The sequence below is a fragment of the Heterodontus francisci genome, chromosome 36 (assembly GCF_036365525.1).
Source record: "Heterodontus francisci isolate sHetFra1 chromosome 36, sHetFra1.hap1, whole genome shotgun sequence".
Taxonomy (NCBI): domain Eukaryota; kingdom Metazoa; phylum Chordata; class Chondrichthyes; order Heterodontiformes; family Heterodontidae; genus Heterodontus; species Heterodontus francisci.
The window spans coordinates 16,382,310-16,526,488 of NC_090406.1; the positions used below are offsets into that span (position 1 = coordinate 16,382,310).

The 144,179-nt window shown below is 42.0% G+C and overlaps 1 protein-coding gene across 3 annotated transcripts; it reads right to left on the reverse strand.

The window, feature by feature from the left end:
• Positions 1–1,809: 1,809 nt before the first annotated feature.
• Positions 1,810–115,328, reverse strand: polrmt (polymerase (RNA) mitochondrial (DNA directed)). 3 transcript variants are annotated; one of them, XM_068016227.1, is made up of 21 exons: positions 115,155–115,328; positions 109,214–109,312; positions 107,422–108,212; positions 106,248–106,381; positions 81,120–81,306; positions 76,448–76,597; positions 75,616–75,783; positions 71,555–71,725; positions 69,232–69,471; positions 64,969–65,757; positions 63,839–63,961; positions 49,331–49,453; positions 48,547–48,726; positions 43,347–43,433; positions 39,432–39,545; positions 26,663–26,715; positions 18,518–18,616; positions 10,554–10,626; positions 6,728–6,819; positions 6,502–6,575; positions 1,810–3,485 (listed from the first exon to the last, which is right to left on the reverse strand). In XM_068016227.1, the coding sequence occupies exons 1-21, from the start codon at positions 115,276–115,278 to the stop codon at positions 3,436–3,438; spliced, it is 3,921 nt and encodes a 1,306-aa protein (XP_067872328.1). In that variant the 5' UTR covers positions 115,279–115,328; the 3' UTR covers positions 1,810–3,435. The 3 variants fall into 3 exon arrangements, with proteins under 3 accessions (XP_067872328.1, XP_067872329.1, XP_067872331.1); XM_068016228.1 differs by lacking the exons at positions 1,810–3,485; positions 6,502–6,575; positions 6,728–6,819; positions 26,663–26,715; XM_068016230.1 differs by lacking the exons at positions 1,810–3,485; positions 6,502–6,575; positions 6,728–6,819; ... (1 more) ...; positions 18,518–18,616; positions 26,663–26,715 and adding an exon at positions 31,314–31,630.
• Positions 115,329–144,179: the final 28,851 nt, after the last annotated feature.

Sequence of the window (144,179 nt, forward strand, 5' to 3'; positions counted from 1 at the left end):
GGGGTAGATGGGAGTGTGGAATTCGAGGTGGATTTGAAATTTGAAGTGGATGATCAGCCTTGATCATATTGAATGGCAGAGCAGGCTTGATGGGCTGTATGGCCTTCTCCTGTTCCTATACCTGCTGCCCTTGTCCTTTATGTGGTGAAGGCTGCAGGATTGGAAAATTCTGTTGAGATGGCCTTGGCGAATTGCTGTAGTACATCTTGGAGATGGTATATACTACTGCCATGTGCCACTGTGTTGGATGTCAATTTTTAAGGTGGTGGATGGGGTTCCAATAAAGCATGCTGCTTTGTCCTGGATGGTGTCGAGCTTCTCAAGTGTTGTTGCAGCTGCACTCATCCAGGCAAGTGGAGAGTATTCCATCACACTCCCGACTTGTACCTTGTAGATGATGGACAGACTTTGGGGAGTCAGGAGGTTACTTGCAGCTGAGTTCCCAGCCTCTGATCTGTTCTTGTAACCACAGTAATTTATCTGACTGGTCCAGTTCAGTTTCTGATCAATGGTAACCTCAAAGATGTTGATGGTGGGGGTATTCAGCAATGGTAATGCCATTAAACATCAAGGGAAGATGGTTAGATTTTCTCTTGTAGGAGATGGTCATTGCCTGGCACTTGTGTGGCATGAATGTTACTTGCAACTTGTCAGCCCAAGCCAGAATGTCGTCCATGTCTTGCTGCATGCAGGCACAGACTACTTCAGTATCTGAGGAGTTGCACATAATATTGAACACTGAGCATCAGCTCCACTTCTGACCTGATGAAGGGAAGGTCATTGATGAAGCAGCTGAAGATAATTGGGCCTAAGAAACTGCCCTGAGGAACCTTTGCAGTGATGTCCTGGGGTTGAGATGATTGGCCTCCAAAAACCACAACCATCTTCCCTTAGTGCTGGGTATAACTTCAACCATTGAGAGAGTTTTCCCTTTGATTCCCATTGACTTCAAATTTTCTTGGGCTCCTCAACACCACACTCAGTCAAATACTGCCTTGATGTCAAGGGCAGCCGCTATCATCTCATTTCTGGAATTCAGCTCTTTTGTCCATCTTTGATTGTAACGAGATCTGAAGCCAAGTGGTCCTAGCGGAATCCAAACCCAAAATTAGGAACGGAAAGAGAAATAAAGAGGGAAAGGTTGGATTGAGAGAGAGAGAGAATAGATGGAAAGGCAAAGAGGAATGATTAAAAACTTTAAAATGTTAATAATCTCTAAGAGAAATTTACTACCTGCAGAAATGAGACTTGAGTTTCAACTGTCCCCTTTCTGGGTCAGAAAGATCGAGTGGTATTGTAAGAACATAAACATCTGGTCAGTAAAAGGGTCCTTACATCACCAGGTGCCAGCCCAAACTTACTTTAGTGACTTTAATTTGCTTTAACAGTACAAATGCAGCAATTTCTTAAACCCCAAGGGGAGGTTGGTGGCGAGCCCGTTTTTGCAGTGCGACATAAATCGTCCAGCACTACGCGGTGATTTGCAATTCTCAGAGTATCTCTTCCTCCCTGCAAATTGCTGGATTATTTAAACATTAATAATGGTGCGCGTGTTAAAGTTGCCATTATTTTCCCAGCAAATTCTGGCCAATTAAATCTATTTGCCATTGTGCCACCCACTTACATATTTTGATTATTTCAATCCTAAAGCAGCAGGCTCCATAGCTCTTACATTTTACATAGTACATATTATCCCAAAAGGTATATTTCAAACCTGCTGACACTGTCAAGGAATGAAAAGGCTTAGTTGATTCATTCCAAGGGATTATTCCATTCTAAGAAATTGCAAACAGGTAAGTTTTCTGAAAAGGGTTTATTAACTCCTGTGCACAGATTCCAATTCCCTCAAAACAAGTGTGCTATTTAGAATTTTGCCTGTGTTTCCAGTTCCAAGTATCATTTATTTGTAAAGAAATCCAGGACAATATTTCAGCCTGTATAAAAAGATCTAACAATGTAAAATCATCTAAGGTGATCGACAACATAATGGGCATCTGACGTACTCTCTGAAAAGCAACGTATCATAACCGAATAAAGATGAACGTCTCCATTTATAGAGGCTCAGTCTACTTATTGCAACTGTCGCCAAGCAAGGACGAAGTGTTCGGGAAAGCTCAAATCCTAACAATTTCTCCAAATGATGGACTGGTAAAATGTTTCTGTAATTTCCTATTCATCAATAACCAGTATTGCCTTTGTGGATCTAGACACTCTCACCAGCATAAACTTATGCAGAAATTTTAACTAAATAGTACAGGATAGTTATCAGCCATTTTTAGAATTGCAATTATTTATTATAAAAAATACAATCACGTCAAATTTTCTGTAATCAGACAAAATCCAATGCAGTTCAACAAGGTGAATTATTCAAGTAATAGGAAACAAGAAATTCAACAATTCCGCTCAGTTGTCAGACATGGGGGTCACAGTTGCTTTTCACTAAATTTGTAAAGCAGTGAAAGCTGCAACCATCAATTTTTGGTACCAAAACTGATCTGAGTTTTTCCAGCAACATAAGACACCAGAGGAATGAGGTTTCAAAACTAAGGACTGCTATTTTTAAATGAAATAAAAACACAGCAAACCAGAAAGTGGGGAGCTAGTTCTGTCCAAAGCCTCATTTAACCAGTTGCAGGGATTTTCCTCCACTTATGGATGCTGTCACTTTTATCTCACCAGGTCGCTGAACTACAATGATGTTACTAATGTCCTGGTAACTGTCATGATGAACTGGCCCCGGCTCAAAAAACTAAGAACTGATGTTAAAAATACCTTGGAAATCAATTAGAAACACTTTACGTTTGGAAAATGCTTACATTGATATTACTCAAATTAAAAATCGAGATGGGATTGCATTTAGCAGGAAGAAACAACTTTGAAGTAGGTAGTATAGTGTGGCTGCTCATGTATTCAATTCAGGATGCAATGACCTCCCTTTTCACCCGACATCCAACACTGCGCTGTCTCTCGTGCCCCTAAGAACAAACATTTGCAGAACTGGGGCTCTGTAAACCCGGATGAAAGGATGACAAGTAACTGAAAAAGGAACTGTGAAAAAATAGTTGAATATTCTTAGTTGCGTTCTCCAGTATACACTCAGCAAGGCATACATAATTAGAAGAAATCTTAAACAAACATTGACTTAATTCCTCAAAATAGTCTTATTTTGTCCACGACGATCAACTTACTCCTCAGGCAGAAATGGAGTTGAATTAACGTCTGTAGTAGTTTATCTAAAATTTTCATTAATCCTGTCATAAATATGCAGAGATTTATACAGGTTCACTGTGCAAAAAAAAATCTTCCACCATTTCACTGAAACAATAATTTCCCATCCCAGCATAGGTCTTTCATGTCTCCAATGAACAGATGGAAAATTCTTCTGGGTTCAAAAGGCAGATACTATTAGATGATCATCCCAGCATTCGGACACCTTCAGCTGAAGAAATAGGTAGATTCTTTTACCTTCTCCAGATCAAATTCACCTGAAAAGAAAAATAAACACCAAGCTATCAACTTGCCTACACAAATGGATCAGGAAGGAAGGAAATGATGCAAATCAGGTCAAGTTCTCTGTGGAAGAGGACAATTTACAATTTAATATTGTTCATTAAATCATTATTAATCCATACTAAGAAATATTTATAAAACATTAACCACTCATAGCTTAGCATATTAAGTGCAAAAAATATTCATAATTCATAAAACATTAGAAAGTTTGGAATGTCTTTTCAGACACATGTAACAAGTCTGAAAACATATTCCAAACTTTTTAATGATTTTTTTTGCACCGAATAAGCTGAGCTGTGAGCGGTTAATGTTCTACAAATATTTCTTAATATGGATCAATAAACATTTAATGAATATTGAGGCATCAAAGGTCATTTTTAACAAACTAATTAGTACTTGAAATGGTCATCTCCTATCAATGGCTTTTGCTCAATTTCTGAAATTATGCAATGAATGCATTCATTTCTTCCTCAAGGAAAATACGATTGACTCAGAAGCACCAATGAAGTAGATTTTACATTTTCAAAGGACCTTAATATCTAGATTATGTGGAAAACAGCACAAGTGCCAGTGTGACATGTTCAACCATTGATGATCTCGTATGTACAATTTTTCAAATTTTGATTCAGGAATGTTTCTCTAAGCCAAGGCACTTTTCTTAATCTGAAATTTCAGAATCTTGACTGGAGTACCTAGCTGGCTGTTGAGTCAGATTCCTTTGATGAAATATAGCAGTTATTTAGAAATAGGTGAATGAGTGCCCATCTCTTTACACCATGTTGCATACTCTAAAGGCCATCCATGAGCAATGGTACATTATATCATCTTTTAAATGGAAGGACACAAAGGGAAGGAATTAAACTCACTACAATCAACTTGCTGCAGGCTAGTGGCTAGACTCAGGTCACAAAATATTTTCTCCCATTCCCTACCCTATCCAGCCAATCCCCCAAAACAGATACATAAGCTAGGATGTACAAGCCATATTTTTAAAGTGTGCAGCTGTATTAATATAGATTGCCCATGCTTTACTCACATGATTTCATAAATAGTGTAGACACTGATGCTGCTAAAATAAAAAAAAAATCAGGCTGGCAAGAAAAGGTACTGTACAAACCAGTGCAAACTGTACTTTGATTGCACCAGCCCATAGTTGCTTGTTATTTTAATGCAGTAGATTGTACAAGAGTAAGCTAGGTTTCATCAGTGACAAAGGAAGATTGTTCCAACAGTCTTTCGCTCATTCAGTACTGTTGCTCTCTGGGAATAAACTATAGAAAATATAGGAAACTACCAAATGTCTTCTTTCAGCTAATTAAATACTCTTTCAAGCCTCTTTGAGGAGATCTACTCATAGTTACTTGACTGAGAGTTAGAAAGGGAATGTTGATTAGAGTACATGGCTGGCTGTTGAACCAGATTCTTGAGGTAATACAACAGTTAATGCAAACAGAAGGCAAGTGCGTGACCCTTCTTAGCGTGTTTATCCAGTGAATAATGCACATATAGACCAATAAGATCCATATTCAATTCATGTGTGGTGTTGAGTCAACTGATCTTACCCAGAATGATGGTAGGGCTCCACATCATGGGCTGGATTTTAAAGCCCCTCCGCCGTCAGGAACATTGTGGGGAGGCAATGGAGATCGGTGTGGCTGAGGCCCACCACTGACCCTGACGGCAGCAGGCCCCATGCCCAGCTCAGCGGTGAGGCCTTGTGGCAGCTGCCCCACCACTCGGCGATGGGATGCCCATTTCAATATGTAAACTAATTTACATAACTGATTTAATGAGGGTCCCATCGCCTCCTTAATCGCCGCACCGATCTTCATTCGAATTGGAGACAATGCCGCACCTTTGAATCCCCGTTCGGGCAAATGTGACAACACCTGTGGGGAGAGTTGGGGGGGTGGGGGAGGATGATTTTTTTCTCTGTGTGGGAGGGGTGGAGCAGGGTAACAACGCTGCGGATTGGTCGGGGGGAGGTGATGGGAAGAGGTAAAGGCAAAGGTGCCTTTGGGGAAGGTCAGATTCTCAATATACGAATTCCGGGGGGGGCTAGGGCAGGAATGATTTGAAATGCGTTGGGGGGGCTGTGGGAAAATGCTTGGAAATGGAACGTAATTGTTTTTTGCCAAACATTCACTTACATGGCCCTTTAAATTTTAAATGTCCATTGGGGGCTGTAAGCCATTTATAAATGGCGCCGGTGCCTGCACATCAGCGCGGACCACTCTTGCTGGTGACGGCTTGCCCGCCCCCTCATGTCATTGCCGTGGCCCTGCAAATGAGCCGCCGTGTTTGAAATCGCAGCGGCTCCGTGACGTGTCGCCTGCGTGGGCAGGCCGCATTTTATATTTTACGTCCGCCGCCTACTTCGGCAGCGGACTCTTAAAATGCAGCCCCTTGTGTCAGCAATCCTGGTTTAGGGAGGTAAAAAGTGGCTAAGGCTCCAGTGACCCCTGCTGGAAGATACTGGGTATGTATCGAATGAGGGCAGGTTTGGGTTCAGCTGTGGTAATTCCCATGGAAAATTGCATGCAGCCATACTGTCAAGACTCTAGCGTAAATAATGGCTACTTAGGCAATGCACCAAAGAGTGGGATCAGTGCCTGCAGAAAAGGGAGTAGGAGTAATGAAAAATGAATGACAAAGTTGTTCAGAAAAAATTCAATCCCATTAAAAAACGGCTTACCTCGTTAAATGAAGTAAAGAAAAATCATAGTTAATGCTCAAGAAACTGCTGTGATTAAGCAGCTATTATCTTTTTCTTGAAGATATTTAGCCCAATCTTCTTTTTCATCCAGTTACCTCATAGAACTCATCTATAATTGCTATCTCCTTCAGTACAGTGGCCCTTCCAAAAAAAGTACTCTAAAACCCACAGCATTTTAAAGAGTACATATTAACTCCTTTGACTCAGAGAACAGCTGCCCTTTTAATCTAATGCCAGATCTAATTTTCTTTTTCCTAAAGCAGTTTGTTCAGTACCTGTCTTCAGTACTTTAGAAAGCAGCTCGAGCATTCTTTTGTACTCCTGAAGCCTTTTGCTTTTTCGATCAATACTGCAAAGACAGAAATATTTGACTGAAAACATGCTTAAATTTGTATGTTAAACAGAAAAGTACAGACATATGGAGCATTTTAATTCATGTTTCTGACGGCCGTAAATCATATCTGAACAGATTACAATTTTGTGAAAGAGTGCAATACTCACGGAATGTTATAACGGTATTTGTTTACCAGGAATTTGGAAAGATCTTGAAGAATAGGTTGGCTGTGCAGGGCTACAAATTGCTCACGGCAAACCTGCAACACATGTGTATTTATTAACAAAGCATGCAGGCCATTGCCTCACAGGGTTAAACACAATTGAGCTAGAAGGTGTCTATGATGTCCACTTAGGACCAAAAAGCTGCAGGAACAATAATAGGTCCATTCTAATACAGCTGCATTTCAGTAGAAATATATTTCTGAAGTACTGTATTATAAAATAATTACAGAAGAGAAGGAATTCATTCATATGTTTCAATTATTTTGAATGCATTGAAGAATATTTACTGCATAGCACTGTCTCTCAAGTTCTTTACTTTGTGATTCTCTTTTATACTGAAATTACAACAGGGATAAACTTTTCCGCTTATCAAATTCCATAAGACTGGAAAGATAGAAACAGACAAGCTTTAACTGAACTGCAGTACAAGGTTACCCCTAAATCATCGATTCAGTGCATTCATTCCACAGATCACAACACTTACAGAACACTTTTCCAAGTCTATGGCATGTTTTTGATAGATGTTTACAAAAGGCTCACACAGCGAGGTAGAAAATTTAGATTCACTTTACTGACTTTACATACAATAATTCTTGAAATTTTACAGATAAAAGGCTAATTGAAAGCATAGAACAATTAGTGCACATTGTACAATAGTGCTGTTATACTAACAGCTTTGCATCGATTTTCAGCAGCTCATCACCACAGAGCATATATGCAACAAGGCCATCAGTTCATTGATCTAACTCCCAACACCAATTTGTATTCATACAGCACCTATGTGTGGAAAATATCATAGGAAGATAGGAATAGAAGCAGGCCATTCAGCCCCTCGAGCCTGTCGCGCCATTCAATGAGATCATGGCTGATCTGTGGCCTAACTCCATATACTTGCCTTTGGCTCATATCCCTTAATATCTTTGCTTAACAAAAATCTATCTCAGATTTAAAATTAACAACTGTTCTAGCTTCAACTGCTGTTTGTGGGACAGAGTTCCAAACCTCTAGCACCCTTTGCGTGAAGAAGTGCTTCCTAACATCTCTCCTGAATGGTCTGGTCCTAATCTTTAGACTATGCCCCCTAGTTTTAGAATCTCCAACCAGTGGAAATAGTTTATCTTTATCTAGCCTGTCTTTTCCTCTTAATATTCTGAAGACTTCAATCAGATCACCCCTTAACCTTCTAAATTCTAGCGAAAACAGGCCTAATTTGTGTAATCTCTCCTTGTAACTTAACCCCTGTAGTCCAGGTATCATTCTTGTAAACTACATTGCACTCCCTCCAAGGCCAATATATCCTTCCTAAGGTGTGGTGCCCAGAACTGCTCACAGTACTCCAAGTGGGGTCTAACCAGGGTTTTGTACAGCTGCAGCATAACCTCTGTGTCTTTATACTCCATTTCACTAGATATAAAGACTAGCATTCCATTAGCCTTTTTGATTATTTTCTGCACTTGCTCGTGGCATTTTAAAGATCTATGCACCTGAACCCCCAAGTCTCTTTGGACATCCACTGCACTTAATCTCTTCCCATTTAGAAAGTACCCTGCTCTATCCTTTTTTGGTCCAAAATGGATAACCTCACACTTGCCCGCATTGAAATCAATCTGCCACAGTTTTGCCCACTCACCTAGTCTGACAATATCTCTTTGCAATTTTATGCTATCATCTAGACTGTCTACAATGCCGCCTAACTTTGCATCATCAGCAAATTTGGATATATGACTTACTATGCCATCATCCAAGTCGTTAATGAATAATGTGAATAATTGAGGCCCCAACACAGATCCCTGCGTGACACCACTGGTCCTGCCAATCGGAGAACTTACCCATTATCCCCACTCTCTGTCGCCTACCACTCAACCAACTTTCTAACCATGTCAATAATTTGCCCTCAACTCCATGGGCTTCTACCTTAGTAAACAGTCTCTTATGTGGGACTTTATCAAATGCCTTCTGGAAGTCCACATAAATAACATCCCTGTCCACTACCTCAGTCACCTCTTCAAAAAATTCAATCAGATTGGTCAGGCATGACCTTCCTGTCATGAATCCATGCTGGCTGTCCCTGATTAACAGAAATTTTTCTAGCTGTTCAGTCACCCTATCCTTGATTATAGACTCCAGCAACTTGCCCACCACAGATGTCAGGCTAACTGGTCTGTAATTTCCTTGGTTCCCCGTCACCCTTCTTAAAAAGTGAAGTGACATGTGCAACTTTCCAATCTAGAGGGACCACTCCTGAATCTAGGGAACTCTGAAAGACTGTAGTTAGGGCATCTACAATGTGCTCCCCTACTTCCTTTAACACCCTCGGATGGAAACTGTCAGGTCCTGGGGATTTCTCACTCTTTAGTTCCATTAATTTTCTTGTTACTGATGATTTACTTACGTTAATTGTATTAAGTCCCTGTCCCCTATCGGCTATTAATTTTTTCGGGACTTGCGGCAAGTTATCCTCCTTTTCAACTGTAAAATATCCCAAGGTATTTTACAGAAATGGAGAAAATAATGGATAGATAAAAGGAACAAAGGAAGAGACAATGAGCGATAATGCAAGAATTAAGAGAGGAGACTGGAAAATTGATGGAAAGTTGGCTTTTGGGTAGGTGGAGAGGGACAGGGGTTTTGGGAGAGAGTTCCGAAGAGTACGGCCTAGTCAGTTGAAAGCTCGCTCACTTATGGTGGGGGCACTATTGGTATTTTTTATTGTTGTCTGCTAGCCGAGTGTCATATGCTACAGATGTCAACCTGAATCGGATATACATCTAGTATCATGGCACCCTAAAAATCATTTTAAAATCAAATTATTGTATAACACACAAAACCATCCATAAGTGGCATTTTAAAAGAGAGATTGTACAGTGAATGTTTTATCTCTCATGACTTTAGTAAGTATTTGCATTCAGCTGATTGTGTAAACTTATTTTGTTTGGTGGTAAAGTCAGAGAAAAAGCTTGTTGTCTTTCCCGTTTGAACACTGAGTATGCAACTGTTGCTCCACCTACCCGGAAAAAAAAGTTTTCCTGGTTTTCATCAGTCAATGTGGATAACTTGGGAAGGTTTTAATAAAACAGATATATTTTGACTTTATATTTTGATATACAATTTTCTCTCCCACTCCACAACCACCACACTATTTCCAAACATAAGCCATGCTCCCAGGTTTGTGACAATGACACACCGGGCTGCATTTTAAGAGTCCGCCACCGAAGTAGGCGGCGGAGGCAAAAAAAAATGCGGCCCACCTGCACGGGCACTGCGTCACGGAGCTGCCGCGATTTCAAATGTGGCAGCTCATTTGCATAGCTGTGGTGCCCACCCCCCGCGATGACATGGAGGGAGCGGGTGAGCCGTTGCCGGCAACGGTGTCCGGCACCAATGTGCAGGCGACGGCGCCATTTCTAAGGGGCTTACTGCCCTCAATGGACATTAAAAAATTAAAGGGCCAGGTAGATTTGCACAAAACACAATTAAATGACCTTTAAATGCATTTCCCCACCCCTCCCCCATGGCATTTCCAGACATTCGTGCCCTTTTCCCCCAGAAACATATGATTATGTTGCAAAGGAAAGTTCAGATTTGTACATCAAGGGAAAAAATTGGACATTGTGAAACTAGTAGAGAACATTAAGTATTCAAAGCATCCATTCTCACAAAGTATAAATAAAAAATTATTGAAAGTTACTGTAAAGATTTTTTTCCTACACAGCATCCTATTGAGTTCTATTCAACAATAAGCAGAAATAATGTAAGGGAGAATAGTTACCTTGTTCATGACATCTACTGTAAATGCATGTGTCCAGAAGCAGTCATGGACAGAGACAAATGTTACCCCAGCACTGAAAAGACACAAAATTATGGCAATGAAATTTTACTATTGATGCAAAGATTTAGGACGAATCTAGTGCCAAAGTCCATGAGGTTCTTTCTGTATATTTAGTTTGTCACCAAGAAAACATTTTTTACTCTTAAACATTGCCTACTTACAACCTTAGCCCTTTCTCACCCTAAATCAGTACCTCATGAATTCTCTCATCAGTCTTCTGTCCTTCACCCTTCAAAAACTTTGGATGATCTAAAACCCCACAGACTACGCCTTTTCTTTCACAAAGCACAGCTCTCCCATCACCTCCATCCTTGCCAAGCTCCACCGTCTCCATCTGCCACAGTGAACTGACTTTAAGATCATTGGCCGGAATTTAATGCCCCCCCCCCCCCCCACCGCCACCCACCGGACTAGGACGCGGCGGCAGTGTAAAATTGTGTGGGAGGCAGGAAGTTCCATGCCCATTACCTACCCGACCCTGCTGCTATTTTACCAGCGACAGGGGAGGGGGCAAATGGCCTGCCCGTCCTGTCCAATTGAGGCCCTTAAGTGACCAATTAACTGTCACCCAAGGGCTTCATCCTACCACCGCTGGTATTTTGCCAATCATGAAACAATCATCCCTGCCTGCACTGCCCATTCTAACTACTTTGTATTGCTTGACAAAAACTCCATTGTCAGTCACTATGCCCCGTCCCCTGTGATTCTCTCCAAGAAGCATTTGAGCCTTGCTACCTTCCTCACTGGCTTCAAAAGCCTTTTAAAAAGCTATTTCTTTCACTGTGCCTTTAGTCTTGACTTTTGCTTTTATTTCTAGATGTTCACCTCTTCGCTCCTTACTTGCTCTTTTATGTAAGGAGAGCTAGAGGCCTACTTTAGGTCAGGAAAACGAACCCGACCGAACCACCATGGACCCGAGCCCGACCCGGCCCGAGTACCTCCGCTTTTGCTGCAAGCCCGACCCGACTCGAGCCTGACCTGACCATCCGTTAACTTACCTCCTGACTCGGAACCCCCATGAAGCTGCCGCGCATGCGTGAGAACGTCATAGTGACGTCATTCCCTCACCGCGCAGACTCAGTTTTGTCCCGGACTCCCAGCTCAGGTAAGTTTTTAATTTTTAGTACTTACCGGCACAGCACTGACCCTGCGTGTCCGGCCCAACCTGACCCAAACCCGACACATGTTGTCGGGTCCCGTCGGGTAGCAGGTCTCTAAGGACAGCGATATAAAGGCAACTTGTTGTTTGCCTCAACCATATTATGACCTAAATAAGCAGCTTTGGCAGTGGTGCCAGGGAGTAGTAATCTGAATAAAATATATAATCAAACGACCTTTCCTTTTCAACAGCTGCTAGGTATACGATTTGAGTGTTGCTACCACTCATCCAGTCAAGTTTCAATTTAAAATGAACAAAAATTTAAAAAAACTGCAATACTTCAAAATATAAAAACAAGTTATATTTATATAGAGCCTTTGCAAGTAATAAAATGTCCCAAAATGATGTGGAGGGGCAAAACAAAATATGACACTGAGCCACTAAGGAGATATTAGATCAGATGACCAGACGCTTGGTTTTTAAGGAGCATCTTAAAGGAGGAAAGCAAGGTAGAGGTGGAGGGGTGAGGGGAGGGAATTCCAGAGTTTCGGGCCCAAGCAACTGAAGACATGACCACCAATGGTGGAGTGATTAAAATCAGGGATGCTCAAGAGGCCAGAATTAGAAGAGTGCAGACGGTTGTGGGGCTGGAGGAGATTACAGAGCTAGGGAGGAATGAGGCCATGGAGGGATTTGAAAACAAGGATGGGAATTTTAAAACCAAGATTTTGCTTGTCCAATGAATACACTCCAACGAGAAATAAAAATTCCAAGGGGAGGACCCACCATCCGTGGTTAACAAAAAAAGTTAAAGATAGTATCAAACATGAAGAAAAAGCATATAATTGCAGAAAGGTGGGTGGCAAGCCCAAAGATTGGCCAGAATATAAAAAACAGCAAAGAATGACTAAAAGATTAATAAGGAGGGAAAAATTAGAGTACGAGAGAAAGCTAGCTGGAAATATAAAGACAGATAGTAAAAGTTTCAATAGATATTTAAAAAAAAGAGTTAACAAAGTGAGCGTTGGTCCTATAGAAAGTGAGTCTGGGGAATTAATAATGGATAAGGAGATGGCAGATGAATTGAACAGGTATTTTGTATCGACCTTCACTATACAGGATACAAGTAACATCCCAGAATTAGCTGTAAATCAGGAAATGGAAGGGAGGGAGGAACTCAAGAAAATTACAATCACCAGGGAAGTGGTATTGAGCAAATTGTTGCAGCTGTTGGGCTGACAAGTCCCTGGGTCCTGATGGACTTCATCCTAGGGTTTTAAAAGAAGTGACTAGTGAGATAGTTGATGCATTGGTTTTAATTTTCCAAAATTCCCTAGATTCGGGGAAGGTTTTGTTAGATTGGAAAATAGAAAATTTAACTCCTTTATTCAAAAAGGGAGACAGAAAGTAGGAAATTACAGGCCAGTTACCTCAATATCTGTTATAGGGAAGATGTGTGAAGCTATTATTAAAGACGTTGCAGCAGGGCACTTAGAAAAGTTTAAGGTAATCAGGCAGAATCAACATGGTTTTGTGAAAGGGAAATCATGTTTAACCAATTTATTGGAGTTCTTTGAGGAAGTAACATGTGCTGTAGATAAAGGGGAACCGGTGGATGCACTGTACTTAGATTTCCAGAAGGCATTTGATAAGGTGCCACATCAAAGGTTATTGCGGAAAATAAAATCTCATGGTGTAGGGGGTAACATATTGGCATGGATAGAAGATTGGCTAGCTAACAGGAAACAGAGTAGGCATAAATGCGTCATTTTCCATTTGGCAAGATATAACGAATGGTGTGCCCCAGTGTTCAGTGCTGGGGCCTCAACTTTTACAATTTATATAAATGACTTGGATGAAGGGACTGAAGGTATGGTTGCTAAATTTGCTGATGACACAAAGATAAGTAGGAAAGTAAGTTGTGAAGAGGACATAAGGAGGCTATAAAGAGATATAGATAGGTTAAGTGAGTGGGCAAAGATCTGGCAAATGGAGTATAATGTGGGAAAATTTGAAATTGTCCATTTTTGCAGGAAGAATAAAAAAGAGGCATATTATCTAAACGGTGTGAGATTGCAGAGTTCTGTGATGCAGAGGGATCTGGGTGTCCTAGTGCATGAATTGCATAAGGTTAGTATGGAGGTACAGCAAGTAATTAAGAAAGCTAATAGAATGTTATTGTTTATCGTGAAGGGAATTGAATACAAAAGTAGGGATGTTATGTTTCAATTATACAGGGCATTGGTGAGACCACATCTGGAGTACAGTATTGGACTCCTTATTTAAGGAAGGATGTAAATGCGTTGGAAGCAGTTCAGAGGAGGTTTACTAGACTAATACCTGGAATGGGTGGGTTGTCTTATGAGAAAAGACTGGACAGGCTAGGCTTGTATCAGCTGGAGTTTAGAAGTGTAAGAGGTGACTTGATTGAAACATATAAGATCCTGAGGCATCTTGACAGGGTGGATGTGGAGGGGATGTTTCCTCTTGTGGGAGAATCTAGAACTAGGAGTCACTGTTTAAAAATAAGGGTTCACCTATTTAATGAAGGAGAAATTTTTTCTCAGAGGATCGTGAGTCTTTGGAACTCTTCCTCAAAAGGCGATGAAAGCAGAGTCTTTGAATATTTATAAGGCAGAGGTAGATAGATTCTTGATAAGCAAGGGGGTGAAAGGTTATCGGAGGTGGGTGGGAATGTGGAGTAATTGGTTCAGCCATGAACTTATTCAATGGTGGAGCAGGCTCGAGTGGCCTACTCCTGCTCCTAATTCGTATGTTCGTAATGGAGGTCAGGAAGCATAGGGGATATAAATGAATGGGACTTGGTGCAAATTAAGACAAGGGCAGCAGAGATTTGGATTTTTACAAAGGTAGAATGTAGGAGACCAGCCAGGAGTGCTTTGGAATAGTCAAGCCTAAAGGTAATGAAGACATAACTGAAGGTTTTAGCAGCAGATGAGCTGAGACAGGGCCGAAGGCGGGCGATGTTATGGAGGTGGAAATGGGCGGCCTTTTTTGGTGGTGCGAATATGAGGTCAGAAGCTCACCTGGGGGGTCAAATATGACACCTAGGTTGCGAACTGACTTAATCTCAGCCTGTTGCCAGGGAGGGGGATGGAGTTGGTAGCTAGGGAACTGAGTTTGGAGCAGGAACCAAAAACAATGGCTTTAGTCTTCCCAATATTTAATTGGAGGAAATTTCTGTTCATCCAGTACTGGATGTCAGATAAGCAATCTGATAATTTAGGAAGAGTTGAGAGAGGTGGTGTTGAAGTAGAGCTGCATACATGTGAAAACTAAAGCTGTGCTTTTGGATGATGTTACTGAAGGGCGGCACGTAGATGAGAAATAGGAGGAGGCCAAGGATAGATCCTTGGGCGATGCCAGAGATAACGATGCAGGAACATGAAAAAAAACCATTCCAAGTGGTTCTCTGGCTATAAGATAGATATGAATGGAACCAGGTGAGACCAGTCCCACCCAGCTGGATGACAATGGGGAGGTGTTGAAAGAGGATGGGTGTGGTCAACCGTGTCAAAGGCTGCAGACAGGTCGAGGAGCGAAAGTTGATTTTGCCGCAGTCACATAGGATGTCATTAAATATTACAAAGGAATCCATCAGAAATAATGGTCCTTGCATGGATCAAACCACCAACAATTTATACAGTACTCAACTACATGCACAAATATAATCGCAATTCCCTTTGTCAATAGAATTTTTTGAAACTTTACTCTAGTTTGCCATTGTATAAGGTGACAGTATGAAATGATATGGCGTGAAATCACATGGACCTGATCTGGTGCAATATACTTAAAACTATATCTCTGGTGTGCCTGCACTTGGGTATATTCTCAGCATTGGTTTCTGGATATGGAGAAGGATATTAAGTCTCTGGAAAGGTTGCACAGAAGTTTGACTAGGATCATACCAAGTCTTGCTGCTTTCAGTTACGAGGAAAAGCTCCAAGGGTTAGAACCATTTACTTTATAGAAATGCAGGCTTAGAGGAGATTGTAAAGTTTTTCTTTTAAATGATTAAGTGAATGGGATGTGTTATTTGAAATGGATAACAAATGCAAGACCAGAGGTCATGCCTATAAAGTCTGTGTGCAGAGTTAGATTTGATACCAAAAAGTATTTCTGCTTGCAATGGCAATCATCGTCTGGAACAACATGCTGAGTATGGGCTCAGTATGGGGTCGGTATAGTCCTTTCGAAGGTAACAGGATAAACTTCTGCAAGTGGGCATTTCCAGTTATATGAGGTAAGTTTCTATTCAGTTGGGACTGCAATGAGTCATAGGCAACCAGGGACTCCCGGAGTTTGCTTGATTATCTTAAGGAATAAGACACTTTTTATGAATGCCTGAAGATTTACTTCCCTCCATTTTTGTTTTCTCTTTCCAGGTAACAGCATTACTAGGGGTGGCTAGATGTGTGCGTGGTTGCATGATCGACTAGATGGGGTAGGCTTGATGGGCCTGACAGTACGGTCATATGAACCAATCTTCATTTTCAATGTTGCAATGAAGTAAATTCTAATTGCCTGAAAACACACTTAGCATTCACGAAATAAGTCACAAATGTCACTGAACAAACAAGCAAATATAATTCAGATTTATCTGTTCAAAAATGTAGCCACATACAAAGTCATTTTACTTTGTTGAAGCCTGAAGCATAAGCCTTTCAATACTCAGCGATATCTTTTTGCCACTAGAAGTGCTAAAATATTATTCAAGAGAGCTTGGAAACGGTACATATGGCATACATATTTCAAAATGGTAACCCACAATTAAAGGAGCAAAGTACTTTCTAAAGTATTAAACGAGGCTGTATATAAACATCTGAGATGGTCTGGTGGAAAAAAAAACTCATTAGTACAGATTTGAATACATCACAAAATTGCTTCCAAGCAATTATCTTCCATTAAGGAATGATACCATGAATAGGTGTCAGCAGGACATTTTATGTAAGTGCTCTGGAACAAGTTGGTTGGAAAAATTACGTCAGAAAATAATTTTCTGTTTGCTCTCTGAGTTCATTCAATCTCAGTACTATATTCCAGAATCTCAATTTGAGCATTCACAGGCTACAGTACCCTCCTGTTGATTGTGTTACGACCAAGGCGGGAGGAGTGCACGGTTCATTCTAGTTCCACTTCTCCACGGGTCACAACATATATTGAAATTTTTTCCCACTTACTGACATGATCAATCATATAGTCTGTTTTTATCCCAGAATAAATCACATCAACCAGGTTTCTTTAATAAACAACAATTATCAGTTTATTATAAAACAAGTGCTAATCAGTAATGAAGTAAAGCATAAACACAGAATGAAATATTAAAGTTCCCCTTTCACCTTAGCCCCTCACACACACGCACACACACCATTTAACTGGAAAAATAAAGGGATTTTTGTTTTTAGAACTCTATTACAGCCAAAAAAACACTTAGGTTGAATACTTGCTCATTCTTGAAGCAACAGATGAGATATGTTGTGTTCCAAAACTGGCATACAGTCTGGCCTCCCAGTACATGTAGATGTTCACTGGGATCTTTTAGAACAGTTCTTTTCAGGCGGCATTGAGAATTAATTTAGCAGGCCTTTCTTCAAAGACAGGAGATGAGATGAGTTGACACAATGGACTTCTCAGGGTCTTTTACAGAGGTGCTGGAAAGCTGTGGTCTTCTCTCGTTCCTTGGGAATTCTCTTCTCTCCTTGGAAGTTCTCTCCCTTTTTATATAGTTCAACCCTAACTCAAAACAATTCAAAAGCAAAACCGACAACAGGAGGTCAACCTTTTGACCTCCATCAAGCTTGACCTGTCACTTCTTTGTAAATAACTTCGCCAGGTGTCCAAAGTTCTTTGTTGTTTTTTGAGCTGGAAGTCAGGTAGTTTCCTGGAAAGGCTTGTTTTCCTCACAAGACCCCTCAGTGCCCCTTTTAAAAAAGCGAGCGGGCTGGTAGCGGGGTGGGCTTATAATTGAGTGGAAGGTGGGGGGGCGGGGGAGGCCCATTGCCAATGTCTTCCCGCCCCCGCTTCAATTTTACGCAGGGTGGCGGTGGCGAGAAACGGCCCACCGGCTCCAGGCCAATCAAGGCCCTTAAGTGACCAATTAACTGGCGGCTGGGGGGATGGGGAGGCCCTCCTGACCAGGCACCCTAAGGCCAATTAAGAGCCTGGGGAGTGAAAATTCCCAGTGTGGCTTCCTAGGTCCAGCGGAGGTGGGCTCTCCCCCAGCTTTTCGGCCGGTGGGCGGGGCCTCCTGCCCAATGTAAAATTCCGGCCTATGTCTGTGTTGACTTCTGTACAAGTTACAATGAGCCAAGTTTATTGTAAAGTAGAACAAAAGATTTGAAATATTTAATAAGGCTATTATTTAATATTTAACTGTTTCCTCATACAGCCATTGTATTCACCAATTCCAACGTAGCTGTTTAAACAAAAATCTAGGTAGGCACGATACAATCGGTGAAGCAATGATGTAATTGGATCATCAATTATATCCTTTATAACATTTTGTTTCATATCTGGGTAAAAACAAGATTAAAATTAAGTATTTAATAATATAACAGACAGTTATAGGAAACTGCAAAAAATGTATAGATTTAGAAAGTAAATTTAGTAACTAACAAAAGTATACAGAGATTTAAAATCCACTTTAAAGTATGCATTAACAAAGCATGACAGCCTCAGGAAGAATATATTTATGGCCTTAAAAAAAACAAAAAAAAAAAAAGGTACAAACATTTCAGTTGTGATGAAGTTCAGGTTGCAGTCCAGCCATTAGCCAATAGCTTACCTGTAGCAACTGAGTGCTGTTAACATCATGTGAGTTGAATCAAGAGAATGAATGAAATTTGGTGGAAAAGCATTCTTCTGCTTGACTGTGTCTGGTCGTCTGCAGTAAACACAGAAAATACAAGGTCAGATTTTTCTGGAGCACCAACCACAGGGTTTTGGAATATGCAGGTGAATCAATACTTAGTGATAGTGGCTTTAGATTACACATAGTACCAAACATCATAACCAATGCAATTCAATGAGAATCTTACATCTATCCACAATATATTAAAAGTCACACTTATGAACTTCCTATCCACAATAAGCTTACTTCCTGGGTCATGTCTTTTTTGAGTCATGTTTTATGAAAACATTTAAAGTGGTGCAACCATGTCAATATTCTTTAAGGGCATGATTGTATTTCAATATGTGACAATCGTAAATCCATGCCAACATTTCACTGTCACACTCCACCAGTGAGACAAACCTCCTATTCTACGCCAGTCTCGGCAAACTTAAGGCATCCTTCCAAAGTGGACAGGTTGGAGGGGGGGGACCAAAAAGTCATCCAGATGCTGTCAAACTCTAGTACTTCAGCAAAATACTGCCAAACTCCAGGTATCATAACCTAAGTGCCAAAGCCCAAAACAGATCCCAGGCAAATAGAGACAGAGAAAATAGGAGCCCTTCGAGCCTGCTCTGCCATTCATTATGATCATGGCTGATCAGCCAACTCAGTAGCCTGTTCCCACTTTCGCCCCATACCCTTCGCTCCCTTTAGATCCAAGAGCTATATCTAACTCCTTCTTGAAAACATACAATGTTTTGGCCTCAACTGCTTTCTGTGGTAGTGAATTCCACAGGCTCACCACTCTCTGGGTGAAGAAATTTCTCATCTCAGTCCTGAAAGGTTTACCCCGCATCCTTGGACTATGACCCCTGGTTCTGGACTCCCCCAACATTGGGAACATCCTTCCCGCATCTACCCTGTCAAGTCCTGTTAGAACTTTATATGTTTCTATGAGATCCCCCGACTCTTCTGAACTCCAGCAAATATAATCCGAACCAATTCAATCTCTCCTCAGAAGTCAGTCCCACCATCCCAGGAATCAGTCTGGTAAACCTTCGCTGCACTCCCTCTATAGCAAGAACATCCTTCCTCAGATAAGGAGACCAAAACTGCACACAATATTCCAGGTGTGGCCTCACCAAGGCCCTGTATAATTGCAAGCCAACCCTGCTCCTGTACTCGAATCCTCTCACTATGAAGGCCAACATACCATTTGCCTTTTTTACCGCCTGTTGCACCTGCATGCTTACCTTCGGCGACTGGTGTTCAAGAACACCCAGGTCTCGCTGCATATTCCCCTCTCTCAGTTTATAGCCGTTCAGATAATAATCGCCTTCCTGTTTTTGCTACCAAAGTGAATAACCTCACATTTATCCACATTATACTGCAGCTGCCATGCATTAGCCCACTCATCAACTTGTCCAAATCACCCTGAAGCCTCTCTGCATCCTCCTCACAACTCACCCTCACACCCAGTTTTGTCTCATCAGCAAATCTGGAGAAATAACTTCTCCTCAAAACTATCAGATATCTGTTTCCAACTGTTATAGTTTGGATACCACCTTGCTGTTCATCAAAGTGGTCGTATGGTTTACTCCTCCTATTTATGTTATGCTCTTTAAAAATTGTGAGATATAATGATTAAGTGAATACTTGAGGGCATATCTAGAAAATAAAAAAAGGCTTATGGTAGTTTTCACAGATTAATAAAGTCCTGGAATTTAATCTTCAAAGCTTTGGTTCAAATTTTATTATACTATTCCATCCAATAAAAACAGAATTTGACTTAGTCAGTGTAAACCTATAGCCCCAATAAAGTATCGTGCATTACATGTCAAAACTGCCATATTGTAAAATAGCACATTCTGTGACTCACTAGGGAAATGGTTAGCATTTTATAATTTTTGCTGAAAAATTGCCATCCTATTAGCACATATAATACTTTCAACTTATGACAATTTAATTTAGATATAAAATGTTACACTGATTCAGTAGGCTGTCCTCCTCTAAGCTTAGGGAATGCATACAGATTACTAAAACAAGATGTTGTTACAATCAGGTGTGAAATGTGTCTAGGGGTCTTTTGCTATCTTTACCTGGTCTTATTGTAACAGGGTTTAATTTTAAACATACTGTGTTTTGAGCTTCCCCTTTGTGAATCCTTGTTCGCAGCTTTCCAATTATAAGACAAAGAAACCAATTCACACAGGTTTTCTGAGGTTTAAAGATGATGAAATTTTATTAAAGCTTAAACTCTAATACGGTTAACGCCTACAGATATACGATGCGCCCATGCTAACATGCACACGCGATAAACACATGCAAATAGGGACAAAAAAAGAGGAAAATATAGTTGAAAGGGGTTTGAGGCAATATCAGAAGAGTTTGTTTACTGTGCTTCAAGCTCACTTGATTGTAGGCAGTCTTGCTGTTCGTCGGGGCCCAGTGTTCTTCTTAAACCTTGTTCACGTAGGAGACTTTTCTCTCTTTGAGGTTCACGTGTTTTCACAAGATTCAGTACTGGGCTGAGAAGTGGCAGATGGAGTTCAACCTGGAAATGTGTGAAGTGATTCATTTTGGAAGGTCGAATTTGAATGCGGAATACAGGCTTAAAGACAGGATTCTTGGTAGTGTGCAGGAACAGAGGGATCTTGGGGTCCATGTCCATAGATCGCTCAAAGTTGCCACCCAAGTTGATAGGGTTGTTAAGAAGGCGTATAGTGTGTTGACTTTCATTAACAGGGGGATTGAGTTTAAGAGCCGCGAGGTTATGCTGCAGCTCTATAAGGCCCTGGTTCGACCACACTTGGAATATTGTGTTCAGTTCTGGTCGCCTCATTATAGGAAGGATGTGGAAGCTTTAGAGAGGGTGCAGAGGAGATTTACCAGGATGCTGCCTGGACTGGAGGGCATGTCCTACGAAGAAAGATTGAGGGAGCTAGGGCTTTTCTCATTGGAGCGAAGAAGGATGAGAGGTGACTTGATAGAGGGGTACAAGATGATGAGAGGCATAGATAGAGTGGATAGCCAGAGATTTTTTCCCAGGGTGGAAAGGGCTATCACCAGGGGGCATAATTTTAAGGTGATTGGAGGAAGGTTTAGGTGAGATGTCAGAGGTAGGTTCTTTACACAGAGAGTGGTGGGTGCGTGGAATGCGCTGCCAGCGGTGGTAGTAGAAGCAGATACGTTAAGGGCATTTAAGCAACTCTTGATAAGGTACATGGATGATAGTAGAATGAAGGGTAGGTAGTTAGTTTGATCTTAGAGTAGGTTAAAGGTTCGGCACAACATCGTGGGCCGAAGGGCCTGGACTGTGCTGTACTGTTCTATGTTCAGTTCCATGGGAAAGAGATGGAGGCAAGCAGGACTGGAGAGGAGGTTCTGTTCCAACCGGGAGCACTCAGCTTTCTGAGTTCAAATCCTCTGTTGGAAGTTCAATTTCAAAACCTCCAAGTCAGTCATGTGACCAAAACTGGTCTGATCACTTCTTCTGTGTATTGGGGAAGCAATGACTGGATCCCCCTTGTTCCAACACTGTCAGTTACTATGCAAACGTCTTTCCAATCAGGGGCTTGCAATTTTAAGTTTTAATGTCCATGTGGCGAAATCAAGTGTGCCTCAGTCTTGGCAGGTGAGGGGGTTTGCCTGAATGTAAAAAGAATGAAATCCCCCACCTGAAAAAAAAACTCTACATGATGTCCATACATATGCAATTAAACAGATAGTCTTTATTAGCTTAGATGAAAGAGGATGAGAGACAGCAAATGTTGCAAGCTACAGGTGACAATGCATAGTGTGAAGCCAAACATTAGAGAAAAATGAGCAAGGGTTTAATCCTACAAAATCATGTGTGAATTCACTGCTGCAAGAGATCAAAAACAGGAGCACAGGGCAGGGGCATAGAGGATCAAAGGACTGGAATGAAATCAAGGTAGACGTGAAGGAGCATGTAAGAAACTATAGCAAATGCAAGGGACAAAACAGCAAGTTAAAAATAAATGAGTATATTGTAAATGAAAGCCTTTCCTGCATTAGTGAAAACCAGGGTTTGTTTAAAGCACATATTACAGTAATATAGAAAAGGCCACACTTTAAATTGAGTGTTTAATTATTTGAAGTTTATACTGCCAACCTGTCAATTACAGTAGTACTGATTTATAACCATTAGTATGAGAGCCAAACAAATCAGTCATAACAATGAAATTACTTGTTTCAATGCTGTTCATTAACACAGTCAGCGAACAAGACAGGTCAATGGCCCTTTTCTCTATCTAGATTTTAAGCTAGACTTGTATATGTGCAAAACAGTGTCAGAAAGTTACAAGCACTGAAAAGCCAGTAGTTTCTGATGTTTGCTCAAATGATTCACACTAAATTTATTATTTTTCCACTTTTAACATCTTCTTTAATCAATATGGCTTAGCAACTCACAAGATATTGCTTCAGTATAGTGAACACAAGGTGAAAGAATTAACAAATCTATTGTGTCACCATTAAGGACTTTGAATACATTTATGTTAATCCAGATGGCTTTTGCTAATGTTCATTCAGCATCAGTATTATTCAGAATGTCATATAGTTTTAAAATATAACACTGAATAGTTTAATGCACACGGTAAATGTGCTATTCCATCTTGCAAACAAGGAGGACAGAACTGAAAATTCATGAATGTATTAGTGATGGAGAACTGTCAAACATCAGGGGAAAATAAGCAAGGGTTTAATCCTACAAAATCATTGCTTAAAAACAACTAAATAAAATGCTATTAGATTCAAACCGAAGTTCGTAATAATGCATGAAAGATTGCCACAGTATCAGATTTACTGAACACAAAATAAAATTGAATAAGTCTTGCTTTGGTGATACAGCCATGAAAAGAGTTTTCTGGATTCAGGCTGTTTGTTCTAATTAAAATAAGCCATCTTCAGTAGAAATTGGTATTAAAAAGAAGCAAAATCTAAATCAGTACAGTGTCATGAAGCATAATCTCTCTCAAGCCCCAGATAATTACATTGGGTATACTCCAAAGTCATCTCTCATAATTCACTCTCTTAGTTGAAGATAAATTACACAGCTCGAGAAACAGCAAAAAATGGTATCACTTCACTTGCAACGGTCACTCCCTCAAAAGTACTGATGCCTTTAAGGGTGGACATTCTACTACTGGTAACGTGTTACAAAATCTCTAAACAATACATTCTGTGGAATTCTGCTGTTAATTGTTCCAAAACAAAATTAGGCTGATCCCAGCATTTATAGAATCATACAGCACAGAAACAGTCCAAGTGTCCAATCGAATCTGCACCGACTCTTTCTAAGAGTAATCCAGTTAGTCCAACCACTTGCTCTTTCCCCCATGCCCTGTGATCTTTTTCTCCTTCAAGTATTTATCCAATTCCCTTTTGAAGGCTACTATTGAATCTATATCTACCACCTCTTCAAGGAGTGCATTTCAAATCCTAACCACTAGTTGTGTAAAAGAGCTTTTCTTCATGTTGCCTCTGGTTATTTCACCAATCACCTTAATTTGTGCTGCCTGGTTATTGACCCTCCGGCCACCGGAAACAGTTACTCTATCTAAACTCTTCATGATTTTAAGCACCTCTATCAAATCTCCTCTTAGTCTCTAGTCTCTTCTGTTCCTAGGACACCACCACCAGCTTCCCCATTTCTTAATATAGAACACTCCATGCCACACCAGCAAAGATGTCTAATGTAAACATCCTGTTAAACATGTACCTACTATAGACCTTCAACCAATCATAATCCTTAGGTTTTAGCCTTCCCACTGCGCACCACCTCCCCCATCCCCCCAGAATTGCTAACTGCAATTTTCTAAATTGACCTTAGTTTGTGCGATTGCTTCCCTTACAATGATGATGCAATTTCACTAAGGTTGCAGTTATATTCTCGCCACTAATCTCAAAATTCGTAGTTGCAGCATCTATTTGTAGCCAAGGGTATCTTTTTTAGTACTATCTGGCTACAATTCTTACTCAAGGCTAGGAAATAGTCTGTGCATACGCAAATTCCATTCAATTACAAAGCTCTCCTCTGTCAATAAAATTTAAAATACTTTGAGAAAGTTGATGGGAGAAGCCACTTTCTCACATTTAAAAAATACTTTGCTTAAGCGTCAGCAGGCCCAACATAACCCTTGAACATTTTCTACACTGGGCTTGATACCACAGTGAAGTTCCATCTCAGTGTCTACAGCTGGAGAGAGCTAGGCGATCCGTCACGACTCCCCTCTGAAGTCAGAGGGGAAACCACATTGCAGCAATATAAAAGTGGCAGTTTAACACCAACTAAGCATCTTCTAAGAATCTAAGGGGATTTTTTTATGGGTATGTGCCTAGGCACATGAATATCTGAAAATTGGGTGCGTTGGAGTGCTGATCCATTAAGAAGGCTGTCTGATTCAATTTATTTGGAAGGAATAGTTACAGGCATGCAATCTGCCCACCTGATTTTCTGATCTTCGCTGCACCCAGGTGATTCAGTTTAATTTGCGTTCAGGTGCAGACCCAGGAAAATCATCTTCGAAACCTTCTTGGGTGTATTTACTGGCATTGGTGTGAAGTAGCTACGTTTTGTACCAACACTGCAGACATACCGTAAATGTAGCCTGAATCCATGGTCAGCCACAACTAGCATTGGATGAAGAGAAATGACACTGCATGAAGGAAGCAATCTTGCTCTTCTATGCTTAAGTGTTGGTTCAGCCCTCGACACAAAATAGTTTTACACCAATGATAAACTGTAGTGTGAATGTATGGTGAATTGTGGACATGGGTGTTCAATGCAGGAAATCACCATGCTAGTAACTGATGAGAAATGGAAGGCTTTATGAATGCCACTAGCAGGCTTGATGAAAAAAAAATGCAGTGGTGTGAATTTTTTAGTTGCATACAACAGACATCCCGTAAACTTGCACTGTGATTGCCAATTTGTAGTCAATTAAGGGCTGTTTCGTGTCTTTAATGCCAGAGGACAGAATTTTTTTTCTCATCAGTCGGAGTTGGATTTAAAGTCAAGTTCGAGGTAAAAGTAGTATGTGAGATCACCGTTTCACTTGCTTAATTGGGAGGTGGGGGGGCGGGGGTTAGGGTAGCCAAAAAGAAGAAACATTGGCCACAAAATGATGTGAGGATACAGCAACTGCCTCAAGTTTCTTCATCCTCACTTTTTTCCTGACAATCCAGCATATTTACTTCTACTAACCAAAGTAATAATAGTAATGTTAGAACAATTATTCAAGTCTAACCCTGTGCTGTCATAGTGTCATTTTTATAGAAGACTTTGTTGAAAATTCAAAATGCAAGAGAGGATTAAGCTACAGCAATCTAACAGAGATGCCACATGGCTAAAATGATATAATTCTGCATTTAAGGCTCCTGGTCAGCACTGTGAGTGAGAGGAGGAGCTGCATGCAGAACCTGAATGACAGAGTCATGGAGGACTTTTATAACTCTTGGTGGCTTATCAAATCATACATTGAGTGTCTTTCTGGATTATATTAAAAAGATATGTGCCAACCAAAGCACTGAGCTGGTAGAACTACTTAATATTTTGTTTAAAATAGGAATAGAATTATGCACTTTAAAAAGTTAATCGTATTACCTACATAAATCTATTGTAATTAGTTTGGTAAAAGTCCTTGGAATGAAAGCCAAAGAAAGTGTCAGTCAACTTTTGTGTCATCTAGTACATGAATAAAACAGCAAACTGAAAATTATATAAATTGATACATTACTGGTCATTTGTTAATTGGCCAATTGATTCTGAAGCTACCGTTTCCCCCTTTTGTCCAGTATTATTGCAAAACAGATATATTTGGCAAAACAGGTAACTGTTTTATTTGTCTACTATATTAGCACGCTGACACCAGAGTTATTTCTAAAACAGAGATAACTATATAAATACTGTCATTTTGGCTCATCCATAATTAGCAGTACTAACTGCTGCAATGTTTGCAAAGGTTAAATTTAGTATGCTATGAAATCAGCCTTAAGCTCTGCCAAACATGAGATCTCTAATCTCTATAACTGTACTGCAGTGACTTTCTTAAACAAAACTTGTGAAATACTTACTGATTTGCATCATGATTTATTTGTAAATTCAAATTCTGAAGGTTGCTTCTGAGCTGTAAAAGAATCATTATATATTGTTTCACTCGTTGCTATATTTTTATTAAAAAATACAATGACAATTTCCAGATTACGTAACAATCGCATTCTATTAACTGGAATTTCAAAGTTTTATATACTCCATTTGCATATGTTTGTATTTAAAATACTGTCAAAAAACTATTGTGTTTAATGCATACATTTAATTCTGTAAATTGGTAAACTTCATAGACGCAAACCTGCAATTTTGTATTTTTCATGTGAAACCCCTGAACTCAGAATTTAAACTTGTATGCGAGAAATTATTCTGCATTTCATATGCATTTAACTCTACATTGGTCTGGTCATCAAAAAGCCATACAAAACTGAAGATTTCAGATTTGATTCCTGGTACGTGCTAGTGACCTCACCCACAGTGACAGTTCAGACGTCTTTGGGCTAGGAAGTATTCCCAAATGCTATCCAGTGACCCCCGCCAGAAAAGGTGTGCACGAGAACACCCGGTGAAGAAAGGATAGCGCCTGGCTCCATTTATGAACAGCTTGGCAGCACTGACGTTTAGCCTCATAAAAGAATGGCCACTTGGGCAAGGCACTGGAGAGAAACTTTACCTAAGTAAGTCAATGACTTTGGAAGAAAGAAAATTTGGAGGTATGGGAAGGCGCTGGGTAGTTGGAGAACTAAAAGTTTTCCACTACCAATGCATATTTAAATTTTTCCAAGTGGTGGCACAATTACTAACAAGTTGTGATATAAATCTTTGCATCCAAATTGCTGTGGGCAAGAAATGTTTATTCCATTGATTTCACTGTCATGCTAGGCCCCCACCTGCCAAGAATGAGGCACATTAATTTTGTCATGAACATTGATTTGTAACTGGCTGGAGCGAGGAAATGACTTGTTAAACAGACCAGCCATGGCTGGAAAATACATTTGCATATTAACAGACAGTATCTGGAAGGACAAAGGACCATTCCCTGACACATTCAACCCAAAATGGATGTTGGTCATCGGACAGTGAGGGGGTGGGGAAGTGCATTCCAGGGCCTGCTGGGGTGATGCAATCCACAGGGGCCAGGACTGGTTAGACCAGCTGGTCACATGACTAACTGGCTGTTCCAGGCTTTTCTTTTGAACTGGTCACAGAGAGTTTGAACTCAGAAATACTGTTTGCTCATGGTCTGAGAAGATCTCTCCTGTCTGCTCCCATCTCTTTCTCACAAGCCTCTGAATCCACTGAAGACACATTAACTCCAAGAGAGAAAAGTCTCCTACAGCAAACAAGGTTTAAGAATAATACTGGGGCCCAACGAAAAGCAAGAACTACCTACAATCAAGGACTCTACAGTGAGCTCGAAGAACCGTAACAAAAACTCTTCAGATATTGTCTCAAACTTCATTTTTTCTTCTCTTTTCTGACTCTATTTTCATGTGTGCATCGCGTATGCATGCTAGTGTCGGCGCGTCCTATATCCGTAGGCGTCAACCGAATTGGAGTTTAAGTTTAATAAATTTCCACTTTTCTTCTTTAAACCTAAGAAAACCTGTTTGTGCTGGTTTCTTTGCCTTACAATTGGAAAGCGGGGGGAGCTAAAAATAGTGTTTAAAATTAAACCCTGTGACAGTAAGACCAGGTGAAGGCTGAAAGGGGCCCCGAGACCTCTTTCTCACTGGGGCGTAACAACTCTCACATGATATGAGCACATTTTACAAAAACACATTTGCTCTCAATTTACGACATATTTGTATTTGAGCATCAAAATGTCTTACCACTTCTGAAATACAATAGCAATAATCTACAAAGGTTAGCATTGTTGTAATCATTCCAGTTATCTAGGCAAGTTTTTATATTTATTCTAACCTAATCAACTTAACAAGAGTCACCTTCAAGAGAGTATATTTATAAATCAGTCATATTCTTGAAACAGATGTTCTTAAATTTCAAATATAAATAAAGGTTTTCTTTAAAATAGGTCATTGGTTGATCTTGTATCAAATTCTGATGGTTATGCCAAAACAGTGCAATCCTGAAGTGTTTTGTTGATCTCTTCAGTGACTAAGGATAATGTTCAAGCAGCAATTAATCAGTATATAACCCCACCCATTTGGCCACATCTTCGTAGCACAAATAGCACAGGTTTTCATGCTTAAATAGAATTCTTACACAGTAAAGCACTTGTTTTTTTCCCTCTAAGTGATCTATATCCATAAAAAGTGAGATTTTCAATTAAACAGAAAAATTAATGACGTTATGTCATTGTCTCATTGTAAAATCTTAAATAAATGCTTTTTAATTATATATTAAGACAATCATAGACAGGATTGTGCAACCATTCTTTCACTTACATCTAATCCTTAGAATAAAACTAAGGTCTACAATTCGCATTGAACTGAAAGGTTCAGTATCTCAAATCAATTTCTGTTTGCCTGAATAACATTTGCTTAGTTCATTCTATGAGAGCTACAGAAATTTACAACACAGGAGGCCATTCAGTCATCCTGTCTGTGCTGGATCTTTGCTACAGCATTTCCAAACTAATCCCACTGCCCTGTTCTCTCCATGTAGTCTTGTGTCATTCTCTGCTTCAAATAGTTACTAAGGTAAGCACTGTTCAGTACCTTCTTAAAATACCATCTCTATCATAGAAATTCTTCTCCAAGTATTTTCTGCAAGCAGGGATTTCCTGCAAATAGGTTTTTTAAAAAGTCATTTTGACCAGCTATATCAGTACAATAAGGTGACTGCACATGAATGTTGTTGAACGCATTTCACAACAGCATGTGAAATACTGGAATTAACCTGTTTGCAGGATTGGGACCTACAGAAAATGTCACTGTAAACAACTTGGACCTGTGCAGTGAACTGAGATGCTAACTTACTGTCAACAGAAGTAGCTTGAATAATTATACAATGCAGTGATGGATTAATGCTATAACCCTAGCACCAAACATGAGAATACAGTTGAAACTTGCAAAATGCTCAAGCTATGAATTTTGCAACACTGTTAGGTCCTGGGCTATTTTATTTACAGAAGTATCCCAACAATACTCAAACTGAAGTTCAAAAACAGTGAAACCTGTATAAGCATACACCTGCAAAAAAGACACTTACTGAGACACCCCAATAACTAAGGCACTATGAAACCATGAACACTTGCAAATTATCACTATGGATAGCCTTCAAATGCCAAGCCCCTTTACAATTTAAAACATGGGACACAGACTGTTGCAAAGCAGATGTATCTGGAACTTTCACTGAGTTAGGATAACTGCAGCTTCCCCTTGCAGCTTGCTTCCTTTCTGCCCCAAAATTTTCTTGGACTCATCACTTTTGTGAAGTCAGTGTATGCAGGTTAGCACATTTTGTGTAAGAAATGGCTTTTGTGGAGAGGGAAACTAGCATCCCTAGCATCTACAGTGGCAGAGAAACCCTTCTATGATTGAGTGCCACTTTGGATGCTGGTTAAAGAATTCCTCACTCAATGTAAGCTATTTCTTTCACAAATTCACTGCCACCTGTGCTGACTTGCATGCACTAAACTGATCAGCCTCTGGAATCGAGCAAGGTGTGTGCAAACAAGCAAGAGGAAGTGCCCTTTCCTGCACGAGCACTGCATCCATACATTTTTTCAGCAGCCGCTGGCAGCTCCTCTCTTCCTGACACTTCCATTGTCTTCTTTCCCTCTGTTTCTTTTGATGGATCTGCTTCTTTGAGGAGCTTTGGAACGTGAAGGTAGATGGCTGTCCTGGGTTCTCTATGTCCCTCCCAATTATCAGTCAGTTTTTCTGCAGCAGTTTCCCTCCTACGCATGACCAGTAGTGAGGCTAACAGCACTCGCCGTTATAAGGGAGAAATTCTGACAGCAACTTCTGGAATATGCACATGTGAAGTGAAATGTCTAAATCCAGAAGTTGCTGTCAGATACCCTGTTTCTCCACTATAACAGTCCTCGCTAATAGTCTCAGCATTGAAATCACTGTAATGGTATGAACTTGGAGTCCGGGTCCAATAGTTCCACACTAAAGACATCAGAAAAAGTTAGGCCTGGTGCATTCAGGACTAAGTGAATTTCTCATGGCATAATAAGTGATAATTACTGCCAAACAATCTCTCTGGCACTGAAAATTTAATTTTACAAGTGTAGAGTCTCATTCCTTCAGAAGTTAATCAGTGTTGGAAATTTAATAAAATAAATGTTAAAAAAAATTCTGTCGCTTTTACCTCTCATTCTTAATCCCATCTGCCATTCCCAATCTTTATTTAGCTTTCACTACATGATTTAAATCTAATCGATACTTCTTGGTTTAGATTCTGCGTGCTTCAATCTGATTGGTTGAAGATCCTGCTCACAGATCCCCTTGAAAAGGACACTGTGCTGGCTCAGACACTGGATTAGAGGAAATCTACACTGAACTCCGCAAAAACCCTGCAGGCAGCCGTCAGTAAGGTGAACAGCGAGTGTCGTTCCTTCACTGTTGACAGAAAAATCTGGGACAATATGACAATAGACTAGAGTGATAATAGGGTCACAGAGGGTTTTGCAAGAGACACAATGACTTCCATGTACATCTGAACAATTTGAGAGAGCTTAGTACAATGCAGTATGATACACACAATGGTTTTAATTTTTCTGTTTATATTTTGTCATACAATGCTGTGGTTTTCCTGAACATGACTTCTTTAGACAAGCATTAAATGACTATCTCATGATTCCATTACGACGGATGTAGCAGGATGAAGATATACATTTACATCTGCTCTCAGATAGTGCACACATATTGATTGATCATGTCATCTCCAGTATCGTGAAGCTAGATTGATGACTGCTTTCCCATTCTGATTATTTTCAGCACTTGCCCTTGTGGATTCACTACATCTCCAACCTTCGCATTCGTATGTCCTTGAAATCTAGTCAGCGTTCATTAAATTGTCTAGATAACAGGATGCATATTAGATAGAACTAAATTGCACGCAATCTTTAGAGATGTTTAAAACACATAACCAAGGTAAAAGCAAGAAAAGCTAATCTCATAAATATCATCTCAGCTTTTTCTTACAGTCAGGTGAAGTGGTAGAATGGCTCCCCTCTCTTTCTGTCTCGGTTGACCACAGCAGATTTTTTAGAAAATGAATTTGCTTCTCAATTTAGTGAGTGTCTAACTGTTTAAGTGCTGTGACTGTAAAAGACACAGACAGGTTTTCTTGTAAGGAAATAGTGTTTATTGTTCTTAATACCTGACAAATAAAAATAATACTGCTCCATCTCACACTCACACATGCACCCAAGAGACAGATTTCGAACTAGGGGACATAGTTACAGAATAAGGGGGCACACATTTAAAACTGAGATGCAAAGGAATTTCTTCTCTCAGAGTGGTGAATCTTTGGAATTCTCTACCTCAGAGAGTTGTGGAGGCTAGGCCACTAAACGTATTTGAGGAGGAGGCAGATAGATTTTTGAAATCTTGGGGAGTCGAGGGTTAGGCAGAACAGGCCCGAAAGAGGAGTTGAGGCCTGGGACAGATAAGCCATGATCTTATTGAATGGCAGGGCAGGCTTGAGGGGCTGAATGGCCTACTCCTGCTCCTATTTCTTATGTTCTTATCAACATCCTGGGGGAATTACCTTTGACAAGAAACGTAACAGGACCCGCCATATAAATACTGTGGCTACAAGAGCAGGTCAGAGGCTTCTGGTTTCCATATACACAAATCCTTAAAGAAGGCATCGCAAGTTGATAAGGTGGTTAAAAAAAATGCATATAGATTACTTGGGTTTATAAACAAGAGGAATAGAATACAAAAGCAAAGAGATTATGTTAGAACTTTATAAATCATTAGACCTCAGCTGGAGTACTGTGGACAATTCTGGGCACCAAACTTCAAGAAAGATGTAAGAGCCTTAGAAAGGGTACGCAGGAGATTTACCAGAAAGTTACCAGGGATGACAGACATCAGTTATAAGTAAAGGTTGGAAAATTAGGCCTGTTCTCCTGGGGACAGAGGTGGTCAAGAGGTGACAAAATAGAGGTTTAGATAGAGTAGCGAAAACCTATTCCCTCTGGTGAGTGGATTAATAACTAGAGGTCATAGATTTAGAATCATTGGCTAAAGATTTAGAGGGAAGACGAGGAGAATTTTTATCATAGTATTGCTGAGATCTGGAACTCTCCACTTGAAAAAAGGGTGGAAGCTGATTCCATAAATAATTTTAAGAGACAGATACTTGAGGATGAGGAACATAGGAAGGAAGATAGGAACATAGGAGCAGGAGTAGGCCATTCAGCCCTTCGAGCCTGCTTCACCATTCTAGATTGAGGCTGCTTGTCTACCTCAAAGCCATATTCCCGCATTATCCCCATACCCCTTGATGTCACTAGCAACTAGAAATATGTCGATTTCTGTCTTGAACTTACTTAGTGACTGAGCTTCCACCACCCCCCCATCTGGGGCAGAGAATTCCAAAGATTCAATACCCTCTGAGTGAAGAGGTTCCTCCTCATCTCAGTCAGACCCTACAGCCAGGGGAAACATCGTTTCTGCATCTACCCTGTCTATCCATTTAAGAATTCTGTAAGTTTCTATGAGATCACCTCCCATTCTTCTCAACTCCAGAGAATACAGGCCCAGTCTCCTCAATTTCTCCTCATAGGACAATCCCACCATCCCAGGAATCAGTCTGGTGAACCTCTGCTTCACTCCCTCTATGGCAAGTATATCCTTCCTCGGGCAAGGGGACCAAAACTGCACACAATATTCCAGGTCTGGCCTCACCAATGCTCTATACAATTGAAGCAAGACTTCTTTATTCCTGTACTGAAATCCTCTTGCAATAAAGGTCAACATACTGTTCGCCTTCATAATTGCTTGCTGCACCTGCATGTGAGCTTTCAGTGACAGATGAAAAATGACAGCTAGGTCCCTTTGGACATCAACACTTTCCAATCTCTCACCATTTAACAAATACTCTGCACCTCCATTCCTCCTACCAAAGTGGATAACCATACACTTATTCACATTATATTCCATCTGCCATGTTCTTGCCCACTCACTCAGCCTGTCCAAACTCCCTTGAAGCCTAGTTGCGTCCTCCTCACAACTCACATTCCCACCAAGTTTTGTGTCATCCGCAAACCTGGAAATATTACAATTGGTCCCCATAACCAAATCATTGATATAGATTGTGAACAGCTGGGGCTCAAGTACTGATCCTTGCAGTACCCCACAGTCTGCCAACCTGAGAATGACTCATTTATTCCTACTCTCTGTTTTCTGCTTGTTACCCAATCCTCAATCCATGCTAGCATATTACCCCCAGTCCCATGCACTTTAATTGTGCTTAATGTGGAATTTTATCAAAAGCCTTCTGTAAGTCCAAATACACCACATTTACTGGTTCTCCCCTAACCACTCTGCTAGTAACAAGTTTGTCAAATGTGATTTGCCCTTCATAAATCCATGTTGACTCTGCCCAATCAATCCAGTAATCACATCCTATAAAGTAGATTCTAGTCGTTTCCCTACTACCGACATCAGGCATTAGCAGTTCCCCGTTTTCCTCTCTTCCTCCTTTCTTAGACAGAGGGGTTACATTTGCAACCTTCCAATCTGCAGGCACCATTACAGAATTTATAGAATTTTGAAAGATGATCACCAATGCATCCACTATCTCTGTAGCCATCTTTTTCAACAGTCTAGGGTGAAGATCATCAGGTCCCGGGGATTTGTCAACTTTCAGTCCCATTAATTTCTCCAATACAATTTTTTTTTTTACTAATCCTAATTTCTTTCAGTTCCTCATTCTCACTAGACCTTTGGATCTCAAGTATTTCAGGGAAACTTCTTGTAGCTTCCCCCATGAACACAGACACAAAGTAATTATTTAGCTTCTCTGCCACTTCTTTATTTTCCATTATAAATTCTCCTGTCTCTGCCTGCAATGGACCCACATTTTTCTTTTCCAATCTTTTCCTTTTTACATACCTATAGAAGCTTTGACAATCTGTGTTTATATTTCTTGTGAGTTAACATTCATAGTCTATTCTCTATCAACTTTTTGGTCCTCCTTTGCTGGATTTTAAAATTCTCCCATTCCTCCGGCTTACAACCTTTTTAGCAACTTTATAAGCTTCCCCCTTTGATCTAATACTATCTTTAACTTCCTTTGTTAGCTGTGGCTAACTTGCTTTCCCTATTGGGTTCTTTTGTCTTAAAAGAATGTATTTTTTTTGAAAACCATGCATTAATTCTTTAAATACTAGCCATTGCCTATCTACGGTCAAACCTTTTAATGTATTTTTCCAATCCATCATGGCCAACTTGCTCCTCATATCTTCATAGCTGGTCCTGTTTAGATTTAAGACCCTAGTTTCAGATTGAGCTTACAGGTCTACGGTCAAAAAATGTGGATGCGGGACTAAGCACAACTGGTCTAAGAACCAGTACAAGTATGATGGGCTGAGTGGCCTCCATCTGTGCAGTGGGTTTCCATGATTCTATCGATCCAAAGTCATCTTTTTCCTCCCAAGTATGCATGTCATGTCTCAACTTATTCATATATTGTATCCCACCACCTCCTTTGGGTGTCTGTTCTATAGATGGACCACTTGCTCGCTGAAATATTTCTCAGATTAATTTTGAATTTACTCCCTTCATGCACAGCCCACGTCCTCCTGTTTTACTCCTCTGGACAAAGTGAAATAGCTTGTCCTAGTCTACATTATTTAGTTTCTTCAGTGTCTGAAAAACAGCAATCACACCACCTCTCAACTTTCTTTTTTCCAGTGAGAACATGATTTAATGTTCCCATTGTCACAAAACAGTGCATTCTTTGACTTACAATGAGCAACATAGTGTTAGTATATACATATCTCTTTATATAATGAGCACTGCAAATTGTACTATTAAGATGCTCAAACGACTTTGAAATTCCATTTATAAAATGTCCCCAGTGACTGACAATTAGCTATCCATAGTCTGAAAGCTAAGTAAACTGCAAAATTGACTGGGTCCTGAATTTTAAATTCACCCATTTTGTATCAATTTTAGTAGTACTTTAAAACAAAATTTTTGTCCAAACAGGATGAGCAATTAAAACAATACAAAAAATGTCAAAATATTGTATTACTAACAAATTAATTACTGCTGCATTCTCAAAGAACTGAAATAAGTAACTGAAGATAAAAGTATGCAGCAGCACACAGCATGGACAAGCTGTTCGAGCCTTAGGTTCATCTAGTTTGACCTCTTCTGGGCTAGTCTGAAGTTCTGGCTTTAATGCAAATAAATGGAACCATTTTGGAGTGCATATGACTGTCCTGCAGATCAGGAACAACAGACAGTGATTCAAAATGGTGGGTGTCACTGACAGGTAAAGTGCACAGTAAAACCAAGGTATTTCCCAATATCTCGCTCTTTTAGTGCATTTAAAAGAAGTACTTTATAAAGGACCCTTACTTTTTCCCCTCTCCTTTAAGTGGCTATATTGCATGTCAGACTAAGATTTGAGCATGTTTTTGGATAATACAAATACAGTATCCTGAATAAAAAATGATTGTAACATGATAATTAATAGTATCTAAAGCAAGGAAATCTAATGTTGGTTACACTTTTGAGATAAGTTCAAGTATTGTATGTTTATACATGCATGGTCCAACACACATTGACATTCTTAACAGACCTTCTCCTTCTTCTAAAGGAAATCAGAGGAGAGGAAACTTTGCCAGATTTGGTCAAAACCCTGCTAATATTTAGTTTTAATGAAGAGAAAGTAAGGGAGAATTATTAAGGTTAGTTTAAATCTACTGATGAAATTCAACAATGCAGATTTGAACCCCATAATCTGATAGGACCATTATCTAGGCCGTCACTTTAGTGCCCTACTGGGGGAGTGCAATATTGGCAGAGATGCAGCTTTTTGGCATTAAAGTGAGGCTTATCTGTGTCTGATTGTTCAGGTAGAGGTTAAAGTATGCTAGGACTTGATCCTGGCAGAAGTAGGGTCCAGTATAACTTAAAGTCACTTCTTTTACTACAATCAATCATAAAGTGACTGATTGCTGTTGATAAAGAGGTATAAAGAGGTATATTTGAAAAGTAAGCATTACAACCATATTTTCAAGATCTTTGTTATAGTCAGCACTTATACACTTTGACAAAATCCTGGTGCTCCTATTTCCCTCGGAGGCAAGCACCTGAGTTGGGCCAGAATGAATGTGATTGCCTGCCTGCGTTTGCCCGCCTGCGTATCAAAGACTCTGATTCCGGGATTTGGAATGGTGTCACAGGTGCAATTATAGGATAGCGGGCAGGTTTTCACCATCCCAGATGATGAATTTCAAGTTGCTAAGGTGACATGGGTAAAGGAACCAAATAAGTTCCTGCTCTTCCAATGACAGTGCAAGGGATTTCCAAAAAATCAGGTATCAGCCTACACATTTTATGCTGAAAACTATAATCATAACTGAACACTCAGTACAATTCAGATTACTTTTGTACAACATTGTGGTGGAATTAAAACCTACTGGTTTAAATCTGGTTTATTTTTCTCTAATATGCACCATAAACAGGGGAGATATACTGGAGTCATTATTTCCCAGTTTACAATTAATTTTTGCAAATTGCTAACTGAATGAAATGATCCAGGTTTTCAGAGGCGGTGATTCTAGACAATTGTTCGCAACTCTTGAGAATTGCTGGCAGTTCAGCTGTGATACACTGGAAAAATATTAGACTGTAAATGGAACATGTTGCAAATATTAAAATCATGTCTGTCTGAGACCAGCTGTGCTTCTCTAGTTAAACCATGATTATATTGTTAATCCTAAAATTATTTCCAAGCCACTGAAGACAAGTAATCTGTGAGTGAAAGAAATGCTCTTCCTGTTGACAACAGCCACATACTGTGTTCACAGAATGACAATCTTGCCCAAGAGAAATTCTGCTTTTGCAGATCTGAAACTTTAAGTTAGGAAGCAAGGTCACAAGAAACAAAGTACAACAGAGATTGCTAATATGATATGGGCCTAATAACTGTTGAATTACAAATGCTTTTAATATTTTCAGTGAATGCATCCATCTGTTTTGAGTGTGAAAACAAACTTCTGTCTAGTTGAATGTCAGATGTTGATAGACGATGGGATCACGAGATACTTGTGTGTGGGGATTGTCCTATAAGAGGGAGACTATAGAGAAGTGATCTAATTAAGCATATAAAATTCTTAAGGGGCTTGACAGGGTAGATAGAGTCAGAGTGATACAGCATTGAAACAGGCCCTTTGGCCCACCAAGTCTGTGCCGACCAACAACCACCCATTTATACTAATCCTACATTAATACCATATTCCCTACCACATCCCCACCATTCTCCTACCACCTACCTACACTAGGGGCAATTTATAATGGCCAATTTACCTATCAACCTGCAAGTCTTTGGCTGTGGAAGGAAAGTGGAGCACACGGCGGAAACCCACACGGTCACAGGGAGAACTTGCAAACTCCGCACAGGCAGTACCCAGAACCGAACCTGGGTCGCTGGAGCTGTGAGGCTGCGGTGCTAACCACTGCGCCGCCGAAATGTTGAGAAAATGTTTCCCCTGGGGAATCTGGAGTCAGAATCTCAGAATAAGGGGTTGACCATTTAGCACTAACGAGAAATTTAATTACTCAAAGGGTTGTAAATCTTTGAAATTCTCTAACCTGGAGGGCCCATGGATCCTCAGCCATTGAGTATATTTAAGAGCGTTCGGTACATTTTTGGGTACTAAGGAAATTAAGGGATAGGGAGATAGTGCAGGAACGTAGAGCTGAGGTAGATCAGTTATGATCTTATTGAATGGTGGAAGAAGCTCGAAGGGTCTAGTGGCCAACTCTTGCTCCTATTTCCTATGTTCAGTGTTAAGGTAGCAATGGAGAATTGCCCACTATGATTTGAAAATGGGTAAACAATTTTGAAAACTTCAAAGCCTCAGAAAACCTTGGTTGAAATAGCAACGGAATCTACGACTGCACGGTAGGAATAGACTATTTTGAGGATTGGAGAACAGCAGACCAACTTGAAGGAAGATACTGACTCTGTCAATCATCAATTTTCTAGAATTATGCAATCATTCATTATTTAAAACACAATACAGCTGTACTTGTGACAAAAGAGAGCATTTGCAAAACTGATTTACAGTTTTTGTGGACAGAAGGGTCAGAATTTGATGCCCCAAACACAGGTGAAAATCCCATTCAATAAAAATGGATAATGGATATTAAATCAGCACCCCTATCCAAGGGGCTAAAAGGGTTAAACTGAGGCTAGGTTGCATTCCATTGGATTAAGGGGTGATCTAATTGAGGTGCTTAAGATGATTAAAGTATTTGATTTGGCAGATAGAGAGAGGCTATTTCCACTGGTGGTAGCAGTTTCAGGAAAAGGAAGCATAAACATAAAGTTAGAGTTATATCAAAAGTTCAGGGATGATATCAGGAAGTACCTCATCACACAAAGGGTAGTCGAAATCAGTAACTCTGTCCCCCAACCAGCTGTTGAAGCTAGGTCAATTGAAAATTTCAAAACTGAGACACAGATTTTTGTTAGGCAAGGGCATTAAAGGATACAAAACCAAGACTGGTAAATGGAGTTGAGATAATGAGCAACTATGATTCAACTGCGTGACAGATCAGTTTATCAGATATGCAATTACTGTACAGTTTTGCATCAAGGTATAAGTCATTGTACAGTACTTACTAATGTAGTCCTGGTCCTGTGGTAAGGTTGTACAATTGGTAGTCCCAATGGTGTCACCCACTCCACCGAGCTTCCTGATTTTGCAATTAGTCGTGCACTTTCTGTCAGCCAGTCCTAAAGATAAAAGATGTTTCAAGTAAAGAGATGCTGGAAGCAAAAATGCACTGTAGCCCATGATTAACAAAATTTTAAAACAAAAACCTAACTGACCACTAATTAGGGAGTATTTGTGATGGAAATCAACTGTAATACCCCTGAGATAATAAATTTGCTCATCCTTATGGGTTTACGAACAAACGAATTAGGAGCAGAAGTAGGCCACTCAGCCCCTCGAGCCTGCTCTGCCATTCAATAAGATCATGGCTGATCTGATTGCAAGCAAGTCGACATTCCCACCTACCCCCAATAACCTTTCACCCCCTTGCTCATCAAGGATCTATCTACCTCTGCCATAAAAATATTCAAAGACTCTGCTTCCACCGCCTTTTGAGGAACAGAGTTCCAAAGGCTCATGATCCTGAGAAAGAATTTCTCCTCATCTCTGTCTTAATTGGGTGACCCTTTATTTTTAAACAGCGACCCCCAATTCTAAATTCTCCCACAACAGGAAACATCCTTTCCACATCCACCCTGTCAAGACCCCTCAGGATTTTATATGTTTCAATCAAGTCGCTTCTTACTCTTCTAAACTCCAGCGGATACAAGCCTAGCCTGTCCAACCTTTCCTCATAAGACAACCCGCCCATTCGAGCTATTAGTCTAGTCAACCTTCTCTGAACTGCCTCCAACGCATTTACATCCTTTCTTAAATAAGGAGACCAATACTGTATACAGTACTCCAGATGCAGTCTCACCAATGCCCTGTATAACTGAAGCATAACATCCCTACTTCTGTATTCAATTCCCTGCGCAATAAACGATAACATTAGCTTTCCTAATTACTTGCTATACCTGCATACTAACCTTTTGCGATTCATGCACTAGGACACCCAGATCCCTCTGCAATTCAGAGCTCTGCAATCTCTCATCATTTCGATAATATGCTTATTTTTTATTCTTCCTGCCAAAATGGAGAATTTCACATTTTCCAACATTATACTCCTTTTACCAGATCTTTGCCCATTTAATCTATCTATATCCCTTTGTAGCCTCCATATGTCCTCTTCACAACTTACTTACTTTCCTACCTATCTTTGTGTCATCAGCAAATTTAGCAACCATACCTTTGGTCCGTTCATCCAAGTCATTTATATAAATTGTAAAAAGTTGAGGTCCCAGCACTGATCCCTGTGGCACACCACTCGTTACATCTTGCCAACCAGAAAATGACTACTCTGTTTCCTGTTAGCTAGTCAATCTTCTATCATGCCATTATGTCACCCCCTACACCACGAGCTTTTATTTTCTGCAGTAACCTTTGGCACCTTATCAAATGCCTTCTGGAAATCTAAGTACAGTACATCCACCATTTCCCTTTATCTACAGCACATTACTTCTTCAAAGAACTTCAATAAATTGGTTAAACATGATTTCCCATTCACAAAACCACGTTGACTTTGTCCGATTACCTTGAATTTTTCTACATCCCTGCTATAACGTTTTTAATAATAGCTTCCAACATTTTCCCTAAGACAATGTGCACTTTTGCTTATCATGATGATTGTGGAGTGATAAATACAGCTTAAGACCATATGCCTAGACTGATCTGGAATCTTTACCATCTGCATTTTATAGCAGAAAAATTCATTTTACAACAATTTATGAATTATGATTTTCTTAAATATAAAAATAACTTGCTGCAGTGATATATGATGGGAAAGGCTAGCTGTTTGGATTCCTGATATTAAAAATGGCAGCTTTCACAAAGATTGGAAGAAAGCAAACCAAATTTGTTAAATAATTGAGAATAGGTTGCCTAACTTGAAAAGTTTACATTATATTAAAACTGCAATGTTGGTCTTAACCACCTGAAAACTCAGTATCGTTTCCAGGTTTCAAATTATTCACTATTCCTTTTAACAGAAATAATTTTGAGACCAGCTACTATAAAGCAGAATTCTGTAACATTTTCATTACAAATAAGTAACATTTTGGTTTAAACGCCAATCCAAACCTCCATGGACCTTCAGCTGCAAGCTCAAACAATAATAGCTTCCTTGAGGGAGTCAATCTTTATGTTACACTGTTAAATGGTTAAAATGCTTTTGTTCCAAATGGATCAGATAGAACGTGCATAAAAGCAAAAGTTCCGAAGAAGGGTCACTGACCCGAAACGTTAACTCTGCTTCTCTTTTCACAGATGCTGCCAGACCTGCTGAGTGGTTCCAGCATTTCTTGTTTTTATTTCAGATAGAACGTGCAGTTTAGTGCGGAAATGAACTTGTTTTGGTCCCTGGACTATGCGGAGTTAGCTGCCAGGGCTTTACACAGCATGAGAGAGACGGAGTTAGCAGAAAATAAGTGTTAGGTATCCAACTTGAATTGGCAGTTGCAAGCTGTCAGAGCCCTTGAGAAGGTGGTGGTGAGCTGCCTTCTTGAACTGCTGCAGTCCAGGTGGGGTAGGTACACCAACACTGCTGTCAGGAAGGGAGTTAATTACTGGACCAAAATGGGACTCTGCAATACTTTAAAGCATTATTAAAATAAACATAATTAAAACAGTTACTTATGATGCACAGAGCTCCAACATCAAAGGAAGGTATAAATCTCAGTATGCATTACATTAATTGATAATGCAAATACTGTGGAACCAGCATTCATCTTGATGACTTATTACAACCACAAGTAAATGTTATCTTTCCTTTGTTGAACAGTTTAACTTTATATCTGAGTAATACATTTCCTAGAATGTTTTCCTCTTTTTACTAAGAAACTCACCATGCAGACAAAAAGGCTTTACCTAAATCTTCTTGGACACCTGTGTCTGTAGTGATTCTGAGGGAAACTGGCCTCCCCCTGCACTTACTTCACAGGAATAGTTGGCCTAATCCCGATGGCAGATTTAGAGATACATATATATTCAAAGGTCTATCATATTGTCAGTACATTGAGTGTTGTTATACTTTTTTTTTTACATTATTTTAATGCAGAACAGCTTATGATGCAATTATGGTTACACACGAGTAGTCAAAATTGGTTTGACTGGCAAATCTTATCTATTGATCACAATGACACTTCAGGACAAAAAGCTATAGTTTAGGAACAGCAAACATAGGAAGCAAAGGTTGTTGAATGAAAATGTAAGTGGATATTGAGCAGGACATGATTTTGTATCCAGCAATGTGGTTCATTGACCCAAGGGTCATAAAACACCCAACAAAGTTAAAACCAGCAAGAATTAGGCAATGAAAGCTTGTTTTTTTTAAATGGCACAAAAAATAAAGACCTTCACCCACTCAGAACTTTAGCTACCTTCATGCCATAGTACCATGAACAGGTATGGACAGGGATCAATCGCAATTCCTGGGAATTTTTTTTATGTGCAAGTTTCTAGACATAGGACTGCATGTACTGCTATGTATTTAGTCTTAAGATGAATGCTTTGAAACAATAATAAAATTTAATTGTCAGATGCATTACTGTCCCTAGCTTTTTGAATCTGTTATTAAAAAGGATAAGGATTATATTCAATATTGTTCACACTGAGGAGCGCAGAGGGGGAAAACACTTGCCTGCTGTTAGCTGTAATCTTGTAATGCACACCTGCAAAAAATTCTTAAAGCAGAAGATTCAGATTACTACATATTTGTACGTTGGTGATTTGCAGTTTGGATATCTTAAATTTATGGAAAATTGTAACCTTGCTTCAACTGCCCTCTCTTCCTGTATTGCAACAAAAAAATTGAACACACTGTTTAAACTTGGACCACTCTGCCATCAATTCTCCTGCACCATATATGTATTTAGTGAAATTACCTGAATTTCCCTGGTGCCAGTGAACATCTCTTTCAGGCTGCTGAAAACCTGCTGCACCAAGTAATGAGAAGCATCCCACACATAGTCCTGAAAGTTGAAAAAAAATTAAGCAGTTATATTTAATTTTCCACTTTCATTATTAAGATCAGTGCACAAAAAAGATGTCCTGTAAGCTCCCATCAGACATGTGAAGTGCACACCTGTGGCACATCAGTACAGAGGGAATGTAAAGTTGCATGACCTGATAACTTTATTTTAGTTCAGTACTTACTGACATATGATTCATTACAGGAGCTTCATCACAAACTCACCGTTTTGAAGATAAAATATTCAATAAAATAAACAAATACGTTTTGTTTATTTATTCATTGTAGCTGTTGTGGGCAAACACAAAATGCTACATTTTTATCTGGCTTTGTACATCAAAAGCTGATTGTAGAATCAAAGTTCTAAAGCATTACTTTCGACAAACATAATTTTGCCTCCTTTCAATGTAAAGCTGCCTTTCATGCAAGCAACTAGGGCAGGTATGACCATGTACATTTTCAAATGTTTACTGATTATTTTTCTGGAGTAATTTATTATTTTAATAGGTTTCCTCACCAAAAGATTGGAATCGTGTAGGTAAAAGATGATACATCCACCCATTTCCTTCAGAGAGACCCTTGCAAAGAAAAATGGCATATGGAAGAAGACCCAGGAGGTTTTGAAAGCTTCTGCACCTTCACTTAAGAACATAATAGGAACCATAGGAAGTCATTCGGCCCCAAGAGCCTGTTCTGCCATTCAATAAGATCATAGCTTCATCTCCACTCCCCTGCCTGCCCCCCCATAACCCTTGACTCCCTTGTAGATCAAAGATCTAACTCAGCCTTGAATATATTCAATGGCCTCCGCTGTTCTCTGGAGAAGAGAATTCCAAACCCTCAGAGAAAAAAATTGGCCCTCATTTCTGTCTTAAATGGGAGGCCCCTTATTCTGAAACTATGCCCCCTACAAACCATCCACTCAGCATCTACCCTATCAAGCCCCCTCAGAATCTTATATGTTTCAATAAAATCATCTCTCATTCTTTTAAGAACCAATGAGAATAGCCCCAACCTGCTCAATCTTTCCTCATAAGAAAACCCTTTCATCCCAGGAATCAACCTAGTTAACCTTCTCTGAACTGCCTCCAATGCAAGTATATCCCTCCATAAATAATGAGACCAAAACTGCATGCACTACTTTAGGAGCAGAATTTTGTGAGGCCATCAGGAGTGGGAATGGAGGTGTGAGGGGCCGGAGAATCGCGACAGATGTGCCTGCCCAGAAATCTAACATTGTGATGTCAGTTCCGGATTTAGTCAGCAGTGGGAAAGCTCCACGGTGGCATTGCCGCCCCGATGCAATTGGATTGCAATTTAAATTGGTGAACAGCTCGTTGCAATACATTTGCATGGAACTGATGTTACAAAAGTACTTTTAAAATTTTTTTTTTTGCAGACTTGTGTTCAAGCTGAAAGGATTCCACGGATGCGTTTTTTTAAACCAAGTTCACCGGGGGCAGAGGACACTTGAGAAGTTGTTTGAAAGCCACCTGTGCTGGAAATCATGTGCTTTGGGCTCAGTAAACAACAGAACCTGGGGAAAAGTGGTTACAGAGAAGCCACATGTCAAGGTTTATGGAGGTCAGGAGGTCAACTCTCTGTTTGGGATTTGGACATTTGTTTTTAAATTAGTTGGGTTTGAACTGCTTGAAGACAGTTGGTGTTTCCCTGCCAAGGAAAAAAGAAACCACCCAGCTCGCCTCCTTCTCTACCTCTTTGAAGAAATCCAGTAAAGATCTAGTGTGGGAGAGCTAAAATCCCTGGTGCTGCATAGCTCCCGAGAAGCTGGAAAAAAAATTCTGCGATTCAAGTGTGTGCTGGCGGAAAGCCCTGTGCCACATTTCCCCTGGAAAGCCTATTGGAATAACTCTCAACACCTCCAGAACAGACTGCTTCTGAAACGATCTCCGCGACCTGTCTCCGTATACCCGGACACCAGACCAAAAAAGGGACAACTGACCCTTCCATATCTTTTTTTCTCATCATGAATTAGCAAGTATTTGATCAAAGTCTTCTTTTTTGTCTTTTTTTGTAACAGACCTCTGCAGAGAGAATTTCTGTATTTATTTCAGTGTGTGTGTGTGTGTAATTGGGGAGTTTAAAAAAGGAACTTTCACATGTGTGTTAATGCTTTGCTTCATTACTGGTTAAGTTTTGTTTTATAATAAATTGATAATTTTGTTATTTATTAAAGAAACCTGGTTGGTGTATTTTATTCTGGGATAAAAAAAGTATTTGATTGACTGTATCGGTAACTGGGTAAACATTTAAATATATGTGACCTGTGGAGAAGTGGAACTAGCAAAGACAGCACACTCCTCCCACCTTGGTCGTGACATATAATTGGGGGCTCATCATCCAGGATACCCAAAGCCGACGAGCTGCAACTGTAAGTGGGGTAATACTAATTGAAAAGAGGAAAAGTGGAAAAAAAAACAGGTTTCTTTAATTCAGGTAGGTTTATTTATTTACAGATGAAAATCATGGTCCCGTCGCCAAGCGGCGGGGGGTCCACCACGGGGTCTCTCCGCCTCCATCGAGATTGGCCCAGGCCCTGCTGGCATCAGGGTCGGTGGCGTGCCTCATCCGTGGCAATCTTCATGCACCCGCCGCCCCCTGCATCGGAGAGCCTTTAAAATGCAGCCCCACATCTTAATTATCATTGTGACTGGTAGTTGTGTGCCACATTTTATTACTGTTGTTTCACAGGATTATAATACTCATGTAGCCTTTACAGATGTTTATCAGGACATCACTAAACATTTACAGCACTGACTACACTTGAACAGTACTTCTTTGACTGTAAAGTGCTTGGGACATCCTGAGGTTATGAAAGACATTATATAAATGTGAGTCTTTCTTTTCCATCACTAAGATTGCAATCTTGTTTTAAACAAAAGATCAGACATAAAACTCTGATGCAAAATAAAGGATGCTATACTTTTGTGCAATAGAAATGTGTTCCACTGGAAAACAATATACTTTCGTTGCAAAGGATTATAACACTCCTGTAGCCTTTACAACTGAGTATGAGGACATCCGTGAGCAATATAATTTAGTAAGCCGTTATTCCTAAACATAAGTTCATAGCCGATTCAGATAAGTGTCTGGAGAAATGCAAACATTAGCCTAAGCCTGTTATCTTGAGGATTTTGATTATATGTTGTGACAAGATATTTGGTATGTTGCAAATTGTCAAATTCAACTAATTTCAGTTAGCTTGTTTAACTCTGCTGTCAACCAAACTCAGCAGAGTTAAAGCGAATAAGGCTAATTGACAAGGGAAAAGAAACAAAAATTCCTGAGCTGGCCACTTGACAAATATTGCATTCATAAAAAAAATGCACTGACAGGGTTGCTGATGCACAAGTTCAAATTCTTTTCAAATCATTGCAGCTCAATGCAATTTAGTGAATTGTCATGCAGGCCCCCACCTGCCAAGAATGAGACACATTAATTTCGCCACATAAGCATTGATTTTTAAACTGTTACTGGAATAAAGAACTTGTTTTTTGAAAAAAAACAGACCGTTGACTGGAAAGACATTTGCATAGTAACAGACAGTGCTTGGAAAGGACAAAGGGGCCACTCCCTGCTCCAATTTAATCCACAATGGGCTTTTGATTACCAGACGTTGAAGGTGGAGAAGCTAGCATTCAGGTTAACTGCTAAGATAGCCGAATACACAAACAGATGCGGTTAGACCGGTTTAGTCACATGACTAACTGGCTGTTGGGAGTTTTTGAATTTGAACTTGCCAAAACTGAGTTTTAAAACTCAGAAAGCTGTTGGCTTCTGGACTGGAAGAGACCTTTCGTGGCTGGCTTGCCGCCGCCTCTCTCCTGTCTGCTCTCATCGCTCTCACCAGCTTCGGAAACCATTGAAGACATATGAACCCCAAGAGAGGAAAGTCTCCTACAGTGAGCAAGGTTTAAGAAGAATACTGGGCCCCAACGAAAAGCAAGATCTGCTGCAAGCTAGGACTACAGCGAGCTCAAAGCACAGTAACAAAAAAATCCCCTCTTCAGAGATTGCCTCAAACCTCTCTATTTTTTTTCTGCTCTTTTATGTCTCTATTTGCATGTGCATATCACATATGCATGCTAGCGTGGGACGCGGCATTTATCCGTAGGTGTTAACCGAATTAGAGATTAAGTTTAAGTTTTAATAAATTTCACTTTTCTTCTTAAAACCTAAGAAAGCCTGTTTGTGCTTATTTCTTTGCCTTATAATTGGAAAGCGGTGAACAAGGATTCACCAAGGGGGAGCTCAAAGCATGGCGTGTTTAAAACAAAACCCTGTTACAATAAGACCAGGTGAAGGCTAAAGGCTAGACACCTTTCTCACCTGGTCGCAACAGAATTTTAGAATATATCAAAACAAATAGAAATTGAAAATCATAAAAAGTCTATAACCATTGTGTTCAATTAATTAAATGTAGGACATGAACATTTGCTAAGTGGTTACTTTTTTGTTTAGATCTTGTAGTTTATTATATGGGTTTATTCACCATCCTGCTGCAGTTACCAATTCCAAACACCTGATTCATTCTCAGTTGTTTTCACTAAAAGATCTATTTTGAAACCCAAGCAAAATCCTTGCTGAAAGGCGAAAAGCAGTTAGCATTTCTGAAATTAGATACTTTTTGCTTCAATAATTATTGGTTCAACGGTGAGTCATACAAGACGTGCTTGGAAATTTTAACTGTTACTTCTCTTTCAGATGCCAATTAATCTGCATTTCCAGAATTTTCAGTTTTTGTATCAGAACTTACAGAATTCTTGTTTTTCCTTTTCATTCCTGTGCCAAATCTTAGCTTCTTTAAATCACAGTGAGAAGGTAAGGCTAGACTAATATCCTGTTTATGCAGTACTCATTTGCGAATTGGAATACTTCCAAGTTGCTGCATATTCCAGTTTGTCATGGGCATCAAAACTAAAAAAACAGAATGCCTGATGAGCACATTCTCCTAGTGCGAAACTGTTGGTCTGGAAAATCTGTTTAAATTGGACTAAATTAGAATTGTCCAGGCGATCTCAATCTGGAAGAGAAACAGAAAATATTTGTCGAGTCTTCGCTCAGGAGCATAAAACCACTGCATTTTTTGGTACCTTTGGAAAATCTTCAACTTCCTTCAATCTCTTTTCAATCTGGAGACGCCCACCAAATCGTGTCACACCATATACCACAGTCATCACCGTCTGTTTCACGACTTTACGATTAATGAAACCTTCCAAGATCTGAGCAATTTTTACACCTTTTTCAGCATCTCGTTTTCTAAATTCCTCAACCTGAGGGGAAAACACAAGGCAATCGCATTATGAGTCCAAAAAAAATTCAACAGCAAAGTAGTGGCCAAAACAGCTGATCTATGTTATTCGCCAACTTCCACTGTAATGTGCAGAGACTTAATTTAATTTATTGATCTATCCTGATATTGTCTTTGATACTGGTATTTATTATAATTTATGAGTTGCAGTAAAGTTACTGCAATTAAATAAAATATCTTGCAATTTTAATGGGCTCAGTACAATATTTCCTCACTTTTGCATACATTGCTTATGCTTCCTTACTGTTGGAAGAAACTACTCCAAAATGTCTGTTTGGACTGCATCTTTTCTAGGACTCCTAAAATCAGTGTTAAACAAGGATCCAATGTATTGTTAGAACTAAGCCTTGTAAAAACTACCTACCACTTCTAATAACTGGATTATTTGTGCTTTGGTAGAGCATGAGCAAAATCCTCAAAGGTTAACAATATTAACATTTATTACCATCTTTTCACTGTTGCTCGTTAGGTAGGTTGCTACCGTCTCATTCACTAGTAGGCCTGCACTTTGGGACAAAAAGATCACCCACTGTGAATGTTCTTAGTTCATCAAACCATTTACGTACCTGCTGTGCCACCCCACTATAAACATCCTGTGGTACATCACAAGGCATTAGGTTCACAGAGGTTGCACCAATCACATCACGTCCTAGAGCAGCGTAGTGCTGCAAACCGTTACAAGATCCATCCTGTGAAATGGCAGATAAATGCGTTATGATAAAGTATTTTCAATCATTTAGTCTATGTTGAATCTGCACTATACAACTGAGTTTTTAAACATCGCAGTTTACTAACGCATCAAGAATGCCTTACACAAAAACACACTCAATGGTTCTGCATATTTTTTGTTTTGACATATTCAGTTTATGTGCTTTTTAACCAATGGGGGAGATAAAAAAAAAAGAAACATTTCATCAATGCTAATATGATTACCTTACTTAGCTACCATGAAATTTTACACCGATTTTTAGAAATAGAATATCTCTGAGTAAATGCACATAAGGGTTAGTGTAACTTTAACTCTCTAGAACTATCTTTGTGGAAAAATTAAGTAAATATTGTATGTGCTTTAATCACCATTAGTGTCTGACTGGTTGCCAATACAGGTCTATCCAAATAATTCTACTTATTGTTGGGTGAATTGCAACACTTTCTTATCTACTTTACTATCACTTACCTATCTACTTTCCCTTAAGAACACGCTTTTCTTTCTATATTTCTGCATGTTCTCTTTGTACAAGTGCAAACACATCGATAACAGCATGCTTCCATGTTTCTCCAGTAAATTTCAGAGTCCAGATCAAAATAAAGATTAAATACAGTTTGGGTAGAGATGAGAAATCATAAAGGCAAGAAGTCACTTGTGGAAGTCGTGTACAGGCCACCTAACATTAACCATACTGTAGGACGGGGTATAAAGGAAGAAATAATGGCAGCTTGTCAGAAAGGTACAGCGATAATTATGGGGGATTTTAACATATATATATATATAGACTGGAAAAATCAGATGGGCAGAGGTAGCGTAGATGAGGAGTACATAGAATGTTTTTGGGATAATTTCTTGGAACAATACGTTCTGGAGCCAAAGAGCAGTCTATACTAGACCTGGTATTGTGCAACAGGATAGGATTAATTAATGACCTCATAGTTAATGCACCCCTAGGCAGCAGCGATCATAACATGATTGAATTTTACATTCAGTTTGAGGGAGAGAAGAGTGGGTCCAAGACTAATATTTTAAACTTAAATAAGGGCAATTATGAGGGCATGAAAGCAGAGCTAGCTAAAGTGAACTGGCAAATTAAGTTAAGGGATAGGTCAATAGAGATGCAGTGGCAGACATTTAAGGGGATATTTTAGAATACACAGAATAGATACATTTCAACAAGAAAAATTCCATCCACGCCATCCGTGGTCGACTAAAACAGTTAAAGATAGTATCAAACTTAAAGAAAAAGCCTATAATTGCACAAAGGTGGGAGGCAGGTCAGAAGATTGGACAGAATTAAAAAAAACAGCAAAGAACGAATAAAAGATTGATAAGGAAGGTAAAATTAGAGTACGACAAAAAGCTAGCTAGAAATATAAAGACAGATAGTAAGAGTTTCTATAGATATTTTTAAAAGAAAATCGTTAAAGTGAGCGTTGGTCCTATAGAAAGTGAGTCTGGGGAATTAATAATGGATAATAAGGAGATGGCAGATGACTTGAACAGTTATTTTGCATCGGTTTTCACAATTGAGGATTATCTGTAAGTCAGGAAATGGAAGGGAGGGAGGAACTCAAGAAATTTACAAATCATCAGGGAAGTGGTACTGAACAAATTGTTGGAGCTGCGGGCTGACAAATCCCCGGGTCCTGATGGACTTCATCCTAGGATCTTAAAAGAAGTGGCTAGTGAGATTCTTGATGCGTTAGTTTTAATTTTCCAAAATTCCCTAGATTCAGGGAAGGTTCCGTTAGATTGGAAAATAGCGAATGTAACTCCTTTATTCAAAAAGGGAAGGAGACAGAAAGCAGGAAACTATAGGCCAGTTAGCTTAACATCTGTCTTAGGGAAAATATTAGAAGCTATTATTACAGATGTTATTGCAGATCATTTAGAAAAATTGAAGGTAATCAGGCAGAGTCAACATGGTTTTGTGAAAGGGAAATCATGTTTCACCAATTTATTGGAGTTCTTTGAGGGAGTTACATGTGCTGTGGATAAAGGGGAACCGGTGGATGTATTATACTTAGATTTCCAGAAGGCATTTGATAAGGTGCCACATCAAAGGTTATTGCAGAAAATAAAAGCTCATGGTGTAGGGGGTAACATATTGGCATGGATAGAAGATAGGCTAGCTAACAGGAAACAGTAGGCATAAATGGGTCATTTTCTGGTTGGCAAAATGTAACGAGTGGTGTGCCACAGGGATCTATGCTAGAGTATCAACTTTTTACAATTTATATAAATGAATTTAGATGAAGGGACCAAAGGTATGGTTGCTAAATTTGCTGATGACACTAAGATAGATAGGAAAGTAACTTGTGAAGAGGACATAAGGGGGCTATAATGGGACATAGATAGGTTAAGTGAGTGGGCAAAGACCTGGCAAATGGAGTATAATGTGGGAAAGTGGGAAATTCTCCATTTTGGCAGGAAGAATAAAAAATAAGCATATTATCTAAATGGTGAGAGATTGCAGAGCTCTGAGATGCCGAGGCACCTGGGTGCCCTAGTGCATGAATCACAAAAGGTTAGTATGCAGGTACAGCACATAATCAGGAAAGCTAATAGAATGTTATCATTTATCGTGAGGGGAATTGAATACAAAAGTAGGGATGTTATGCTTCAGTTATACAGGGCATTGGTGAGTCCACATCTGGAGTACTGTGTACAGTATTGGTCTCCTTATTTAAGGAAGAATGAAAATGTGTTGGAGGCAGTAAAGAGGTTAACTAGACGAATACCTGGAACGGGTGGGCTGTCTTATGAGGAAAGATTGGACAGGCTAGGCTTGTATCCGCTGAAATTTAGAAGAGTAAGAGGTGACTTGACTGAAACATATAAGATCCTGAGGGGTCTTGACAGGGTGGATGTAGAAAGGATGTTTTCCCTTGTGGGAGAATCTAGATCTAGGGGGTCACTGTTTAAAAATAAGGGGTCGCCCACTTATGACAGAGATGAGGAGAAATTTTTTCTCTCAGAGGGTTGAGAGTCTTTGAATATTTTTAAGGCAGAGGTTGATAGATTCTTGATAAGCAAGGGGGTGGAAGGTTATCGGGGGAGGTGGAAATGTAACCAGTTCTGCCATGAATTTATTGAATGGTGGAGTAGACTCTAAAGGCCAAGTGGCCTACTCCTGCTCCTAATTCGTATGTTTGTAAATAACGATGTCTTTTCTCTTTATATTTAATTTTATTTAGCGAATGCAAATCCCCGGAGCCAAGCGATAGCCTCCTCATTTGCTGAGTTTAAGGTGATTAGTCCGCCACTTAGTCTGTAGACGGGACATTCCTCAGTAATCTGCAGCATTGTTTGCGTCTCTCCATAAATGCATAAGGGGTTTGTACTGAGACCCCAGAGGTGGAGGTTGACTGTGCAGGGCCCTGGCTTGCCCTGAACCTGCTTAGCAAGGACACTCTCGCTGTGGTAGCTCAAAGCCTGCCAGTCGACAGATGGGGTTTGTCACAAGGAACTTGTTAGTGACTTCCCGTGTTGCCCATTCCTTGATCCAAAGGATGTCTGCTGGCAGATCTTGCTCAGAAGGTTGCTCCATATGGGGCGCCGAGATGGAAGGCGGGCAGTAGGTGGATTGAACATGACATTAAGGAGTGGTAAGTGAGGTGCAGCACGGATGGTTTGAACCAGCTTGTGGGTTTTTGTCAGTTGGCAGATGTGTGGGGGAGTGGTATGTGCAAGGACAGGAAGCCAGGGGAGGGGTGTTGAGTGGAGAGTTCCAGTTATGATGTGCATTGTTGCATTCAATTGAGTAGCAGCAACATGTGTGTGATGACCTATATTTAAAGAGTGACACAGAAATTTAACTCAACACAATTTCGATTGAGAAGGTTGATGCACAGGAGATGCACGCTAGACATACTGGGCTGAATTTTATTAGCACGCCGCACTCCGTGGCAGCGTGCTTTGAACCTGGCAGCCTTCCGACACGGTATTACGATATTACGCGCGGGGGCTCATTTAAATAAATAGAGGGGCGGAACAGCCGCCTCTGATGGCATACAGGGGGCGGCCGCCGCATACCTGGCAACAGCATCCAGCGCCATTGCGCAGGCGCCATTTTTAAAGGGCTTCAAGCCCTTCAGTAACATTTTAATATTTAAAGGTCCCGGTCGCCGGGAGATAAAAATAAAATTTTATTTCAACTCTAAATCTCGTCTACCACCACCCCCCCTCCCACACAATGGGTAATTTATATATAAATTGCCCTCTCCCCTTAATAAACATTTACTGATATCCTGAACTTACCACCCACCCCCCTGAAATTTGTTCCCATTGAACCTCAACCCCTTCCCACCATCCCCACAGCCAATAAAAATTGTTTTCTCTGCTCCCCCACCCCTCCCACCCTGAAAATTTTATTTCTCCCCCCATCCACCAGGTTCTCGCCTCGGAACTCTGTACAGAGTTCCGAAGGCACGCGAAGTGCGATCGGCGGCCGTAAAATCAGCATGGATGGCCGCCACCAGCAGCTAAGTTCATTTACATCTAATTTTTGTTAAATTAAATATTTAGATAGTCACACCAAGGTCCCCCCACCGCCAGTAGTATGAGGCGGGCCCTTCTCAACGTTGGAAGTCAAGGCGGGCCTCTCCCCACAGAATTTTATGGGTTTTACTGGGGTTTTGGGAATTGAATTCTACAACCCTGTCCATTATTGTTAAAATTACAAATGAGTGGCCTTTATATTCATCTCCTGCCATTTTTAAAGCAGAAAATAAAAAAACAAGATGTATTCAAGATGCATCAATTGAAGATAAAGATCTGGTATTTATGGGAGGAGTGGGGCTGAGCTCCACTTTAGGGCAGTCCTGTGCTTTGGTAGCTGTGGGAAAAATCCTGGACTTTGCAAGCACTGGGGGATAGTCCTTGCTTTGATAGCACCAGAAAGGGTCCTGCAAATAGGCTAAACTAGAGTGTTAGTTCCTAGAATGTCACTGTACTGCAGTGTAACTTGAAGTTTGGCAGTATTGGGGGGGTGGTGGGGGTGGGGTCCTCTGATTGGGCAGCACTGTAGAAGGGGAACATGAGAATTAGCACAACTTGGGATAGAATGAGAAGTGGATCCCTAATCTCTATCAGTAAGAAACGGAGGAGGAGGGCAAAGGACTGGCAGTACTTGGTGAGAGAAACCTGTGACTGCCAGAACTATTGTGACTTTTTAAAGAAAGTTTACAGAAACTAAATTTGGTCCTTTGTGACTAGTTTTTTGGGTATGTATTGCAGCATCATTCTGAACAGCTGTCGCATAGCAGAGAAAGTGCAAACACTAATTGCCACCACAAAAGTGTTCATAGGCAAGTTTTAATTAAAAAACTCAAATTAGGATGTGCGAAGATATTGGGCTGAATTTTACCAGCCCCTCGGCGCCATGGGTTGCGGCAGGGTGGCCGGTAAAATTCTGCAGGGAGAGGCCAGCCTCGACCCCCGACGTTGAGAAGGGCCTGCTGAATCTAACTGGCGGCGGGAGGATCCTGGTGCAGCCCCCCAACAACCGCCTGGCGGCAGGCCCTTCATCGACATATTTAAATTAACATTAATGCTATTTAAATAAACTTACCTGCAGACGGCGACTGTCCCACACTGGGTTTACGGCCGCCGTTCGTGCGCCTTCGGAACTCCGTATGGAGTTCTAAGGTGAGAACCTGGAGGGGAGGGGGGTGGAGGAATAAATCTTTCAGGGCGGGAGGGGTGGGAGAGCGGGGAATTCAATATTTAATGGATGTGGGGATGGTAGGAAGTGGTTGAACGGCAAAAGTTAAAACGTTGGAGTGATGTTTGGGTAGTGAAAAGGGCAAGTGTTGGTCCAATCGGACAATGAAATGACCATGGGGGGTGGGGGGGTAGGGGGGTTGGGGAAGGGCCTCCACATCTTTATTATTTGTTAATAAAAAATTCCACTTAATGTACCTTTAAACATTAAAATAAATTAATTGTAAGGGCTCAAAGCCCTTTAAAAAAGGCACTGGCGCCTGCACGGCGGTGTCGGACACCATTGCTGGGGACATGGCGGCCACCCCCTTGACATCATCGGGGCAGCCGCTCCACCCCCTCTATTTAAACCAGCCCTGTGCATAATATCGCGGGGGCTAAGAAACAGCGCATCTGCGCAGGATGCATGCCACCAGAGTGCATCGCCACGAACTGCGGCGCACTGGTAAAATTCAGCCCACTGTCATTGTTTCCCCATTTCAAGGTCTCCCAGATATTATCAGAATGTTTACACTGTCAACATAACATCGAGATAATTAGAAGCTTCATAATTCAAACAATCTGCATCTCTCCCTCTCAGCCTAACACACTTTCTAAATGATATATGGAATGTAAAACAAAAGCTATAACAGATGTATGGTCAAATGTAAACAGATGTGTCTTTTTTCTTTCTCTCTCACAAACACATAGGCCCAGATTTTATAGTCAGTGGTAAATGAACTGCACTTGCCATTCATTACATTTACCCATTGTCTTTGTGGGCTTTTGCACCCTGACTTGCGTTAATTAGGGAGTCAAAACAATGCAGTGCCAACTACAGAGGACTGTGGACCTGTCTGAACAGGGCAAGCAATGGTATAATCTTCTCAGCCAATCACACTGATGAATTGTTACTGAGGCACACAGAGTTTAAACCAAGAAGTCTAAGTTAGAACACTGAATGCAATGCTAAGTTTCCCATTCACTTTCTGTACATGAGAGTGGGAAAGAAAATTGGAATACAAAGAGATGAGACATTACAGTAAACCAAGAAAAAAAACTATCTATCCAACAATAATTAAGTTTTAAAAGTAAATTTTCAGTGCCAGAGAGATTATTAGACAGTAATTAAGACTTTCTACATCATTAAAAATTCACTTACATTTGAATGGACAAGCTCTAACTTTTTCTGCTGAGTTTAGCGAGTATCAGTGGGTAAGAACAGCAAATTCACACACTACCACATACTAGAATGCAGAGTCTCTCAGCAAGATACTGTTAGAACGAAGCATCTCAAACAGCAACTTCCTCGTTTCCGTGTTTAACTGCGCTTGTGGGGAAAGCCAGAAGTTGCTGTCCAATTTAATCTCAACGCCGAGCGCCAGTGGTGATCATCAATAGTTGCACCGTTATTTTCCCTGAAAAATCCAGGCCATTATTGTGTCTCCTTTTACAATAAATACTAAACATAAACTTTAGCTGAATAAATATTTTGAAGTTTGTGCTCTAGCTTTTCTTCAAAATAATTTTGACAAACACGGAGCAGACCTGACTAGAAGCTAAAGCAAACATTCCAGCAGTTCAGATACCCAACAGTAATGATGCATTCTGGAATATTGTATACAACACATAGGTTCAGATGACAAAATCTTAAATCAACTAGCAATGTCAAAGCACTGGAAAGAATATCATGTCCTAGTCCAGAATTTTGGGAAAGACTGAGGCTGTTAAGATAACTTCACTAATAAAACAGAAAGTACTGGAAATACACAGCAGGTCTGGCAGCATCTGTGAAGAGAGAAACACAGTTAACGTTTCAGGTAGAGATAGACAGAGAGGTACAGCACTGAAACAGGTCCTTCAGCCCACTGAGTCTGTGCCGACCAACAACTACTCATTTATACTAATCCTACATTAATCCCATATTCCCTACCACATCCCCACCATTCTCCTACCTACACTAGGGGCAATTTACAATGGTCAATTTACCCATCAACCTGCAAGTCTTTGGCTGTGGGAGGAAACTGGAGCACCCGGCGGAAACCCACGCAGCCACAGGGAGAACTTACAAACTGCGTACAGGCAGTACCCAGAATCGAACCTGGGTTCCTGGAGATGTGAGGCTGCGGTGCTAACCACTATGCCACTGCGCTGCCCTGAAAGGTCTGTGACCTTTCATGATGAACTCGACTTCTCTCTCCACAGATGCTGCCAGACCAGCTGAGTATTTCCAGCACTTTGTTTTTATTAAGATAACTCCATTCATGGCATTAAAAGAAATTAAAGCCAGAATGATGTATAAATTTAACCATATTGTTCTGACATGTCATTTTTAAAATTTATTTTGTTTATATTCTGATTTTGGACATTAGCAATTTCGGTTACAGAGAAACAAATTGAATTGAATTTTTTCTGAAAGCCTTTTGAGCAATTTGTAGGAAACTGCAGCACCATCTAGACGCCATACCTTTTAATTAGACAGTGCTTTTCCACAGATGTTAAAGTAGGGAATTATAATGGCAAGAATTTACACTGTGGAAAAAAAAATCATTGCAGCAGGAAATAAAGATATATAGAAACAGAACTGTTGTAGCATTGTTCACTGTAAGTCAGAAGCTGTGCTGTTGTGAGGAGGTGATGGGGGAATTGCTGGGGAACAGAAGGAGAGAGGAGTACAAATCTCTAGTGGAACCTGGAAAGATGTTTGGAAGCAATTCACCCAGAAATAATTCAAGTAATTTTATTGGTTTATCCACTGCAGGAAAATAAATATATTAATGCCACAATTACTTAAACGCATCACTGTATGTAATATGGAAAACTAGCCCTTTTGTATTCAACTATTCATATAAAATGTTGGGTTTAAATCTTGACAATTTGCATTTTAGCAAATAGCCAGGTCAGGCTCTTCAGAAGGACATGACGTACCTTGGAACTTACACGCCAAGAGAGTTGCAAAGAAGCAATCAACTGGGTGGTAGAAGAGCGTATAAAGAGATCGTGCTTTTAAGCTGAGTCAGGTGATCCACTAATTTACACATTCTTTGGTCTTCATTATCACCATTAGAATTCACAATTAATAAATAATGACAATTGTTAATGCTGAAGCATGGAGAGGGATAAAACATGGGAACAGTCCAATTAGCTGACGTCAGAATTTACCCTCCACATGAGCAATTAGTCCAAACTACATTTACCAGCCCTGCTCCCAATGCACTTCATTCCCTTTTTGGAATTCTAAAATCAATTCTCTGAGTGTACTTGATAGCAGGTCTTCAGGTATTGATTCCGCAATAATACAAACCTGAACTGAGAACCGGCGCAATGGAATTTTCTAGGTCTTCCATACTATATAAAGGCAACAGAAATAGCTTCTTCAAAAATTTCATATCAGAAAATGTGCCGATTATTCAGTATACTTAAGGTTAAGCTTTTTAAAAATCCTCTCTCAGGATGTGGGCGCCGCTGGCTAGGACAGCATTTATTGCCCATCCCTAATTGCCCTTGAGAAAATGGTGGTGAGCTGCCTTCTTGAACCGCTGCAGTCCATGTGTGGTAGGTGCACCCACAGTTCTGTTGGGAAGTGAGTTCCAGGATTTTGAACCAGCAACAGTGAAAGAAGGGTGATATAGTTCCAAGTCAGGATGGTGTGTGACTTGGACGGGAACTTGCAGGTGGTGGTGTTCCCATGCATCTGTTGCCCTTGTCCTTCTAGGTGGTAGAGGTCATGGATTTGGAAGGTGCTGTCGAAGGAACTTTGGTGCTTTGCTGCAGTGCATCTTGTAGATGGTACGCACTGCTGCCACTGTGCGTTGGTGGTGGAGGGAGTGAATGTTTGTGGATGGGGTGCCAATCAAGCGAACTGCTTTTTCCTGGATGATGTTGAGCTTCTTGAGTGTCGTTGGAGCTGCACCCATCAGGCGAGTGGAGAGTATTCCATCACACTCCCGACTTGTGCCTTGTAGATAGTGGTCAGGCTTTGGGGAGTCAGGAGGTGAATTACTCACCGCAGGATTCCTAGCCTCTGACCTGCTTTTGTAGGCATGGTATTTATATGGCTACTCGAGTTCTGTTTCTGGTCAATGGTAATCCCCAAGATGTTGATAGTGGGGCATTTAGCGATCATAATGCCATTGAATGTCAACGGGAGATGGTTAGATTCTCTCTTGTTTGAGATGGTCATTGCCTGGCACTTCATGTGGCGCGAATGTTATTTGCCACTCATCACCCAAGCCCGGAAATTGTCCAGGTCTTGCTGTATTTCTACATGGGCTACTTCAGTATCTGAGAAGTCATAAATGGTACTGAACATTGTGCAATCATCAGCGAACATCCCCACTTCTGACCTTATGATTGAAGGAAGGTCATTGATGAAGCAGCTGAAGATGGTTGGGCCTAGGACACTACCCTGAGGAACTCCTGCAATTATGGCCTGGAGCAGAGATGATTGATCTCCAACTACCACAACCATCTTCCTTTCCGCTAGGTATGACTTCAACCAGCGGAAAGTTTCCCCCCCGATTCCCATTGATTCCAGTTTTGCTTGGGCTTCTTTATGCTATATTCGGTCAAGTGCTCCCATGATGTCAAGGGCAGTCACTCCTACCTCATCTCGAGTTCAGCTCTTTTGTCCATGTTTGAATCAAGGCTGTAATGAGGTCAGGAGCCGAGTGGCCCTGGCCGAACCCAAACTGAGCGTCAATGAGCAGGTTATTGCTAAGCAAGTGCCGCTTGACTGCACTGTCGATGACGTTTTCCATTACTTTGCTGATGATTGAGAGTAGACTGATGGGGAGGTAATTGGCAGGGTTGGATTTGTCCTGCTTTTTGTGTACACGACATAGCAGGGCAATTTTCCATATTGCTGGGTAGATGCCAGTATTGTAGCTGTACTGGAACAGCTTGTCTAGGGGCACGGCAAGTTCTGCAGCAGAGGTCATGTTATAACGATTTTCATGGTTATAAAACTACTAAACCTGTAAGGATTATCCTACACGTTCACACAAAAACATCAAGTTCCTGACATTTCTATTTAAACAGGATATAACAGTTTTTGTTGAGGTTATTACATTATGGTACTAATTTTGAAAACTAAAAAAAAAGGCCACATGTGTATACATGTATAAAAAGATCAGAACGTAGGCTTTTGTGGGTTTCTGTTGTATGGTTCACAAGGTCATTAGGTTGCTGCTATTGGTGTACACACATAATTAATAATATATGGTGTCTTATTTGTGAAGACAATGTATGGCTCATTCCATCTGCAACCATGCTCTAGATTTAAAGCAGCCACAATTTCCAACTGCAGTATTGACCCATTCCTAAGGATTTATAACGGAATTCAAAAAAATTCACCACCTTCATTTTTAAACGTACAAATAATACATTTCCCAGAGATTGCTGTTATAAATGAAATTTAATATTCCTAACAGACAATTTACAATGGAAGATAGCCTACTCACCCATTTAAATACTGCTATCAATTAAATAAAATCATCTTTGTCTTTTCACTAATTCTCTATAAAGCAACATTAGATTTTTTTAAAATCATTTGAACTCGTTACACATCGTCCGTTGGTAAGTGAATGCTAAAGTGAAACTGGATACCTCCGACATCAATGTCAAATTCTCACTGGTGGAAGGACATAGTTCTGATCATAGTGCTACTGTTATAACATCAGGTCTTAAAATCTGTTCTGAATCAGAAAATTAGGCCAACTAACTCAAGGCACATAACGAGAAGAAATCTATCAAAGACAAAAAACGTTTTACATCATCTCCTACTTGCTTTCCGAGGTCCTTAAAATGGTAGGGCTCATTACCTCCCTCAGGGCTTCTTCCCCTATCTACAGCATTTTATAATTCAAGCTTACAATCACCAAACCATTAGTATCAATTTTTTTTTAAAACTATGATGTTGTTCTGAACCTTGACTGTGCCTCTTCGCCTACGTTGCTCATTAAAAAATAAAACGCCCAACAACTGACATATCAAATAAGAAAAAAAAAAGCTGCAAATACTGGAGGTTTGAAATAAAAGTAGAAAAAAAAGATTGACATACACAGATCAGTCAGCAAAGAGAAAATCCACTTCTCATTGCACATGCTAACTGACATGCAGTAAAATTTAGCTATCCAGCAGTCGATTCTAATTACACAGAAAACCATATTTTGCTTCTGTACAAGGTCTCTTAATCATGATAAACCTTCACCTCAACTGCTTTTTTACCTCAGTATCCTGAGCATAGCCATTAGTATTTCTACATAATTGAAGATATTAAATGGTGCATCCGAGATTGCTCACAAAACAGCGCACCTTACACCAACCAAGAAGGGAAAAAAAAAAGGAAATTCTGTGAATCTGGTAACTAACAAATCTCTGGGGATTACTCCAAATTCAGAAAACAAATATTTTCCAGTAAAATCTCCAATATACTGTCAATGTGGAGTAAAGTAAAACTTGCTAATGGATATTGAAATTGACTTGGTTACAAATTCATGTCGGAATAATTCAGCAACTATAACAAATCAGTTCCTATGGTCTTCCAAAACACCAGTCACTCAGTAAGCCTACCAGGTACACTTCTCATGATGAGTGTAATACATATACAATGTATTGCTGCTGAAGAGTAATTACAGCAAAAACAATCTAAAAGATATTTAAGTCTTAAGCAGTTTTCAAGATGGATGGATACAATATCATTACCAAAAGAAGTCATTTTAAAAGTTATATGCTAGCTTCTTTAATTCCCCTGCACGCACTAAACAAGCACATCTCTCCAACAGTAGAACAATCCTAGGAGCTGGCTTCATCATGACTGGTATTAATGCTGCTCTGCGACCCAATGACATGAGGCATTAGGTCAATGTCAGCATTAACTTTGTCCAGACACATCTTGCAAGACTTCAGACACCTGATGTAATAGCCATACCAACTGACTCCATTGTTCCAAACATCAACATTTATATTGAAACATTTCTATGCAAGTTTTTATTGTGGGAAAACCCTATCTAAATATGCCAACATTCAGAAAGGGAAAACAGAATGTAAACACTTCACTGGTTTGTCGATGAATGCATGGTAGCATACTTGTTCTGTTACTGGACTAGTAATCCAAAGGTCTAGACTAATGATCCAGAGATAAGAGTTCAAATTCCACCAAGAGAGCTGAGGAATTTAAATTCAGTTAATTGAATAAATCTGGAATAAAAAGCTAGTGTCAGTAATGGTGACCATGAAAGTTCTGGATTGTCATAAAAACCCATCTGGTTCACTAATGTTCCTTAGGGAATCAAATCTTCTCTATCTAGTCTATATGTGACTCCAGATGCCCACCAATATGGTTGACTCTCAATTGCCCTCCGAAATGGCCTAAGAAGCTACTCAGTTGTCATCACCGCCTTCTCAACGGCAATTTGGGATAGGCAATAAATGCCGGCCTTGCCAGCAATGCCACACCCCGTGAATAAATAAATAAATAAAGAGAATGCTTTTTGAAATTTTTTTTGTCTATCCATTTTTTCTTCAATATCTAAAACTTCAAATGCCTAAAATAAGGTTTTAAACAAAATAAGAAAAAGTATACATTTTCCAACATGAATATTATCCACTGAATTGCCAGTGTATTCTAGTACTTTCATCCAAGTTTTTGTTTGAAAGCCTTGGGCTCTCCCAAAAGTTTAGACTATGACTTTATATTTTTGACAGTGACTCTAAAAGCAGATCCTGCAGTCTGAATATGCACAGGGTTTACAGTTTTCCAGAAGTATCATTCTCATTTGGCTTATAGAACATATTTATTTTTTACAAGATCTTGCGCTCACGGTGAGTCGAAGGTGATACAATAACAGTGTTACCAACTAAGTACAATGGTAAAAACATTACACAAAGTTAGTGCAATATTTACAGGAAGGACACGCTATATGCAAGACTTTTAGTTTATCACACATAAATTGATATTGGTTTCTCTGCATGTGCACAGACAGGTCACAAAATGTCATGGTAATCAGACAGACTTTTCTTGGGAGTACTTACATAAAAATCATTAATCCTTCTATGTTAAAATATCAATTTAGGGAGTGGACAGGGAATCAGCATATGCACTGATAACTGCTGTTAGAACACTGACCTTCAATTAAATACAACTGCTAATAAAATTCAGAAGTATTGTAAATATTAAAACATTTACTAGCACATCAGCTCCATTTTATGTTTTCAACATTGTAACCTCCTTCAGCCCTACAAACCCCACAGATACCTGCCCTTTGCCAATTCTGGTCTCAAGCATTTCCATCATTGGTGGCCATACTTTCAGCTGCCTAGGCCCTAAGCTCTGGAATTCCCACTCTATATCTCTCCGCCTCTCTTTCCTCTTTTAAGGCACTCCTTAAAACCTACTTCTTTAACCAAGCTTCTGATTTTCTGGCCTAATATCTGATTCGGTGGTTTGGTGTTAAATTTTGTTCCACAACACTCCTGTAAAGTGCCTTGGGACCTCTTATTATGTTAAAGGCGCTATATAAATTCAAGATGCTGTTGTAATCTGTAATCTTCTAAAGCAGCTCATCTTGCTGTTTTAAGTAACTATCTGCATGAGCAATAGGATATACAAGAAAAAAAAATCGTAACTATTAGTTTGCCTAAATATCTCAGAACTTACCTGATGGACTGGGTAATAAGAGATGTATTTGGTTGTATCAGGTGATCTCACAGCATGTGCTATCTCTCTGCAGCAGGCCAACGTCTGCCAAGGCTCATCAGCATTCATCCACCACTTCCTCCCCTGGGAAAATCAAAGGCAGCTTAGACACACAAACACATCATTTTATGTAAACACCTTTAATCAAGGGCAAATGATCTGCACTCATACTCCTCTGTTGAATTTTTGGGCACTCAAATGCTTTTAACTGTTCAAATTAAAACCAATTTCTAATTGAACTTATGTTATATTGAAATATGATTTTATTCATCATTTAAAATAGCATACATTATAGTACATTATTTAATGAAATAAAAGCTTTTGAAATATAAAGGAGTGACTTATATGCCAGGGAAACCTGTACGATTGAGGTTCTACATAATTTAAGCTTTTCCTGTAATTGCAACTGAACATTTTAGATCACTTGGCAGTTTTTAGTCAGCTAAACAAAATATGACTTTCCTTCATTTACAGCAGCTCAGCTTTGTTAGGAAGTACATACAATACAGCAAAATTTCAAACAGGATTATTTCACAGAAATGAATCAACATTCCAATTTTTTAGCCTTTTGTGTATAAATAAATTGGTTGCATTCAATTTTCTTTCTTCATATTTCCGTCTGATGTACTTGCTTGCTTTCATCATATTTCAATTCCCTATTTTTTCTCACTGGTGGGCAAGGTTTCATGGGCTGCTATATAAAGCATCTGACGGTGCCAAAGGTGAATATGGCCACTGCCCACCTCATCTTACAAATTTATGCCCTTTGGGCTGACACTAGAATTGTAAAATCATTCATAGCAGCAAACATTTGACTATTGTTAATGTTTTCCTCAGTGGGTGGTGAAGAAAATTCGTGACTTCTATAAAACCAGCACTGGAATAGATCACACATACAAACAGCAATCCCTTTTAATTACTGCATTACTTTATATCCATAGAATATCATGAGGTACATTTAACTGCCAATTTTAGGTGAAATTTTCAAATAGAATGCAAAACCAGAAGATGCAGATACGAACATTTAATCTATAATCGTGCAATGTAAATCATTCAATTAGACTGGTATGCTTGAACTAATGTTCACTTACTGTTAAAGGGTTATCTGCCGAATCTAAGACGTTGTCCATTACTTCATCGGCATAATCAAGTCTCTCTTTAAGGGAGCATTTTTTCTTAAAGCCAGTTAAGTTAACAAGATGAATCTTCAACCAATTTAACCCATGTTCGCCCAAGGGCTTTCCTTCTGCAAACAACAATATGGCACGAGTAACATCACTGCCCAGGTGGTTAAAATATGGCGGGCAAGGGTATGTCCTTCCGCGGAAGTCCATGTTGTGAGGAAACCAGAATATATCATCTCTGATATGGTTGGCTATGGAAAGCTTGTAAAGAGCATCCATTCGAAGGCTATGCATTTCAGCAGCCCTTTTCCTGACCCAAGCTATTTTCTTTTTCAATACAGACTTGGCTGCTGGGCTAATCTCACATTTTGGGTCATACTTGGGCATGTCTGGAGCTTCCGAAAGTGGAGGCGGAATCTCCAGCTTCTCGTTTCCTTTGTCATTAAAAATAGAAATAATTAAATCAAGCATTGGTTTGTTAACTTTCCAAGCACAATTCCCAAGCTGATTTAGGGAATCTAGAACTGGATGCAAGTCACTACTCTTGCATTTCTCCAAAAGTAACTGATGCTGTAGAGCTCCTTCCATGCACCGCATTAATTTGGTGGGGGCCAGAACATAGGCTCCAAACCTAGGTGAAGTCCATGGGATGGGAGCACACACCATTGGCAGGACAGAGGAGTCAAAGATTAAAGTTGTCTCTGCAGCTTCTGAAAGGATCTGAGTTAAAATTGGATGTGGCTTGATGAAACCAATCTGCAAAAAAAAAAATACATTATAATGAACAGTTTCTCAAGGAAACATCAACCCAGCCTTTTTGTTCCAAGATGCTGATGGCCTGCTGTGCACTTCTAACATTTTCTGTTTTTATTTCAGATTTCCACCATTTACAGTTCTTAAAATAATTAAGAACAAAATTATCCATACATCTGTTAGAATTTTCACAAACATACTTAAAATGATCTAATTTGATTTCCGTGCAAATTTCTCCCTCCTTAATCAACTGATTTCAAACATCTTGAAGCTTCCTCTTTTTCTTTCCTCCATGATTACATTGAAGTTCCATTATTACATGACAGGAAAGTGCCTTTTGTAAAAAGGACGGAGCCAATTTTTCTCTCCCACTCCACAACCCACACCATGCAATGCTCCAACTATTAAGCATTTTGTCTGACTAACCATTTGAGAATTGAAAGACCTTATCACACCCACAGATGACAATCATCGCTGATGGAAGTGGAGGGGAAAGGCAAGGAGTCCCCATATCAATGTTCACTACAAAAATCAGTTTCCAACATTACTTGAATGCCACTCTGTATGAATGGCCCAGATTCATGTCTTCCAATTTTACATTCACCAACTATGCGTACCAATAGAACTGGACTTCAGATTCAACTAAAAGAAACCACAGATATTCTGGATTATAACAAATTATGCACATAGCATGTAGAGCAAATGTGCGTTATTCCACAAACTTCCACCACTTGACATTATATGCTCAATTAATGAAAGGTACCCTTCAAATGAATATGGACTCAGCCACCAACGAGGGATAACCTTGTTCTCGAAGTTGAAGCTGTTCAATAACTATGATGACACCTGAAGCATTCCTGTTCTGCATGCAGATTTGATCTCCCATTGTAAAAGAAGGTGCCACCAGTGGGAAACAAGAACACTATTTCTAAGATCCCAGAGAACAATAGTTGACAAGATATGCATTGGGACAATCATGATGAGTTTTGTCTGGCTACCAAAGGAATGATGACAAAAGAAGGAAATACATACAGAAACCTAGCTGCAGAATTATGCTAAATTACCTGAAGGTAGAAATTCCATTATAATTCAAGACAGCAAAAGGATTTGCCCTCGAGTTGCCACTCCCAACAGGTGAAGGGGATAGATAATGTGGGCCAGACACCATCATGCCAGCCATACATCACTGCTCCTTCATCGTCACGGAGTCAAAATCCTGGAACTCGCAACTTAACAGCACTGTGGGACTACCTACACCACATAGATTGCAGCAGTTCAAGAAGGCAACCAACCACTCAAGGGCAATTAGGGATGGGAAATAAATGCTGGCCATGCCAGCAATGCCAATATCCCATAAATGAATAATAAAAAAATGGGATTCAGACTCTGTTTAAATGGTTGTATGATGGAACGAAACCAAAAGTACAAGAGTAAAAAGTAGTGTTCTATTTCAGAAAGACAGTTGAAGGATGGAACTGTAGAAAATCTTTCCCACTTTTATATTTATTTACAGATTTACACATTACGAGTGTACGCCTCCCAACCCAACCATCACTATTTTAGAAATAAGAACAGAAAGTGTCAGAAAAGCTCAGCAGGTCTGGCAGCATCTGTGTAGTCTGTGACCCTTCATCAGAACTGGCAAAAGTTAGAAACGTAACAGTTTTTGAGCGTGAAAGTGGCGGGCAATGGGCGGAAATGAACAAAAGGGAAGGTCTATGACAGGACGGAGAGGGGAGAGATTAAATGACACATGTCAATGAAAAAGAATGCAAATGGAGTGCTAAATAGTTTTAGTGAAAGACAAAGCATGACATCTTTGTCATTTAATCTCTCCCCTCTCTGTTTATATTTCAGATTTCCATTTTTTTTTTCTCTTTTACTTTGCAGGACAAATATAACTCTCCATCAACCATTACAATGTGAAGTCTATTTAAATGCTTCTGCCAATCTCAGAGGCTGATAGTGCTGTACTAACTCTGTTCAGTAAAAGTCAGTAACTCAATCACGCGAGTCTGAAAGTGAACTTATTAATGATCAAACTGTGTTTCATTATTTTCTTTGAATTTTTTGGAGTGACCTTTATAACTGCAGTCACATATTTTACTGGACTGGATACAGAGAGTTAGTTGTTAATGTTCAGTTAAATAGACATTAAAAACCTGAAGAAATATGAAAATACCAATGCAAGTTTTTTTAGATCAGGTTGTAAGATTTTTTCCCCATCTATCAAAATATAAATGGAATAAAACCCATAGCTTTTGAACATATAACTTAGGAACATTACACTCAACAAGAGGTCACAAATTAGCAAACTGTGGCAATCTCTACCCAATGTCAAAACTTCCATTTCCTGTCATTCTAAAACCTTTTAAACATATAAAATTGTAGCCAAATTACTAAATTATAGCGTTAATGCTCTTCCACAAGGTTGTGTGTTTTGTCAGCACTGAGCTGTACTGGTGTCATTGTAATTTCTCTCACACTTCTCAGTGAGCAGAATAACACCCCTTTACAAAGAAGAACAGCTAACAGCATTACATGAAATGCTTCATTCCATTTACCTGCTTGATTAGTCAGGCCTGAAACAAATAAACTTTGAAACAGAAAGTACCGCATAAATGGATTCTTCTATAGCCATCTATTTTGTTCTGTCCTACTCTGTAGATCTATTGATGACTGACATCCCAACAGATTTGAACAAAAAGCAGTACTACTTAACAATAGCTGCTTTGCAAATTCCCTTTGTCATAATTTGTAGAACATGTTTCTCACAATGTGGTGACAAGCACTATTCAGAGGTCGTGAATCATGCAATTTCAGAACTTTCAGCCATGGCTCAGTTGGTAGCACTTTCGCCTCGAGTCAGAGGGTTGTGGGTTCAAGTTGCATCCAAAGACTTGAGCACAAAAATCTAGGCTGACACTGCAGTGCATTACTAAGGGAGTGCTGCAATGTCAAAGGTGCCATCTTTTGGATGAGACATTAAACCGAGGCCTTGTCTACCCACTCGAGTGAATCTAAAAGATCCCGTGCCACTATTCTGAAGAAAAGCAACAGAGTTATCCCCGATGTCCTAGCCAATATTTATCCCTCAATCAACATCACTAACAAAAATAGATTATCTGGTCATGTCACGTTGCTGTTTGTAAGAGCTTGCTGTACGCGTTTCCTACATTACAACAGTGACTACACTGGTCATGAATATACAATTGCAAATCATTCTTTCTTTCCCATAAGCCCTGCACTTACCCACTTCAGCACGAAAAATACAAACGCAAGATAAATTGGCTTTAACCCACACTTCTTTGGTAAGGTACAGGCAGCTCACCACCACCTTCCCAAGGGCAATTAGAGAAGGGCAATAAACAGCCAGCGACACCCACATCCCCCGAACGAATGAAAAAGAGGTTAATGTAGATTAACGATACAATATCTACGCAGATATAAAAGAAAACTCATGACTTTGTACCTCACCTGTTTGTTACTGCGAAAGCTGTACATATGATACAAGACGGGAATAAATTTCTTCTCATGACTTGGATTTTGGGTGTTTATGGGGATTTTAATTCCACGAACCAATAGATCCACCAGATGAGTTCCCAAATGTACAATCAAAAAATGTGGCCAGGGAGAATCTTCACTTAACAGCGAAGGACCCAAATTCATCTCTCTTTCTAGTTTCATCAAGTATTCACGAGGCAGGAAGTTGTTCAGCTAGAATTGAAACACAGTTTTTACCGCACAAATAATTCTGAGGCTTGCAACAGAATAATTCTTATAGTTTTTAAGTGTCCAATCCTTGTCTTTAATTTATATTCAATCAAGATCATAAGGAATGTTGAATTTCCCCTATAATAACCTCATAATTAACAACCTTACAGGACTACACAATGTCACTGCTTATAAAGTCTGAGCTGCTACTGTCTTTTTTGGCTTCATCCATCCTTGCATTTTCAAGGAATTATGTATTTGCATGCTTCTCTTTATTCCTCCACAGTACTTAGCATCTTGATTTGAGCTTATACTCTCTGTTCTTTGCTTTTCCTCCCAAAACACATTACTTCCTTAGTTTCTGCGTTAAGTTGTATCTGCCACCTGCCTTTCCAACCCAATAACTTGTCTATGTCCTCTTTAAAGTCTTTTACTCTCTATTCCTCACTATTTCCCAAATTGCTACTTTTGTCGTTAGAAATATTTGACCTATTCCGTCTGTCCAAGTTGAAATCATTGGGCTGGATTTTATAGAGGCCTTGACGTCAGGATTCGTGGCAGGGGGTGGGGGGGCATGAAGATTGCCCCAGATGAGGCCCGCCCTGGACCTCGACGCTGACAGGGCCCATCCCAATCTTGCCAGCGTCAGCGAGGCCTCGTGGCAGCCCCCCACCGCTTGGCGGTGGGACTGTAATTTAAATGTTCAAATTCATTAACTTAACTGAGTTAATGACGCTCCCGTCACCTCCTGAAGTGCCACTGCGATCTTCATCCCGACAGCCAGCACTGCTGCACCTTTGGTTTCAGGAAAACGAGGCACAACACCTGTGGGAAGTGGGGAGGAGGTAAGTTTCTCAGTGTGGGAATGGGGGAGCAGGGTCAGACTATTCTGATTGGTGGAGAGGATGGTGGGAAGGGGTAAAGTTAAAAGTTTGTGAACTTTGGGAAGGCGGGGGGGGGTGGGAAGGTCAAGTACAGAAGTTAAATTTTCGGGGTGGGGGGAGAAAAGAGGGCAAGGAATGAGTGAATGGAAACATGTATATCATTTTTAAAAATCAGTTTCATTACATTTAATTTAAATGTTTAAAGGGAAAGTGTAAGGGCTGGAAGCCCTTTAAAAATGGCGCCGGACACCCGCCCCCTCCATGTCATCGGGGGGAGCCGCCCAGCCATGTAAATGAGCTGCCGTGCATAATATCGCAGTGGCTTCGTGGAGTCCAACCCGTGCGTGCGGGTTTTTACGGCTACTGCCGATTACATAAAATCCAGCCCATTGAAATATCTCAAGAAAAAATGGACTACCATTGGCACCCTTCTCTAATCCAAACAGCATTCATTAACCCTGACCATTTGTTTTATGTTTGCCAACCAACTTACTATTCATGCTGATGCATTTCCTCTTGCTCCAAGTTCCTGAATTTTTGTAATATAATGGGATTATTTTGCAGTTTGTGGCCTGCCTCATGCAAATAAAACTAGTATCCCTCATCTGCATTTTCTTATACCCATCAGTAGAACATTATGGCATTAGTGTTATGGGTCTGGTTGACAGCTGTATTTGTCTCTTCCCATTTCTTACATAGCAGTTACTTCAAAATCCTTTGATTGTCACCTTATGCAACTGCAAGACTCAAATTATCAGTGCACAAAATTTACAAAATTGGCAAATTCTTAAAAGATTACAAAAAGATGGTATCAAAATATTTGTAAAAGGAAGTGAGATAGGGCACACGAAGACAAATAGTAAATCCATTCCTAGTGAGGTTTATGAAGAAACCATTGTGATAAAACGTCATTTCTTATAAGTTCAGGGTGACTTTTATGCAGATGTAATAAGCTGTGCTTTAAACTTTATAATTCTGGAAAATATTCAGAGGGGATTTCAATATGTTTATTAAACTGGATCTGAGAACCAATGCAAAAATCTTCTTGATGCATACCACTGATGATGCACAACAGTCTCCAATCCAACAAGGTGCCAACTTGAGATTTTTTTTTTAAATGTTAGGAAAAAATCTGAGCACTTATTTATTCTTATCTACTTTTTAACAATTTAACTAGGAACAGAATATCCAGTTGGTATTACCTCAGTATCCTTCGCCAGCAGTTCAATGTAGGCATAATAAATTTCTTTTATCTTATCCACCATCTCATTTTTGATCTTCTTTCGTATTGAATACTTGTTATAAACTCTGTAACCCAATTCTTTTGCAATCATCAGTAATGCTTCTCCATTTGGAGGAATATTTGCAATAGTCTGAAAGGCAGAATGGAAAATATTAAATTAAATCTTGATGTTTCAAATATTGCCAATTCATCAAAGAATCATCATCTCTATGGTAGGTCAAGTTGGCTGAAATTCAAAATGACTGACTTAAATAACTATATCTTTTACTGCACTAAAACCAATTTTTTTTAGCATAAAATATTTCCTTATTCACAGTGTTCGTAAATAATGGAAAAAAACTGCAACACTTGGGCGATCCCTCATCACATTCCCAGGTATTGGTTCCACTATGTAAAGGCAATTACAAGGGTACGAAGACAGAGCTGGCCAAAGTGAACTGGGAAATTAGGCTAAAAGATATGGCAGTAGAGATGTAGTGGCAGAATTTAAGGAGATATTTCATAACTCTCAGCAAAGATACATTCCGGTGACAGAGAAAGAGTCTATGAGGACACACCATCTCTGGCTAACTAAGGAAGTTATGGATAGTATCGAAATGAAAGAAAAAGCATACAATTCTGCTAAGAGTCTGCTAAGATTAGTGGTAGGTCAGAAAATTGGACAGAATTTAAAAAACAGCAAAGAAAAACTAAAAATGGAGGGAGAAATTAGAGTATGAGCAAAAGCTAGCTACAAACATAAAAACTGATGTAAGAGTTTCTACAAGTATTTAAAAAGGAAAGGAGTAACTAAAGTAAGTGTTGGTCCTCTAAAGAGAGTCTGGGGAATTAATGGGAAATAAGGAAATGGCAGAAGCATTGAACAGATATTGTGTCTGTCTTCACTGTAGAAGTCACAAATATCATAGAAATACTTGTAAATCAAGAGCTAAAAAGGGAGGAACTTAAAACAATTACAATCACCAGGGAAAGGGTACTGTGAAAACTATCAGAACTAAAGGCTGACAAGTCCCCAGGACCTGATGATCTGCATCTTAAGGTTTTAAAATTTTGAAATAGTAGATGCACTGGTAGTAATTTTCCTAAATTCCCTAGATTCTGGGAAGGTCTCTTCAGATTGGAAAATAGTGAATGTAACTCCTCGATTCAAGAAAGGAGGGAGGGAGACAGAAAGCAGTAAACTACAGGCCAGTTAGCCTAACATCTGCCACAGGGAAAATGCTATCATCTATTAAGCAGGTTATAGCAGGGCACTTAGAAAATCTTAATGTGATCAGGCAGAGTCAAAATGGTTTTGTGAAAGGGAAATCGTGTTTGACTAATTGAGAGTTCTTTGAGGAAGTAACAAGAAATGCGGATAAAGGGGAACCTGTAGATATGGTGTACATGGATTTCCAAAAGGCATTGTTTAAGGTGCCACATCAACAGTTACTACACAAAATAAAAGCTCACGGTGTAGGGGGTAACATATTCACATGGATAGATGATTGGCTAGCTAAGAGAAAACAGAGAGTAGGGATAAATGGTCCTTTTGGGGTTGGCAAGCTGTAACTAGTGGACTGCCACAGGGCTCAGTGCTGGGGCTTCAACTATTTACAGTCTATATCAATGACTTAGATAAAAGGGACAAAATGTATGGTTGCTAAATTTGCTGATGACACAAAGATAGGTCGGAGAGCAAGTTGTGAAGAGGACATAAGGAGTCTGCAAAAGGATAGAGATAGGTTAAAGTAAGTGGGCAAAAACATGGCAGATGGAGTATAATGTGGGAAAATGTGAACTTCTCCACTTTGGCAGGAGGAATAGAAAAGTAGTATATTATTTAAATGGAGAGATATTGCAGAACACTGCAGTCGAAGGATTGGATGTCTTGGTACGTGATTCACAAGAAGTTAGCATGCAGATACAGGAAGTGATTACAAAGGCAAATGGAATGATGTTGTTTATTGCAAGGGAAATAGAACATAAAAGTAGGTAAGTTCTGCTACAGTTGTAAAGGGCGTTGGCGAGACTGCATCCAGAGTACTGTGTACAGTTTTGGTCTTACTTAAAAGGATATAATTGCATTAGAAACAGTTACGAGAAGGTTCACTCGACTGATTTCTGAGATGAAGGGGGTTATCTTATGAGGAAAGGTTGGACAAGCAGGGCCTACAACCATTGGAGTTTAGAAGGATGAGCTGTGATCTTATTGAAATATTAAAGATCCTGAGGGGACCGGACAGGCTGGATGCTGAGAAGATGTTTCCCTTTATGGGAGAAACTAGGGGGCACTGTTTAAAAATAAGAGATCTCCCATTTAAGATGGAGATGAGGAGAAATTTTTTCTCTCAGTGGGTTGCCAGTCTGTGGAATTCTCTTCCTCAGAAAGCAGTGGAGGCAGGGTCATTGAATATTTTTAAGGCTGAACTAAATAAATTCTTGATTGATAAAAGGAGTCAAAGGTTATAGGGGTTATACAGGAAAGTAGAGTTGAGGCCACAATCATATCAGCCATGATCTTATCAAATGGCGCAGCAGACTCAAGGAGCTGAATGGCCCACTCCAGCTCCTAATTCGTATGTTCATATGTGTGTTCATATGTTTTAAGATGGTCCAAACTATAATAGTGCAGGGCAGGGTTGAGGGACCATCTAATATTTTCCTGCCTGTCAATTTTGTACATCCGAATGTTCTGGCAATTCAAGGATAACAATATACCAACAGTGTTGTTATACTGTCACTTTTGCTTCGATAGGAAGTAGTTTTGGATGTGCACTAATGAGAAAGCAGCTGTATAACTCAGGAGTCAGATCAATGATTGGAATCCTAAGTGCACCAAAAAGTGAAAACTACTTCCTGGAAGTAGACGCTTACTACTTCAGCTTCACATTAGGGCACTAAGGCAACAGTTTAAAGTTAAGTTTAAAATGATTTTCTGCAAACCACTTTTGTTGTTGGACAAGTACAAAAGCTTAGGAATACTGACTTCAACATTTATTATTCTAAATGTAGCACTTTGAAAGAAATAAGATGTGAGTTATGTGCATCGCTCCAAAAATTAACTTTTGTGCTTTTTTAAAATTACCTTGGTGCATTTGAAAATGTTTGGTTAAGAATTAGTATTTATTGGACAAAAAAACCAAGGACAATGTTTAAAAAAAGTGTAAATTAGGAACTCAGTTTAGATTCCATCCGATTGTTTGTTAGGATTGAGCATTTTTTGTGACAACCCCCACATTGAATCCTTAATTCTAGTTTCGGAACTACTCATTTAATAGAACCACATGGATCTAATTCACCAATAAAATCCTGCAGGACATCAATGTCAGCCTGACATGAATCTTTAACTTTACAGCTCGGATCTGTATCAAAGTTTATATTCAATTGCTGCATGTCAGGCTGGCATTGAGGGTTTTAATTGAGCAAACATGTCAACACATGTTTCAGGTATTTAAACTACTGCATGAATGGATTTGTGGTCTTGAGTAAAGGACCAAACTGCTTCACCAGCTAACAAAATAAGTCTACAGTGGAAGGTCAAGGATGGAGAAGTTGATGGGTAGGGGTTAAGGTAGTTCAAATTAATCTCTAGCTTAATAATAAAAAAGCATAAAAGCCAGGAGACATTGACAAACTAATTCATAGAAACATAGGACTTAGGAGGAATAGGTATTTCGGCCCTTCGAGCCTGCTCCGCCACTGGATCAGATCACGGCTGATCTGGTTGTGGTCTCAGCTCCACTTTCGTGTCTTCCCCCCCATAACCCTCAACTCCCTTGTCTATCAAAAAGCTATCTAACTCAGTCTTGAATAAATTCAATGACCCAGCCTCCATTGCTTTCTGGGGAAGAGAATTCCACAGACTAACAACCCTCAGAGAATTCCTGGACTGAATTCTGACTTGGGGCACAGAAATCTGTCCTCAGGTCCACTGTCCAAGCCAGATGTGTCACTAAGCAACCTTTAACTCCCTCAAAGTGCTAAAATGTATTGTGTATTAACGGTTTATAAATCTGATCACACTTTTATCTTTCATACCTGTATCATAATGTCTACGTACTCCTTATCATCCAACAGGCAGAGATAAGGATAGAGATTCATTCTCCAGGAACAACTTCTATCACCAGCCAAATGGAACTTGCACTCTCGAAATGCCTGCAGTAGAGACTTTTGCCACTTGGCACGCAAATCTGCCAGACGGTTGCGCTGATTCAAAACAACATAATTTCTGTTAGTGACATCGGTTATCATAATGATTACATGTCTGTCGCTTTATAAATAAAAAAACACTACCCAGATGATGCAACTGCACCAGCTATCAGAATTAAAGTCCTCAGGAAGACTGCATTAGTCTTTCCTGAACCCTGAAAGGTACAGAATACTATTAAAAAAAGGGTACAAAATACATATTTTTCAGCTGTAAGGTTCAAGAAATATGTCACTATTAATTGGAAGTCAATTACAAATGATGGACATGAGTGAATATAGAATATCAGATTAAACATAACAGAATCATAAAAGATTTACAAAATAGAAAACATCCATGGAAATCTGATGCAACACATTTCTTCTTTTAATATTTTGTGCTCCCATGCCTCCCTAAAGTTGATTAGCAAGCAGTAATCAGAGCTAGGAAACCAGATCAGGCATTTTTGACAATGACAGCTAACAGTACCAGTTGCATAAAGACCAAGATGTTCATGCTCATCATTAACAAACAGCAAAGGCACTTAGGGCATGTAGCCAACATTTGACTTTTTGTCTTCAATTTTAGAGAAAGAGACCATGATCAAAGTTAAAAAGATACATAAAAGAACTCTTCCAATTTTCCTGCTTTATACTGTGCATGCATTTAGTAGAAGACAAGTACCATTCTTTTCATTTTCTCCGTAATGGGTTTTGTCACTTCAACAGAATCGATAGAAATGGTATCCGCTTGCTCCTTGCTCAGTTGTCTCTCAAATCTCTCCTTCAATTCTTCTAGACAGAGATCCAATTTGGGGTATTTGACAGGCTCAACCTAAAGTAAAGCAAAGTGCTTAATATGTGCAACTACTATTCATTCATCAGTGATATCATTTGTTCATCAGAGTATAGTAGTGATTTTGGTACTGCTAACCCAGAGCTGGCAACTTCAAATCCTATGATACTAAATTGTGAAACGAAATTCAAATAATCAGGCAATTTGTAGGTTAGCACTAGAAAATGACCATGAAAATAGCAGAATTGTTGTAAAAACCCAACCGGATCCAAATGCCCTAGAGGAAAGGGAACCTGACCTACATGTGGCTCCATATTAGGTGGCTGCTTCTCAATGTTCTCAAGGCACCCACTCTTGGGCAATAAACTCAATTTTGCCAGTGATGCCCAAATCCTAAGCTCCTGGCCACTCAAATACTACTTGCTGGCTTAATGCTTACCAATATAGTCAACTGCTCCCTGTACTTAGGCATTGTGCCCCCTTTCGAACCTTCTGTAATCAACCCACTCCTTCAAAAACAGAGTCTTGCCCCATTCCTCTTTTCCAATTAATAGTCCATCTCCAACATCTTCTCCAAGATTCTAGAATGTGCCATCACCAGCCATCTTCATGTCAGCTTCGACCTATATAAAAGCTCAGCGTGTCTTCTGTCTCACCTATAATAGTGAGACCACTCTAGTCAAAGTTATCAACATTCTGTGTGACTAAGACTATGGAGTGTTATCCTTCCTCGATATGTTCTTTCCTCTATTATCCAACTGGAAAATCATGCAGGAATAAATTGGACATGCCAACCTCTGAGTCTGGATATCCCTACGGACTACCGTTTAGTACTGTGAACTCTAAATTTTAAACAGTTAATCCAGTATCGCATATTTTGACACCTACACTACCCCTTAGTGTGACCAATATCCTTTACCCCTAGAAGCAGAAACTGCAGATATTATCCACACCCTGTCATAACCTTAGGGGAAGTAATTTATAAAAACATTGTACCAATTATTAATTCATACAGTATTGTACTATACGCTTGACATTTCATTTTTCCATGCAGGCTGTAGGAAAAGAAGGTTGGCATTCTAAAAGGATTCGATCAAATAGATTAAAGGAATTAAGCAAGGAGTTCATGGGGGTAACCTGTTCAGCTACTTCAGTTTTCTTTCCCCAACTGTAGCTCCTAGCCAAGAGCAAATTGCCCACAGACGACCAATAGTTACTCCATGTCTTTTTGTAGCTGATAAAAATAAAATCTTTCAGCAACACAATTAGCACAATATACCGCAATAATATGTGGATATATTCAACTAAAAGAATGCCTTCAAAACACATGACCTTAATTTATTGCATTAAAACAATGCCAACGTGAAAATGCTGTGTCAGCAGAGCAGCATGATGATGTTCTTTTTCTTCTCTTCTTTGGCCTCCTTGTCTCGAGAGACAATGGGTAAGTGCCTAGAGGTGGCCAGTGGTTTGTGAAGTAGCGCCTGGAGTGGCTATAAAGGCCAATTCTAGAGTGACAGACTCTTCCACAGGTGCTGCAGATAAAATTGGTTGTCGGGGCTGTTACACAGTTGACTCTCCCCTTGTGCTTCTGCCTTTTTTCCTGCCAACTGCTAAGTCTCTTCGACTCGCCACTCTTTAGCCCCGCCTTTATGGCTGCCCCCAGCTCAGGAGATCACTGGCAACTGACTCCCACGACTTGTGGTCAATGTCACAGGACTTCGCGTCGCGTTTGCAGACGTCTTTAAAGTGGAGACATGGACGGCCGGTGGGTCTGATAACAGTGACAAGCTCACTGTACAATGCGTGCTTGGGGATCCTGCCATCTTCCACGCGGCTCACATGGCCAAGCCATCTCAAACGCCACTGGCTCAGTAGGGTGTATATGCTGGGGATGTTGGCCGCCTCGAGGACTTCTGCATTGGAGATACGGTCCTGCCACCTGATGCAGAGGATTCTCCGGAGGCAACGAAGATGGAATGATTTGAGACATCGCTCTTGGCTGAAATACGTTGTCCAAGCCTCACTACCGTAGAGCAAAGTACTGAGAACACAGTCTTGATACACTCGGACTTTTGTGTCCCGTGTCAGTGCGCCATTTTCCACTCTCTTGGCCAGTCTGGACATAACAGCGGACGCCTTTCCCATGCGCTTGTTGATTCCTGCATCAAGAGACAGGTTACTGGTGATAGTTGAGCCTAGGTAGGTGAACTCTTGAACCACTTCCAGAGCGTGGTTGCCGATATTGATAGATGGAGCATTTCTGACGTCCTGTCCCATGATGTTCGTTTTCTTGAGGCTGATGGCTAGGCCAAATTCGCTGCAAGCAGCCGCAATCCTGTCGATGAATCCCTGCAGACACTCTTCAGTGTTGGATGTTAATGCAGCATCATCAGCAAAGAGGAGTTCCCCGATGAGGACCTTCCATACTTTGGTCTTCACTCTAAGACGGGCAAGGTTGAACAACCTGCCACCTGATCTTGCGTGGAGGAAAATTCCTTCTTCTGAAGACTTGAACACATGTGAAAGCAGCAGTGAGAAGACGACCCCGAACAGTGTAGGTGCGAGAACACAGCCCTGTTTCAAGCCACTCAGGACATGAAAGGGGTCTGATGAGGCGCCGCTATGCTGAATTGTGCCTTGCATATCGTCATGAGGTGATGATACTTAGTAGCTTTGATGGACATCCGATCTTTGCTAGTAGTCTGAAGGCTTTGGTGAGATCAAAGAAAGCAACGTAGAGGAGCATCTGTTATTCGCGGCATTTCTCCTGTAACTGGCGAAGGGAGAACAGCATGTCAATGGTGGATCTCTCTGCTCGAAAGCCACACTGTGCCTCAGGGTAGACATGCTCAGCCAGTTTCTGGAGCTTCGAGCGAAGATTTTCTCGACTATGCTGAGCAGGGAGATTCCACGGTAGTTGTTGTCGTCACCGCAGTCACCCATGTTCTTATAGAGGGTGATGATATTGGCATCGGGCATGTCCTGTGGTACTGCTCCCTCATCCTAGCACAGGCAAAGCAGTTCATGGAGTGCTGAAAGTATAGCAGACTTGGCACCCTTGATTATTTCAGGGGTAATGCCGTCCTTCCCAGGGGCTTTTCCACTGGCTAGAGAATCAATGGCATCACTGAGTTCCGATTTTGTTGGCTGTTCGTCCAGCTCATCCATGACAGGCAGAGACTGGGCTGCATTGAGGGCGGTCTCAGTGACAACATTTTCCCTGGAGTACGGTTCTAGATAGTGCTCCAACCAGTGGTCCATTTGCTTGCATTGGTCAGTGATTGTGTCCCCTGATCTAGACCTGAGGGGGGGTGATCTTCTTGATGGTTGGCCCAAAAGCTCTCTTAATGCCATCATACATTCCTCTGATGTTTCCGGTGTCGGAGACCAGCTGAATACGATTGCATAGGTGTTGCCAGTAGTCATTTGCGCAGCGCCTGGTTGTTTTTTGTGCAGCGCTTCTGGCTACTTTAAGTGCTACGGATGTTAACTCGCTGGGGGCTTTGACAGGTTCCAGCTCTTCAAAGTGAGATGATGTTAATGCCACAATGAAACCAGAAAACTTTGCAAAGCTGCTCTATAGGCTGACTGCATCCTCTACTATTAAATAGAAACCAATCCTTTAAAATTGTAGGATGATCCCTGAAGCAATGATTTCTCATTTGAACATCAGTTGTTTGCAAGGGGGCGTCTTCGCAACTCTTCAGCTGGTGGTGGTATTATCCCTAAAGACTCATCGAGGTCATTATCTCTATGGGGCGGCACAGTGACGCAGTGGTTAGCACCGCAGCCTCACAGCTCCAGCGATTCGGGTTCAGTTCTGGGTACTGCCTGTGCGCAGTTTGCAAGTTCTCCCTGTGACCGCGTGGGTTTCCGCCGGGTGCTCCAGTTTCCTCCCACAGCCAAAGACTTGCGGGTTGATAGGTCAGTTGGCCATTATAAATTGCCCCTAGTGTAGGTAGGTGGTAGGAGAATGGTGGGGATGTAGTAGGGAATATGGGATTAATGTAGGATTAGTATAAATGGGTGGTTGTCGGTCGGCACAGACTCGGTGGGCCGAAGGGCCTGTTTCAGTGCTGTATCTCTAAATAAATTTTTTAAAAAATAAAAATTATCAAAATCCTGTCCGTCACAGGCAGGAAGAGCACTTCAACATCTCCTGTCTACCAGCAGTCAAAAGTCATGGTTGCCTTGGTAAGCATGCTTTACCTCTTCTGGTGATGCAGGTCACTTTGGGCAGCGCAGCGCCATCTCATTTGTCACAAACTGATAATAGAAACACATCATAACAGGCTGGAACTGCTCCAAAAGTGACAGGATACTGGTTTCAGCAAACTAATTTCAGATCTTAATTAGACTGCAGAGGAGCCACCAATTGATGGCTTCAGTCTGCTCTGCTATATTCATCAGTTTAAATAATCAAGCCATTCAAGCACAATCTGCAAATTACATATGGTCACCAAACAACAAATCTCTTAAAAGGAAAGGTGTGTAATTTAATTTGGTGATTTATTTTCCATGACATACTGTACTTAATATGCAATTCTCTCCCCAATACCTTTGAATAAAAGTGCTTCACTAATGGAGACTGGCAAACCTCCACTTCAGGTTCAGGCTGGATCTGGAAGTTGGGGTCTACAGCACAAATGGCTTTCGTTACCATTTCTCTTTCATCTTTCTGGAACACACAAGTCTTAAACAAGTCTTGTGTTGTGAAACCATCTTCCTCTAGCTGTTGAATGCACCTAGGAAAATAATTTTATACAGATTATGAGAAACTTCAGAAATGTGAAAAGATATTGCACAAATTTTTAATCTTCCCAAAGGTGAGAGATTTCTTCTTCATATACTATGCTGCTCAGCCCATAATACCCTGGAGATAGTGCAGTATTCACTCAGTCTTCATAATAATTTACAAACTCAATCGCTGCAAAAAGCATAAATGAAAACATAAAAGACTAGAATCATTTTTATTCAAGCTTCTCTTTTTGGGAATGGTCAAAATCATTGTCTCCAACAGAGGACTATCAGGCTAAGTCTCCGTGCTGTGAGGGCACTCTAAGGTCACTGAGTATAAGACATCCAGAGAAAGCCAAATGAAAGAATTTGGGGCCATGACTTTACATTGACCTAAGCATTAATCTGGAGGCACACAACTCTGGGCAAGTGACACATAAGGAAATGCAGCTAATATAAAGTTCTTCTCCTTGTTAACTTGCTTCACATCCTAACTCTGTCATCAATAGGTTGATAGCTGCTGGATTTAAGCCCAAAACCAAAGGTTTGATTCAAAATCTGAACTGACACCTAATGCAGTACTGAAGGAATGCTGCACAGTTAGAAGTGCTGTCCTTTGGAAAAAATAATAAGCCAACGTCATGACATGATGGTCCGGATTTTGCAGTTGTTTGCAGAAACCCCAGCATTCGCCACCTCTACAGCTCAAACTGACAACTGTCTGGAAATGCACAGTTAAATGCGGAAACACAGAAGTTTCTGTCAGTGATTCCCTGCTCCTCTACAGAGTGCACTTTTGAAGTTCCTACAGATATAAATCTTTTTTTTAAAATTCCTTGAATTGATGTGAACATCCATTTTTTACGCTCTAATTTTGTTGTAAAAAAAACCCTCTAAAAAGTTATGCCTTGTTGAATAAGGTGCAATTGGGTTTTTAATGCTATGGGAAGTCATAATTGCTGAACAATCTCTCTGGTTATGAAAAACTAATTTTATATATGGGGAATGACAAATTTCTCCATTATGATAAAAATTCCATTTGCTTTTAAATATAATTTTTATGAAAAACAAAAGCTAAATACTGCAGCTGCGGGAAACCTGAAATCAAAACAGAGAATGCAGGTCAGGTAGCATTTGTGAAGAGAAAAACAGAGTTAATATTTCAGGCCGATGACCTTTTGTCAGACATTGGAAACATGGGGCTGAATTTTACCGGCCCCCCAGATGTCGGGGGTCGTGGCGGGAGGGTCTGGAAAATGTCTCCAGGAGAGGTCCGCCACGGGATTCGACGCTGGGAAGGCCTCACCCCATATTACCAGCGGTGGCGAGGCCTCATGGCGGCACCCACCACCCCCCCACCCCAATTCGGCAACGGGGCCAAAATTTCAATATGTTAATGTATGGTAATCAATAAATTAATGCCTTACCTGCTGCCGCCGGCCATCCCACTCCAATATTGAGGTAGGTTGCCGGGACTCCCACGCTTTCGAATCTCCGTTTGGAGATCAGAGGCGGAACACTGCTTTGGGAGGGTGGAGCAGGTAAGTTTTCAGGGCGGGGGCGAGGGGGGTGGGGTGGGGGGAGCAGGGTTAAACATTTTTGATTGGTCTCGAGGTGGTAGGAAGGGGTGAAGTTTATAGTGTATAAACTTTGGGGGGGGGGTCATAATCGCAAGGTAAGTTTTTTTGGGGTGGAGCGGGCAAGTAATAAATTGGTGAGTCATTGGTGGGGAGGTGGTGGGAGAGCGGCTTGAATCTTTTATTATTTTAAAATTAAATTTATAACAGTTATAACTTTAAAAATTCAGATTCACTGGAAGGGCTTCAAGCCCTTTAAAAATGATGCTGGCGCCATTGCAGGAGCAGAGTGCCTTCCCCCTCCACATCAAGGGGGATGTGGGGGGGCGGGGGCAGTTCGCCCCGGGCACGTAGATGAGCCGCTGCATATAATATCGTGGCAGATCCGCAGCGTAAAAGCCGCATGTGCGGGCTGCCATCTTAGAGGCTCGCCGCCAAGTACAATTCAGACAATGCCCCAGACACTGCAATCACTATCCCTGGATATGTCCTGTCCCACCAGCAGGACATACCCACCAGAGGTGGTGGGACAGTGGTCTACAGTAGGGAGGAAGTTGTCCTGGGAGTCCTCGACATCGACTCCTGACCCCATGAAGTCTCATGGCATCAGGTCAAACATGGGCAAGGTAACCTCCTACTGATTACCACCTACCACCCTCCCTCAGCTGATGAGTCAGTATTCCTCCATGTTGAACACCACTTGGAGGAAGCACTGAGGGTGGCGAGGGCCCAAAATGTACTCTAGATGGGGGACTTCAATGTCCATCACCGAGTGGCTCGGTAGCACCACTACTGACAGAGCTGGCCAAGTACTAAAGGACATAGCTGCTAGACTGGGTGTGCGGCAGGTGGTGGGGGATCCAACACGAGGGAAAAACATGCTTGACCTTGTCCTCACCAATCTGCCTGCCGCAGATGCTTCTGTCCATGACTGTATTGGTAGGAGTGACCACCGCACAGTCCTTGTGGAGATGAAGTCCCACCTTCACATGAGGATACCATCCATCGTGTTGTGCGGCATTATCACCGTGCTGAATGGGATAGATTTTGAACAGATCTAGCAATGCAAAACTGGGCATGCATGAGGAGCTGTGGGCCATTAGCAACAGCAAAATTGTACTCAACTACAATATGTAACCTCATAGCCTGGCATATCCCCCACTCTACCATTACCATCAAGCCAGGAGACCAACCCTGGTTCAATGAAGAGTGCAGGAGGGCATGCCAGGAGCAGCACCAGGCATACCTCAAAATGAGGTGTCAACCTGGTGAAGCTACAACCCAGGATGCATGCCAAACTGCATAAGCAGCATGCAACAGACAGAGCTAAGCGATCCCATAATCAACGGATCAGATCTAAGCTCTGTAGTGCCCTGCCACATCCAGTCGTGAATGGCGGTGGACAATTAAACAACGAACTGGAGGAGGTGGCTCCACAAATATCCCCAACTTCAACGATGGGGGAGCCCAGCACATCAATGCGAAAGATAAGGCTGAAGCATTTGCAACAATCTTCAGCCAGAAGTGCCGAATTGATGATCCATCTTGACCCCCGCCTGAAGTCCCAGCATTACAGATGCCAGACTTCAGCCAATTCGATTCACTCCGTGTGATATCAAGAAACCACTGAACGCACTGGATACTGCAAAGGCTATGGGCCCTGACAATATTCCGGCAATAGTACTGAAGATCAGTGCTCCAGAACATGCCACACCCCTAGCCAAGCTGTTCCATTATAGCTACAACACTGGCATCTACCTGGCAATGTGGAAAATTGCCCAGGTATGTCCTGTACACAAAAAGCAGGACAAGTCCAACCTGGCCAATTACCGCCCCATCAGTCTCCTCTCAATCATCAGTAAAGTGATGGAAGGTGTCATTAACAGTGCCATCAAGCAGCACTTGCTTAGCAATAACCTGCTCAGTGATGCTCAGTTTGGGTTCCGCCAGGGCCACTCAGCTCCTGACCTCATTAAAGCCTTGGTTCAAACATGGACAAAAGAGCTGAACCACAGAGATGAGGAGAGAGAGTGACTGCCCTTGACATCAAGGCAGCATTTGACCGAGTATGGCATCAAGGAACCCTAGCAAAACTGGAGTCAATGGGAATCAGGGGGAAAACACTCTGTTGGTTGGAGTCATACCTAGCGCAAAGGAAGATGGCTGTGGTTATTGGAGGTCAATCATCTGAGCTCCAGGACATCACTGCAGGAGTTCCTCAGGGTAGTGTCCTAGGCCCAATCATCTTCAGCTGCTTCATCAATGACCTTCCTTCAATCATAATGTCAGAAGTGGGGATGTTTGCTGACGATTGCACAATGTTCAGCACCATTCGTGACTCCTCAAATACTGAAGCAGTCCATGTAGAAATGCAGCAAGACCTGGACAATATGCAGGCTTGGGCTGATAAGTGGCAAGTAACATGTGTGCCACACAAGTGCCAAGCATCGACCATCTCCAACAAGAGAGAATCTAACCAACTCCCCTTGACATTACCATCGCTGAATCCCCCACTACCAACATCCTAGGGGCTACCATTGACCAGAAACTGAACTGGAGTAGTCATATAAATACCGTGGCTACAAGAGCAGGTCAGAGGCTAGGAATCCTGCGACGAGTAACTCATCTCCTGACTCCCCAAAGCCTGTCCACCATCTACAAGGCACAAGTCAGGAGTGTGATGGAATACTCACCACTTGCCTGGATGGGTGCAGCTCCAACAACACTCAAGAAGCTCGACACCATCCAGGACAAAGCAGCCCGCTTGATTGGCACACCATCCACTCCCTCCACCACCAACGCACAGTGGCAGCAGTGTCTACCATCTACAAGATGCACTGCACCAACACACCAAAGGTCCTTAGACAGCACCTTCCAAACTCCCGACCTCGACCACATCGAAGAACAAGAGCAGCAGATGCATGGGAACACCACCACCTGCAAGTTCCCGTCCAAGTCACACACCATCCTGACTTGGAACTATATCGCCGTTCCTTTACTGTCGCTGGGTCAAAATCCTGGAACTCCCTTCCTAACAGCACTGCGGGTGTATCTATCTCACATGGACTGCAGCGGTTCAAGAAGGCAGCTCACCACCACCTTCTCAAGGGCAATTAGGGATGGGCAATAAATACTGGCATAGCCAGTGTCGCCCACATCCCATGAATGAATAAAAAAAAGTTCAGCCCATTAACTCTGTTTCTCTCTCCACAGATGCCGCCATTATTATTTAAAGTTTGTTTACAATATTTCAGCTTCAGTCTTAGTCCCTTGTGTACGTCCCAATCTTTATTTCAATCTCTGTAAAATGATTTTTAAAAAAGTGAATAATAATCAGGGCATTTTACTTCCTGGTTTGCTATCTGTGAAAATTCTTCAATATGATTGGCTGGTTATTGATACCGTTGCTGGATGCTGGGAATCCTCTACAGTTGGCGCCAGAATCAAATTAACGTTGGGAATGGTTTAATCTATGCCAACCAGATCCCTGCATCTTTGTGGGCAGCTTCCTTCAAGGTCAGGGGCAAGCGCCATCACTTTGCCCCTGACTGCAAAATCTGAGCTAATATGAAGAGCAGGGATTTCATCATTAGATGAAAGATACAGTTCTGATGTAAGATCTGAAACATTAATGCAGTTTCACTCTCCACAGATGCTGCCTGACCCGAGTACTTCCAGCACTTTCTGTTTTTATTTCAGATTTCCAGCATCCGCAGTATTTTGCTTTTACTTTAGAGTTCTCCCGCTGTCCTGGCAAGATTCCACCTTTAACCAATACAATCAATAAATAATTCTTAATTTCATAGCTGTTTGTGAAAGTTACCATACACAGAAGTTACCTTAGTTCAGCTATATTAGAGTCACTGTACTTCAAGAGCCATTCATTTTATATAAAATATTTTGAGGCATCTAAATGTGAAAAGGTACAATTTACATTTGGAAATATATTTTTCTTGCTCCGACCAGTTATTTATTCAACCACTGCTATTCCTTTGCTAATTTTCAGTGCATTACAGAACTCAAAAAAGAGACAAAACAACACTTCATTGGGCAGTGAGTCCCTGCTCCCTGACTTCAGCACTGCTTGGTGATGGGCATTGAAGATTCCCAAATCATTATATTTTGTGTAAAAGCAAAATACTGCGGATGCTGGAAATCTGAAATAAAAACAAGAAATTCTGGAACCACTCAGCAGGTCTGGCAGCATCTGTGGAAAGAGAAGCAGAGTTAACGATTCGGGTCAGTGACCCTTCTTCGGAACCGTATGTGCCAACTGTGCAACAGCCCCGACAAACAAATTTCTCTGCAGCACCTGTGGAAGAGCCTGTCACTCCAGAATTGGCCTTTATAGCCACTCCAGGCGCTGCTTCACAAACCACTGACCACCTCCAGGCGCATATCCATTGTCTCTCGAGATAAGGAGGCCCAAAGAAGAAGAAGAAGTTTTAATGTGCATAGCACTAAACAGTTTGGTGAAATTATTTTTTGCGACAAAATTTACTGATTGACAAACTTTAATCATTAATCCATAATCTCAAAGTCTGGAACCTTTTACACAACACAGTGAAATTAATTCGCATTCATGAGTAATTATTAGGGAATTAGCAACACTTTTCTCTATTTTGCCATTTTCAAATTACCCAATATCAAGGAAATTTAGATCATCGTATTTAATTTGTTGAGGCACTGACCAGCATATTAATCACAAACATCCAGTTGCTGTGGTGTCGGCACTCTATTTGCTGTGTAGCAGTATCCACAGACGGTTGAATCTAAAATAACTGGGCTGACATTTCACAAGTACACATTAGATAGTGTAGGAGCTGGATATTTCCAACATTAGCACTAGATTATTTCAGAATCTATTAGATTGTCAGAACAAAAACCACAGTACCCATTCCATTAAGCTTCATTACCAAAATTTTGTTTGATAACAGTCCTGTGAAACATTTTGGGATTATTTACTACATTAAAGGCACTACATAAATGCAAGTTGTCTTTGTTGAGATTAGTCTTTTGAGGAAATGGAACAATTTGTGCTATCCAGCTGGTGTACCAATATACTGTGCCAGTGAGTCAGAACACAAAAGTGACAACGCTCTAGGGGGTGCAGCAGGCAACGTGATAAGCAGGTAGTGGTGCCAAGAAACCAGCGACATTGAAAGTTACAGAGAAGTCTTTGCTAAGGACGAAAGTCAAGATGATTTTAGCTTCAAAACTATAACTAGATGCTGAAAATTGTGGCTCCAGGATTAATTTTCTGCAATAACAAGCACTGTTTAATTGGATGCTTTTTGGGGAGTGGAAGTCTGCTATAAAGTCAATATTTTTAAAATAAATAAAATTTCTGAAAAATGAACTGCTATTCTTCTGACCAAGTATGTTATAAAAGTAAGTTCTCCTTGAACTAGAGTGAGGGAAAAAAATGACATAGGAGTGAGCCCTTCAAGATGTGCCGTGCAAGAGTTTTAACTAGCAGAGACCCACAAAATATATGCAGCCAAATTAGTACATTTAATGCAACAGAACGTCTTTTGATACAGGACTTCTAGATATTCTTTCAAAGACTTTAACAGAATCAAAACTTCTCACTCTGGGAAAAGTTACATAAAGCTGTCCATGTGTAAAAGCAGGCCTAGAAATATAAATAGAAATTTGGCAAGAGTTTGGCCTTGTGACTTGTTTCTAGTCATAGAATATGAAAGTCTAATTGGGAACTGTTTTCTCTTGAGTAGAAAAGGCAAGTTTTACATCTGATGGGCTCAATATTATTTGAGGAATAAACACTGTGGGCTGCATTTTACCAGCTCGCTGCCATCTTGTCGGCGAGTTTCAAAAATGGAGGGGGGCACACGCACGAGATTTACTCCGTGGAGCCGCCGCGATATTTAGCGCGGCAGCTCACTTACATGCCTGACGCAGACCGCCCCACCACCGATGACGTGGAGCGGGCAGGCGCTCCATCCCGGACAACAGGGTCTGGCGCCACTGCACAGGTGCCATTTTTAAAGGACTACAAGCCCTTCCAATTCATTTAAATTTTTAAAGTTATAGGAAGTGTAAATTAAAAATGAAAAACTTAATAAAAGTTTCAAAACCCACTGCCACCCCCCCAATGACAAAACAAATTATTACTTACCTTCCCCCCACCTCCCCCTCCCCCCAACAAAAAAAAACTTACCTTGTGGTCCCAACCTGCTCCCCCCGCCCCACCCCAAACTTTATAAACTTTGAACCATACCCATTCCCAAAACCTCCTAGACCAATCAATCAAAAAGGTTTCACACCAGCTCCCCTCAACTTCCATCCTGAAAACTTACCTCCTCACCAGTGTCCCGCATCGGACCTCCGATTGGAGATCTGAAGGCGTGAGAGTCCCGGCAACCGGCCAGAACATGGCAGCGGGACGGCTGACGAGAGCAGGTAGGTCATTAATTAACATACTTAAATCCTGATTCCATTGCCGAGCGGCCAGGGGTGTGGGGGGGGGGGTGGGGCCACGAGGCCTTGCCACTGCCGGTAATATGGGGCGGGGCCTTCTTGGCACCGAGGTCCATGGAGGGCCACTCCCAGAGGCATTTTCTGGCACCCCTGCCACAACCCCTTACGTCGGGGGCCTGGTAAAACTCAGCCCTCTTTCCTTGAAATCTACCTGCTATAATTTCAGCACATATCATCGAAGAAAACAGCTTCCTAACCACCATGATAACGACCATGTTCCACGATAAAGTCCTTGTTTTGTATTCAAGTTTCATAGCAACATTATAACTGCTTCTTCCTTGAGTCTAGGTTTGTGCAGTGGCACACCCAGAGTATGCAGTAACTCAGGAGGGCGTAGACCATCACCTTCATCACCTACAGAATCAACGCTGATGTATTCTTTTAATTTACTCGTCAGCTTTTCTAAAGCTTTTGCATTCTAATCTAGTGAATCTTCATTTTTAGCACCAAGAATAGATTTCAAATAATAAGCTGTATCAAATAATTGTCCCCACCATTTTGCCACACTTAACCAATTCTATCATCTGATCCACCCCTCCTTTGCATCCCCACCCCATACCATTCCACCCTTCCATGCCATCTCTTTCCCATGCCATGCTCATGGAAACAATCTCTCCAGCCACAGTAACATTGTTGTTGGGCTCCTCTTACCTTCCGCTGATTTTATTCTCCACCAACAACCCCCCATCCCATCACCGCCACCAACCGCTGGCAGCCGCACGTGCATCACATGCTCGTGTGTACCAGGCACCGCCCACAAAATAACCTCACCAGACACATCCCTTAAACTGACCAATCAACACAGACCAGACAGACAAAATCTTGAGTAGTATTATAATAGATTGCCAGTACTAAGTTGAGCCTAAAGTCCATAGTACATCACAACGTGCTTGAAAAATGTTACGCTCAGCTGCAATTTAGAGGTAAACGCAATGTACAAATGATCCGAACATCAAGACTGCTCCCCTTCACCACTTATCCGCTCTTCAGTCCCAACTTGTGTGCGCACAACTGCTTTTGGTTCACTTCAGCCTACAAAAATAACAGTACCTGATCTGTTCTAACTGCTGCTCACATTTCAGAGTTGTTACACCCTACAAAACTAAGTAGGATCCATTTTCTAACTGCCTATCTGTGCAGCACCATGGGACATTTTTCACATTAAAGATATGGCATAAATGGAGGATGTTAAATTTTTGGAAACTAACATTTAGCATTTGTTTCATCAAAAATGAATAGCAATTTACCTCAACACTACTCAACAAAAGAAATGTGCCAGGGATTACAAGAAACTATCTTTAACATACATATTTGAATCTAGTGTACTTAATTGCAATAGAACATAGGAACAGGACTAGGCCATTTAACCTCTCGAGCCTGTTCTACTATTCAATGAGATCATGGCTGATCTGCGACCTAACTCCATATACCTACCTTTGCTCCATATCCCGAAATACCTTTGGATAACAAAAATATATCTCAGATTTAAAATTTACAATTGATCTAGCATTAATTGCCATTGGCAGAGAGGTTCAAACTTCTAGCGCCCTTTGCATATGGAAGTGCTCCCCAACTCCTGAAAGGTTTGGCTCTAATTTTTAGACTATGACCCCAGTCCTAGATTTCCCAACGAGCAAAAATAGTTTTTCTCTATTCACCCTATCTGTTCTCCTTAATACCTTGAAAACCTTGATCAAACCACCCCTTAAGCTTCTAAATTCCATGGAATATAACCCTAGTTTGTATAAATCTTTTCTCGTAATTTAATCCTTGGAGTCCAGATTATCATTCTGGTAAATCTGTGCTGTACTCCCTCCAAGGCCAATACATCCTTCCTATGGACTTGTATAAATAACCCAATGTTGCACTGAAGAGTGGATCCATTTTTGGCATCTTTTTCCTAGGATCAGAGGTGCAATGGAAAAGGACCTGAACAGCTGAGGTTCTTTCATCAAGATCAATTTTTTTTTGAGGCTTTTGCACTTTAAAGGTTTGTCATCCTTAGATAAGGACTTAAAAAACTGATGTTGGCACTAAACCATCAGATCAGAAGTCCCAGGTTCAGTTCTTATACTTTGCTGAGTTTTCTCGTCGTAATTGGAGCACAGGCACTACAAATGGGCTTGGAACTTCTTGGCTGGAGTTCAACAAATCAGTCAGTGTTTTCAATTACCGTATAGTGACCCATACTGGAAGGTACATGTGGATGGGCAGGATGGGCTAAACTTGATGCCATCTACAGTCAAATTGCCTGCCACTCACTTGCTAGCCACACACACAGTAAATGGCTGCTTAGGTTAGCTACTGGAGGGCAACTGGGTTCTGTGGAACCATACCCCAGTATGTGTTTGAGGGGAGAAAAATATGAGGACATTTGGCAAAAAAAAACTTCACCTGGCAGGACACTTCCTTAATATCATGACTGAACTCCAGATATCCCCTAAACTAGGAAGCCATTCCATGTCACAACAATAGAAGCACATCAGGAAAATTTGACTTTTAAAAAGAAATCAAATTTAGGAGTGGCACACATTATATTGAAAATATAACACTATCCTTTTCCTTCAAGTTCCACACAATGCACATAGCACATCAGATTCAATAAGATTAATCACTAAAAATAAAAATGATTTGTTTAATTCTCCACTTTCCACTTCCCTTGAAGGTCGTGATGTGTGCCGGGGCAGTATTCCAAAGCACCAATTGCCTTTCTATAATTCTAGCTCCTAGCTTTTGTATTGCTGTTATTTCAGAACTTCAACCATTTTAGTGCTTATAAGTCATGCAGTTCCAGACATTTAACCACCACGACGAGGATGCATATGTCATTTGTATTGCTTTCTTCAGATATCACTCCTGGATACATGTGAAATGATTTACTGTAATTAGAATTATGTTCAAAGTTGCATTATACACTGCCCCTCTCCCATTTCTCCCTTACCCACAACTCTTGTTCAACTTCCAGTGCTGTTCCATTCTACTCCCAACCTCCCAAGGCTCTATTTGTTCATTTAGCCAACTCTTTCCCACCCTCCCCACCAAAGCAAAAACCCTGCTCTACACCCCTGTTTCAACTACTGATTTCTAACCCGCCTCTACCTTTTCTTTGTGCCCCACACTGCTGTACCTTCAACAATTTCCTCTTCTGGTTTTCAAGGTTACAGTGCCCCCTCAGCCCTTATCCAATTATTTCCTGCCATCTAATCCTGCTTGATCTAAAGACTCCACTTAATTTTGATACTGTGTGCAATGCCACAGGGCATCAATTAGTAAGAACATAAGAAATAGGAGCAGCAGTAGGCCCCTTCCCTTGAGTCTGCATCACGATTCAGTATTATGGCTGATCTATCTCAATGCAATCTTCCTGCTGGATCCTCATATCCCTCGATTCCCTTAGTATCCAAAAATCTATCAATCGCAGCCTTGAATATAGTCAACAACTGAGCATCCACAGCCCTCTTGGGTAGAGAATTCCAAAGATTCACAATGCTCTGAGTGAAGAAATTTCTTATCAGTCCTAAATAGTTGACACCCCTTATCTTGAGACTTATGCCCTGAGTTCTAGACTTTCCAGCCAGAGGAAACAGCTTCTCAGAGTGTACCCTGTCAAGCTCTCTCAGAACCTTATATGTTTCAGTGATATCACCTCTCATTCTTCTAAACTCCAGAGTCTAGGCCCATTCTACTTAATTAGTATGTTAAAACTATGAAATGCAATGTTACTGAAACATCCTGCAAGTACAATAGTCAATGCACGAAGAAACAGACAGATTTATTTATTTATTTTATTTAGAGATACAGCACTGAAACAGGCCCTTTGGCCCACCGAGTCTGTGCCGACCAACAACTACCCATTTATACTAATCCTACATTAACCCCATATTCCCTACCACATCCCCACCATTCTCCTACCTACACTAGGGGCAATTTACAATGGCCAATTTACCTATCAATCTGCAAGTCTATGGCTGTGGGAGGAAACTGGAGTACCCGGCGGAAACCCACACGGTCACAGGGAGAACTTGCAAACTCCGCACAGGCAGTACCCAGAACTGAACCCGGGTCGCTGGAGCTGTGAGGCTGCGGTGCTAACCACTGCACCACTGCACCGCCCATTGATACATTGATTTAAAGACAGATTTGTTGATACACTTGGGAGTCATTAGAAATGCTTTCAGCTCTTAAAATAATTCCCTAAGACAATACTTGAATCAGGGCATTCCTATCAGTAACCACGTCTAATTTAATCCAGAAAACTAACTGCTCAATCTTTAGTGTCAACCATGTACAGAAATCAACTAGTATTGATCAATAACTCCCTATTATATACACCTTTGACCACCTACGGCAAAAGTGCGAAGAGAAATGCAGACTGGTTTCAATCTCATAATGAAGAGCTGGAACCTGTCATAGCCGCTAAGCGCATTGCACTTTTGAACTACAAGAAAGCCCCCAGCGATTTAACATCCGCAGCACTTAAAGCAGCCAGAAGTACTGCACAAAGAACAGCTAGGCGTTGCGCAAACGACTACTGGCAACACCTATGCAGTCATATTCAGCTGGCCTCAGACACCGGAAACATCAGAGGAATGTATGATGGCATGAAGAGAGCTCTTGGGCCAACCATCAAGAAGATCACCCCCCTCAAATCTAAATCGGGGGACATAATCACTGACCAACGCAAACAGATGGACCGCTGGGTTGAGCACTACCTAGAACTGTACTCCAGGGAGAATGCTGTCACTGAGACTGCCCTCAATGCAGCCCAGCCTCTACCAGTCATGGATGAGCTGGACATACAGCCAACCAAATCGGAACTCAGTGATGCCATTGATTCCCTAGCCAGCGGAAAAGCCCCTGGGAAGGACAGCATTACCCCTGAAATAATCAAGACTGCCAAGCCTGCTATACTCTCAGCACTACATGAACTGCTATGCCTGTGCTGGGACGAGGGAGCAGTACCCCAGGACATGCGCGATGCCAACATCATCACCCTCTATAAAAACAAAGGTGACCGCGGTGACTGCAACAATTACCGTGGAATCTCCCTGCTCAGCATAGTGGGGAAGTCTTTGCTCGAGTCGCTCTGAACAGGCTCCAGAAGCTGGCCGAGTGCGTCTACCCTGAGGCACAGTGTGGCTTTCGTGCAGAGAGATCGACTATTGACATGCTGTTCTCCCTTCGTCAGATACAGGAGAAATGCCGTGAACAACAGATGCCCCTCTACATTGCTTTCATTGATCTCACCAAAGCCTTTGACCTCGTCAGCAGACGTGGTCTCTTCAGACTACTAGAAAAGATCGGATGTCCACCAAAGCTACTAAGTATCATCACCTCATTCCATGACAATATGAAAGGCACAATTCAACATGGTGGCTCCTCATCAGAGCCCTTTCCTATCCTGAGTGGTGTGAAACAGGGCTGTGTTCTCGCACCCACACTTTTTGGGATTTTCTTCTCCCTGCTGCTTTCACATGCGTTCAAATCCTCTGAAGAAGGAATTTTCCTCCACACAAGATCAGGGGGCAGGTTGTTCAACCTTGCCCGTCTAAGAGCGAAGTCCAAAGTACGGAAAGTCCTCATCAGAGAACTCCTCTTTGCTGACGATGCTGCTTTAACATCTCACACTGAAGAATGCCTGCAGAGTCTCATCGACAGGTTTGCGTCTGCCTGCAATGAATTTGGCCTAACCATCAGCCTCAAGAAAACGAACATCATGGGGCAGGATGTCAGAAATGCTCCATCCATCAATATTGGCGACCACGCTCTGGAAGTGGTTCAAGAGTTCACCTACCTAGGCTCAACTATCACCAGTAACCTGTCTCTAGATGCAGAAATCAACAAGCGCATGGGTAAGGATTCCACTGCTATGTTCAGACTGGCCAAGAGAGTGTGGGGAAAATGGCGCACTGACACGGAACACAAAAGTCCGAGTGTATCAGGCCTGTGTCCTCAGTACCTTGCTCTACGGCAGCGAGGCCTGGACAACGTATGCCAGCCAAGAGCGACGTCTCAATTCATTCCATCTTCGCTGCCTTCGGAGAATACTTGGCATCAGGTGGCAGGACTATATCTCCAACACAGAAGTCCTTGAAGCGGCCAACATCCCCAGCTTATACACACTACTGAGTCAGCGGCGCTTGAGATGGCTTGGCCATGTGAGCCGCATGGAAGATGGCAGGATCCCCAAAGACACATTGTACAGCGAGCTCGCCACTGGTATCAGACCCACCGGCCGCCCATGTCTCCGTTATAAAGACGTCTGCAAACGCGACATGAAATCGTGTGACATTGATCACAAGTCGTGGGAGTCAGTTGCCAGCATTCGCCAGAGCTGGCGGGCAGCCATAAAGACAGGGCTAAATTGTGGCGAGTCGAAGAGACTTAGTAGTTGGCAGGAAAAAAGACAGAGGCGCAAGGGGAGAGCCAACTGTGCAACAGCCCCAACAAACAAATTTCTCTGCAGCACCTGTGGAAGAGCCTGTCACTCCAGAATTGGCCTTTATAGCCACTCCAGGCGCTGCTTCACAAACCACTGACCACCTCCAGGCGCGTATCCATTGTCTCTCGAGATAAGGAGGCCCAAAAGAATATACACCACTTTGTATTTGTAAAATTACTTTCTGTATATGTCTGAAATAAATCTTAAAATACAAACGTAAATGCTTAAAAAGGCTTCTGTTCACTAAATGTGTTCATGATCAATAACGCACATTATCTGCTGTATGACCTTGAACAGAAAATTAAGACAGACACTGTGATGTACTCAGCATTACAACAAGTTTAGCGCAATATAAAATAATTTCCTCTTTGATCGAGCTTTGCGTTTCGCTTTCACCTAACCTGCCTTTATCGATTTAGAAAAATACTAATAATTCTGCAAACACGGATATCTATATTGGTGTCTCCATCTTGATGTCTGGGGTGAAAATTAATATGCAGTGAGATCAATCACGAAACAGTGTTATATAAATACTCCTTCAATGCTGAATAGCAAAAACACATTATGTAAACAGACTGGTGGGGAAGTCTAGGACAAGAGGACATAACCTTAAAATCAGAACCTGACCATTCAGGAGTGAAGTTAGGAAATACTTCAACAAAGGATGGGGATAAAAAGCAGTAGATGCTAGCGCAATTAATGATTTTAAATCTGCGATCAACAGATTTTTGTTAGCCAAGGGATATGGAGCCAAGCTGCATAAATGGAGTTATGACACTTATCAGCCATGATCTCATTGAACAAGCTCGACGGGATGAATGGCCCATTCCAGTTCCTTTTCAAAAAGTGTACTTTGACCAAAAATATTTGTGGCTTGGCAGCATGCAGGCAAAATAATTCTGCCTCAAACACAAACATTAAATCCCAGAGTAAGCCTGCCATGCAGGTGCATCTAGCACTACTGGCACTGAGGATTTTAGCTGCCAGCTGGAATGCTATATGGAGCACCACATGACAAAAGAACACTCCATCTTTCAGAAGAGTGAAAGATAAACCATGGCGACAGCTGCATCAGCCAAATGACAACTGTGAAAGGGTTCTTGGACATTGTTTTTTTTTTAAATCCTAGACAATCGTTTATTACAATTATATAGTTAACAAAATATGTTAAAACATAATCAAACCTGCAAACTACCTCTTTTGGGGGAAAGAAAATAAAGAATGGTCAAAGGATTTAGTACATGTGGGAAGGTGGCAAGTTAAATTCTTGATTTTCTTCTTTGCATGATTGACCTATGTGCTTCGCCCAAAATGGACATGAGCAATTTAAACATTATAACTCAAGATAATGAAAGCAAACAAGTACAGATGTGACTCCTTGCTTTTCTTGCTGGGAAAGCACAGTTTGACATATAAATCAGCAATCAGGGACAACGAATTCCTGGTCTGATAGGAAATCAATGCTTAAAGGAAAACCAGCACAGATTTTATCATTGAGATTGTGAGAGCTGAATTTCTAAGTATTTGCTTTTTTTTTTGCAGTTTGTTGCCCTGTTAGTTGCAGGATCTTTCATTGCGACAGTTAAAATTCTGCATTTGGGAATTTCAATGGGCATTCCTCTCTTTTTGAGAAGGAAGAACAGGATGAGAAGAATGCAAAAGAGGTTTGTTTGTACCAGTCACGGGCTGTGCTTACTCACGCAGCTGTGTCTACAGTCCCAACTCAGACTTAGCTAGGAATGTCTGAGGAAAACTACTGGTTCCTCTTCGCCAAGGAGGTGATGATAGTTGTACTGTCCACTCAAATTTAACCTATAGACAACCTACAACACAGCGATGGCACATAGAGCTGAACATTTATGTCTCAGGCTAATTCCAAGCTGCATCAAAAACAGAGTACATTGATGTAAGAAGCTGGTCACTACTGCATTGCTCCATTGGGCAAGTAACTTCATTTTCCCCCAAAATTCATTAAGAATAATGGCCAGGTACTATTATATTTTTACAGTATTCCCCCAAGTTCAAGGCATAAACTATACCAACCATGTGAAATCTGGGCTCCTATCATTCCAATGGCCTTCATGAACACTGAGAGCTTTCTACTCCACCAATGTGCAGATGACAAACAATACAGGATCATGAAATTCCATGACCATTTCCCAAGCAGCAGGCATGGCATTTTCATTTTAAGATAATCCTCTGTGTCCAGCAAAGATAGACAGTAAGACTAACTTCGAGGAAAGCAAGTCTATTTCTCTCAGCTATGGCTCTTTAGAAATATCTGAAAACAGAAGCTTAGCTAAGAAACAAGGAGGCACATACAGCCATCAGGATCATTGAACACAATTTGTGCAACATAAATCAGGTCAGATCAGGGTATCTAACAATAAGACTGCACCAGAATCTCCAAGATCTCCAAAATTTGTTAACTTCAGATGCATAACCACAGAGCAGGTAGAAGATAAGTAAACTTATCCATAGCCAAGAGCAGAACACACTGAATGATGGGCCAAATAGCAGACACTCATAAATGAGATCTTTACATAAATGTCAGATCAGGTCAATGCATTATCAACTTAACAAACAGTGCTGCCTGTACTTTAATTCACATCAAGTCCAGTTCACCCATCACCCCATTCTTGTTGATCTATGTAGTGTCCCAGTCCAGCAATGCCTCTATTTTAAAATTCTCATCCGTGTTTTCAAAAACCTCCATGGCCTCTGTCCTCCCCATCTCTATAACCTCAAGTCCTACAACCATCCCCACCCCAAGATCTCTGCGTTCCTTCAATTCTAGCCTCTTGCGCATCCCTGATCTTTATCACTCCACAATTAGCGGTCATGCTTCAGCTGCCAAGGCTCTAATCTCTGGAATTCCCTCCCTAAACCTCTACACCTCCCTCTCCTTTAAGGCGACTCTTAAAACCTACCTCTTTGACCAAGCTTTTAGTCACTTGCCCTACTATCTCCGAATGTGGCGCAGTCAGATTTTGTTTGATAATGCTCGTGAGACAACTTGGGGATATTTTACTATGCTAACGGCACCATATAAATGCAAGGTTTGGTTATGCATAATGCAGTCTTTGGCAATACTGGTCTCTTTACTAGCTCAACTACCATGGGAGGTCAGTGCTTAGATCAGCTAACAACTAATGTATTACCAATATATTTCAGGACATCAAGTACAACTAAATTAAATATCCTGAAATGAACTGTAGATCTGGCTAATGCCTTCTGGTCCAGTGCTGTCACTTGGCAAAAGTGTATGTTTTATGTGGTCTAAAATAACCTTATGCTCCTTCTCAATAATATGCAGTTCTCCTGATAACAGGGTCCCCTGGAGTGCTAAACAATCATCCCTCTTTTCCAGCACTTCTTCCAGATCCAAGTTCAAAGCATCTGAAATAGAGATGCTTTGTGACAAAAACAACCATTTCAAGGCTTCTGCCCAGCAATAATCAAGCGACCCCTTTATGTGCTACCTGCAGCTTTTAAATGTGAACCCAGTGGCGATTGAAAGTAAGTTTGTGTCACGAAGCCCAACTTGGACTGGGAGCCTGTTGTGCCAACAGAATGAGCTCATCCTAGTGTAATTTCAGTGAATATAAAGCTTGCTCTACTCTGATCCTGCCATTTCAGTGCCAGGACTAGAAATTTTACCTCATGTCCAAGACAAAAAGTCAATTGAGTTATATGCAAAATTATCAATCTGTAGTCATTTTTGCAGAAGTTCGAAAGGCCAATCCCTAGCTGCTTTGAAAACTACAAACTAACTGGAGTAAGACAACTACCTGGTCTAACTTAACCCAATGTATGAACTAGTAAAATAACTGACAAAAACAGATTTGACAATATGAGGTTTTGTACCTCTAAAGGTTAGAATCTTCCACTTACTTAAGCTAGACACAGTGAAGACATGGCCAAAGGTTAATGGAATGTGATAATAACTTCCTAGGTTACCCTTCCAAATGTCATGAACCTCGTCATGGAAGAACCTTTTTCCCTCCCAAAGGAAATCCATTTTGGATTAAAATAAAGATGGAGAGAGCTGGTCATCATTTGGGAGTCTTTGGCTAAATTGGCTTGCCAGTTTTAGTGTCATTTCTGTAAGTATTTTCTCAAGTTGTTCTCCAAAGAACAGTATCTAACAGACCAGGGCAGACATGAGGGGCTGAAATTTATAAGCGCGCTGCACTCCATGGCGGGGCGCTATGAAAGTGGCAGCCTTCCAACACAGAAGTGCTGCCACACAGCCCCCGCGATATTACGTGCGAGGGCTGATTTAAATGGAGGGGGCGAAGCGACCACCCCCCATGATGTAGAGGGGACGGCCGCCGCGACCCTGGCAAGGGCATCTGGCGCCACTGTGCAGGCGCCGTGCCATTTTTAAAGGGCTTCAAGCCCTTAGAAGAAATTTGGATTTTTAAAGGCAGTGTCCCACCCCCACCCATGTTTGTTTTTGAGCATATCGATCCAAAATTAACTTTATTCCGACCCGAACTCCCCCCACCACCCGCGCCCCCCACCCCCCCCAACCTTTTCACATTTGCCCTTCAACCCCTTCCCACCATCCCCACTGGCAATAAAAAGTGTTTTCCTTGCTACCCCAACCCTCCCGCCCTGATAATTTTATTCCCCCCACCCACCAGTGTCTTGCCTCGGAGCTCCGGAAGGCACGCGAGTTGCAATCGGCAGCCGTAAAATTGCTGTGGTACGGCCGCTGCCACCAGGTAAGTTCATTTGCATCTTATTTATGTTCATTGAAATATTTAGATGAAGGCAGCCGGGGAGGGGGGGGGGGGGTTTGCGGGCTGCACTGAGGATCCCCCCGCCGCCGATAATATGTGGCAGACCCTTCTCGACGTCGAGGCTGGTAGAATTCAGCCCGAGATGTATAATCAGGCATAGCTATATTGCCAGTACTGCATCATCCCTCACCAGGGCCTAGGCATTGTGTCAATGGATAAACCCACCCATGTCGAGGGTATAAAATCTACCCACTACACCTCATTTTCAATTATCCACATTGATAAAATGCTCCAAAGCTGATCTGCGACCCATTCTATCTCATACGAATGGCCTGTTATCTCTGCACATATAAATTATCACCATCTTGAAAATTTCCAAAAATATGGACTTATAAATCAAAGAACAGAAAAAGTACTTTCATTAGCCAATCACCTCCATTTAGACCACAGTGAACCATACAATGATGGAAAACCAATGTGTACAAAATCTTACACTAAATTTCTATTAGAGATATGACAGCATAATCTGCCTTGACAGGTAAAAGGATTTTAATGGTTTGTCAGCACTATGTGGTATCCTGCTGCCGACTGTGACACCTCACCAGAAGGATAATATCACATGGCAGGTACCATGGCAGCCACAGTGTATTCTCAGCATTTGGGTTAAATCAGTTAGTACAGCTACAAATGTATCAACTGAAATCATCATTTATGCTAAAATGAATAGTTGATTCAATAAAGCAGCTGAAATCCACCATTCACAATGTGCCAGACGTGAATACATATTGTGTTTTGCAGATTCAAAATTAATATATATGAGTGGTTATTTTCCCACTTAGCATAGTCTGAGATTAAACAAACAGTACTGTCATTTACTGTAACTTCGCCACCATTTTCATGAGGTCCTTCCTATCACTAGTGCCAGGCCATTTGAAATTGCAGGAAATGGAACAATGGGAGAATATGCAAACAAATGATGACTGTTGAAACTAAGTCAAAGAAAGGCATTAGGAGGATCCTCAGTAAACACTAGTTAAAGGACAACGCTGATTATACTACGTACTGAGCTACTCGACGAATTCTACAACAGCTATGTGTAAAGGAGCCATCTAGTGGATAAAACAGGTACATATTACCATGTCCACTCATCGCCAGCTGCAGTTCCCTTACAATTACATTAGTATGAGGTAGCTTCACTTCATGCCAAGGGCATCGTAGTGTAAATCTGAAGTCAGAGCCTAACTTGACTCTTGAGTGAAGCAAAGAGAGAATCCCGCCTTCCCGGGAATGCAGCTCTTCTACCCTCTGGAACCAGGTAATTTTCTGATTCTAGATTTCTAATACAATTTTACCATCAGTATGTGGTGTGACTACTTTGGCTTTGACACTACGCTCACATAAATGCAGCTACAGACTTTCACATTTAAACATGCAATTTTTTATAACTTGGTCAATTAAGAATAATTTTACTAAGTACTGTAAATTGTCTTAGTGGTAGCCCTGTCACCTGAGTTAGAAGATCCTGGGTTCAGGAGTTGACCACCTAACCTAGACTAACATCTTAGTACAATACTGAGGGAGTGCTATCTTTCTTGAGGTGCCATTTTAAAAAATGTTTACTCAAGGTTATAAAAGTCCACGGCACTATTCAACAAGAAGAGCTCCCCCAGTGTCCTGGCCAATATTTATCACAACTAACATCACCAAAAAACAGTTTAGTCATTTGCAATATTTCTGTTTATGGCAACTTACTGTGCAAACTGACTGCGTGTTTAGGTTGATAACACTGACTACACTTAAAAATTACTTCATTAGCTGTCAAATGCTTTGGTGTAACCTGATGTGAAGGGCACTATATCGTCTTTCTAAATCGTCACCAACAGAAGACAGACCCTTAGCTTTGTCACATTCCTTTCTCCGCTGTCCACATCCTTACAATAGAGATGGACAGTGGGGTAAGATGTATAAAAAATTCAAAAAGTAGCCTGGAAATAGAAGCAATTAAATCACGTGTTATTGGAAGCAATCCATCTCCTCTATAGTATAAACATGATTATAGTTTTAAAATAGCAAAATATTATAAAATAAACATAGAACATGCTGAAAATACATAACAGGTCAATCAGAACTCAAAAAGTAAAGTTAGCACTTCAGGTAGGATACTAGTCAGATGTGGCACTGCCTCCGGTTGTGTGCATTGTGGGGGGGGGGAGGAGGGAGGGTGCAGAACCACCTTCAAGGGTTTTAAGGTGTTTACATTTGACACCAGCAGGGACTTGCAGAAGGATGACAACGGCTCAGTGGCTTGCAGTCTTTACATTGGTAAAAGTAGATTGAAAAGATTTGAAATGGTTCTGAATGTTGAGAAAGAAACAGTGAGGCAAGGAGAATTAGCCAGGGAACTCCAAAGGGCAGGATGAAAAGTGGATGATGGAACTGAGGGAGTGGGGGGACGGGGCTGTATAGGCACAGAAGGCTGAAACAAGTGACTAACAAAGGGTTTTGGGGGCAGTGCAGGAATTTGAAAGTGAGGCAAGAATTCTGAGGTTAACTCACTGCAGCACAAGTGAAGCTTGAGAGAAGAAAGGAGTGACCAGCGTACCAGACTTTGGGCAGATGAGGACATGAGCTACATTATTTTAAATAAGTTGCAATTTGTGAACTGTCGAGCTAGCGATAGCATTGAGCAAAACATGAGAGAAGCTATGAATTACAGTTTCAGTGGTCATGGGGGGAAAGGTAGGGGATATGTTGCAACATTGCAGAGATGAAAGACAATGATCTTGATAATGGAGCGGATGTGAGAGAAGAACCTCATCTTAAGATGCAAGAAGTACGATGAAGATTCCATACCATCTGATTCATCTGAGGTGCCAGTTGGGGAGGCTGCTCAAGTCAAGATGCCGTAGAAGCCAATAAGGATAGCTTTGGTTTTGCAGACATTTAGTTGGAATAAATTTTAGCGCTTCCAGATCTTAATGCCAATGCGGCAACTGCAGGAGTGCAGCAGCCTTTGAATTGATGGAGAATGTAGACATGGGGCGGGGTGTCATCAGCATAATTGTACAGTGTTCAGTACCAATCGCAACTCCTCAGATACTGAAGTAGCCCATGGCTGACAAGTAGCAAGCAGCATTTGCACCAAACGAGTACCAGGCAACGACGATCTCCAACAAGAGAAAATCTGACCATCTCCCCATGACATTTAACGGCAATACTATCGCGGAATCCCCCAACATTATCCTGAGAGGTTACCATTGACCAGAAGCTTAACTGGACCAGCCACATAAATACTGTGACTACAACTGCAAGACAGAGGCTGAGAATTGTGCAGTAAGTAACTCACCTCCTGACTCCCCAAAGCCTGTCAGTCATCTAGAAGGCACAAGTAGTGTGATGGAATACTCTCCACTTGCCTCGATGAGTGCATCTTTAGCAACACTCAAGAAGCTCGACATCATCTAGGACAAAGCAGCCCACTTGATTGGCACCCCATCCACCATCCTCAACATTCAATCCCTTCACCGCCAGCACACAGTGGCAGCAGTGCGTACTATCTACAAGATGCACTGCGACAGTAGCTTCTAAACTCGTGACCTCTACTACCTAGAAGAACAAGAGCAGCAAGCACAAGGGAACACCATCACCATTCACTGATTCATGGACTGGGAAAGGGGGAGGTGCAGCGTGACCTGGGTCTCCTTGTGCACCAATCACTGAAAGTAAGCATACAGATGCAGCAGGCAGTTAAGGGCAAATGGTATGTTGGCCTTCATAGCGAGAGGATTCGAGTACATGAGCAAGGATGTCTTGCTGCAATTATACAAGGCCTTGGTGAGACAATATCTGGAGTAATGTGTGCAGTTTTGGTCTCCTTATCTGAGGAAGGATGTTCTAGCTATGGAGGCAGTGCAGCGAAAGTTCACCTGTGATTCCTGGGATGGCAGGACTGACGTATGAAGAGAGATTGGGTTGATTAGGCTTGTATTCGCCAGAGTTTAGAAGAATGAGATGGGATCTCATAGAAACCTACAAAATTCTAACAGGACTGGACAGACTAGATGCAGGAAGGATGTTCCCAATGGCGGAAGAGTCCAGGACGAGGGGTCACAATCTAAGGATAAGGGGTAAGCCATTTAGCACTGAGATGAGGAGGGATTTCTTCACCCAGAGAGTGGTGAATCTGTGGAATTCTCTACCACAGAAAGCAGTTGAGGCCAAATCATTAAATACTTTCAAGAAAGAGTTAGATATAGTTCTTAGGGCTAAAGGAATCAAGGGATACGAGGAGAAAGCAGGAACAGGGTACTGAGTTTGGACGATCAGCCATGATCGTATTGAATGGCGGTGCAGGCTCGAAGGGACGAATGACCTACTCCTGCTCCTATGTTTCTGTTTCAATACCCCTCCAAGCCACACACCATCTTAACTTAGAACTATATCGCCGTTTCCTCAGTCACTGAATCAAAAACCTGGAACTCCCTTCCTAACAGCATGGGTGTACCTACACCACAGGGACTGCAAGAATTCAAGAAGGTGGCTCATCACCACCTTCTCAAGGGCAGTTGGGGATGGTAAGAAGTACTGGCTTTGCCAATGATACTCACATCCCATAATGAATTCAAGAGAAAAGTGGAAGCTGACCTTATGTTTTCAGGTGATGCTGCCAAATGATGTACATGAGGGGTCCAACGTTAGAATTTTTAGAGTACACCAGAGGTGACTCAATGACAGAGGAGGAAAAGTGAAAGTGCATCATCCTGTACACAAAATTCTGGCTAGTCAGTGCAGCTAATGGGAAAAGGCGGAAAAAACATTGCCACAATAAATGCATTAAGCCTTCCTGCCAGTACTCAGTAATACATACATAAAAAAATACATACAACAGATTTCAAGACTGGTTTCAGGTCATCATACCCAGACTCGAGGACAAAACAACAGCCTCGACACGTTTATCTTTAACTTTTTCTCTAAGACGATAAGTGTGACTCATTATTTTAATGAGGCTAAAAATCACTATTGTTAATGTTATCATGCAAACACAACGTGCTTATATTAAATTTTCCTATTTTAAGAAGTAGCTAAAATCTATGCTGAATAAGCAAAGAACTTGAATGAGTACCTTAAGTATTTGTACCATACTCAAGATGTCTGATATCCAATATAGTCAGTTCGAATCCAAAAGAGATTTTAACGCGGGGAGAGATAAAACATCAAATTAACTACAGTTGTGTTTAAATTCAATTCTAGTTGGATTCCTTGAGCATGTATCACACCATATTTCTAACACACTTAACTTCCTGTAGTAGATGGTCTATGGATTCCACTTGCCAACAGGCATTTAAGATTTTTATATCAATTGTGAAAAAGCTACAAAAAGTATACTCAGAGCTCATGAATCTAATCATCCACTGAGGAAATCTCATCAATGGCTGCTGTTTTCCAATGTCCAATTATTGCAAGATAAATTTCTAGGTTATCATGAGAAAATATTTTATTGAGGCCTCAGAACAGATGCATGGTGCACAGGTGAAACCTACACTGCTGCAGTCGATGTACATTGTTCACTGGGCTATTTTGTTCCAATTGCTCACCAATGGGAATGTACAAGGAAGATTTAGAACAATTTACAGTACAAGTGTCCTTGTGATATTTTTCTGATTTTTACAATTGCTGCTTACCTCTTGATCACACAAGATTTGCAGTTTTCCATGCGTCCCATACACTCCAATGCTGCCATATAGCAGTCCAAATTAGGCTTCAGTCCTGCTTCTTCCACCAGGCTGAAAAGCTTGCCAATCTGATTTAATGAACCCTGCAAGCAAATATTTGAGGTTATTTTCCTGATGTTAACCTTTCCTGACCACTTGTGCTATTCTTTGGCCAGATAAAAAGGAGGGGAACATTGGCACGATAAATGAAATAGTTGTAAAAAGACAGCTACTAGGATGTGGAGCAAAATGCCAAAATAAATATAAATGAGATGTAACAGAGAAAAATGGACAAGAAAAAAAAAAATCGCAAATGTGATTTTAAAAAAAAAAAGAAAAACAGTGGTAACATTCAAACTGACAACTGAACAGATGTTCACTTCTGAGGAGCTTCCAAATGATAGTGGGTTGTTGAACTGCCAGATTAAGTAAAATTTCAATTTTTCCTCAATGAGGCTGGGCCAGTGACAAACAATGGCCCTAACCTCTGCATTTCCAAACTACTTTTGCCAAACGCTTGAAGAGCATTAATTAGATCAAAAAGCATGAGTGATCATCCTGACCTAGATTACACTGTTACCTTCCCCTCACTCTTTTCTGAAATGTTGTGTTCATCAGGGTGAGGGATGTTAGTGCTGGAAAATGGAACCCTTTCCTCTTGCAATACCCAGTGTCAGCATCGCAAACCCCAAGGTCAGGTATGGCGAGGTTAGATATCGAATGAACCTCCCTCTACTCTGCCCCAACAATGTATCTCAAAATCGTTCCTCAGAAAAGCGCTACCTGTTGCACCAATGAGAGAGGTATCTAACCTCATCCTACCTGACCTTGGGGTTTGTGGTGCTGATATTAGATATTGCAGGAAGAAAATGTCGCATTTCCACATCAGATATTCTGTGGCCTCTGTTCGTGAAATTATGAATGCAAAACAATGGGCACAATGCACAATTACTGTGGACTCTTGACCACTAAGACCTGAATTGTAGTTAACAAAATCAAATTCACATACAGAACAGCAGCAGTTTGAAAAACACATGAAGCTAGAGTGCTGTCAATAAATTTGGTGTTCATAAAATCAAACAGAAGAACCCAGGAACAGTACTTCAGAGTAAGGGTCACAAATTTTATTTATAAGTCTACTAACCTTTTTAGCCCATATATGCATTAAAACACTGTAAATCTTAATATTCAACTGCTTCCGGCGAGTAAGAATCCGGTGATGAAACATGATGCATTGATGAGCTCTGTCCAGATCATTGATGAATGCACAAGCCTCGACGTAGGATAAAATATTCCGCTGGGCGTCACCGTATTTGTTGCCTTCTTCATCTTCAAGCAGTTTAGTAGAAGATTCCCATTTGTTAAGCTGTTGGTCGAGGTTTTCCACTTCAGCAAGAACAGCTTCCACAGAAAAATCATATAATGCATCAGACTTTGTATCTGGATGAACTGCATGTGGATTACTCATTACTGAAGGACTGACTCTGTGCCCTGCCTGAGTCTTTGCAGCATTGTCTTTTGCTGTACTTTTTCTGCCAGTTCCAGTGGACTTAGCACCAGTAACAATTTTAGGGGTGGACAACGGCAGAGATTCTTTCATTTTTTTCACAACATTAAGTTGTCTCCTGGTTTTATTGCGTTTTTCCTTGTCTAATTTTTCAATCCATTTGCTAGGAGCTGAGGTAGTTTTTGGAACTATTGTTTCTACGTGACATTTTTTGCCCATCTGTTCTTCAGCTGCTTTTTCTTTTACGAGAGCTGCAGTGTTCAGTGTAACAGATTTTTTAAATTCCCTAGCCGGCAGAAAAGTAAGATTCTTTGACCCAGCGTGACTTTCTAGATGAGTTACATTTATTTGGTTCACAAACTGTACCTCTGTACATTTCACTTCAGTCACGTTATCTGCCTGCAGTTGCTGCATTCTAGCTTTGAGAACTGCCATTTGGAGTAGAAACAAGGAAATAAAAAGATGAAATTAGAAACTTTCATCAGATAATGTAGAAATACATACTTCAAGATAAAAGAGGCCAATAAAATAATTGACATGATTGAACAAAATGCATATTATATACGCACACTTAATAGGAGACAACTCCTGTACTTGCCAACTAAAAATACTATGACCCACATGTATAACGCCCCATTCAAGAGCATGGCTTGCCAAAGCAGGAAATCCAATTTTAACAAACTACTCTGTCACTATTGTGCGTAAGGGAACAAGAAACCAGTAGCACGAAAGATGGGGACATGAGACTGGAGCTTAAGAAAGTGGAACAGGAGACCAGGTTCCTGAGAAAGTGGAGCACGAAACTTGTAGCAGGAGAAAAGAAAGCAAAGGACCAGGAGCAGTAGGCTGGTAGTCAGAAAGAATCAAGTAATGCTGGACAGCCCAAGAGAGACAGGTGAGCTAGACTGGCTGAGGAAATGAGTGTCCTTCCAGAGTGGGCTACAATTCAATACAATACTTCCCAACACACAAACTATCACGCCTCAAATTTCCTACCTTATACACAACTACAGCTATCAGCTTTTACCTGCTTTAAAAACAATTGTAAGCAGGTATTTATTTTACAGACAGGAGCAGAAAAGCCTGGGAATTTACAAATCTTTATTCTGTTTACAATAAAAAGTTTAGTTACAACAAAACACTTTAGAAATTGAATGGCTACAGTTTGTAGTTCAGATCATTAGCAGTAATACATGAGTAAGGAATTTTTTAATTACAGCTTACAACATTTTAAAATAAAGTGATCTAATCATTGCATTAATGTAAATTTCAACCATTTGAAGTATTTGTTTTGGAAGTAAAACGTTTTGACTTTGGCATGAATGCAGGGAGTCCTGTGAAAGATAGTTCCTAGTAATCCAGAAACCAAAACGCACTCCTGAAACATGTCCATTTCCTCTTCCCTTCAATATTCTCTCTCCACACTTACCCTGTAACAGATGAGCTCTCTCACAGGTTTGATTTTTTCCATCATCCTTCTTAGGGATAATAGAAGAGTAATTTCTTCTGAAGAAACCCCAAGGCTGCTCTGAAAGATCAATTGCAAGCATTTTTAGCTACATTGTCCATACAAATCAAGAATATCCACCAATAGCTATTAATCATATTTATCTGTTCAGAACATTACAGAACAAATACAAAACTAATGTGGAGCCCTCATTTGTGACATTAGTTCAGCTTTTTTCTACAGTATACTTAATATTGCCACTTTACTAGAAGGAAAGTGCCTGGATATTCACAAATTGAATTAGTCACTGATTTAGTATGCCATTTTCACTGTGTCCCTTCAATAATAAAAGAGCTGGCATCTATATGTTTAAAAAATAAGACGGGAATTTCTATGGCGCCTTTTATGACCTCAGGACATCTCAAAGCAGCTACAGCCGATGAGGTACCTTTGAAGTGCAGTCACTGTTGGAACATAGAAAACGCGGCAGTCAATTTGTGCACAGCAAGCTCCTACAAACAGCAATGTAATAATGACTAGATAATCTCTTTGTGAGATGCTGGTTGAGGATAAATATTGGCCAGGACGCCAGGGATAACTACCTTTTTCTTCTTCAAAATAGAACAGGATCTTTTACATCCACTTTGGAGAGCAGACAGGGCTTCGGTTTAATGCTTTAACCAAAAGACGGCGCCTGAACAGTGCAACACTGCCTCAGCACAGCACTGGCCTGTCAGCCTTAGATTTTTGTGCTTCTGACCCAGAGGCAAGAGTGCTACCAACTGAGCTGTGGCTGGCGACTGAAAATGGATTGATTATACATGCAAACATAGCTTTTCAAGCAACTTCTGATTTCAGAATAAATAGGACAGGACATATATCTGCCACCCCCAGCCACCCCCCCCCTTGGTAGTAATATTTTACTGGATAATGCACAAACGTCACAGCCCTAGAATGGTATAAAAAGAAAAAATGAATTGAGAAAAAAAACTGATGGCAACTACAGGAAATGTGGTACATCATAATATGACATCTGTCAAGTTTGGCTGCTGCTATATCATTTCTCCTGCCTGCAACATTGCACTCGTGGCAATGTGAATTTTGATACCAAAAAAACATTTGTTTGCAGCATGATATTCTGAGGCAGGCATATAGATGAGACCAGTTTAAAAATTAAATACAGAGATACCCAAAATAAGCAATGAAAGTATGTGAAAATAATTCCTGGCTAACATATTTCAATAGGCTGAGCAACACAATATAGAATAAGATGTAGTTATGATCGATTTGACATTCCAACACCAACTATAATTATATATTAAAAAACACAATTAATTGTCATAATTTTGCTCACATAACTCATCTTTAAAGTAATACAATAGTTATAAACCAGTTTAGGATGTGAAAGGCACATTATAAATTCAAGTTACTCTTTCCTTTGGGCACACAGTGAAATATTCACTGGTAGGGCAAATACTATGTGTAGCACTGAAGTCAGATGACTGGGGGCTGAACATCAAGAACCTGCTGCATCATCTCAACATCTTTGGATTTCAATAAGTTGTTGCTCCATTTATCTTTTCATTTGGACAAAGTATTTGCAACAATTCAATCAGAAAATTAACAAAAATGGTTTTAAAAATGGTTTGTACAGAGTGGTAGAAACTATTATATAATCTCTATGGTGGAGATATTTTTACAGGGAGTGGGGAACCAATGTTCCCTTTAAAATTAAGTTGTTGTGCACAGCTAGCTTTCTCAGCGTGCAGTCCCGTTATACATATTTTTGCACAGCCCCGTTAGTTATCACGGAATATGGCCTGTGCGGTACCTTCCAGGCTGCTGCACTGCCATACAACCACGCAGCTTAACAGGAACATTGGTAGGGACCATGAATAACAAGTAAATTAAAAACATGTCATCTTTATCCTCATTATCATGGCCCTGCTGATATCACAACAGTACCATTTTGGGCCAACCATCAAGATCACCACCTCCCCCCCCTTCAAGTCTAAATCAGGGGACACGATCACTGACCAACGCAAGCAAATGGAACGCTGGGTGGAGCACTACCTAGAACTGTACTCCAGGGAAAATGTTGTCACTGATACCGCCCTCAATGCAGCCCAGCCTCTGCCAGTCATGGACGAGCTGGACGAACAGCCAACAAAATCGGAACTCAGTGATTCTCTATCCAGTTGAAAAAAGCCCCTGGAAAGGACGGCATTACCCCTGAAATAATCAAGACTGCCAAGCCTGCTATACTCTCAGCACTCCATGAACTGCTTTGCCTGTGCTGGGATGAGGGAGCAGTACCACAGGACATGCGCGATGCCAATTTCATCACCCTCTATAAGAACAAGGGTGACCGCAGTGACTGCAACAACTACTGTGGAATCTTCCTGCTCAGCATAGTGCGGAAAGTCTTCACTCGAGTAGTTTTAAACAGACACCAGAAGCTGGCTGCGCATGTCTACCCTGAGGCACAGCGTGGCTTTCGAGCAGAGAGATCCACCATTGACATGCTGTTCTCCCTTCGCCAGTTACAGGAGAAATGCCGCGAACAATAGATGACCCTCTACGTTGCTTTCATTGATTTCACCAAAGCCTTTGACCTCGTCAGCAGACGTGGTCTCTTCAGACTACTAGCAAGGATCAGATGTCCACCAAAGCTACTAAGTACCATCACCTCATTCCATGACAAAATGAAAGGCACAATTCAGCACAGCGGTGCCTCATCAGACCCCTTTCCTATCCTGGGTGGCGTGAAACAAGGCGGTGTTTTCGCACCTACACTGTTTGGGATCTTCTTCTCCCTGCTGCTCTCACATGCAATCAAGTCTTCAGAAGAAGGAATTTTCCTCCACACAAGATCAGATGGCATGTTGTTCAACCTTGCCCGTCTTAGAGCGAAGACCAAAGTATGGAAAGTCATCAGGGAACTCCTCTTTGCTGACGATGCTGCAGTAACATCCCACACAGAACAGTGTCTGCAGAGACTCCGACAGGATTGCGCCTGCCTGTAACGAATTTGGCCTAACCATCAGCCTCAAGAAAACGAACATCGTGGGATAGGACGCCAGAAATGCTCCAGCCATCAATATCGGCGACCACGTTCTGGAAGTGGTTCAAGAGTTCACCTACCTAGACTCAACTATCAGCAGTAACCTGTCTCTCGATGCAGAAATCAACAAGTGCATGGGAAAGGTGTCCGCTGCTATGTCCAGACTGGCCAAGAGGATGTGGGAAAATGGCGCACTGACACGGAACACAAAAGTCCAAGTGTTTAAAGCCTGTGTCCTCAGTACCTTGCTCTATGGCAGCGAGGCCTGGACAATGTTTGTCAGCCAAGAGCAATGTCTCAATTCATTCCACCTTCGCTGCCTCCGGAGAATCATTGACATCAAGTGGCAGGACCGTAGCTCCAACGCAGAAGCCCTCGAGGTGGCTAACATCCCAAGCATATATACCCTACATAGCCAGCGGCGCTTGAGATGCCTTGTCCATGTGAGCCGCATGAAAGATGGCAGGATCCCCAAGGACACATTGTACAGCGAGCTCGTCACTGGTATCAAACCCACCGGCCGTCCATGTCTCCACTTTATAGACGTCTGCAAACGTGACATGAGGTCCTGTAACACTGACGACAAGTCGTGGGAGTCAATTGCCAGTGATCGCCAGAACTGGCGTACAGCCATAAAAGTGGGGACAAAGAGTGGCGAGTCAAAGAGACTTCGCAGTTGGCAGGAAGAAAGACAGAAGTGCAAGGAGAGTGTCAACTGTGTAACAGCCCCGACAACCAATTTTATCTGCAGCGCCTGTGGAAGAGTCTGTCACACTAGAATTGGCCTTTATAGCCACTCCAGGCGCTGCTTCACAAACCACTGACCACCTCCAGGCGCTTACCCATTGTCTCTCGACACAAAGCGGCCAAAGAAGAAGAAAGAAGACAATTCTTATGAGTGGAGAAAGTTGACTTATGCTCAGCAATCTCACTACTTATGATGAACAATTGCATGACCATGGGAAGGCTGGTGCCAAAGTTCCATGCATGCGCACTGAAACTTCTGCACAGACAGTGACTCATATTACTTCTTGTATTTATTACTTTTCTCAAAGTGGAAAGGGATAACGGACAGTGATTTCTTTTAAAATCAGAAACTGAAAGGAGGAAGCATAAGTATTTTAAAGGAATGGCAAATAAAAACATGATCATACAGCTGCTACAAAGAACTTAAACACGGTGCCACACTTTTTAAGTCATTGATTAGAAGGGAGCATAAACTAGTGTACATTACAGATCAGTATAGTCAAAGAATGAGAGATAGTTTGATCGTGTTTCTGGAAACGAAGACAAGACATTACCAATAAGACAATCAAACATATTTCGAAAACAGCCAATGCATTGCTGACATCAGTACTGTAGTCTTTTTGAAATAAAGACTATAGCTGTAATAGTTCTTAAAATGGACTTTGATAAAGATTTGAAAATAATCAGGGAAAGGAACAGAACTGTGGATAACTTTGAGTGGGTGCAGGTGGGTCAGCTGTCCTGTTAAATTGAAGCATTCTATGAATGTCAAATCTAACCCAGGGACTAGAGTTATAACACCTTGCATTAAAAATCTGAAGAATCAGCCAAGGCATACCACTAAAAATGATGAATTTAAAGAAAAATTGATAAATATTTCAAACCTATTGAAAAGAAAAAACAGACTTCCTTTATATTAACAAAGCGCATCAAAATAACAGACTTTCATTAACACAACCTCAATTGGAGTCAAACCTGCTCTTTTACAACAATTTACATTTATATAGCGCCTTTAACACAGGAAAGCATTCCGAGGCACTTCACAGGATCAAACAAAATTTGTTACCGAGCCAGTTGAGGAAATATTAAGATAGTTAACCAACAGAGATAGGTTTAAAGAGGCATCTTAAAGTGGGGGGGGGGGAGGGGGGCAGTGGTGTTGGTCGAGAGGGTCAGGGAGGAAATTCTACAGCTTCGGGCTCAGGCATCCGAAAACACAGCCACCAATGGCGAAATGATTAAAATAAGAAATACTCAATAAGCCAGAATTAGAGGAGTGCAAAGATCCCGGAAGCTTGAAGGACTGCAGGAGGTTACAGAGATACAGTAGGGCGAGGTTATAGAGAATTTTAAAATTGAGGCATTGCTGGACCTGGAGCCAATGTAGGTCAGTGAGCATAAAGTTGATGAATTAACAGGTCATGGTGTAAGCTAGTAGAATACAAGCAACAGAGTTTTGGCTCAACTCAAGTTTATGGAGAGGAGAAGATGGGAGAGCGGCCAGGAGTACATTGGAATAATCAACTCTACAGGTAACAATGGCATGGATGAGGGCTTCAGCACATGAGCTAAGGTAGGAGTGGGGTCAGCTAAACTTACAGAGGTGAAATCGGCAGTCTTAGTGATGGTACAGATAAGCGGTCAGAAGCTCAGCTCAGGGTCAAATATGATCGCAAGGTTGCAAACAGGCTGGTTCAGCCTCAGACAATTGCCAGGGAGAGCGATGGAGTTGGTAGTTAGAAAAGAGTGTTTCTGACCGAGACTGAAAACGATGGCTTCTGTCTTCCTCATATTTCATTGGAGAAAATTTCTGCTCATCCAGTCCTGGAAGTCAGATAGCTCATTAATATCCATTTAGAAGGGATTGTGAATATAAAGCTCACTCCTGACATTTCCATGCTGTTGGCAGCTGAGGGAAAAAAAAGGATCTCCCCCCCCCCACCAAACAAACAAGGTATGACGGCCTATTGCGGCTCAGTGGGCGATAATGGAAGGGTTTTTCTGCAGCATCTCTGGGTGAAGCGCCGGATGCACATGGAGCCCCAACCCTCTGTGACACCCCTCCCCCCTCGATCGGGCTCGGTTTAACTTCAGTGGAGCCACGGCCTTTACCTGAGCTTCTAGCGGGATGTCTCCTAAGCTGAAGGCAACGGTGACAGCCCGAAGGGAGAAAGAACACCTCCCTCAAGGTGGCGGGACCGGGGTTCCGGGAAGAGCAGAGCCTCAGCAGCAACATCACCTTTCTTCTCTAGGGCGCCATCTTGGTTGTTAGTGTCCGGCCCCTCGCAGGAGCCACCGCGCATGCGTGTGCTTCCGCAATGCACGATGGGAATCGAGGCCAAATCGCTGGGAACTACAACTCCCAGGAGGCCTTGCGCGTAATGTAACACGTGGACCAAGTGCAGGCGGAGTGAGTATCAGGAGCACTGGGAAAGGTTGAAGAGGGTGGTTTAAGATCACAAGTCCATTTAAACACAATGTTTCCTACATTATAAGAGTGACTAACCAAGCCCCTTTCTGCTCTGTGGACATAAACAATCCCATGACACTATTTCCTGGTCAATATGCATCCCTAAACCAGCACCCAAAAACAGGTACAAAATTAAAAAATACTGCAGATGTTGGAAATCTGAAACAAAAACAGAAAATGCTGGAAATACTCTCCTTGGTTTTGCACCATGAGACCTTTAGTCATTTAATCTGTCCTGCCCTCCACCCCACAGACCTCTTTTGTTCCTGATCTTCGCTCCTCCCCCCTTTCATTTGCTTAAAACCTATTACATTTCTAACATCTGCCAGTTCCAATGAAAGGTCACACAGACCTGAAACAGAATCACAGAATTGTTACAGCACAGAAGGAGGCCATTTGGTCCATTGTGTCTGTACCAGCTCTCCCGAGTGAGTAATTTATTTAGTGCCACTCCCCCACCTTCTCCCCAAGACCCTGCACATTCTTCCTTTTCTGATAATTATCTAATTCCCTCTTGAATGCCTCGACTGAACCTGCCTGCACCTCACTCTCTGGCAGTGCATTCCAGATCCTAACCACTCTGCGTGAAAAAGTTTTTCTTCATGTCGTCATTGCTTCCTTTGCCAATTACTTTAAATCTGTGCCCTCTCGTTCTTGTTCCTTTCATGAGTGGGAACAGTTTTTCCCCATCTATTAGGAACATAGGAGCAGGAGTAGGCCATTCAGCACACCGAGACTGCTCTGCCATTCAATTAGATCATGGCAGATGATCTACCTCAACACCACTTTCCCACGCTATCTCCATATCCCTTGATGTCATTAGTCTCCAGAAATCTATCAATTTCTGTCTTAAACATGCTCAATGATTGAACCTCCACAGCCCTCTGGGGTAGAGAATGCCAAAGAATCACCACCCTGGACTCTGTCCAGACCCCTAATGATTTTGAATACCTCTATCAAATCTCCTCTCAGCCTTCTCTTCTCCAAGGTAAACAGTCCCAACTTCTCCAAACAATCTTCATAAATGTTGTTCCTCATCCCGGGAACCATTCTCGTGAATCTTTTCTGAAATGTTAACTCTGTTTTTCTCTCTACAGATGCTGCCTGACCTGCTGAGGTTTTCCTGCATTTTCTGTTTTTGTCCCGTGGCATTATTTCCTGGTCAATATTCATCCTTAAACCAACACCTAAAAAGGAGAAGGATACAAAGGCAAAATATTGCACGTGCGATCACTCAAACTGAGCTCCAGATCATTGTTAAGTCCTTCTCCAAAGCATATGAGAAAATGGGTCTTTCACTAAACACTTGGAAAACAAAGGTCCTCTTCCAAGCAGCTCCCACAGAACAACACCTCACCTTGTCAATCAAGATCAAGGGTGAGATCCTGGAAAATGTGGGCCATTTTCCATATCTTGGGAGCCTCCTCTCGGCGATGGCAGACATAGACAACGAGGTTCATCACCACCTCCATGTGCCAACTTAGTCTTTGGCCAACTGAAAAAGAGAGTATTTGAAGATCAGGATCTCAAACCGTCAGTAAGATTATGGTTTACTGGGCAGCAGTGATCCCTGAACTACTGTATGCTTCGGAGACTTGGTCGCAGCATGCAGGCACCTCAAAGCACTGGAGAAGTACCACCAGAGGGGCCTCCACAAGTTCTTCCAAATCCGGTGGCAAGAAAGGTGGTCCAACAGCAGCGTCCTGTCCAAACCAACCTGTCCAGCATTGGGGCACTAATTACTCAAAACCAGCTCCGCTGGTTGGATATGTCATCCGCATGCCTGGCACCAGACTCCCGAAGCAGCTGTTGTACCCGTTCTACTCAGAACATGCAGCAGGAGACTCATTGGAGGACAGCAGAAATGCTTTAGAGATGTCCTCAAAGCATCGCTGAAGAGATTAGACATCTCCATTGACTTGTGGGAGTCCCTGGCTCGTGATTATCCTAGATGGAGGAAGCTAATTCGGGGAGGCATTGTACACCTTGAGGGACTTCGTCGGGAACATACGGAGGCGAAGTTGTGGCGTCGGAAGGAGTGCACAAACCTCCAAACTACTCATCTACCTGCCCCTTCAAGCATCACCTGCCTCTCAAGTGGCAGAGTCCGCAGATCACGCATTGGACTTATCAGCCATCTCAGAACCCATTGAACTGGAGTGGAAGCAAGTCATCATCAGTCCTGAGGGACTGCCTGTAAAGGACCTAAGGTGTGTTGCAGCCAATCAAGTACTGTTGCAATCACTGTTGTAAAGTGATGTCGTAAAGTGACGAAATGCGACAGCCAACTTACGCACAGCAAAGTCCCACAAACAGCAATAAGATAATGAACCCAACCATCTTCAGCTGCTTCATCAATGACCTTCCTTCAATCATAAGGTCATAATTGGGGATGTTCGCTGATGATTACACAATGTTCAGCACCATTCGCGACTCCTCAAATACTGAAGCAGTCTGTGTAGAAATGCAGCAAGACCTGGACAATATCCAGGCTTGGGCTGATAAGTGGCAAGTAACATTTGTGCCACACAAGTGCCAGGCAATGACCATCTCCAACAAGAGAGAATCTAACCATCTCCCCTTGACATTCAATGGCATTACCATTGCTGAATCCCCCACTATCAACATCCTAGGGGCTACCAATGACCAGAGACTGAACTGGAGTAGCCATATAAATACTGTGGCTACAAGAGCAGGTCAGAGGCTAGGAATCCTGCGGCGAGTAACTCACCTCCTGAATCCCCAAAGCCTGTCCACCATCTACAAGGCACAAGTCAGGAGTGTGATGGAATACTCTCCACTTGCCTGGATGGGTGCAGCTCCAACAACAGTCAAGAAGCTCGACACCATCCAGGACAAAGCAGCCCGCTTGATTGGCACACCATCCACAAAGAACATTCACTCCCTCCACCATCGACGCATAGTGGCAGCAGTATGTACCATCTACAAGATGCACTGCAGCAATGCACCAAGGCTCCTTAGACAGCACCTTCCAAACCCGCGACCTCTACCACCTCGAAGGACAAGAGCAGCAGATGCATGGGAACATCACCACCTGTAAGTTCCCATCCAAGTCACACACCATCCTGACTTGGAACTATATCGTCGTTCCTTCACTGTCGCTGGGTCAAAATCCTGGAACTCCCTTCCTAACAGCACTGTGGGTGTACCTACCCCACATGGACTGCAGCGGTTCAAGAAGGCAGCTCACCACCACCTTCTCAAGGGCAATTAGGGATGGGCAATAAATGCTGACATAGCCAGTGATGCCCACATCCCATGAATGAATTAAAAAAAAGCTGATAATTGCTTTTAGGTGAAACGAAAAATGCTGGAAATACTTAGCAGGTCAGGCAGAATCTGTGGGGAGAGAAACAGAGTTAATGTTCCAATGAAAGGTCAATGGCCTGAAACATTAACTCTTTTGAACGTATCTTTCTATTCCCTTTTCTCTCTTGTACTTATCTAGTTTCCTTCTGAAAGCATGTAGCTGTGAACGCCAGTTCATGGATGCTTCAAATATTTATCTAAATTTCCTTTAAAACATTGCAATGGACTCTTCCTCAACTATTCCCTATGGCAAAAGTTTTCCAAACACCAATAACTCTACTTATCTATCACCTCACTCTCTTGATAATTTTATTGAATAGGTTGATGTTATTTTATCAATAACATTATAGACGCTAGAAATTCCATCCTCGCATTAAGATGGTCTGGATCAGACAGGAGCCAGCTCATCCCATAGGGCCTGAGATAGGACTCCATCCCCAAATCAATAATGTACAAAACTTGAAGAAAGGAGAAGGAAAGATTTCATTTGAAGCATGGATAAATGCAAGCCTGGAAAACTGCAGCTGCATTTGTACAGCATATGTAGAAAATGGCTGTTAAGTATTTAGTACTGTCTTTAACCAGGTGAGCACTAGGTGGCAGCATTGTTTGTAGTTGTGATATCTCAACAGCAGAGCGCTCAAGGCAAGGGACACATTTATTCCAAGCAAAAGTTCAGCACTTCGTGCTGCATTGATTAATGTACCTGCAGATTGCCATCCTCCTTTCTGAGTTGCTATGCATGGATGTATATGAATGGAAAAAATAAAAAAATTTTAAAGCACACAAAGGTCTGCAAAGTTTTAAAATTATACATGTAAAAATAATTCATATAGGTATCACTGAACAGCAGAGTTTGAAATGTTGAAATCTATAGCAAGTTATTAGGAACACAGGAATGGAAGGTGGCTATTTAACCCCTCAAGCCAGTTCCACCACTCAATGAGATCATGGCTGATCTGTGACCTAACTCCATATTCCCATCTTTGCTCCATATTCCTTAATACTTTTGGTTAACAAAAGCCTATCAAACTGTTTTAAATTTAACAATTGATTCATGTGGAAGAGAGTTCCAAACTTCTACCACCCTTTGTGTGTGTGGATGTGTTTCCTAATTTCACTCCTGAAAGGTCTGGCTCTAATTTCTGGACTATGCCTCTTAGTCCCCTTTGACCCTTCATTGAAGCCAATCTCAGATTATGACCAAATCGTAAAACACACGTTTTTGCTTGCTTTCCACTTACTGCTTCTATTAAATTTTCAATACTGTTATTTCCCGAACAAAACTGTTCACCTGATCCTTTTCTCCTTTCGTAATGACAGTGAATAAATGGTTTTGCGATTCTGCCAATAGGGGGTGCAGTTGCCGTGCGGCGAGAAACCAATTTCTTTTATTGTGAGCTGCAATGTTCTTCTGGGTCCGACCATAAAATGTATAGGAGTCTCAATTAGTCTTCCCACTGTATGTAATAGTCCTGCTAAGAGCTGACAAAAACCTCGCATTAGGCTTCAATTGTTATTCAGAACAGCATATAGGAGTATGTGATAACCTTGTACCTGTAACTGCAATGATTGAAATTATTAAATACTCAGAACCATAATCAACATAAAACTGACTCTTATTAGCAATTTTCTTTTTACTAAAGTAGTCTTCCTAACATGCTGACTACTATTTTTTCAAATAAATTTGTCAATCTCCCACCACAAATGGTGAGCCATGGTTAAAAGTGTTCTTTAGGTGAAGTCAGTTAAGAGGTTGGGGGATAACTGAGCCAGGCTGCACATCTGTAATTCATTCCCTCTTTTAAAGTCACACATCGTGCACTTATTTTTCAATAACACTTTGATTTTATATTACTATTCGATACGTAGCAAAACCAATGACAATTTAGAGAACAGATAAATAGAGTTGCAGCATAGGAGTTTGTCTGTTATACAGGCAGATGGAGTATGCTTTTATTTTGACACCACTGGTGGGAGGATGTTATTAAAGTGTGAAAAGTTTACACAGGCAATTTCCATTATAAATTTATAATGTGAAAGTTAACAGGAAGTGTGCAGACAAAATTTTTAACATATATTATAGATGTTTTACAATAGGGGGTTAATTGGCAAATGATTGAACTTCAAACATATCTGCATAAAATTAAGGAAATGATTTTCATTTCACTGCACATGTATCATTAAAATTAGAAGCAACACATTTAAAGCAGCTGCCTGAGGTTCCTGTTCAGTCAGGAAGGTTTGGATTCCTCTGTTTAATTCCGGCCTTTCTTCTTTCTAAAAGCTGCAGGTAAGTTCAAGATATTTCAACAAACCAAGGGGCTTGAGAGAAAGTTCTGATTGTTCAAAACTGTAAATGGACACCATAGTAAGATGCTTTAAATAGCTCAGTAATTCCCTGATCCATCTGTCTCAGTAACCGGAGAAACCAACAAGTATCGGAATCTCTCTTTCCGTTCACTCTGCTCGTCAGATGGGAGGTCATAAGAATCATAGAATTGAACAGGACAGAAGGAGGCCATTCGGCCCATTGAGTCTGTGTGGGCTCTTTTAAAGAGCTACCCATTAGCCCCACTACCTGCCCTTTCCCCATCGCCCTGCAAATTTTCTCCCCTTCAGGTTTTTATCCAATTCCCTTCCTCCACCCTTTCAGACAGTGCATTCCAGATCATAAGAATTCACTGGATAAAAAGCAATTCTCCTCATCTCACCCTAACTTTTGATCATTCCCAGCCCCATGTAATGAGTGGGAGAGGGGACTGAAGCACTCTTCTTTTGTAATTCATACATTTAAAAAAATCTTTTGTTTTCATACATTTGAAGGTCTGAACACCTTGCTAGATAAGGTGTGAATAAGATTCCAGTTCATCTCATTGTCCCGACTAGAAAACCAGTGTCACAATCAAGCTCTTCCATTTGGTTTTCTCCAAATGACAGAGATGTCATTTTACTTATCCCAAGCTACACTTGAACCAATGTCTACTGAAAAAATGGACTATTTGAGCTGTAAATGCATTTCCTTCAAAATGATAAAAGCAAAATACTGCGGATGCTGGAAATCTGAAATAAAAACAAGAAATGCTGGAAATACTCAGCAGGTCTGGCAGCATCTGTGGAGAGAGAAACAGAGTTAATGTTTCAGGTCAGTGACCCTTCTTCAGAACTGGCAAATATTAGAAATGTAAAAGGTTATAAGCAAGTAAAGCGGGGGTGGGGCAAGAGATAATAAAGGAGAAGGTGTCGATAGGACAAGGCCACAGAATAGCTGACCAGAAGGTCGTGGAGCAAAGGCAAACAATATGTTAATGGTGTGTTGAAAGACAAAGCATTAGTACAGATAGGGTGTTAATGGACTGAAAATTGAACAGCCGCAAGTACAAACATGAAAAAAAAACAGTGGGTAAGTAAACTGAACAAACTAAGATGAAATAAAATAAAATAAACACACAAAAAAAAGGAAAAAGAAAAAAATAACTAAAAATAAAAGTAAAATGGGGGGCCCGTCATGCTCTGAAATTATTGAACTCAATGTTTAGTTCGGCAGGCTGTAGTGTGCCTAATCGGTAAATGAGATGCTGTTCCTCGAGCTTGCGTTGATGTTCACTGGAACACTGCAGCAATCCCAGGACAGAGATGTGAGCATGAGAGCAGTGGGGAGTGTTGAAATGGTAAGCAACCGGAAGCTCGGGGTCCTGCTTGCAGACTGAGCGGAGGTGTTCCACACCATTCTCCCAGTTTCTCCATCTCCGACGCATCTGCTCTGATGATGCTACCTTCCATGACAGCACTTCTGATATGTCTTCCTTTTTTCTCAACCGAGGATTCTCCCTCATTGCGGTTGACAGGGCCCTCAACCGTGTCCGGCCCATTTCCCGGACCTCTACCCTCACCCCTTCCCCTCCCTCCCAGAACCGCGACAGTGTTCCCCTTGTCCTCACTTTCCACCCCATCAGCCTCCATATCCAAAGGATCATCCTCCACCATTTCCGTCACCTCCAGCGTGATGCCACTACCAAACGCATCTTCCCCTCCCTTCCCCTGTCAGTATTCCGAAGGGATCATTCCCTCCATGACATCCTGGTCCACTCCTCCATTACCCCCACCACCTTGTCCCCTTCCCATGGCACCTTCCCCTGCAATCGTAGGAGGTGTAATACCTGCTCATTTACCTCCTCTCTCCTCACTATTCCAGGCCCCAAACACTCCTTTCAGATGAAACAGCGATTTGCTTGTACTTCTTTCAATGTAGTATACTGCATTCGCTGCTCACAATGTGGTCTCCTCTATATTGGGGAGACCAAATGCAAACTGGGTGACTGCTTTGCGGAACATCTCCGCTCAGTCCGCAAGCAGAACCCCGAGCTTCCGGTTGCTTGCCATTTCAACACTCCCCCCTGCTCTCATGCTCACATCTCTGTTCTGGGATTGCTGCAGTGTTCCAGTGAACATCAATGCAAGCTCGAGGAACAGCATCTCATTTACCGATTAGGCACACTACAGCCTGCCAGACTGAACATTGAGTTCAATAATTTCAGAGCATGATGGGGCCCCCCATTTTACTTTTATTTTAAGTTATTTTTTCTTTTTCCTTTTTTTTATATATATTTTTGTGTTTATTTTATTTCATCTTAGTTTGTTCAGTTTGTTTACCCACTGTTTTTTTCATGTTTGTACTTATGGCTGTTCAATTTTTGGTCCGTTAACACCCTATCTGTACTAATGCTTTGTCTTTCAACACACCATTAACATATTGTTTGCCTTTGCTCCATGACCTTCTGGTCAGCTATTCTGTGGCCTTGTCCTATCTACACCTTTTCCTTTGTTATCTCTTGCCCCACCCCCGCTTTACTTGCTTATAACCTTTTACATTTCTAATATTTGCCAGTTCTGAAGAAGGGTCACTGACCTGAAACGTTAACTCTGCTTCTCTCTCCACAGATGCTGGCAGACCTGCTGAGTATTTCCAGCATTTCTTGCTTTCCTTCAAAATGATATCTGACACATTTCTTCCCTGTGCATCCTGCATTATTTAGAATCAGTAAACGTACGATCTTTCTTTTTCTTTTGGGCCTCCTTATCTTGAGAGACAATGGATACACGCCTGGAGGTGGTCAGTGGTTTGTGAAGCAGCGCCTGGAGTGGCTATAAAGGCCAATTCTGGAGTGACAGGCTCTTCCACAGGTGCTGCAGAGAAATTTGTTTGTCGGGGCTGTTGCACAGTTGGCTCTCCCCTTGCGCCTCTGTCTTTTTTCCTGCCAACTACTAAGTCTCTTCGACTCGCCACAATTTAGCCCTGTCTTTATGGCTGCCCGCCAGCTCTGGCGAATGCTGGCAACTGACTCCCACGACTTGTGATCAATGTCACACGATTTCATGTCGCGTTTGCAGACGTCTTTATAGCGGAGACATGGACGGCCGGTGGGTCTGATACCAGTGGCGAGCTCGCTGTACAATGTGTCTTTGGGGATCCTGCCATCTTCCATGCGGCTCACATGGCCAAGCCATCTCAAGCGCCGCTGACTCAGTAGTGTGTATAAGCTGGGGGTGTTGGCCGCTTCAAGGACTTATGTGTTGGAGATATAGTCCTGCCACCTGATGCCAAGTATTCTCCGAAGGCAGCGAAGATGGAATGAATTGAGACGTCGCTCTTGGCTGGCATACGTTGTCCAGGCCTCGCTGCCATAGAGCAAGGTACTGAGGAAACGTACGATAAACAAAAGAGAACGGCTTGCATTTATATAACACCTTTTACATCCCAATGTGCTTTACAGCCAATGAATCAGGAAAGAACAAAGAGAGAACTTGAAATTAAATAATGCCTCATTATGTTCCAAAATTCTTCTCAACCAAAATGAATTTGTAAGTGCAGTTCCTGTAGTTATGTAGGCAAATGCAGCTAACTATTCTGTGCACAGCAACAGATGTGATAAACCTGTTCATTGGCGGTGAACTGTCTTGCTCTTCGAATAGTACCATGGAATTATTTCCATCAATCTGAGAGGACAGAGCAGCCCTGAGTTTAGCATCTCATCTGAAAGATGCAGCTGTACCAATGCAGCCCTCACTGGTGTGTTGACTTAATATCAGCCATTTCCAACCTCACCTTGGGCCGCGAAGGAGTTGGTTATTACTCGGTTCAGCTCAGAAACCAGTTTTTCATGTGAAAGTGTGCCAGCAACTTACACTACACGGGGAGGGTTCAGTGGAGAAATTTACCCATTTGTGCAGAATCCCAAGCCGAGACCTAGACAGAGCCGTACTATGTAAAATACAGCACTGCAAAGAAAATATTAGCATTTTGTCGAGGTGTTATATAGAGCTGCACCTGAATTATTTAATCTAAGCTTCTTAAATGACCATTCCAAGCTCAAAAATTCTACCAATGAGTACAACCTGCATATCATTCGTATCATAAAAGTCTGAATTATACTTATTTTAAACTGGGGGCTGATTTTTACTGGGCCCCCAATGTCGGGGTCATTGCCGGAGGGCCCGGAAAATACCTCTGGGAGAGGCCCACCATAGGCCTTGACGCCGGGAAGGCCCCGTCCCATATTACCGGCGGTGGCAAGGCCTCATGGCGGCCCCCCACACCCCACCCCGCCACTCAGCAATGGGAACATCATTAAGATATGTTAATGTATTGAAATTAATGAATAAATACCTCGACGCACCAGCCATCCTGCTGCGATATTCCACCCAGTTGCCAGAACTCCCGTGACTTCAGATCTCCATTTGGAGATGCGAGGTGGAACACTGGTTGGGAGGGCGGAGCAGGTAAGTTTTCAGGGTGAAAGGGTGGGGTGGGGGGGGGAAGCGGGGAAAACCATTGCAATTAGTGGAGGGGATGGTGAGAAGGGGTTGAAGGTAAAAGGTTACAAACTTTGGGGGGTGAAGGTCAGGATCACAAGATAAGTGTTTTGGGGGAGAGGGCAATTAATAAAGTGTTTCATCCTTGGGGGGGGGAGCGGGTGGGAGAGAGGATTGAAACTTTTAGTAAATTTTTCCTTTCAATTTCATAGATCCTGTATCTTTAAACATTTACATTAAAATGAAGGGCTGAAAGCCCTTTAAAAATGGCATTGGCGCCTGCGCAGTGGCGTTGGACGCCGTTGCTAGGGACAGAGCGCCTGCCTCCTCTATGTCAATGGGGGCGGGTGGTTCACCCTGGACATGTAAATGAGCCGTCACGCTAAATATCGCGGTGGCTCTGCGGAGCAATTCCCATGCGCGCACCCTGCCATCTTTGAAGCTCAGCTGGAAAAATTCAGCCCTGGATTCCTGAACAGAAGCAATTGGAAGATATTTAAGCCATGATCTCTGCTGTAGCAAATAGTGTAAGCAGAGGAACCAGGACAGCAGACCAACAAAATATCCCCAAAAGGCCAGAAGCAAGACTTCTGTAATCTGCTGCCTGTCAGCCAGGCCATAATTAACCAGAATATATCAAAGTTGTGACAAGACCCTGGAGATTCAGGTCCTACACTGGTAATTCTATACTTTGCATCACAGACCACCTGCATATTCACTGGGTGAAAATATTTTCAGTTACAGTAAATGCCTTCTCTCTCAGACTCCTTTAGCAGGTTACATATGCAAAGGCTATAGCTCCCAGGAGATATTCCATAAAAAAAACTTCTTGAGCATTTCATTGATTCACATCAATCAATTTATACAAAGCACGAGCACACATTAAAAAATGCAACATTTCAAAAGAACACAGCTCTTATGCTGGGCAGCACGAGAATATGAATTAATTGAAAGTCTGAATTTAAACGGCTTCGAATAAATCTCAAATTCAAAATCCTTCAAAACCTGGTTCAACAACTTTGACTAACATAGCATCTTTAACACAATGCATCTTCTAAGATGCTTTTCATCAGAAAGGCTGAGCAATGATTGGTACTAGCAGAGTTAAAAAGAGATGCCCAAAAGTTTGATCAAAAATACAGTCTTAAAGAAGGCTTCTACAGGTGAAGAGATAAGTAGTAAAGTGAAACGGTTGAAGGGCTTAATCCCAGAATCTGCTCTCAATGAAGTGAAGGGTGTATTGCAGGAAATAGTCGGAGGAGCACAGGGCACTGAGGGAAGGAGGAGGTTACAGAACAATGGTCGGGTTAGGTCATGGATGGAGTTATAAGTGAGTATGGCGATTTTGAATTCAGTGCATTGGGTACAGGGAAACAATGGAGATTGGTGAGTTTAATTATGATGGGCAAGCAAAGCTTGTTGTAGGACAGGTTGCAGGTGGTGGAGTATCAGATGAGTTGGACATTGTTTAGAATGGAGCACCAAAGGCTAGTAAGAGAAAGGTTGGAGAAATTGAGTCTTGAGGTAACAAAAATATGAAGAATTCATCTCAAAGATCTAGTACATAATTCAAAGTGGGTATGGTTCATAGTTACATTGCCTAGCATGGGTAAAGCCAGTTCATAACTTTATAATATGCTGTTACTCTTCTCTTTGTTATTTTGGCCTTCTAATAAATTTACACTTTTGCAGCCCTAATTTACCAACTGAATGGCTGCACTTCCTACACCAAGATCCATCCAAGTCAGAACTAACACAGAAACTGGAAACAAAACTAAATTATCGTGTTGCAATATCAATAAGTACACCCAAACTACTCTGTACAGGACGGTGAAATCATGCCAGTAAGTAATTTGAGTGTAGCTTGGTTAAAGTCACTGTATCTATTGGGTGCACCAGTATTTGCCAAAACTTGGAGTGCCACTGTGCATGGTGCAGCCATGTACATGACATTTAATACAGCACATATTCACCTGCCCATGCATCGTGGTGCATTGCATTTTTGGGAGTAACTAGGAAGCTCAGTGTGTGTGACAAGAGCTGCCTGGCTGGTTGGAGTGAGGCATTATCATTCAATATATCTCAGCTAAACTGGCCAAAAACTTTGGAGTTGTGGACAGCACTACCGAAAGAATGTGAATTATCCTTCCCACTGGACTTCCAGGAATCAGAGATAGTCACCAATAAAGCCTATCTTCTTCTTCATTAGACTACCAAAGACTAGATGGTGATGGCCGATGTACCATTCCACTTTCCATCTTTGGAATCTTGGGGATGACGTTCACCCTCCAGTAGGGGACATGGAAGTGGGGACTCCACTCAAAGCGCTTCCACTTCTCACCCATTGCCCCTCCACACCCTGCCTCAGTAGTACCCAACATGTTGCCCCATGTCCTGGTTGCAGAGTCTGCTCCTTGACAGATGCAGGTGGAGGAGTCTTTGGTGGGGCTCTCACAGGATGCAAAACCCAAGAGCATCTCAGCAGTCAGAGCAGCGATCTGAGTCGCCAGCCTCTACCTTTGCTGAACCTACAGGGGTTGTGCCACATAGCAACGATGGGAAAAGGAAGAGTAAAGATTTGTAGTTGTACAAGGGTATGCACATGATTGTGTGAGAAAAAGTTATGTTGTGAATTTAGTAGAATCATATAAATGTTATTAGTTTGCACCACTCTCTCATCTTGGCCATTCTTGGTTGCTGGGTGGCAAGTTGCCTTTCAACTTGCTTGATGGTGAATGAGAAGACATGAATTGATGGGGACCAATTGGGGATGTAGAGGGGGTGGTTAGTTGTTTGCTTTGTGTCAGTGGTATTGCAGAGGACTGGGAAGGGTGGCCATTGCAAATAGTTCTGACATCAGTCCACTGGTGCAAACTAAGTGAATTTTACATTGATAAGGGCATGCCTGGCAGTAATATGGTCAGCTAGTACACTTTGCCCTCATCACCATTGTCCTCATCATCTTCCTCCTCTTCTGAATCATTCACAACCAATCTGCACTTTGTACCCTGTATCTTCTGCAGGTCCAAACCTTATTGCTATGCAATGTTATGCAGAGTGCAGTACACCATGACCATTCTGGAGACCCTGGCTGCTATGTATTGAAGGATGCCTCCAGATATATCTAGGCTCCTGAAGTACATCTTCACCATGCTGATGGCTTGCTCAATCACACATCTGCTGATCATACGACATTCATTGTAATGCTGACAGGCTTCATTTGTCGGGATTCTAATGGGCTATCAGCCAAGTTTTGTGTGGGTATTTCTTGGATCCTAGAAGCCGCCCCTTTAGTTGCTTGCAGGTCCAAAGAGGTCAGAGAGCTTAGGCAGCTGCAGGATGAAAGCATCATGGCAGCTCCCAGGAATCTTGCACGCACCTGCAGAAATATCTTTCTGTGATCACACACCAGCTTTGCATTGAATGAGTAGAAGCCCTTGAGTTTGATGAATACCCCTGGTTAACCTGGGTGTGCCTGGATTGCCACTTGCGTCGATGAAGGCCCTGCATTCTGGGAAGCCAGTCAGAGCTGCAAACCCGAGTGCCCGCTCATTCTGTCTGGCTCCATCACAGGGAAAGTTGACATAATTGCAGGCTAGCATACAAGCTATCCATCACCTGTCTAAAGCATAAGTGGGCTCCCGACTGAATATGTCACCAGCAGAGCCCTGCAAGGACCCACAGGCAACAAAGTTGATTGTGGTGGTCACTTTCACAGGTAACGCATGGCCACCCGGTCCACCTGGCAGCAAGTCTTCTTCTAGGAGGTTGTAGGTGTTGGCCACCACCTGACCCAACAACCTGAAACACTGCTGATCTGACATGTAAAGTAAACTCTGCCTGCATGGCCTGTGTTGCGGGTAGTGCTTCCTGGGAGTTGCACCTCTGTCTGCTGTCCATGTGCAGATCTTTCAACAGCAGGCTGCTGCTGCTGGAGCTGCTGGTCATATTGCTCCTTGTTCAGGGTCCAATCTTAGACAGCCAAGCTGCCACCTACCCTCATGTAATTCATAAAACCTCCAAAGTGTAGAAAGTAAAACTCTCTCCCACTAGTAGGTAAGAAAGCAGCTGTAAGTACTGAGTACTTTTCCCAGTATTTTCATGAGCTTTAATGAGCCACCTTGCTCTTGTCTTGTTTTCAATGGTAAGTTTTCAGAAGCCTGGGAAACCCATGGATGTGACGCTAAGCTTAAAAATATGTTGAAATATTGCTCCAATTGAGGGATTGCCGCTTGTTAATAAGAAACCCGCCTGTCCTGAGAGGGTTGGGCATAAGCAGCCTACTGCACTTGACTTAAAACTGGAGGATGGCAAGTTGGAGCCAGTTTCCCAGCAGGCTTTAATTTTTTCCCAATTTTACCGCCCTCCCCTCTGCCCCCCTTTACCCGTACCTAAACCCACATGCTCCTCCAGGTTAAAGTTCCCCCTAAATGCCACCTGAGAGTAATATGCCTCATTTTCTTCTCATGCAGCTTTCTGAGAAGCTGTTGTCTTGAAACAATATGAGTTAATGAATATTTTATGAAGCTGTAGAGACAATATGCATTTTATAACCAGTTATGAAATGTCTGTATCACTTGTATGTAAATTAAATACGTTCTGTCAGTGCAAGCAGGTCAATTGGGAATGAACTGCAAAATTAAACTAGTAGGTAGAAAAGAACATGTAGCATATTTATAGAGAAAAGACTCTTGGACTGCATGGAGAAGAGGCAGCATTTTTACTGCAGCAAGGATAAGAGAGAAAAGAATAGATCAGTAAGGCTAATATGCCTGCAATGGAAAAGCTGACACCAAAATAGAGTTAAACCTCTAGTAATAGTTTCCCAATAGCCAAAGGATTCCTAGGGATATGGCAATAAATTAAAGTGAACAGTATGAGGAGGGATTTTTTTTCTGCACCCTATCTGTAATGATTTTTAAACCTATTCATGAAGAGGGCATTTATACTTTGCCTGCACCTAGTGTGCAGGGGAAATTTCCTGCATACTCTGTTGATATTATTTAACACTCTTTTTGTAAAAGTCTGTAAAATAATAAAACATTATAAGTGAAATATGCTTTATAGACTTGGAACTTTAAATAATTGCCATGGTAAGAATGCACAATGCAATACAGAACTAGCTCTTTGATGTTACTCTGTTTGCCTTAATTTTTTTTTTGCATTAACATGTTGCCACTTTCATTCCCTTTAAAAATCTGTTCATTGAATGGGATGATGAAGAAAGTCTAACTTCATTATGAAATATCAGCTTTTTCTGTGAAAACTTTGCTATTTCCAGTCCAGAAGAAACAAAACGAGATCAAAGAAATGCCATCAAAAGACCTCCCTTCAAAATGACAAATAGAATTAGAAGTCTTCATTCATCCTGAGTCGATTAGAGTATATAGTACATCTAGTATTGTAGCACTTACCACCCAATAATTTTGTAATTGTAACTACATTGTCAAGATATTGAGAGGCTATATCCTCCACTTCACCGCAGGCCATGTATGTATCGAAGGATGAAAGAGCAAAGGTGCATTACGTACCCTCAGCTCAGCTGAAGTCATCAGTTTTCCCACGAGTGGAATTACTCTGGAGCCAGGCAACAAGTTTTTCAGGAGGAGGCCAGCAATGAATGTAGAGGAAGGGTCATAATCTCCTGGCTCTGACCAACCTCTTGCTCCTTTTCCCTCGGGGTTATCAGTGACTGTAGACTCACTGCGAAACATATTAGTTTACAGATCCTGAGTAGCAGACAGTGAGAGGCAGATCAGACCCAGGAGACTAAGCAGACACTCCATTACCAAGATGGCCACCTGTGACTTTAGCTGAGGTTCAAATGTTCACCTCCAGTTCTTATATTATCTCAGCATGAGAACAGCAGTTTTCTGAACACAGCAAATGTATGTCAATTCCATTATTAGGTGATAATTACGTATCAATTATACCGACAGCTTCCTGCATATTGAATGAAAAATTCTGCATGAATTAGATATAGAATAAAATATACTACGAGGATACGTTGAGGTATTCCAGTTGAAATCATGAATGATAAGATCAGAACTACTGCACATTATGTGACTCCTAATAACTTGTTTTTATATACAACCTTTAACATAGAAAAATGTCCCTAAGTTGTACCAGATTTGTTTTATGAACCATATGATATGCTCCATTTCTATACATTTGTTGAGAGAACTGAGACAGAGATCCAGCTGCTGATTGCTATCCAGTGATTCTCCTGGAAAGTGCACATATGCTGAGGACAGGAATGGATTCAGTGGTGATGCCTGCTAATCCTCACAATGCTGCAAATCATGCTGGATGCCATCTTGGTGAATGCGTGCACAGCTAAAAATGCCGGAAGTATGCAGAGCAGGCAGATCATGACGATCAAATCATGAAATATTGATGCCAGCGTGACTATTATGGATCTCAACGCTCCAGCCAACGCTCCCTCTTAACTTCACCCAGCTGAGCAAGTGTTAAGCAGCAGCAAGGACCTCTCCCCAACACCATCTACTATTTAAAGAAATCATCAACAAATTACAGGTTAATTGATTGGTTGATTTCTACTGGCTGGTGCTATGGTTGTACAAGTATTTGGTTCTTTCAACCTGAAAAAGTCTCCAGGGAGTGGTGTGGTAGGTGTTGAAGGACTTTTTCCTGATTTCAAGGCTTCTGCACAAATCAACTGCTCCCAGACATAGGTGCAGTAGTAGGTATCCGCTTGGAATACAGCATGACTGGAAGAATGAGCAGAGGTCATGCAGAGCAGGACAAGCTGCTGGAAGAGGGAGGAGGAGGAGAGAAAGGGCTCTCAGTAGGAGGCCACATTCACCCAGGAAGTAATTCTCCTATCCGAACCTCAGTGAGGAACAATGGATGAGTTGCCTGCACTCACCTTCATTGAAATCTGGTGCCTGCTACAGCCACAACTGCAACGTCAGAGCAGGGCAAGGACAGCATTGCCAGTGGCTGCGAACATGACCATAGCGATGAACTTTTATGCATCTGAGCCCTTCCAGGCTGGAGATAATTCAACATCTCATAGTTTGCTATTTAATGTTGCATAAGGGAGGTCATTGAGGCTCTCTATTCAAAAAAGAGCTAACTACACTTCATACTCTCTTTCTAGAGATCATAACCAAATCAAGCATGCAGCTTTTCTCGGATTGCAGTCTTCCCCAGGGTGCAGGGTATCATTGGCTTCACGCATATCACTTTGTGGGCACTGCATGCCAACCTTGCCATATGCTAGAACCAAAAGCACTTCCTCCCTCTCCATATCCAGTTGGTATGCAGTAATAGGTAGTGAATCAAGCAGGTTACTGCCCAATATCCTAGTAGCAGTCATAAAGCCTTCATTTTGCGGCAGTCTGCTGTGCCATCTGCATTTGAGACACCACAGCAAACAAAAAACAGGATGACAAGGGCTATCTGCTGATGATATGGCTGTTGATTCCAGTGCACAACCCACACACATGTGTGCAGCATACATACAATGAAAGCCATGCTGCAACACAAAATATGATAGAGCTGATCACTGGCGTTGTGTGCTGAAGCAATGCTTCTGCTGCCTGGCCCCGTCTGGAGGAGGCCTGCAGTACTTGTCAGAGCGGTTTCAAGATTTGGAGTGGTCTGCTGCATGCTGCACAACTTCGCCATCCTGAGGGATTGCCCTTGCCATCAGTTACATGTCAAGCAGCTGAGGAGCATGAGGAGGAGGAGAATAGGAGGAGAAAAAGGAGAATGAGAGGAGGCAACCTTTCTGCCTGGGCTGTTCATGAAGAACCAATATAAGGGTGATATCAGTAACCTCAACCACTATTCCCCATTCACCAACAGTCTCACACTTTCCCTTCCCTCTGTCTTTAACCATCACCGTGTCCACTTGGGCATAGTGCAAAAATAAAAGCCACCACAGGATGAACATTCAAAGCCAAATTTATAAACAAAATCATGCTTAATTGCATACAAATCTAAACTAATCATCCTTGTGCATTTTCTTAGTGCTTTACTTCCATGTGCCTTTAGCTCTCCTAGTGCTTTTACACAGTGCAACCCCAGTGGCTGCAGCATGGCTGGTGGAAGGCTGCTAACATTCGGTGGAAGAGACTGCACTTGGCATTGGAGGACAATCTTGAGCAACTATGGGCTGACAGGGCCCAGAAACAGGCTACACTATCTTGGTGTGGGTGGCAGGTGTCTGGGCTGACTGGCTGCCAGGCAATAGCTAGGGCATTAGTGGAGTGGCAGGAATGGGAGGACGAATGTTGTCATCCTTAGAGAGGACAGCAGGTTTGTAATCAATGGAGCCACTGACATTCCCCTGGGGCAGCATCTCAGCAATCCTAGTAATCTGTTGGGTCAGATTGCAGGTTTGCTGTGACAATCTGTAAGCCCCTTTGAACAGTGTAATGCACAACCATGATGGTAGCAGTATGAGCTTGTAAGGCAGCACTCAAATATTGAAAAGTTGCTCCTTGTGCTGCAATGGAAGTTCCAAAATCAGCCACCAGATGCTGCATCATGATTGGTACCATAAGTGTGTAAAGGGAGTTGGCCACCACTTATACGCTGGAAAGGATTGGCTCTAAGCTCTGCACAAAGCCCTGTGTCCAGTTAGCGCTGGACTTCTCCATGGTCTTCGACATTGACTGCAGGCTTTCTGGCACCTAGCATTTTGTTGTGCATGTTCATCAGCATTCTTCTGCAGGCTGTCCCATCGGAGTCCTCATCTGAATCCACTGCAGAACTTGTGTGCTTTATCGCCCTCCAGAAACACCAGCGAGTTGGCACCTGCTCATGCTTGCCCCTGCTTGGCTGAAGCACACCAGTACCTGGTATCTCACGACATGCAGATCCCAACTCTAATCTATTCTCTAAGATACGTGCAGTGTGGCTGCGAGTGTGAAATCAAATTACAGTGCTATGGCTTCATCATTAGTCTCTTGTTGGGGTTCCTTCACTGCCTGACCGGGTTGCATCTCTTGGGTATTTGCAAGAAAAAGGCACAAGAATAAGATTGTAGTGAGGGGAGGAGGAGAAAGTCGGAGATGCAGGCTTACAACATCTGCAGCTTGTAAATCAGGAGAGATTGTGAGTTGAGGAGGCACTGGGATGTGAGAAGCAAGATTAGGTGTGAGAGTATAGTCATCTTTCAGCCCTGCCACTGGCTACAACCTCAGCAATCGCCATTCCAGTAATGGCCAGCACCATCACTTCTGTCGAGGTTAGGATATGTAGGTATGCCCGTCCTCTTGCTACCTCTGGTTGTGCGCTACCTTGTCCTCCAAGACGGAGAGTACTGTGTCAGTGAGTATGGTGCAATGTGTTTGTGCGATGTGGCTGTCATTGTTGAATAGCTGGCAGTGTGTGTAAACTGTGAGATGTGGGTTTGAATCAGCAATGCAAGTATCTGAGGGTGAGGTGAAGCTGTGAATGTTAGGAATGAGTCCTGGTTGGTAGGTGAGTGATGGGGTATGGTGAATTGAGCAGTGGCTGAGGCCAGCGGTGCAGTTGGTAGGAATTGGCAGTTGAAAATGCATTAATTTACCTTAACCACTCACGTGACGTCATTGAATTTCTTGTTGCAGAGCATCCAGGTCCTCGGGGCCTAACTGCTGGCATTGACCAGTTATCTGCTCCCAGTGCCTTTTGACTGTTTGCCTGGAGGGCCTTCTGTCCCACCCCCCACGGATACAGAATATCTCTCCTTCCCTTCACCTCCTCCAACAAAGACTCCAGTGCAGTGTCTGAAAACATTGGAGCTTGCTTTCTCCTAATTTATGCTATTCCTCTCTTTTTCCCAGGACAGATTCACTTTATGCACAACTTCCAGCATCTGCTGAAGCCACAATGCACCTACCCTTTAAGCAGTGCAGGCTAGCTTGAAGTGGTGTTGGAAAGTTACACATTTGGACCCCCTGCTGATGAGTGCAGCCAATGATTAGAATGGTGACCACTGGCTGCATGCTAATGATCATTCTAATGACACCGAGAGCAAAGACATGTCTGTGCACCTCAGCTCCGGGAAGCTGGGAGCAGTGATGTTTTCGAGGAGGAACAGAGGGGAATAGCAGAGGACAACCCAATCCTTGCTGCCTACAAGACTCCCCTGATGTCACCCCAGCGGAACAAACCCTGCATGAAAAACCAAGAGGGGTTTCTGAGCCCAACCAACGTGAAACAGCTTGCGCACACTATGGGTATGCAGGAACATCCCGAAGGACTGGGACTAGCAAGGACAAATGGTATGGGAAGCAACAACTAACTTTAAAAAAATGGGTATAAGGATTGCTTCAATTAATGTGCGTAGCATTAAATCCACTACACGATGTGTTTCAACCTTGGATTACCGCGCCAAGGTCAAAGCCGACCTACTGTTTCTGCAGGACTGTGGAATACCACACCTCAGCACCTACAGGCAGTGGTCGTGATGGTGGTCCCACGGGCCATCTATCTGGTCGGGGGGTAATGATTGCTGTTCCTCCGGCCTGGGTATTCTGCCGCGGGGAGGTAACTTCACCATCTCCAAAGTTAAGGAGGTGGTGGGCGGTCGCCTCCTCGTAGCAGATGTAATGTACAACAATGCTCCGCTCCGGTTGATCAACGTGTACGCCACGGTACAATGCAGCGAGCGGCTGACCGTCTTCCAGCAGCTCCCACTGCTGCTGGCGATGTCCAGGCCGGTCATCCTAGGCGGTGACTTCAACTGCATCATTGATGCAGCTGGACGATCCGGCAGAGACGACAGCAAACTGGATGCTACATCCAGATTCCTAATAGAAACAGTTAAAGATGCCAAACTGCACGACGTCTTCAGCAAACCTGCAGACAGAGCGCAGCGTAGATACACATGGTCAAGATCGGACGGGTCTGCCCGTTCCAGGATTGACTTCCTGTTTGTGTTCCGTGCTGTCACGGTCGGATCCAGACGTCAAGCCGGTGTTCTTCTCCGACCACTGCCTCTTACTGGCTGACTGTCACTTACAGGACGACCAGTGGGTTGGCAGGGGGACGTGGAAGCTCAATGCTACACTGCTAACCCCAGAGAACGTTGAGGAACTCAAAAGGGATGACAAAGGTTAGAGGACTGTGAAACCCCTCTTTGAGTCTCCAGTTCACTGGTGGGAAGCGATCAAGGAGAACATCAAGAGGTTCTTTATCCACAAATGTGTTCAGAGGGCGAGAGAGAGACAGAGGGAAATGTCCCGACTCCAGAAAAGTATGCAAAATCTGCTCCAGCTGCAGTCGATGGGGGTCGAGGTCAAGGAGGACCTCCAAGAGATGAAGAGCCAGCAGGCCTCGCTCTTTGCCACGGAGGCATCCAAGATCATCTTCTGGTCCAGAGTCCGCTCCATTGAGCAGGATGAGACGTGCTCACGTTACTTCTTCCAAAAGGTACACAGAGAGAGCTCTGTTATCAGCAGCCTGAAGGAAGAGGATGGCTCGGTGACGTCGTCGCAGTACGACATACTAAGTATCAGCAAATCTTTTTATACTGGGCTGTATGACGTGAAGCCCACAGACAGCAGAGCCTCCCAGTCCTTCCTGTCATCTATCACAGAGGTCTTAGATGACAGCACGAGGGAGAGACTGGACAAGCCGCTAACTCTGGATGAGCTGACAAAGGCTGTCGAGTCCTTCAAGACGAGTAAAACTCCCGGAAGCGACGGCTTACTGGTTGAGTTGTACTCGGCCTTGTGGACTGGGTCGGCTCGGACCTGCTGGAAGTATACGAGAGTATGCTCCTGGCCGGCAGCATGTCAGAATCCATGAGGAAAGGCATCATCACCCTCATCTACAAGCAGAAGGGGGAGAGGGCAGAAATCAGAAATTGGCGGCCCATCTCACTGCTTAATGTTGACTACAAGATTCTGACCAAAGTCATAGCCAGTCGAGTCACGTCTGCTCTGGAGTTGGTGATCCACCCTGATCAGACCTGTACTGTACCCGGCAGGAAGATCTCTGATGGTCTCGCGCTACTCAGGGATACGATCGCCTATGTACGGGACAGGAGGGTGGACACCTGCCTCATCAGCCTGGACCAGGAGAAGGCTTTTGACAGGATATCGCACACCTACATGATGGACGTGCTTTCCAAAATGGGGTTTGGGGAGGGATTCTGCAATTGGATCAAACTGCTCTACACAAACATCAGTAGCGTAGTCTCAATCAATGGTGGGAATCGGAAAGTTTCCTGATCCAATCTGGAGTCAGACAGGGCTATCCTCTCTCCCTGGTCTTGTTTGTTTGCTGTCTTGAACCCTTTGCTGAGTCTATTAGGAAGGATGCAAGCATAAAAGGGGTGACAATCCCAGGCAGCGGAGGCACTCAGGTTAAAACCTCCCTGTACATGGATGACGTCGCCGTCTTCTGCTCGGATCCACTGTCCATTCGCAGGCTGATGAGCATCTGCGACCAGTTCGAACTGGCCTCGGGAGCCAAAGTAAACCACGGCAAGAGCGAGGCCATGTTCTTTGGGAACTGGGCTGACCGATCCTTTGTCCCCTTTACCGTCAGGTCAGACTACCTGAAGGTGCTGGGGATATGGTTCGGAAGGGCCAGGGCGTGCACCAAAACCTGGGAGGAGCGAGTAGCCAAGGTACAACACAAGTTGAACATGTGGGGGTAGCAATCTCTCTCCATTGTGGGTACGAACCTGGTCATCAGGTGCGAGGTGTTCACGTTGTCGCTGTACGTGGCGCAGGTCTGGCCCATACCCCACTCCTGCGCTTTGGCGGTCAGCCGAGCCATTTTCCGCTTCATCTGGGGATGTAAAATGGACCAGGTCCGGAGGGACACGATGTTCAAACCTCTGGATAAGGGCGGAAAAAACGTACCCAACGTCGCCCTCATCCTGATGACCACCTTCGTGTGTGGCTGCATCAAGCTGTGAGTAGACCTCCAGTACACAAACTCCAAGTGTCACTACGTGCTGAGGTTCTATCTGTTCCCGGTGTGGTGAAGGATGGACCTGGTTACATTGCCGCGGAACGCTCCATCCAGTTGGACCGTGCCGTACCACCTATCCTTCGTGGAGCAGTTTCTGCGGGATAACACCTTTGACCACCGATCCATCGGGTAGTGGTCTGCACGGAATGTCCTCAAGGCCCTACGGGAAAAGGAGACGGTGGATCCTGTCGGATGGTTCCCCGAGCAGACTGCCAAAGTCATTTGGCGGAATGCCTCATCACCAGAACTTTCAAACAAGCACCAAGATGTAGCTTGGCTGGTGAGAAGAGCCCTCCAGTCAGATCCTTCCTGCATGGCCTGAAGTCTCACCCCCTCCGCACAATGCCCCCGCGGTGGCTGTGGTGGGGAAGAGACGGTTGCCCACCTCCTTCTGGAATGTGTCTTTGCAAAGCAGGTGTGGAAAGAGATGCAATGGTTTTTGTCGATGTTCATCCCAAGCAGCTCTGTAACACAGGAGTCTGTGCTCTACGGGCTGTTCCCAGGGACGCACACCGAGACAAACATCAACAGCTGCTGGAGGACTATCAATTCGGTAAAAGATGCCCTTTGGTCTGCCCGAAACTTGCTGGTCTTCCAGCGCAAAGAGTTGTCCATGACCGAATGTTGCAGACTGGCTCATTCCAAGGTCCAGGACTACGTGCTGAGGGACGCACTAAAGCTTGGGGCAGCCGCAGCAAAGGCTCAATGGGGAAAAACCACAGTGTACGGTCCCCCCACCAAGCTGAACTGAGGGGCTGGATCCATGGGAAACCCCTCGAACTGTATCGGGAAAATTCTGTCTGCTGTAGAATGTAAAAATGTATCTGGCACGACAAATGTGAAATGGAAGGGTTGTGAGGCAACTCATGATTGTATTGAAGCAAACGGACCTCCTTTGCACTGTTTGTAATTTTTGACTTGGTGCTGTTTGAAACTGTTTGGTAATGTATTTTTTACAGATTTTTATGAATAAAGTATATTTTGGAAATTAAAAAAAATAGTTCATTCTAATGAGCAGCCAGCACAAAATTTGCATGCTTCCTGCATTTCAATCAACAGGCATGGGTTAGATTAGATTCGAGATACAGCACTGAAACAGGCCCTTCGGCCCACCGAGTCTGTGCCGACCATTAACCACCCATTTATACTAATCCTACACTAATCCCACATTCCTACCAAACATCCCCACCTGTCCCTATATTTCCCTACCACCTACCTATACTAGTGACAATTTATAATGGCCAATTTACCTACCAACCTGCAAGTCTTTTGGCTTGTGGGAGGAAACCGGAGCACCCGGAGAAAACCCACGCAGACACAGGGAGAACTTGCAAACTCCACACAGGCAGTACCCAGAATCGAACCCGGGTCCCTGCAGCTGTGAGGCTGCAGTGCTAACCACTGCGCCACTGTGCCGCCCTAATTGTGTATTGAAATCCCCATGACTATTTTCAGGGGCTATCCAATCATCGTGCCTCACTCAGTCAACTGTGTATGACTTCAATACGAGTGATGTGAATTTGAAATGGCATGACCTACAAGGCTATGGACCGAGAGCTGGAAAGTGGGATAAGGCTGGATGGCTACTTGTCAGCTTTCCAGTTGTCACTCAGGACCTTCATGGCAACAGCACTTGTCTAGGCTTTTACCAACACAAGTGCAAATATCTGCACCCCATTTTTCTGTATTTCTCTTGGTAATTATTTCATATATCGAATGGCTGTATGTGAATTTATTCATTTAGAGATACAGCACTGAAACAGGCCCTTCGGCCCACCGAGTCTGTGCTGACCATCAACCACCCATTTATACTAATCCTACATCAACCCCATTACCCTCTCACATCCCCACCTTCCCTCACCTATACTAGGGGCAATTTATAATGGACAATTTACCTATCAACCTGTAAGTCTTTGGCTGTGGGAGGAAACCAGAGCACCCGGCGAAAACCCACGCGGTCACAGGGAGAACTTGCAAACTCCGCACAGGCAGTACCCAGAATTGAACCCAGATCGCTAGAGCTGTGAGACTGCGGTGCTAACCACTGCGCCACTGTGCCGCCCCTTGTTGAGTCTAATGCTCAAAAAACAATTATCTGGGCTAAAAATGCAGGATTTTCTGAATTTTCAGACTCAGAGTAAAAGACCACCTACTGTTATATTCAGATTTTCTGTTCAGCTTGTGCACCCAGCTGGCAATCTAAACTGCACATATAACGGACCACACAAACTTGGAGAGACTGGGACTCAGCTGTACAGGCTGTTTCTTCAGATGAAATGATAATAACTGGATGAGAACATACAAAGTCAGCTCTCCAATGGCACAGTGAATACATGACAGTTCTGGTACTGGGCTTTAAGACCAAGTAGGTCCCAAGATTAAACCCCAACACAGTTAGCTGGTCTCAAATGGAGTGGTGATAGAGAAGCTACAATGCTGGAAGGAAATTTACTGAGCTTCCTCCTGCTGATTGTTATTCTGTGGAACAGGAGGGTGGACACCTGCCTCATCAGCCTGGACCAGGAGAAGGCTTTTGACAGGATATCGCACACCTAAATGATGGACGTGCTTTCCAAAATGGGGTTTGGGGAGGGATTCTGCAATTGGATCAAACTGCTCTACACAAACATCAGTAGCGTAGTCTCAATCAATGGGTGGGAATCAGAAAGTTTCCCGATCCAATCTAGAGTCAGACAGGGCTGTCCTCTCTCCCCTGTCATGTTTGTTTGCTGTCTTGAACCCTTTGCTGAGTCTATTAGGAAGGATGCGAGCATAAAAGGGGTGACAATCCCAGGCTGTGGAGGCACTCAGGTTAAAACCTCCCTGTACATGGATGACGTCGCCGTCTTCTGCTCAGATCCACTGTCCATTCGCAGGCTGATGAGCATCTGCGACCAGTTCGAACTGGCCTCGGGAGCCAAAGTAAACCACGGCAAGAGCGAGGCCATGTTCTTTGGGAACTGGGCTGACCGATCCTTTGTCCCCTTCACCATCAGGTCAGATTACCTGAAGGTGCTGGGGATATGGTTCGGAAGGGCCGGGGCGTGCACCAAAACCTGGAAGGAGCGAGTAGCCAGAGTACACCATAAACTGAGCATACGGGAGCGGCGATCTCTCTCCATTGTGGGTAAGAACCTGGTATCAGGTGCGAGGCGCTCACGTTGTTGCTGTAGGTGGCGCAGGTCTGGCCCATACCCCACTCCTGCGCAGTGGCGATCACCCAAGCTGTTTTCCGCTTCATCTGGGGATCCAAAATGGACCAAGTCCGGAGGGACACGATGTTTGAACCTCTAGATAAGGGTGGGAAAAATGTACCCAACGTCACCCTCATCCTGCCGACCACCTTGGCTGCATCAAGCTGTGCGTAGATCCCCAGTACGCAAACACCAAGTGTCACTTTGTGCTGAGGTTCTATATGTCCCCGGTGTTGCGAAGGATGGGCCTGGTCACATTGCCGCAGAACGCTCCATCCAGTTGGACCATGCTGTACCACCTATCCTTCGTGGGAAAGTTTCTGCGGAAAAACACCTTTGACCACCAATCCATCAGGCAGTGGTCTGCACGGAATGTCCTCAAGGCCCTACGGGAAAAGGAGATGGTGGATGCTGTTGAATGGTTCCCCGAGCAGACTGCCAAAGTCATTTGGCAGAATGCCTCATCACCAGAACTTTCAAACAAGCACCAAGATGTAGCTTGGCTGGTGGTGAGAAGAGCCCTCCCGTCAGATCCTTGCTGCACATCCGGAATCTCACCCACTCCACACAATGCCCTCAAGGTGGCTGTGGTGGGGAAGAGATGGTTGCCCACCCCCTTCTAGAATGTGTCTTTGCAAAGCAGGTGTGGAAAGAGATGCAGTGGTTTTTGTCGTGGTTCATCCCAAGCAGCTCTGTAACACAGGAGTCTGTGCTCTATGGGCTGTTCCCAGGGACGCACACCGAGATAAACATCAACTGCTGCTGGAGGACTATCAATTCGGTGAATGACACTCTTTGGTCTGCCTGAAACTTGCTGGTCTTCCAGCGCAAAGCGTTGTCCACGACCGAGTGTTGCAGACTGGCGCATTCCAAGGTCCAGGACTACGTGCTGAGGGACGCACTAAAGCTTGGGGCAGCCGCAGCAAAGGCTCAATGGGGAAAGACCACTGTGTATGGTCCCCCCACCAAGTTGAACTGAGGGGCTGGATGCATGGAAAACCCCTCGGGCTGTATCCAGCAAATATGGGTTTGCTGAGAAATGTACATGGCATGTAGAATGAAATGGAAGGTTTGTGAGGCAACGCACTCGTGTATTGAAGGAAACTAATCTCCTTTGCACTCTTTGTATTGTTGACTGGGTACTGTTTTGAACTGTTTTGTAATGTATTTTTTACAGATTTTTATGAATAAAGTATACTTTGAAAAAAAAGTCCAGACACAATGGGCCGAATGTCCTCCTTCCATGCTGTAAATTTCTATGATTCTACAATTTTTGCACAGATCCTGTGATATGTTCACCAGTGGGATTTTCCACAACGTTTCTGAGATGCCCATTAACAAATAATGAACAACTTCAATCACTATTATACACACAATCTGTGTTATCACTTTAAGATGGAATTTCAGAATGACCTGCCATACAGAAAAGCTGATGTAACCACAGATGGTCTCTGCAGAAACATACACTTTTCAGCTTCGTTGACACTGGGATTTCAAAGTCTGTATGTTAAATATTGGCTATTGATATCTGAACTAAGAATGTCATATGTGATAATTTTTTCCTGCAAGGTACAGTGTTCAAATGTAGATACCCAACGTTTAACAAGTTACAAATGTTTTCCTACCATTTATAAGGCGGGAGTAGACTGGGTGTCTGGACAGGTGTCTAAGAGCAGCATTAACAGTCAGATAACCCTTGTATTGCCTCATAAATAGGCTTGTGTTCTGGTTTTCGATGCCTGAAATTATTATTTTTTTCCCTTCTCAGCTGCTTTGAGTTTCCTAATTCAAAGAGTAAATCCCATTGCATAGCAATATATAAATCAGATCATTATCTTCAAAGACTTGGCCCATTAGCCAAACCTCACATTGATGCTAAGGGAGGGCCACAGAACAGGTTTGACAGAATTTTACCTTTTGTAACTGGGATTGCTAAGGCAATGCACCCATCCAATCTGTCTCTTTCAAGTTGTCACTCAGGACCTTCGTGGCAACAGCACGTGTCTACTACACAAGTGCAGACATAATATCTGCACCCCATTTTTCTGTATTTCTCTTGGTAATTATTTCATATATCTAATGGCTGTATGTGAATTATTGAGTCTAATGCTCAAAAAACAATTATCTGGGCTAAAAATGCAGGATTTTCTGAATTTTCAGACTCAGAGTAAAAGACCACCTACTGTTATATTCAGATTTTCTGTTCAGCTTGTGCACCCAGCTGGCAATCTAAACTGCACATATAACGGACCACACAAACTTGGAGAGACTGGGACTCAGCTGTACAGGCTGTTTCTTCAGATGAAATGATAATAACTGGATGAGAACATACAAAGTCAGCTCCCCAATGGCACAGTGAATACATAGCAGTTCTGGTACTGGGCT

Excerpts from the sequence above, each read along its gene's own strand:
- polrmt (XM_068016227.1), bottom strand. The coding sequence starts at position 115,278 with ATGTTGCTGCTGAGGCTCTGCTCTTCCCGGAACCCCGGTCCCGCCACC. Across the intron at positions 81,307-106,247 it reads AAATCTTGTGTGATCAAGAG|GTGCATTCAACAGCTAGAGG; the intron begins GTAAGCAGCAAT and ends TTATTTTCCTAG. Across the intron at positions 76,598-81,119 it reads TGAAGCACTTTTATTCAAAG|GTTGAGCCTGTCAAATACCC; the intron begins GTATTGGGGAGA and ends GCTTTACTTTAG.